At 33.3% G+C, this 121896-nt stretch overlaps 1 protein-coding gene across 1 annotated transcript; it reads left to right on the top strand.

The window, feature by feature from the left end:
* The first annotated feature begins 23482 nt into the window (after positions 1-23482).
* GABRG1 (gamma-aminobutyric acid type A receptor subunit gamma1) lies at positions 23483-111058 on the top strand. The gene is made up of 9 exons (XM_003933657.3): positions 23483-23763; positions 46203-46351; positions 65976-66043; positions 83736-83956; positions 84795-84877; positions 90209-90346; positions 90455-90607; positions 95414-95628; positions 105611-111058. The coding sequence occupies exons 1-9, from the start codon at positions 23660-23662 to the stop codon at positions 105875-105877; spliced, it is 1398 nt and encodes a 465-aa protein (XP_003933706.1). The 5' UTR covers positions 23483-23659; the 3' UTR covers positions 105878-111058.
* Positions 111059-121896: the final 10838 nt, after the last annotated feature.

Genomic DNA, 121896 nt, shown 5'->3' with positions numbered 1-121896 from the left:
TGGCAAATTATGTATTTATTAAAATAATTGTATCCAGAATACATAAAGAACTCTCATGATTTCATAATAATAAGAATAGGGAGAAGAATACATTTATTAAAAATTTTAAAAATCTTTATTTTTTTCCAAGATGGCAGATTGGAGGCAGTGTTAGCATTCCTCTCTTACTTGGAAGGAGAGAATAGTGTAGAGATTCACACTGTAAACGTTTTTCCAGGAAGCAATGCAGGAACTTAACAGGAAAACTGAAAGAATCCATAGACCCTTTGAAAGAAGAAGCAGACAAAAAATATCCAAGAAAGACAAAAAATGTAAGTCCCCAGACTGTAAGAGGGGGAGAGACTACCTCCAGAATACAAATGCCCACTAAGGAATCTGAAAATTCAAGTCATGGTAGATGGCCTTGCCCCTATTCAGAGATGAAACTGATTTAGGAAGTGATAAGAAATATGAAAGTAGAAGTAGCAGTGGGAAGTGCCTTGCAGGCATTCTCAATCTCCAGTATGGACCAAGGGGAAGCCATTCCTGATTATATTTCACAGGGGCCCTTGGGGAAGTCAGCCAACTAGCTCCTAGAGGACTTGCAGGGTGAAAGAAGTTACCAGTTGAATTTTGTGATCTAATTGCAAGTTGGAATGTACTCCCTTGACCAGAACCTGGGGAAAAAGTAGGAATCGCACTGCAGACACAAGTGCAGGAGCTGGACCTTCCAGGCAGACAGGGAAGGGCATGGCCTGAAAGTTGTGCTTGCTATCTCTGTGGGGAACGCTTATGCCCTGGAGCAGGTCTGAGTTCTGTGCATAGACAGCCTGAGTCTCAAGCTATTGCTGTTAGGGAAGCACTGTAGAAGGGAGATCAGCCTTGCCAGCTGCATGGGAACTGAATGATGCTTACTGTCACCTGCTAGTCCCCTCTTCCTTTTATAATTCTTCTGTTCAGGATAGGCAGTTATAGTCCCTGGGGACATTGCTTGCCCTTGCCAAAGAGAGTCACAGAACACACCTTCCTCATTCTGCCCCCAAATAGCTGTGCCTTTTCACTCACTCTGGTAACTTAAAAAAGGGCATAAACTTTTGGGAGCTTTACATCTCCACCCATCACTGAGAAACCAAAATACTTTCCCTGGGAAACTTAAGGCAAGCTCAAATCCCACTGCTACTACCACAGCTGATGCAAGTACCACCTCTTGGCTGAAGGCCAACTGACAATCCATTACAGCACCTCTATGGAGAATCATACTATATCCAGGAAAGAGAAAACCACTGTGTGACCTAAGCTATAACCACTGCCTGAAACACCTTAACTAACTACGTTCTGAGTCTGTCCATGTGACAAATTCACTACAATTATAACAAGTAATCAGGAAAGCCAGCACACTAAGCCTATCTACAACCAAAGAATCGCCCAGAGTCTAAGTCATTCCTCTGTCACTGCCATCAGGGTTGATGCTGGTACCCACTTCTGGGAGACATGAAGACAGGTCACATCACTGGATCCCTTGAAGATATTACCCAGCACCAACATGGAGTGTGGCAGTCCACTAGCTGGCTAGATCCAGAAGAGCAATAGCAATCACTGTAGTTCAGCTCTCAGGAACTCCTACCCTTAGGGGAAGAGGGGAGCACCACATCAAGTGAATATCCTGTGAAACAAAAAAAATCTGGATGGCAGACCTTGAGTCTCACATTTTTCTGCTGATGGGAAGTTTCTTATAGCAGAGACACAATTGCAGTGCTGGGCACATCAGGGAATCTGCGTTTCTACCCCAACAGGCAGGCAGCATTTGTGCTCATGAAGGATCTTGGGGATGGGATGCTTGTTATCCCCTAGTCCAACACTGCAGATGCAGCTGAGGCTTCTCCTATGGGTACTCAGTGTGGATACACTTATAGAGAACCTTTCTGAAACAATTCAGGATGATTTCATTCCCAAAGGTAGGGCCCCAACCAGGTTCAGGCTTGCATGAGAAGCAGAATCACAATTCCTCTATACTTGGAACATCAACTTTTCCACAGACAAAAAGAGTTATCTGTTTTATCTGAATAGCCAGAACACTGGGACAGCAGTGAGACAGGGATATGGATAGCTTTCCTGCTGATCTGGCAGGGGAGATGTAGTTACCACCCTTCCCTCTGATAAAACTTTACTATATCTAATTGAGAGCTCCCTCAGGCACTTTCATCAAGGCTGGGACTTCTGCCCACCATGGGGCATTACATCTACCCAACTGTTTTAGCCACAACCAGTTCCTATCCAGGGATCCCTGCTAAACTTGCCTGAAGCCTGATCCCTCAAGTCAGTAAATGAAATACTGGGGAAAATACAAATCAGAGAGTAAAGTGTGCACAACAGGGGATTGAGATACACTTCAAGGGATTCTTGCCATTTCAACCCCAAAGGAAACAGTCAACTTGCTGCACACACATACCATGTATGTAGTAGTAGTACATAAGTAATGTAACCAACATATGAGAAAGCCAACACACAAAGACTCTTCATAACTAAGGAATACATACAGAGTTTTCACACCTGAAATCACCAAGAACCAAATTGAGCTTTAATAAACTGTAAAACATTAAAGTCAGGTCCTTAAGAGGGAAGAAAATAATTAAAAATATATATATAGTCAAGTCAGAATAAATTCAAGAAAAATGTGAAAAAATATAGTTTACTCAAATGAGAAGGAATCAGAAAAGCAATTCTGGTAATATGACAAAACAGGGTTCTGTGATACCACTAAAATATCACACTAGTTCCCCAGCAATGGATCCAAACCAAGATGAAATATTTGAAGTACTAAATAAAGAATTAAGAAATTTGATTATTAAGCTACTCAAGGAGATGTCAGAGAATGGTAAAAACCAACATAAACAATTAAAAAATAATTCAGCATATAAATACAAAATTTTAAGGAGATATATTCATAAAGAAAAAAATAGTCATGACTTCTAAAAAGGAAAGACACAAAGACATAACAATTCAATGGAGAGCTTCAACAATACAAGAAGAATGAAGAATTTCAAAGCTCAAAGATAAAAGTTTTGAAATTAATGCAATCCAGCAATGATTTAAAAAAATCAAAAGAAATGAATAATGTTTTCAAGAAATATGGAACTATTTAAATCACCAAACTTAAGAATAATTGGTTTTCCTGAGGAAAAAGAGAAGGTTAAAGTTTGGAAAACTTATTTAAGGGAGTAATTGAGGATAACTATTCTGGCCTTGCTAGAGATTATTTAGATACTCAAATCTATGAAACTCAAAGAACTTCTGGAAATTTCATGGCAAAATATCACATCAAGGTACATAAGCATCAGGCTGTCTTAGGTCAACAGGAAGGAAAGCATTCTAAGAGCTGTGAGTATGAGACAAAAGCAACAGTTAACCTATCAAGGAAAGCCTATCAGATTAACAGCAGACTTCTAATTAGTTACTTTACAAGCTAGAAGGGATTGGGGTCCTGTCTTTAGCCTCCTTAAACAGAATAATTGTCAGCCAAGAATTTTGTATCCAGCAAAACTAAGCTTCATAAATGAAGAAGCAATAAAATATTTTTTAGGCAAACAAATGCTGAGAAAGTTTGCCACTACAAGACCAGCATTAAAGAAATGCTTATAAAGAGTCCTAAATCTTGAAACAAAATTCAATATGCATCAAAATAGAACCTCTTGAAAGCATCAAACTTACAGGGCTTATAAAATAATAATACAATGGAATGAAAAAGTTCTAGGTAACAAATCATATGATAAATAGAACAATATCTCATACCTCAATGTTAATATTGAATATAAATTGCCTGAAGGAGCCACTTAAAAGATGCAGAATGACAGAATGAATAAAAAAGGACCAGCCAAATATCTGCTGTCTTTATGAGACTCACCTAACACATAAGAATTCATATAATTCAAGATAAATAAATGGAAATAGATATTCCATGCAAATGAAAACCGAAAGCAAAGAGGAGTAGTTAGTCTTACATCAGACAAAACAGACTTTAAGTTAACAATAGTTAAAATAAAAGGACATAAAAGCACATTATATGATGATAAAAGGATCAGCCCAACAAGAATATATCAGAAATCCTAAATTTATATGCACCTAACACTGGAGCTCCCAAATTTATAAAACAATTACTACTAAACTTAAGAAATAAGATAGACAGCAATAAAATAATAGTGGGAGGTATCAATATTCCACTGATAGCACCAGACAGATTATCAAGCCAGAAGGTCAACAAAGAAGAAACAGACTTAACCTATACCCCAGAACAAATGGACTTAACAGATATTTACATGACATTTTCCCCAACAACTGCAGAAAGTACATTCTTCTCATCAGCACAGAGGACATTCTCCCCAATACACCATATCATAGGCCACAAAACAAGCCTCAATAAATTTAAGAAAATCAAATTTATAACAAGGATCTTCTCAAATCACAGTAGAATAAAAATGGATATTAACTCCAAAAGGAATACTCAATACTATATAAATACATGGAAATTAGATAATCTTCTCTTGAATGATTTGGGGGTTAATGAAATCAAGATGGAAATTAAAAAAAAATCTTTGAAATGAATAATATTGACACAACTTATCAAAATCTTTGAGATACAGCAAAAGCAGTACCAAGAGGAAAGTTCATGGCATTAAATACCTACTTGAAAAAGTCTGAAAGGGCACAAATTGCACAAATTGGAAACCTAATGTCACATCTCAAGGAACTAGAGAAGCAAGAATAAACTAAATCCAAACCCAGCAGATGAAGAGAAATAAGATAGATCAGAGCAGAATGAAATAAAATTGAAACACAAAAACCCAAAAGCTAAATGAAACAAATAGCTTGTTCTTTGAAAAGAGAAACAAAATTGGTAGATTATTAGCAAGATTTACCAAGAAAAGAAGAGCAAAGATCCAAATAAGCTTAAGTAGAAATGAAATGGGAGGTATTACCACTGATACCTTAGAAATACACAAGATAATCAAGGCAACTGTGAACACTTTTATGTGCACAAACTAGAATACCTATAGGTAATGAATAAATTCCTGGAAACAGGCAACCTTCCTAGATTCAATCAGAACGAAATAGAAACCCTGAATAGACAGATAAGCAGAGAGATTAAATCAGTAATGAAAAAAATTGCCAAGAAAATAATGTCCAGGACTAGGTGGATTCACGGCTGAATTCTATCAGATATTCAAAGAAGAGTTGATACTAATCATAATGATAATATTCCAAAAGATAGAGAATGAGAGCATCCTCTCAAAGTCATTCTATGAAGGCAATGTTACCCTGATACCAAAGCCAAAAACAGACACAACAGAAAAAGAAAACTATAGACAATATCTCTGATGAACATGAATGCAGAAGTCCTCAACAAAATACTAGCTAACCGAATCTAATTAGACAAAAAGACTTGTACACATATGTTTATAGCAGTAACTGGAAACAAGGTAAATATCCACTAACTATTTAATGAATAAATACACCATGGGACATCTATACAATGCAATACTGTTCAGCAATAAAGGGAACAAAACATTGCTAATATTTAATAAGGCAAAATCTCAAATTTATTATGTTAAATTAAGGAACAGACACATAAGACTACAGACGTTATAATTCCATTTATATTATATCCTGGAGAAGGCAAAATTGTGGGAATAGAATTCAGGTTAGTAATTTCTAGGCACTGGCTATGGTAATGAACAGACTATAAAGATGCATAGTGAAATTTGTGGTGAGTGTTCTATATCTTCATAGTGACAGTGGTTACAAACTGTCAAAGCCAATGGAATCATATACACAAAAGGACGAATTTTAGTATTTGCAAATTGTACCTAAATAACCATTATTATACATACCTAAATAGTTTTTACAGCCATTCTGATTGCATTTTAATTACATCAGATTTTTCAGAACAACTTCATCATTCCCTCATATAAGTAAACTTTATCTCCTACCTCATGTTTTTCACTATCATGAAAAGTATGCCTTTTAGTCTCCCTTTAGGGTGACATTGATCAATTTAATCTATACTCTCCTTGCTTGGTTGATTTACCAACTTTGAATCTCACATAAAGTATTGCTACCTAACAGGGTAAAGTAATATGAACTACAAGGACATCAAAATCTGCATACTTGTCAGGAGCAAGTTCTAACAATGAGATCCACTGAACCATAGAGATGGTTGATAAAATTATCTCAAGGTAGGAGTCTCTGCCTTTAATTCCATTATTAAAAATAAAAATTAAAAACCCAAACCTCTAAGGCTATTACATGTGTAAAGTAATGTGGGAAAATCGCAGTATTTGACCTTGTTTTTTACTCATACTGTATTTTTTTTTTAATTCTAAGAGTACATAGGTTTGTGATAATTGCACTGAGATTTGAAATTTAAATGATGTTCGTTGTGTGTCTCGAATAAAGATCGGCATACAGGCAAATTAATGGCTGTATAAATACTGATGGCATTAGTTTTTAACCTTTGAATGAAATCTTTATATGTAGTCAAATATTTGCTTCCTCAATGATGAGATGGAATCTAACCTCAGAAAAAAAATAATGCATAATATTTCTATAAAGAGGAGTTTGAAGACTATGACTCTCATCCATCATTTCATTAAGAGGTCATCAGCCCTAAAAGGTAGCTCATTCATGTATTAATATTGTATTGATCTTAAATACTTAAATTATAGGAAATATTTTAACATTCTTAGAAAGTGATAAATTTAGGAAAACAGCAATTAATTCATTTATATATTCACTGAAAAAATATATAGTGACTACATTTTGCCACTGTATTTGGTTATCAGCATTTACCAATGCAGGTCTACATTTACATAACAATCTCTTGAGAAGCTTCTTTAAAATACATATTTCAAGATTTCATCTATTAAACTCTAAATAAGATTATACATAGCAGAGAAATTTTATTTTTATAGGCTCCACTAGGCCTTTCCATTAAACAGGCAAGTTTGGAGAAGCCAAGTTTTGGTTCAAGAGCAAACAATTCTTGTATCTACTTTTCAGTGTTTATAAAGGTATTACATTATCTTACATGTTCTTTAATTTAGCCTTATTTTTAATAAAAAATTACTGATTATAAATGTATTCTTAAAGAATTTGGCAGATTTTTCATGTCTTTATAACCATTTCAACCATTTGTTTTGGGCAGAAGAATTTATAGGCACTTTTGGCAGTAATTAAGAAGCTATTACTAAATGAACTACTGACCTCAAATAACTAATACTGTATTGTAAAAATAAAATTCAATCTTCAGATAATAACACAGAGCTTATCATAATGCTTATGATGGAATAAACATCACTGAAACTGACTCTAAAAATATGTACTATTAATCAAATATTTGATTGGGGAGAAATATTGACAATATTATGCATATATGTTGTGTATATCTGTAGACACTTTCTCCCCTCCAGTTACTATGCTTATAAAACATTTTATTATGTGTTTTCCCCTATTTGTTTCTGAATTCTTTGTTCATGTGCTTCATAATATTTCAGAGATTAATTGGCATACTCTTGCTACTTGTCACTATCCTAGATATCCAGACAAATGTATTCCTTTATTTTACCCATGAGATATGACACAATTTCCCTGAATTTAACTATCAAGTCGTATTTTGTACAACACTGCAAAATACTGTAATTATGAAGAGCTCAATGGTAGCAAATCCTTGAAATATCTCAATTTCTAATGAGAGATTCTTTCTCATATTAGTCCTTATGTATATCACCCTTTGCACCCAAATAAACTGATGTCTTTAATTATTTACTATGTTTTCATGACTTAAATTTTGTCATTTTGCAGATGTTAGTTAAGTAGATAATATGTTAGGCCATTCTTCTGTTGCTGTAAAGAAATAATTGACACTGAGTTACTTATAAAGAAAATAATTTTAATTGGCTCATTGTCCTGCAGGCTGTACAGGATGTGTGGTGCCAGCATCTTCACAGTTTCTGCTGAGGCCTTGGGCTTCTTACAATCATGGTGGAAGGCAAAGGGGCAACCAGTGTATCACATGAGAGCAGGAACAAGAGAGGTGTGAGAAAGGTGTCACATACTTTTAAACAACCAGATCTCATGACAACTAACTCACTATTACAAGAACAGCGCCAAGCCATGAGGGATTTGCCCCCATGATCCAAATATCTCTCACCAGGCCCCATCTCAAGCATTGGGGATTACAGTTCAATTTGAGATTTATAGGAAACAGCAAAGCTGTATCAGATGGGTGTATAGAGATAAATAGATAATTGACAACAAATTAACTCTTTTTCATTCAACTCTTTTTCATACACAAGAAAGTGCCTAGTGTTGCTAGGTATTAGGGACATATGATTAAGAGAGAGTTCCTGACACAGAGTCTTCTATTTCATAATAAACCAAAATCACCATACTAAAAATATAAATAGCTATAAATAGACCACATATACAGGGTGGTAGAAGTACAGAAAAATCAATGTTAGTTTTTCAATCCTAATCTTCCTCCCACCCTCCCACTTTAAGTAGACCTTGGTGTTTATTATTCCAATCCTCGTGTCCATGTATACTCAATGTTTAGCTCTAACTTACAAGTGAGAACATGTGGCATTTGGTCTTCTGTTCCTGTGTTAATTTAAGATAATGACCTCTAGCTCTATCCATGTTGCTGCAAAGAATATGATTTTACAGCTGCATAGAATTTATACTGTATATGTAGCATACCTTCATTATTCAGTCCACCTTTTATGAACATCTAGGTTATTTCAGTGTATTTGCTATTGTGGACAGTGATGCAATGAACATACATATACTTGTGTCTTTACGGTAGAACAATTTATATTCCTTTGGGTACATATCCAATAATGAAATTTTTGGGTCAGATAGTAGTTTTAAATTCTTTGAGAAATCTCCAAACTTTTTTCTGCAGTGGCTAAAACTAATTTACATTCTCACCAACAGTGTGTAAGTGTTCCCTTTTCTGTACAACCTCACCAACATCTCTTATTTTTAACTTTCTAAATGATAGCTATTCTGACTGTGGTGAGATATCTCATAGTGGTTTTGATTTGCATTTCTCTGATGATTAGTGATGTGGAACATTTTTTCATATGCTTGTTGGCCACATGTATGTCATTTTGAGAAGCATCTCTTCATGTATTTTACCCATTTTCAAACTGGGTTGTTCATTTTTTGCTTGTTAGTTTGTTTCAGTTCCTTATACAACTTTGTCATATTCATAGTTTGCAAATATTTACTCACATTCTCTGAGTTGTCTGTTTACTCTGTTGATAGTTTCTTTTGCTATGTAGAAGCTCTTTAGTTTAATTAGGTCCCACTTATGAATTTTGATTTTATTGCAATTGATTTGGTGTCTTCATCATGAAATCTTTGCAAGGGCCTCCATCTAGACAGTATTTCCAGGTTCTCTTTTAGGGATTTCATTGTTTTAGGTTTTATATTTAAGTATTTAATCCAGCCTTAATTAATTTTGCATATGGTGAAAGGATGGGGTCCAATTTCCATCTTCTACATATGGCTAGCTGGTGACTCTAGCACCATTTATTGAATAGGGAGCCTTTTCTCCAGTGCTATCAAGTGACTGATTGGTGGTCCTAGAGAATATAACTATTTTGGGGCTAAATATGAGGCTCTGCTGTAGATAGGCTGGACAGTCATCCAGTCAGACAATAGCTGGTGAGTAAAATTCCATGTTGTTGAATCTATGTATAACCTTCATCCCTGCTGCCTTGTTTCCTTTTAGAGCACATTTCATATGGACAGAGGTGGCTGTTGAAAGGGAGTGACTGATATCCACACAACAAATGATCTGGTTCACCTGATTATGAGTATTTTTCTCTGCTGAGGCGAATCTAGTGAGAATTCACAGATGGAACAACAACAACAAAAATCTTGACTCCCTGCCCATTTATAGAGGTCTATCCAAATTTATCTCCCTTAGTCCTACTTTTCACCAACTTTTAAACTATGTCCCTTCCAGGTATCTGACTCTTGGCCACAGTCTAGGATCAATGTAGATCTTATCTCTGGCTAGCTCTCATTTCAGGAACACAAAACTGCAAACAGGTGTCCTCTGAATTTACTGAAGATTTTTTTCTTTACCATTTTATTCAGAGATACTCTGAAGTAGGATTTTTTTATTTTTTTTTTTATTTTTTATTTTTTTATTGCATTTTAGGTTTTGGGGTACATGTGATGAACATGCAAGATTGTTGCATAGGTACACACATGGCAGTGTGCTTTGCTGCCTTCCGTCCCCTCACCTGTATCTGTCATTTCTCCCCATGCTCTCTCTTCCCACCTCCCCACCCCCCTGCCCCTCCCCCATTTTCCCTCAACGGACCCCAGTGTGTAGTGCTCCCCTCCTTGTGTCCATGTGTTCTCATTGTTCAACACCCGCCTATCAGTGAGAATATACGGTGTTTGATTTTCTGTTCTTGTGTCAGTTTGCTGAGAATGATGGTTTCCAGGTTCATCCAAGTCCCTACAAAGGACGTGAACTCATCGTTTTTGATGGCTGCGTAATATTCCATGGTGTATATGTACCACATTTTCCCTATCCAGTCTATCATCGTTGGGCATTTGGGTTGGTTCCAGGTCTTTGCTATTGTAAACTGCAATGAACATTCGTGTGCACGGGTCCTTGTAGTAGAATGATTTATAATCCTTTGGATATATACCCAGTAATGGGATTGCTGGGTCAAATGGGATTTCTATTTTTAGGTCCTTGAGGAATCGCCACACTGTCTTCCACAATGGTTGAATTAATTTACATTCCCACCAACAGTGTAAAAGTGTTCCTATTTCTCCACATCCTCTCCAGCATCTGTTGTTTCCCAATTTTTTAATGATCGCCATTCTAACTGGTGTGAGATGGTATCTCAATGTGGTTTTGATTTGCATTTCTCTGATGACCAGTGATGATGAGCATTTTTTCTTTTCTTTTTTTTTTTTTTTTATTGCATTTTAGGTTTTGGGGTACATGTGATGAACATGCAAGATTGTTGCATAGGTACACACATGGCAGTGTGCTTTGCTGCCTTCCGTCCCCTCACCTGTATCTGTCATTTCTCCCCATGCTATCTCTTCCCACCTCCCCACCCCCCGCCCCTCCCCAATTTCCCCCCAACAGACCCCAGTGTGTAGTGCTCCCCTCCCTGTGTCCATGTGTTCTCATTGTTCAACACCCGCCTATGAGCGAGAATATACGGTGTTTGATTTTCTGCTCTTGTGTCAGTTTGCTGAGAATGATGGTTTCCAGGTTCATCCATGTCCCTATAAAGGACGTGAACTCATCGTTTTTGATGGCTGCATAATATTCCATGGTGTATATGGACCACATTTTCCCTATCCAGTCTATCATCGTTGGGCATTTGGGTTGGTTCCAGGTCATTGCTATTGTAAACAGTGCTGCAATGAACATTCCTGTGCACGTGTCCTTGTAGTAGAATGATTTATAATCCTTTGGATATATACCCAGTAATGGGATTGCTGGGTCAAATGGGATTTCTATTTTTAAGTCCTTGAGGAATCGCCACACTGTCTTCCACAATGGTTGAATTAATTTACATTCCCACCAACAGTGTAAAAGTGTTCCTATTTCTCCACATCCTCTCCAGCATCTGTTGTTTCCCGATTTTTTAATGATCGCCATTCTAACTGGTGTGAGATGGTATCTCAATGTGGTTTTGATTTGCATTTCTCTGATGACCAGTGATGATGAGCATTTTTTCATATGTTTGTTGGCCTCCTGTATGTCTTCTTTTGTAAAGTATCTGTTCATATCCTTTGCCCATTTTTGAATGGGCTTGTTTGTTTTTTTCTTGTAGATCTGCTTTAGTTCTTTGTAAATTCTGGATATCAGCCCCTTGTCAGATGGGTAGGCTGCAAAAATTTTTTCCCATTCTGTTGGTTGCCGATTCACTCTACTGACTGTTTCTTTTGCCGTGCAGAAGCTGTGGAGTTTGATTAGGTCCCACTTGTCTATTTTGGCTTTTGTTGCCATTGCTTTTGGCATTTTGGTCATGAAGTCCTTGCCTACACCTATGTCCTGAATGGTTTTGCCTAGATTTTCTTCTAAGGTTTTTATGGTATTAGGTCTGATGTTTAAGTCTTTAATCCATCTGGAGTTAATTTTGGTGTAAGGTGTCAGGAAGGGGTCCTGTTTCTGCTTTCTGCACATGGCTAGCCAGTTTTCCCAACACCATTTATTAAACAGGGAGTCCTTTCCCCATTGCTTGTTTTTTGTCAGGTTTGTCGAAGATCAGATGGTTGTGGGTATGTTGTATTTCCTCTGAGGCCTCTGTTCTGTTCCATTGGTCTATATCTCTGTTTTGGTACCAGTACCATGCTGTTTTGATTACTGTAGCCTTGTAGTACAGCTTGAAGTCCGGTAGTGTGATGCCTCCTGCTTTGTTCCTGAAGTAGGATTGTACAACTCTGGTTTTCTTTTTGGGTGGTTCAAGTCAATCCTACAGAAGCATTTGTAAACAAAGACTTATTTTTTTTCCTTCCTCAATTAAATAGTATAAGGAAACTCCTAGTTAGGCTTAAGGGTGAAAGTTGATAGAAGGAGAAATAAAGCTAGAGTAAGGATCATGAACATCTGGGTGACTTGCTCACATGGCTTATCTACATCTCCTGGCACCACTCAAGCCTGATATCACATGTATCATATGTATCATATATGCTTTATAATTAGCCTCTGTCCATGCTTTATTTTATTATTTGTTGGTCGGACAATATTAGTTTATGATGGGTAGCTCAAGTTATATGGTAACTTGGTGGCTGGTAGTAAGTGTTCAGTCTCTACTAGATACCAGTAGTAAACCATAGATTATTTATTATTTATTTAAAAGGGGATAATAATTTTTAAAGGATGGCATAGCTTATAGCTTTAGTCTAAAATCCTAAAAGTCTGTTTTATGATTTATCAATAGAGTCTTCCCCAAAGGGCCATACAGTAACCCTATCTGCTACAATCAATTCAAACATAATTGAATCTTCAGTATTCTTTGGCCCAAGTGAGAGAAAGTTTGTGCAGTAATCTAAACTTATTGCAAGCTTTCTCTTTCTCTGAGTCCAAATGAAAATAATAAAAGTCTAATGAAAAACAGAGTTAAAGAATACTTGATAAATGGGTGGGAGTAATAAACCTAGAAAAATATATACTGACTCCAAAATTGAAAGAGATGTACTTCTTCCTTAATGATAGGAAATAACCTGATGAAGCATATTGCCCTTCACCTTCACAGGGATGTGAAGACCACTGAAACCCTAAAAATATCATAAGGTATCAGCCCCCTGATTTGTTATGCGATTGCTTTTCTACCTTGTATGTATGTGTCTTACGAAGGTTCTAGAGTATTTCTCTCTTCATGTTCACCAGGTTCAATCAGCATCATGCCATCCCTGTAATGGAACAGCATAATATCTTATAAAACAGATAACCAATCAAGGTACCTTTAGACTAGATTATGTCATGGGGCTGGGTGTTTGATTTAACACTCAGGCAAATCAGTTGGCAGTGAATTGTTAACTCTCTCAGCTGAAAGTAGATTTCTTTTGATGGGTTTTGCCACTAAATGTTTGCTACATACCAGGTGTCAGGAGATTGTTAATTAACTGCAGCAATAAAATCACATCTGGGATAGCAGCTACAAATGAAATCATTACCTAATTACATTTTTTAATAATCTACCATTATTTTTTTTTATCCATCTGCCTTCTATACAAAGCAAATAAGCAAACTGAATGAACATTTGATAAGAAATACCACTCCTTCACCTTTCAAGTCCTGGATGAGGCAGACATACGGTATTATATTTTTCTTAAGACCTTATATTCTTAAGGGCTTATGTTTTTCTTAAGTAGAAAAACTGGCTTTTACTTGGTTTTATCTCCACAGGTCAAAAAACATTTTGTTTTCTGCCAGTGTCTATGTTTCTTACCAATGTACATTTTTTAATTAGGATAAAGCCACAGGATATTTGCAAAGAGACATAGGCCTACAGTGGCTCTAACCATAATCACAGTTATTCATAGGCCCTTACTATGACAACCAGTCCATAATGGCATTTTGAGTACCCAGAAATATTTTTCAGTTAGTGCCAGGGCATTATAGTCTCTAAAAGATTAGTTATTTTCTTTCCAAAATGCTCAATCCCTCTATTAAATAGTGGCAGGATCTCTTGGAGGAAGACTAGGAAGTAGATTTTCATTATGTCACATCATTACTTAAAGGAACCCAATCCCCCCTTTCATTAAGATACTCTGGGTTCATAAATTGGTGCACCACTAAAACTGAATAGGATATTTGGTATCATGGTGGTACTTACAATCCCATCTCTCGTTATCAGATCTATTGCTTTTCTGTCTGTATGCATCAATAAGACTCTGTAGTACAATCATCTACTTCAGTTCTGAGAACAACATAATCAATTAACTAACTCTCTTAGTCAGTTACATACACTATAATTGAATAACATAGACTTAGTAGCTTAAACAAAAATTTATTTCTTACAGTTCTAGAGTCTGAGAAGCCCAAGATTAAAGGGGTCAACAGATGTGGTGTCTGGTGAGGACACTCTTCCTGGTTTGCAGATGGTGGTCTTCTAGTTGTATCTTTATGTGACCAAGAGAAAAATCTCTTTCAAGTTTCTTCTTTTAAGAGCACTACTTGTATTCACAGGGGATTTTTTTTTTATGATATATTACCTTCTAAATTTCCCACCTTCTATTATCATCACATTGGGGTTAGAATTTGCACATATGAATTTTGGAGGGATACAAACATTTGATCTATAACACTAATGCCAAGAATATTTTCATATCAAACTTCACTGTTTACTGCTAGGCTTCTTCTGTCCAATACTGTAATCTTAAGTCTGCTGCCCACATTAATTCTTAAGATGATGCCCATTTTATCTCCTATTATTGATGCCAATTGGCCCCTGCAATTCTGGAATCTTATCATGCCCATTGAATATAGATAATTCCTGAGATCTCATTGTTCCTATTGAATTTCAGGAATACAGTTTGATCATGCTATTTTCTACTATCATCACTGGCCTGTAGGTAATAGTCATCACAGAGTTCTTTAAATCAGCTGGAATTCCCTCATAAATATATTAGTGGAGTTAGTTAAGAGGTCTTATAGGACCAATACACCCTAACCACCATTTTTTCCTAAAACTTGGAATAACTGCTTTGCAGATCCAAGGACATTTCAACTTCATTATTATAGATTACCTTTGAGTAAAGGTTTAGTCAACTATTGATGCAAAGTGTCAGAAACACTCTTTAGCTTCTTGATTTAATGCATTGAATTCAGAATCCTTACTTGCTGTATAAATCATTTTAACACATTTTGCCAATCAAATATTATAGTCTTTCCAATCTGATCCAGCTGACTTAGAACTTATTCCCATATGGGCTCCACAGATTGAAGAATGGCAATTCTGTTGGTGTACATGGTACCTCCTCATAGGACTATAAATAATTTCCCAGTATTTGCATGTAGTTACTGAGTACTTTGGTGGACTGGAAGCTACAGTGAGACAAATGAGGGGAAAAATATGTAAGTAGAAGAAGATTCTCTTTCTCTCTAGACCCTTATGGCCATAGGAAATTACATTATTCTTTAGCTGCTAGCCAAAGCCACATAAATAGACACATCACAGGCTATAAATTGGATGAGTAGGGAGTTAGGTACTGGATGGGACCCATTCAAAGATGCTCTGGGGGCTATTATTTCAATGCCAGTTCTGCAAGCAAGGCATTTTTAAAATAAAATATATTAGGCTACATATGTGAGGTAAGTGAGTAATTGATATAATAAAGCTCCATCAAAACCTTTAGGGTTTTCATTAAATGTCAGGATACAATAAATTTCCCAGTGCTGGACCTCTTTCCTGTAAGTGTCTGATATCTTAAACAGGATTATATTCTCTTGAAACATGGCTACATGAGGGTCATTCTTTAAAAACTCTTCACACTTTTGACATTTTTATGGCATGGTCTTTTGAAGTGAAATATGAAAGGTTTTCACAACAATGATGCCCTGGCATGTAGTCACTGAAATAGCCACGTTGGTTAATCTAAGGGGGGGAAAGGTGGCCTTGGCAGAAATATGAACAATTTCTTTTAAAGCAGATATCATAACTCATCTGCCATTTAGTACACTATCATGTAGCAGTTCGAAACCTGGGCTCTGAAACCTGATTCTAGGTTCAAGTTTCAGCTTCATTACATACTTGCTTTGTGACCTGGGAAAATTACTAACCCTCTTCTCTTCAGTTTCCTCATCTATAAAAATAAAGGAAAAATAATGGTAACTGCCTGATAAGGTTGTTTTAGGATTTAAATAAGCTAAGTTATCCAAATGAATTAAGATACATAATATGTAGCAGACTACAATGACTTGTTAATTGTAATTGTTAACTCTTGATATTTTGTATTTCTTTATTATGACTTCTTTGATTCCTGTCGTTTTGTACTGATCATCAAAAAGTAATAGCAATAATATTAACGACTATATTTCTACATCACGGTAGTATACAAAGAGTTGCAGTAAAATTATTTTATTTGATATTCATACTTACCTGCAATGATAAGAATAATCATTAACTTCATTTTATAATTGAGAAATTTAAAGTTCAGACAGATGCAATTTGCCAAACATTACAAAATCATTAGTGCAAGCAGAATATAAATTTATGTTATTTGACTCTACATTTCTTCTTTTTGCAAAGATAACATAATTTTATGATTCATGATGCTTACAAGGGTTTACCCTCCTGATTCCACATCCATACCAATTATTGAGGACAGTTTTTTTGTAGACATATTATTTATATTATATCATAATATTACCTCAACTCTGCAAATTTCATATTAATAACCTAGCTTTTTATAGGAAAGAAACTTAAGTGTACAGAGATGAAGTGTAATACCCAAATTATAGACATAATAATGTAGAAATGTTGCAGTTCATTCCTTTCTTCATTTATTTATTCAATAAATGGCTAGGGTGGACACTATTCTAGACTAGGAATAGTGTAAATAAAGAAAGAAGACAATAATCAGTGGCCATCAAAGAGTTACAGTCTATAAAAGAGACAAAAATTAAACTGACTGTAAAAATATTTTTAAGAATAAAAATATAAATTGTATCATAGAAATTTCAACAGAATGCAATAGAACAATCTTTATCAGAGCATAAAAATCTGTCTGCTTTTTTTGTTTACGGTAGTACATAGAAGAGTGCTTGAAACTCAGGTGCTCAGTGACTATCTCTTGAATTAAATGAATCAATTAATTATAAAATGCATCAAATGTCAGGAAGGAAAAGTGCTGAGTGCTATTAGATGTTATAATGTGGAGTTAATTTAAATGGGAGAACTGAGGTTTCTTTAAGGATTGGCTAGTTAAGCTGAGAGTAAAAATAGGACAAGGAAATAGCTGAGGAAGGGTAAAAGGTGAGATTAAGTGATTAGGATATAGAAAAATCATCAACAAAACCATTGCATAAACATGAGACATGGCAATGAAGAGCCTAAAGGAAAGTCATTCTGGCTGGAGCACATTGAGAAGAGGAGAGAGCTGTAAAGGCAGAGAGGAGAGAGTGTCTCACAGGCCATGATAATAATATTGCATTTTGTCCTAACTAAATTATGAAGTCATTGAATGGCTTAAAGTGGACAAAATTTCAGGTTTTCACCTTTTATAAGGCCATTCTAGTAGTTAACGTAAAGAATAAGTAAAAGGTTGACAAGATTGGAAATGGAAGGTGACTGCAGTGTTTTGATGGCCACTTGGATTGATTGCCTGCAGAGCTAGAAGGAAGTTGAATATTGATAATAGCATTAGTAATGCTTGTTAAGATTAACTGAGCACTTAGTATGTGCTAGGTCCTCTTCTGAGTGTTTTATATAAACTAATTTAATATTTACAGTAACCATATGAGAACTAAGGAACTGAAAAAATAAGTAAATAGAAGATTTGGTTTTGAACCAAGACCACCTTATGTATAAACCAATGGTTGCCACAATCTATTTACACTGGACAGTTCGAAGATAAGTTTTGGAAATATTCTAAAGAGCTAGTGATATATTAGATGACATACATGTCAAAAGAAAAAGAAAAACCTGTAAGGTTTCCAGTTGTACTACCTAGCTGGTGTTATTTAGATTTAGGTGTCTGAAGCCCAGTAAAACTTCTTTAACTTGCAATATGATTTAAGGAGATATTTTAAATTCTTACAATAGTATGTAAAAATTTGATAATAGATGTGGTTGCCAATGATGACAGCATGATGCAAAAATAAGTCAAACTGATATTTATTTTGAGGAACTCCAAAGCATTGAAGTAAGATAGAAAAAGCGTATTAAGAAGCCTAGAAAGAATTAGCAAAATTTGCATGGGAAAACATGATATAATAACTTTCAGAAATATTGTGAGAAAGAAGGAATGATCAAATGCAGATAAGAAATCACACAGGTGCATTGGAAACTTATCCTGGATTAGCAACATGCAGGCATTAGTGTCACAGGGACAAAACCTAGAACAGAGAATTTAATGAGTGAATGGCTGGTGAAGAGAGAAGGATGGTTTTAAAAAGGCATTGATGGCTGGGGGGGGAAAGGAAAACATGGTTATATGTATCCTTGAACATTAGACATGAGAGCACGTTTACATGTTTGTGGGAAAATCAAGTAAAAGGCAAGCATGGAAGATATAAGAAAGAGTAGAGATAATTAGTAACAAAAGTTCAGATTCAGAAATTATAATACAGAAACAAAAAGGCTAAAACAATAATGGCCTGTAAGTTGGAAGCCGTAGATCCATTCCTATCCGACATGTCTGAACTCTTTGTCTTGGCAGCACTCTAGAGTCCAGGTACAGGATTAAGAAGACTGAACAGGCTGGCAATAAACAGTACATGCCTTCAGCATTTTAAAATATCTTTGTGCTCACCTCTATCTGATTATAAAAAATATTTACATAAATTGAAGTGGTAGGGTTTGTTGATTTTTGTTTGGACAAGCTGTGAATCAAAAAATAATTGCTCCTCATGGTTTCATGGGAAGGAGTAAGTCAAGCATCAAAATCTGGAATTTGTCTAGTTGGATCTGAACACTTGTGTCCACTACTAAGGAACAGAGATCCCTTTATAGCTCCCTTCATAGCTTCATAGCTATATATTCATAGCTTTTGAATATATATCAAAAGCTTAAAGTTATTCATTTGCTTATTTAGTAAATTATACATTGAATCTGTATTAATTCTACAAATATTTATCGACTGCCTATTATCTGCTTGCCACTGCTCTGGTTGAAAGGCATGCAGAGGTGATGAAAACAAATTTAAGACCTACCTTCATAGAGCTACATTCTACAGAGAGAGAATTTAATTAGAGAAAGACGCTAATTAAATGTGCACACGTAATATTAAACACATGATGTAATACCAGATCTGATAAACACTATTAATCCTTACTATATAAAATTTTAAAACAGAACTGGAAGTTTAGGTAGAAATACAGACAGTTCCTAAAAATGTGGTATGTTCTATGATGCAGAAATAAAGCATTTGCTTTAGCAGGACAGGTAACAGTGTGCACCAATAATCTAGAACTGCTAAAAGCAATGCCGGGGAACACATAGCTAATGCTCAAAATGATTAACCATTATTGCATATATGGTTAATATATATTAACTCTGTAACACAGACTAGAGTGCAATGAACAATCAATAAAGGCTTCTTTATATAAAAAAATAAAACCTTAAAATTAATCAGAAAGAATGAAGAAGGATTAAGCAGATGGTGAGGAGGGAAGGGTCTCCTAGGGAACAGCATGTGACAAGACAAAAATGGGTAATTTTGCAGGATAAGTTTAGGAACCTGAAATTGATGCATTGGCTGAAGTATAGAGTTTTGGCCATAGGAAGAAAAGTGTATCAGAAAAGGTAGAACACAACTGAAAATGTCCCTTTGATCTGGAGAAAGCAAATTTCAAGATAAAGTTGAAGGTAGAATGAAAACAATAGTGTCTCCTAATTCTCTCATTTCTTCCTTATAGACTGTACATTTTACAAATTGACTATTCTGTTGCAGGTGCTGTACTAGAGACTGTAATGAATAATTAGATTTGAAACCTATCATCAATGATATAACATTATTAACATTTTGAGTAATTTTAATTATCCAGGCACTGTTTCAAGTGATCTCCATGTATTAATTCACTTAATCCTTTAAAGCACTCTATAAACTAAGTAGAATTATTATTCTCTTTTTTTAAGTACATATAAACGAAGCCAATAAGTTTTGTTCACCATTGTATTTCTAATTCCAGGCCTAGTTCCTGACATCGCAGTTTCTTAATAAATAGTTTTGAATGAATGAATTAACAATGGACAGAGGAATCATACTGAATCCCTGCTTTACTAAGATCGTGGTTTCACATATATGATCAGGTCTCTGTCTCACTGGAGTTATTTTGTGAGATGATGGTAGGATCTTGGTCCTCAAACTCAGACGCATAAAAATCTCAAGAATTTCTTGCTAAAAATTATATTATATACAATGGTGAAGCCCATGAATCTGAATTTTAAAGAGATAACCCAAATATTTTATTTTCAGGTGATCCCTGAACAAATTTTGATGGAAATAACTGTTGTGCACTATGTTGATAGTCATTATAACTAGATACATGCCTAATGAATAATGACTGTGGTTCAAAAGAAGGAGGAAGAAAGTGGTGACATCGATGACAACATAAGGAAATCATCAGTTGTAATAGAGTCTGGTTACTATTCTCTTCACTCATATGTCAGGGCACTCAGCCTTCCTACTATTGCCAGTTTGAGCTCTGTAATTCTTTGCTGTGGGAGGGCCTTCTTTTGCATTTTAGTACATGCAATAGCAACACTAGCCTCGATCTACTAGATACTAACAGCTGCCTTTACCTCTAGATTGTGAAAACTGGAAATATCTCGAGACATTGACAAAAGTTCCACGGGGTCAAATTGCCTTCACTTGAAAACTACTATCATAATGTGAAGATAGAGAGTTTTCTTCACTTCCTTACCTATAGCAACTTCTAGTATTCTAATCTATAATTCTGTAAGACACCTGATCTTATTTCCCCATGAGTCCATGAAGGTGCCCTTGTGAGACACTGTTTGATGAGTATCATGTACCTTATTTCCTTTTTTCAGAACTGACAGTATGTATCTTTTCTCACATTCCTCCTCACCATACACAGAGCTGGTTTATCAAATCAAATGAGGCAGACTGTCAGGGTCAGCACATGGGTGATACCTAAGACCATCATTCCTTTTCTCCAGGTTCCACATGATTCAGATCCCCTTTACATATAATAACCCATAGGAAATTACGATTATTGCAGAATAGGATTCGTTTCCTGTAAAACGCATATTATAAAAAATAGAAAATATGTATCAAAGGAGGAGACATAGAAATAGTTAAATAAAAGTGCTTGAAAGAAATAAATGAAACAAGTTGGAAAATACTTTAGAATAAAATCTGCAAAAACATGGGTTTTGGAGGAAAAGATAAATTTTCTCCAGTTTTAAAAAATCTTTTATGAGAATAAACAGGCAAATTCTTACTACCCAAGGAGATATCCTTCAACTTTCCTCATTACTTTAGTTGTTCCCAGTGTCTTTCATTTACATATGTAAAATGTAAGAGTAAAAACCTTGTTAAGAATTATTAATGGAAGGACTATCAGCTACTGTTGCATGCAACATTATAAAATGTCATATTCCCATGAATGCATACAAACCTTACCTAGTGTTAGCCAAATGCAAAGGGTAATCAGAAAAGTATTTGTTATTCACGACATACTTCTAATGAATTAATTCCCAGTTCTCTGGCTGATCAGATAAGTGAATTAGTGTGTATTAAACGAAACAGTTAAATAGCTATCCAAGGCACATTCTTAATTGAAGCAGAGAAAGAAAAAAAAAAAAAAACACCTCAGATTTATATTGACATCACATTTTATGTAAATTTATTCACCCTAAAATCTATTATGATTAAACTTTATTGTTTTCGAAACTATTTGATATGGGCTACCTTGACTAACATGCTTTGTGGAAGAGAATAATACTGCCTAATTAATGTGTAGTGGGAGAAGAAAAACAAGGAGGGTCAATGCGCATTTCCAGAGGAGACTAACAGGATGGAGAATCAATCAAAGAGAGGGAGAAACGCCTAGCACTGCATCATTTGTTATTTCGGGCAAGAACATGAATCAGTAACCTCCTGTGCCCTATCTAGTTTCTTTAAGTGATTTCAGTAGGTAGAGCAGCAACAGTTACCTTACCGCCATGCACAAACACTGTTACTTCTGGCTTGAACGTTTGAGGCAGACAAATACGCTCAGGTAACTGGGTAGTAAATTACAGTTCAAACCAGAATCGGGCCAATTCTGTGGAGTGGATTAACAGCTAAAGATTCCAACCCCAGGAGGCTTCCGTCGGAAGCAGGTTCTTGGGAAGCCGTTTTAAGGCAGAAGATGACTGGGCAGACAGAGCGCCTGCTTCCATCACCTCCAGCGTCTTCGCCTGTACAGTTGTTCCAGCTGACAGAGGCTTTCTGGTTGCCACGGCAACTGCCGGGCTCTGCTAGGAACTCAAAGCAGAGCCTCTGAAGTTAGGTACCAAACGCTGGAGCTTAACAGATGCAAACGCAGATGGGGAGTGGGGAAGAGAACTAGGATTGCCCATCTATAGGCTCTTCTAGCTAAAACAATCTTTATAAAATCAGACTTTTGTTTTCGTGTTTGTAAGATGACATAGTTCTTGCCTGGCATTATTCATTAGTGTCATCTTTCGGTGCCTGGCGGGAGAAGACTGCAAATCCTCTCTCACTATTAAGGCGGTGGAAGGGGGATGGGACAAGCAAATGTGGTAACCAGGAATGCATGGAGCCTGCTCATTCATTCATTCAATTATATATTCAACATCTCCTGAGTGCTCATTTGTGCGGGGCATCCTGCCAGGTGCTGGATCTGCAAAGAGAAAGGAGACACCGCCCCACCCACAAAATTAACAAGATAATTAACGCAAATTAACAGAATCCTCACGAACCTGGGGAAAACCAATTAGGCGCTGCCTGCTTCCCAGGGATCTCTCTTGGAAGACTGATTCAGAATCTGTACGCGGGAGAGGAAAGAGGCAGTGGCCCCGAAATAGAGTCAGACAAGAGAAAGAGCGGAAGGGAAGGAGAAAAGCAGCCTCTCCCTAGGGAGGGATTCTGTCAAGGCCACTCAAATGTTTCTCCGCGGCTGCGAAGAAGAGGTTTGTTTTTCTTTTAGAAAAACGGAGCCCTTTTCCCTACTGGGCTCAATTTCTAGTAGGAGAACCCCGCCTCCTTGGGCTACTGATTGGCTCAGCTCTTTTTAAGGTAATTTATGCCAGCATCCTCTCGGCCTGATTGGCTCCCTGGCTCAATTCTGCTGGGAGTCGCATCCTACCTGGTTGGGAGGTGCACTGCCGTTCCACACTCTCCCTTCTTATACTCAGCCAGCTGCTGCTGAAGTGAGAGGAAAAGTCCTGGCTGGGAGAATTGAGCTAGTGCAGCACACACAGAAAAAGCGATTCCGATGGGTCCTTTGAAAGCTTTTCTCTTCTCCCCTTTCCTTCTGCGGAGTCAAAGTAGAGGGGTGAGGCTGATGTTCTTGTTACTGACCCTGCATTTGGGAAACTGGTGAGTAAATTCAGGGGCTTAAAACTATTCTTTGGTATCTACCCTTTCCTCTTATTACCTTTAAAAAAAATTATTCTATGCTAAGTAATTACATATACGTGATATTTACCATCCTTTTATTTTCTGATTAGATTTATTCATTCTCAGATAGAAGCGAATTAACATATTTTTGAGGCATGAGGTTGGTTCAGTTATTTTTTACTTCAAGCAGAGTACAAACTAGTGAGGATTCAGTTACTGGAAGGGAGTGACGGGGAGTAGGAATGACTGCCAGTAAATTTAGTGAATGAATGTCAACGGTGAACTTTCAGGATGATTCTGTATTTTAAAAATAAAGTTATTTCAGCAACTTGTTGTTACACAGCATGTTATGTATGATGCTTTTCTATCTTCTGCTATTGCTTTTCCCTTTTCCTCGTTTTGGGTAACTTTCCTGAACAAACCAGTGTTTTACATCAAGAAAGATTATAAATCTGGCTAAAAGCAAATCTAACGGCATTACAAATGTATAGTATTCAAGTAAAAATTAACCATGTATATTTTATTTGAACCAGCTTTGAGGTTTTTTTTTTTTTTTTTTTTTTTTTTTTTTTTTTTTTTTTTTTTTTAATTGGCCGTCCATCAGTAATTAAAAATGTATGGCAGCATGAAAGTCTTGGCTGTGTGTTTGTGTGGGTATGTGTGTGTGTGTGAGAGACAGACAGAGAGAGAGAAAGAGGAAAAAAAAAGAGTATTACCAATCACAAACCTCAAATTTAACAGGAAGAAGACTGGGCTGTAATACCTTCAATAAAACTTTAAAATTTTTCTGTTAGAAAAATAAAATGCTCAGGTATCATTCCTGGATTATATGTAGGAGTATTGGGTGACTTGAGCTAAAATATGTTGATTAAGGCATACACACTTACAAAGGTCTGGGACATGGTACTCATACCATACAACTTGTTTCAAATAAATGTACTTTTAACATTACATTATTATAAATATAATGCTGCATATAATTCAAAAGTAAAGTACAACCACTAGGACGTCAGAAACATGACTTTATAACTACTTGTAACATTGCTAGAAGGAATTATTATTATAAACTTAAATGTAAAAAGAGATTGAATATTTTTTGCCATACCAGCAGATATAGCTAGTATATTTTCTCTCTGAAAATAGAGAATGGATTAAAGTATGCTAAGTCATATTAGACTTGTTAGAATTTTTTTTAACACTTAGTGCTTTTTGAGCATTAAAGTTTTGGTTTATTTACCCTATTTTCTTGGATTCTTAAATGTTTGACATGAACATAAACGTACTGCTGGATGAATTATTCTTGTATATGTTGTGTCATAATGGCTTATTCTTTGAATATATTATAACATTTTATAAAGATTTTTAGGTAGAGCACATACATTATATTACAAAAGTAAAAGCAGATTTATCCAGTGGTTTTCCAAAATAACAACAGTTTATCATTTTATACAAGTTTCCCTTTCAACCAAATAGGCAAGCTACTTAGTAAAGGACATTTTATCTGTCCCAGGAGATATTTTATTTTAAATAAACATGTTTTGTTTGGGGAAATATTTACATTTGTGATCATTATAATTGGTTCAAGAACTCTTGTCAAACTCTCAGAGTTAGAGATGTGTGCTGTAGAAACAGAGTACAGGGTTTGCAGCCTGGAGACATGATCTCATATGTAAGGGCCATTAACCTCTCTGAACACAGTTTCATCTATGAAATGAAGGCTATTAGTAGACTACATATGATTTCTTTAGATTTTCACATTCAATACCTCTATGATTTCAACTGAAACATGAAATAAGTCAATGGTTGCTTCACTGTTTTATCTAAGCAGTTTTCAAAAGGGAAATCTAAGTGTGAATGCTATGTAATTTTTAAACATATATATATATGTGAGAAAGGTATTGTACAGTTAACAAATAACTTCTATTATCATGGTAATGTAGATAATCTGGATTATTTTGTCCAGTAAATAAATATACATTAAATGATAAATTTATAAGCTGTTGTTCTAATTAGCCCTTAAGGCCTCAGTTATGAGAGATTATGTTTAAAGTAATCTCGTGATTTAGGGATTACTTTTAAAAGTAATCTCTAAATCCAGAATTTTTAAAAAATGAGATAGAAAGCTATCAATAAAAGGCAAATGTAAGCATGCTTTCTTCAAGATGCATCATAAACTATTTTCTTCAGTGAATAGAAAAAGTTTGACACAGAAACACTTGTAGGAAACCCCTGAGAATGTTAATAGAACATGTTTCTTTCTCCACTGGGTTCTATGAGATAAAGTTGGAAAACATAGCAATGAAAAGGAAATATAAGCATGCTTTTGCTAAAAATAAATTTAAAAAATAATGTTGTAATGAGCCTGTAATCCCAGCACTTAAGGAGACCAAGGTGGGCAGATCATGAGGTCAGGAGTTCAAGACCATTCTGGGCCAACATGGTGAAACCCCATCTCTACTAAAAATACAAAAAAATTAGTTGGGCATGATGATGCATGTCCTAGCTAATCTGGAGGCTGAGGTAGGAGTATTGCTTGAACAGGGACCCAAGAGGTGGAGGTTGCAGTGAGCTGGGATACCATCACTGCATTCCAACCTGGGCTGCAGAGAGATACTCTATCTCAATAATAATAATAATAATAATAATAATAATAATAATAATAAGTAAAGTATCTGCAGTTGGGTGAACTTTTTCTCTTTTAATAGTTAGTTGGAGATAACAGATGCTAAAGTGTACAAATCATGTATGATCCTATTTCTCTTTCCTTTTCTGCTTTTTTTGGTTAGTTTTTCCTTCCAAGACTAACCATAAATATTTCTGTTTGTAAGCGTTTTTATGTCTTATATGATTTCCAAAGTACATCTTGAAAGTCATCTATTTTTGGGACTTCCTAAATTGGAAGCAATTGTTTTTTGTATTTAATCAGTTCCAATGCTTAGTTTCCTCATTAATTTCCATCAAGAATATAGAGGAGACACACTATTCATTTTGTGTGTGTGTGTGTGTGTGTGTGTGTGTGTGTGTGTGTGTGTGTGTGTTGCTGAACTATGGAAACCTATCCTATCATTGTAACTGAAACTGTAGTCATGGTTCCTGTGTTTCATTCTCTAAGAGACTCTTTGGCATCTTGACAAGTTCTTTAGAATCTCTTCAGCTTCATTTAACTTCTTTGTAATGTTGAAAAAAATCTGGTTATAATCAGTATTTTTAAAAGAGATTTTAACTATTCTAAAAAGTAATCTACAATAAACCTTGACTAAGAGTTATATATTGAAAAAACTCAAGGAAAAAATCACATTTTTCTTTCTTCAGTACAATTTCCAGGAGTCAATAATCACGCAATGTGGCATTCAGTTGCCAATTTGAAAATACTCAAATACACTTGCTTTAAAAATGTATTATTTTCAGGTAATTTCAGTAATATATTTTGTGTGGGTGTTAATGAATGAATAACTTTTTAGGCGTCTAGATTTTTCACTTAATTTTGTAATAAAATTCTGATGATAACCTTTCAAACCTGAGAACCAAATAACTAAGTAATGGTATTCTATGATAGTTAAATATGCAAAGGACTGAGAGGAAAATGATTTTGAAACTAAAATGCAAATGACAAATTGGGTGCCATGCCTCATTCCTGTAATCCCAACACTTTGGGAGACTGAGGAGGCTGAATCACCTGAGATCAGGAGTTCAAGACCAGCCTGACCTACATGGAGGAACCCTGTCTCTACTAAAATACAAATTTAGCCAGGGTTGGTGGCATGTGCCTGTAATCCCAGCTACTCGGGAGGCTGATGCAGGAGAATCCCTTGAACCCAGGAGGTGGAGTTTGTGGCAAACCGAGATGATGACATTGCACTTCAGCCTGGGCACAAGAGCAAAACTCCATCTCAAAAATAAATAAGTAAAATAAAATGCAAATGTCATAGTCGATAAACCCCCTGTGTACAGAATCTTTTAGTTTATCCAAACAATCAGTATCTTTCTTTCATTCTATACGATGAAGAACATTTCTGGCTAAGAAATAAGAGGAAATGTTTGAATTTTATTCAAATATTAAATAGATTAATTGAATTTAAGAATATAATAATGAAAGTGGAGGCCCAAAGGAGGGGAGAAAAGAGAGTAAAAAAAGAACTGAAAAATGACTCTAGAGATACTGAGAAAATGATTACCAAAATATGATAAATGACTGCCATGAGAGAAAAGGAAGAATGAGCTTCCAGAGAGTAATTCACATATGGGCAGGGTTTCAAGTGAGAATCCTGGCCTTTACCAACAGATCTAAATTCCAGTTTCAGCTCCACCATTTCTCACTGGAGTGATTTCAGACAAATCTTTGAGGCAGAAAATCTTCATTAGTGTGGAGCTGTCGTATGTATTTCCAGAAATGAAATTTCCAAGAAAAAAAATCTGTGCAAAGAAACTAGCACTTAAAATTTTATATGAAAAGAAAGTCATAACAGATATTCTGTGGAATTATATTTATTCTAGTATGATATAGCCTAAAGTGGTTTGAAGTGCAGTAGAGTGAAAACCATAGATTCTTGTGTGCTCTTAAATGTCTTTTGAACTTGGAAAAGGCAATCATTTACTTAGTCAACAAATATATATGGAATACCTAACGTGTGCCATAAAAGAACAATATGCTGGGTTTACAGTGGTGATGAGTAGATATAAGTACTACCCACTTGGAGCTTATACTTATTCATTGCCAAGACCTAGATTTATGACACTAATCAAAGAAAAACATTTTATTCAAAATAAAAAAAATATACCTTCAGAACTTTAAAGATAAACAGAGGAGTCTAAATTTTTCAAGATAGAAGATGCTGAAAGAATGGCTCATAACCAAGGAAAAATAACTAAAGAGCCAAGAGATTTCTCATCATCAATATCAGAAGACTATGGGGAAAACGTCTTAAAATCTGAAGGCAAGTATTCAGCCTAGAAGATTATACTTAGCCAAATTACACAATGAGAAGATGAAGAAGAATATAGCCTAGATGTTGTTATTCTCTCAATTTTACAGTTGGAAAAACAGGGAAAAAGGCATTTTTGTCAACTTATTAAGGTCATCTTGCTGATAAGTGGTGAATCCAAAACTTAAATCACTGTTTTCTATGCCCCACCTGCATTTTAACTACCAATGTCTCAGATTATGAATGTAATATAAATCAAAACAATTAACATGACTTTTGACAATTTTTTTAAAAAGGCAAAGTAGAAAATAGAGAAGAGAGGAGAGATGCTGCAGTAAATTGTGAGTTCATTGATAAAATCACATTCAGTAGAAAAATCTACTTTGTACCTATCACATACTTTCTGGAATATTATGAATAGTGCCAGATTATTTTAAGGAAAACTTTGACACATTAAAGTACTTGAAGTAGAAAAAAAGCACTATAGGATATTTAATTTACATAAGTTTTGCTGAGGAATTGAGTGGTAACCTTACTTTAAAGGATAAAGGCAAATTATAACCAGGTAGTGAAAATTACATGAAGGCAGATTTTCTCCCAATACAAAATTTTTCTAATATGGTAATGGATGCTTTATCACTAGACTTGTTGAAGCAGAAACTTATTAGAGTGTTCTTACACTCTGTAGGAGGCAGATAAAATTTATCAGGTGTTTTTTTGTATTTTCAAACATTTCATTATCTATCAGTACTAAAATCGTTTAGTCAACTGAAGTCCCATGTTCCAATAAATAGTCTTAGCTATTAATTCATTCAGTAAATACTCATTGAGCATCACCATTCATTCTGCAAATACTTACTCAGTGCCCATTGTGTATTAAGCAAGGTTCTGGGAACTGAATATAATGGTAAGCAAGACAAACACAAAAATATACTACTATTTGTTCAAGTAGTATAAATAGAACATATATGCTAGATGAGCAGGATACAGAAATCAGAATTCCTTCTATGTGAACTTAAAGTCTGGTAGTTTGTGTCAAGATAGCTTGTTAATATAAATAAGTAAAAACAATAAAATGTTGGAATTGTAACTCAGAATTCTAGAGGAGGTATAGTGGGGGCACTAAAGAAGTTGCCATCAGTTGCAACTCTGGGAAAATATTGTATGTTATCAGCTGTCACAGGCATAAGTTCAGGTCAGTATTAGTGAAGGATATATATATATATATATATATATATATATATATATATATGCACACACACAATTACATCTGAGGAAGGAGTACGTTGTATGTTCTTATATGTCTGTTAGGGGTTGAGGACAAGGGTAAGCACTATTATACTGTAGCTGTGGTATACATATAAAATCAGTATTATACCATATATATATATGCAGAGAGAGAGAGAGAGAGAGAGAGAGAGAGAGAGAGAGAGAGAGAGAGAGAGAGAAACAATAACATTGCTATCTTGTGCCAGAGGTGGAGTCTCAAAATTTGGTAGGAATTTTTGCATACAGATTTCCTATGTCCTTTAGGTGAGCCTTCTGGTTGTGTAAGATGTGGCATTAAAGTAGAAGCATCTTGTTAAAAGCTATATAATTTAGTTTAATTTTGAAATTCTGAAATGGAGAAATCCTTTCCTCCCAAAAACACTATCTTCTGAGATTTAACACTTCTCTTTATTTTTTAGACAAATATTAAATAACTAAGAAGTAATAGAGATTGTGGTATGCAATAGAGATATAGAAGTAAACTTAACATACACTCTGCTCTCCAACCTATAGCTAGAATGGACAGATCACAACTTCTATGATTATAAAATAGTAACTTTAATATGTATTTTAATATTCATGTCAGAGTGTGATTTGTTTCCCTAGATAGCTTTAAGGTGCTAGAATCAAGGGATCTAGCTACTAGGTTAATCTTTAGGTAAATTTCTAGAAAAATCACTAATGGTTGTACAATAGGTACCGTGTATTTTAATACAGGGATACCATTCACCTCTTGGTCATCCTAGATGTGTATAATTATAATAATAATTTTCTAGCATGTATAATGGAGTATGTTTAGTAAATAATACCTGTTCCAAAACATAGCCATATTTACTAGCACTGAGTAGCCCTATTGGCTGGATTGAAATTAAGTATTAATTCAGATGCCTGTATTTTATAGACTAATTTATTACTCTCTAAAGGTGGCTTATGAATGTGTATTTGTCCCTGGAATTTCTTAGTAACAATTCATTTTGAAAAATATCAGATTGTCATAACTAGAATAGACTGGAGTGTTTTGTTTTTTCTATTCACTTATTTGTATTTTCTTAGTTTGTGAAGTGAATAATCTAAGACAATCTTTTGTCAATTAAAATATCTGACACTCATTTAATATCCCAAGTCTTAGGAAAAAAATACATGTTTCTGCCTTCAGAAGTATGAATTCTCATTTCTTTCTTTCACTTTTAAGGTCTTTTAATATATTTTATAATTTAACAAGCCTCAATATAATGCCTCGATGTTGAAAAATGTTGCTGCTTTGAAGAATGTATCTGAAACATAGATACTCCAAAGTCTTACAGAGTGTGAATTTCACTCAGATTTGTATCTTTTCTAAGTCTAACTTATATTGTCAGGCACTATGAATATAAACCGAAAAATGGTGAAGTTGTTGATAATTTCAGTATATTCAGTGTTCAATTTTTCAAATAGAATATAATAAAAATTACATTTTCTTTCTTTTACACCAAAAAACACTCACATAGAAATGGTCACAAAATAACATTTACAATTTCTGGGCATTCACCAGCCTTTCAAAGACTTCATTGGATGGGTGGTTCCTAGTTTTCTAAATTGTTTTTTTATAAAAAAAAGTTGGCATGCTAAACATAGCAAATAAACAACAAAAGCAAAAATCCAAAGGTTGCCAAACTATATTATTTGTAGTATTTGTTCTTTTATTACAAATAAATCAATAAACTACAGAAATTTTAAGTCTAAAACCAAAAGCATTAAGAAAAAAAAAATCTGTTTTATAAGTGTCTGTTATTATCTTCATGTTTTTTAGAAAAACATGGCACTATACCAATTATTTTTTTAATGTATTCTGATATTATTATTTTTTAAATTAGCTATCTTCTATCTAATCTCATATTTGAATCTAACTAGATAACTATGCTCTGATGGGTTTAGGAATTGTTCAGACTTCTTTTTTTTTTTTTTTTTTTTTTTTTTAAGTAACAGGGATAAACACTGTGCTGAAAGCAATTTGTATTACTATTTCTTTTCTAGTTTAGATGTAATTTTGGAGAGTTCTGTATCTTCAACCTTACCAAGAAAATCATATAAAATAGACAATAAATGAAGTTGCATTTTACATTTCTCCTAAATCAATTTTCCACGTCTCAAACTGAAACCATTGATGTATAATCTCATTCAAGCTCTAGTCTATGGACAGAAAATTAATTTGAGTTTTTCACTCAATCTTATTTTTCTTTATTTGCTTTTCAAAAATCATTTTCAAGTTGTTATTGTTGAAATGTATGGAAAAAATGGTTTTCCCTAATGACATATTTTTGCTTGTATACTATAAATGTTAAAATGTTAAAGTATCTTATTCCATTTCAGTCCTCAAACAAAAAGTTAGCAAAACAAAAAAGAGTTCATTAGACTATACACACAATTAATAGAAATGTTTACCTCTAGTTGAAGTACAGAAAAGTTTTTGATTTCATTGATCAAAGGTAAGAAATCACCAAGGACATTAGGTATTTAATTTCACATGTTATTTATCTTGTTTTTACAAGAAGAATATATGTCTACTTAAATTTTATAATTTTAACGAGGACCAAGCTAAAATTAGAGAGATAATATAGTTTGATACTGTCTACCAGAAAGATGTTGATAGGCTTTTTGTAGAGAGGAAGAACAATGGTGAAAGGACAAAAGGAGATAGCCCAACTTTTGCCTTGATACTCTGATTTTGTGTTTCTTTCCTGAGAGGGACCTGAAATAACATCCTTTTTTCCTGGGGTTGGTGAGTTGGTATGGTGGTGAGGCAAGAGGAGTGTCTATTTGGTGGCATTACTCATTGATTTTGGGGAACCTAATTTATTAATTTAAAAAGCAACTACTTTGCAACTTGTAGCCTTTAATTTCAGATTTTTCCATGAATTTAGGCAGATACATATGTATGTGTGTGTGCATGTTATGTGCACACATATATGTGTATTCTTAAAAGCACAAAATCTAACTAGTTTTTGACATAACTAACAAAAATATCTTTCTAAATCAGTATACTCATTCGACCTCTTTTTTGAATGACTATGTAATATTCTATATGATAGAAGAATTTTAACATTAAATTATTCCTTAATATATTCTCTTGTATTTTGTCTGTCATTAACATTTTTATGTACATATATCCATATGTATATGCCTTTAATATCTACATTTTGATAAATATTGTCAAATTACTGTAAAGCAAATTCCATTTCTTACTAATTGTTATAAAAATGCCATTTATTTGTATTATCCTCAGTACTGGATGTAACGAATCTTTTAACATGTTGCCAATGTGATGGCTAAAGATTGTTGACACATTTTAAACTTATATTCCCTTGCTACCAAAAAAGTTACCATGCATATATATGTCCTTTTCTTTCTTAAATTCTTGTATATCAATTATGTTATACATATTTTTCTCTCAATTAAACTTTTGTCTCTAGTCTTACCCAAAGTTTCCTATTCCAACCATAAGTTCTTTTTAAAATTTTTCTTTCAGTTATTTTTTATTTTGCTGGTTTGTTTGTATATTGCCTAGCAAGGCATTCTTATCCCAAGTGTCAAAACATTTTAAATATCTTCCTTAGTAATATTGTTCTTCATTCATTTTCTTTTTATCTTTAATATATAGCAATTTATTGTATAAGGTGGAAATCTGATTTTATTTTCTTCGAAAAGGGCTAATTGGGATTTCAGCACAATTTACTGAATAATTCTTTTATTTTTAAATGGACAATTCACTTTGTTCATATATTATGTTTCTATATACTGGAGATCTTATTTTGAAAGCTTAATTTTGTTTTCACTGACTATGTGAAACTTTTTATTCTCCTCAGAAAAATTTCATCTAAGAATTCCCTTTTTAATAATTTGTTATAAACTCTCATGTTGATTGTGCTACTTAATTATACTGACTTTAACCTGTCACACACAAAAGATGAGATGCTGATTAAACCTGTATGAAATGCATCAAAAATTTAGGAATAATGCATTCATAATATTTTCATAGGCAAAATATTTATTTTGCATTTATTTTTTTTTGTTCATATGTTCCTCAATAAAGTTTTGTTGTTTTTTCAAATTAGACATATACCTTCCCCGTTATAGTCCCACTTAATCATTTCTCATAGGTTATGTTGTCTTTGTCAAATGAGTACTTTTCTTCTTCTGTTTTTATTTTTGATGAATTAGTACTGGTATCGGAAAGTTACTGTGTTTAAATTCGTTTTATGTTAGGTTATCTACCATAATTTTTAAATTAAGGACCACAGTTGTAGTTTTAGTTATTTTCTTTATTCACAGTAATTTTATCTGAAAACAGCACAATGATCTATTCATTTACTTATTCAGTGATTTTTATTAAACTGGGTGAATACTATGTATCAGATTTGTGGGTAGGTGCTGAGGGTATCACATTAAATACCTTAAAATCTAAGGCATTTAAATACCTAAATACCTTCAAATTGCTTAAAGCTTAGAGAGGGTTCTAAATAAATACATAATTAATTAATATACAATGTGATTAATTGCATGGTAGAGCTAACCACAGCACAGATTGGAAGCATACAGGGACACACTATCCTAGTATTCTAGGCTTGGCTCTATTATGCCATTTCAAGTTTCCAAAGCATCTCTTTATGTGTGTTAAATGATAGGTTCCATTTTATTTTCCTTTGTGCTCATAAAATAATCAAATCTCATCGTGAATTGTAATACCCATAATCTCCATAATCCCCAGGTTTCAAAGGAGAGACCAGGTGAATGTAATTGAATCATGAGGGAAGTTACCCCCATGCTGTTTTCATGATAGTGAGTGAGTTCTCATGAGATATAGTGGTTTTATAAGGGGCTCTTCCCCCTTCAATCAGTACCTCTCCTTCTTGCTGCCTTGTGAAGAAGATGCCCTGATTCCCCTTTGCCTTACCCATGATTGTAAGTTTCCTGAAGCCTTCCCAGCTATGCTGATCTGTGAGTCAATTAAACCTTTTTCCTTTATAAATTACCTCGTCTTGAGCAGTTATATATAGCAGTATAAAAATGGACTAATACACATGTAAAAAATAAGCTGGGCAAGGAAGTGTGGAATTTGGATAGAAGAGCAAATAATGATCAGATAGGCTTCAATGATTAAGTAATATTTTAACAAATACTACAAGTGAGTGAAGCTTTCAGTGATGCCACGTGAGGGTTGGAGATAAGCATTAGAAGCGGAAAACCATAAGGTGGGGTCTTGTAGTTGCTGCTTATTCTTTCTTTTTCAACTTTTATTTTAAATTCAACAGATGCATGTGGATGTGCAGGTTTGTTACCTGGATATATTGCACGATGCTGAGCTTTGAAGTAGGAATGATCCCAATAGTCATGTATGAATCATAGTACCCAATGGTTAGTTTTTCAAACCTTACGCCACACCTCCTTGCCATCTCTAATAGTCTCCAGTGTCTATTGTTGCCATTTCTATGTCCATGAGTCCCCAGTGTTAGGCTCACACTTACTAATGAGAACATGGGGTATTTACTTTTCTGTTCTCCAAAGGACACAATTTTGTTGTTTTCTATGGCTTCTTTTATGGCTGTACAGTGTATATTTACCACATTTTCTTTATCTAAGTCACTACTAATGGGCATCTATCAGTTGATTCTATGACTTTGCTACTGTGAACAGTGCTGCAGTGAACATGTGAGTGAATGTGTCTTTTTGGTAGAATAATTTATTTTCTTTTGGATATTGGGATTGCTGGGTCAAAGGTAGCCCTGTTTTAAGTTGAGAAGTCTCAAAACTGCTCTCCACAGTGGCAAAACTAATTGTTTATTCTCATCAACAGTGTACAAGGATTCCCTTTTCTCCACAGCCTAGTCTATATCTGTTTTTTTTTTTTTGTTGTTGTTGTTGTTTGTTTGGTTGGTTGGTTGGTTTTTTTTGGCTTCTTAATAGTAGTCATTCTGATTGATGTGAGATACCTTGTTGTGGTTTAGATTTGCATTTCTTGGACAAGTAGAGGCTTGGAACATATTTCCTTATGTTTGTTGGATGCCTATATGTCTTCTTTTGAGAAATATCTTTTCATGTCTTTTGCCTATTTTTAATGGGGTTGTTTATTGCATTTCCAATTGTTTAAGTTCCTTGTAGACTCTCGATATTAGATCTTTCTTAGATGCATAGTTTGCAGATACTTTCTGCCATTACCTAAGTTATATGTTTACTCTTTGACAGTTGCTTTTGCTGTGTAGAAGCTCTTTAGTTTAGTAAAGGACTCACATGTGCATTTTTGTTTTTATTGAAATTTCTTTTGAGAACTTAGCTATAATTGCTTTTCTAAGGCTGACATCCAAAATGATGTTTCCTAGGTTTTCTTCTAGTATTCTTACAATGTGAGGTTTTACATTTAAACCTTTAATCTATGTAGAGTCATTTTTTGCATGTGGTGAAAGGTAAGGGTCCAGTTTCAGTCTTCTTCGTATGGCTTGCCAACTATCACAGTGCCATTTTTTGAATGGAATAAAAAGGAATTAGTCTTTTTCTCATTGCTTATTTTTGTCAACTTTGTTGATCAGATGACTGTAGGTGTGTAGCTTTGTTTCTAGGTTTTCTTCTGTTCCATTGGTCTATACGTCTGTTTTTGTACTAGTACCATGCTGTTTTGGTTACTGTAGCCTTATCATATTGTTTAAAATTAGATAATGTGATGATTCTGGCTTTGTTCTTATTGCTTAGAGTTGCTTTAGCTATTTGGTTCCATATGAATTTTGGAATTGTTTTTCCTAGTTCTTTGAAAAACTATTTTGTTAGCTTAATAGGAACAGCATTGAATCTGTAGATTGCTTTGGTCAATATGGCCATTTTAATAGTACTGATTATTCCAATCCATGAACATGCAATATTTTTGTATTTATTTGTGTCACTTATGATTTATTTTAGCAGTGTTTTGTAGTTCTGTTTGTAGAGATCTTTCGACTCCTTGGTGAGATATATTCCTAGGTAGCATTTTTGTGGCTATTGTAAATGGAATTGAATTCTTGATTTGACTCTTAGCTTAAACATTATTTTTGTATAGACATGTGACTAAATTTTATACATTAATTTTGTATCCTGAAATTCAATGAAGTGGTTTATCTGTTCCAGGAAACTTTTGGTGGAGTTCTTTGGGATTTTCCAGGTATAGAATCACATACTCTCTAAATGGGGATAGTTTGATTTCTTCTTTTCTCATGCAATGCTTTTTATTTCTTTCTCTTGCCTTATTGCTCTGGCTAGCAGTGTTAAGAAGAAAGTTTGTGTGCTAACCCTGTACCTGAAAAGGTTAGAATAATCTCAATTTAATTATCTAACATCACACCTAGAGAAACTGGAAAAATAAGAACAAACTAACCCCAAAGCTAGCAGAATAAAAGAAATAACTAATATCAGAACAGAACTGAATGTAATTGAGACCCAAACATTTATACAAAGTATCAATGAAACCCAAAATTTATTATCTAAAATAATAATCAAGATTAATAGGCTGTAAGCTAAATAAACAAAGAAAAAGAGAGAGAAGATCCAAATAAGCACAATCAGAAATGGCAAAGGTGACATTACAACTTATCCCTAAGAGATATAAAAGATCCTCAAAGACTACTATGGACACCTTTATGCACACAAACTAAAAAATCTGGAGGGAATGCATAAATTCCTGGAAACACACAATTTTCCAAGATTCAATCAGGAACAAATTAAAACCTTGAACAGACCAGTTTTGAGTTTCAAAATTGAATCAGTATTTAAAAAACCATAAAACACTAACCAAAAAAAGCCCTCAGCCAGATGGATTCACAGCCAAATTCTAACAGTCATACAAGAAAAGCTGGTACCAAATCTACTGAAACTATTCTAAAAAATTGAGGAGACACTGTTTATTCTAAGAGATATGGAAAACTCTCTAACTAAGATTCAGGCTTTTGAGCATAGAAATGATATGACATAATCTGGATTTTAAAAACATTACTATGTGTGTTATATTGCTAATGTTATCAAAGAAAGGGCTGTGTTATCAATGCAGGGGTGAAATTAGATCCTTTTTTAAATAATTTGAGCTTTCCTGATGAATTTTACCTGTGATAAATTCTACCTTTGCCACTAACTAATAGTAAGAACTTTGGTAAGTTATTTAAATCTTCTAGAAACTGAGTGATCTTCACTTATAAAATTAGGGTTAAATGCTTACCTTATAAGATCTACATTCATCTTTTCATTCATACAACAAATAATGGAGTGCCAACTTAGTGTCCATCACTTCTCTAGTCACTGGGGATGCATCAGTAAACAAAACAAAAATCCCACACTCCTGAATAGTGGTAAGGATAATGGTAAAGGATCCCAGACTCATGGATAGTGGTAAGGATAGTGGTAAAGGACCCCACACTCATGGATAGTGGTAAGGATTAATATGTTCAAAACAAAATTTCTGTTATTAGATAATTGTGAGTGAATTTCTATAGTTTTAAACAGGTTTTAAGATTCTTGAGAGCAGAAACTCAACTGTTTGCTCCTACATGACTGATGCATGAGTGGACTATATTAAGCAAATCAAATGTGAATTTAACAAAATCAGTTTCTAGTTCAACTGACTGCAAAATACCACTTCTCACAGGGAGATTTAGTGACATGTAAATGGAATATATGTGCCAAAAATTTACTACATTTACTAAGCAAAAATTTTTCATATTTGGCCTGACCACACAGGCCATAATTCTTGTTTCCTGGCATAAGAAATGTGTGTGATAAAAGTATTAATTCATGTCCCTTCTAGCTAAAAATTTCCCAATACTATACATTTGTTAGAAGTTTTTCATTCCATAATTATTACCATCATTTATACAGAATATTTCCCAAGTATTTCCAATTTACTAATAAATATATTTTTCTCTATTTCTAATGTTACTTCTGATATATATTTTAAAATACTCAGAATGTGCTAGGAAACCTATTGATTTATCTTCCCATTATTTTTTGTCATATCTCCCCTAGCATAGATTTTTGTCTATCATATATACATAATATTTCACCAAATACATAAGTAAATACTTATTTTATTGTTGATCCCTCTTATTATAATCAAGTTATATCACCACTTGTAGAAGAGTATTCTGATAGTAGCATAATTTATAAAATAATTAATCAAAGTATTTTGAATGTCAAAGCTCTCAGTAGAAGTATTGTTCAACTGAAAAGTTTGTAGAACATAAGATTTTTGCAGAGTAAAAACAAGTTAACAGAATATTTGAAGAAAATAAATTAAAATAAGATAGGATTTCTGATATCTCCAAAGGCAATATCAAGAGAATCATCATTTCTACTTAATGATCTGAAATTATATAATTTAGTATCACCATCATAATTCATGTATGAGAAAAGGAGAGAGGTAGATGGAAAGCAATAAAGGAAAGAAGAAAAGTGGGAAATCTGGTGAAGAGAGAGGGAAAATGAGAGACAGAAAGAAAACAAGGAAGAAATTGAGTGACGATGAAGATGGTGTGCATGTACATTTGCGTGTGTGTGTGTAGAATTTAGAATGAAGGCATTGAAATAATAAATAGTAACATTATATAAATAATAAATAGTCATGTTAAAAAAGCATTGTGTATATTATTATAATGTATTACCTTGGGAACACATAATATTAATTTGTACTATTTCATAAAACATATTTAAATTTTTTGCTGATAAATGGCACACTATAATGTGTTTCTAGTGAAAGACAAGTGAAAAGAAGATAATATTCAAGAGTAGGGAAAAGATAAATAGACAATTGTGAAACCACATAATGGGTACAAAAAAAAAAAAGAATGAAGGAATAAATCCTACTACTTGAAAACACAATAGGGTGACTATAGTCAATATAACTTAATTGCATATTTTAAAATAACTTGAAGAATGTAACTGGATTATTTGTAATGGAAAGGATAAATATTTGAGAGGATGAATACTCCATTCTCCACGGTGTGCTTATTTCACATCGCATGGCTGTATCAAAACACCTCACGTGCCACGTAAATATATACACTTACTTTGTACCCACAAACTTTTTAGTTGAAAAAAAGTAATGTAGCTGTGTTTGGAGCTGGAAAGATGAATTAGGTGACCATGCATGCAAGATTCTTCCTCACTCATGATTCTTTTTCATATCCAGCTTAATGATGTAAAAAAATTTTTATAGTAACTTCCAGTTGTTTTATTTCATTTACCAAAAAAACTGACTGAAAATGAACAGTTTCTCAGGTCAGGATAAGTCACAAGGAAAGAAGGTGTTAAGTTAGAAAAGATAAGTTTATATACCTAATTATTGAACTTAACATATTATCCATCCTGAGCTTAATTCAATTGAGCACAGTAGAACCAAGTGTTTATTGCATTTATGCTATGAGCATTTATGTAAATTTAAGTTAGTAACAATGCTCTGGCTATATTATGTTTTCAGGGACTAAATCTGCTCATTTACTACCAATGCAAAATAAAGAAATGGGAAGATGCCTTTGCTTTTCTATCTCTTTGTCAAAGTATTTTGTAGTATAAGATTCTTTTTATTTTAAATTACAAAACTACACATAGGCAAACTAACCAAAAAACCAATGTAAATACATAAGTGACTAATTATGGGGTATCACCTGGGACCCAATGAAGGACTGATCAACCAAATATCAGGAAAGCTGGGGATGGGGCAGTCTTGAAAGCAGAAATTCCTTCTTTTTCTCTAGCTATGCTTTCAACCGGGTTGCACTATAAACTAGCTATTGCTTCATTTATTGGTTAAAACTCTCCACTGTCAGAAATGAAAGGCTGGCTAAACATTTGGAGGTCAACTGTTCAGCCAGACCTCCCAGACAACCTGGCCTGAGAAAAGACCTAGGAGTATAAACAGACCTGCCTGTTGACTGTTTTTATACCAGGTTAAATTATAGTTCAGTAGGTGATAATGTCCACATGTGCCTATAAAAATAGTTATTTCAGGAAGGAGAGTGAAGACCTACTGGAACCTGGAGAAGAAAATAATTCTACCCAGCTAATTGGTTGAAATAGAATTTCTTCACTTGTTTTGCTTTTTATCATCAAAATAATCAATACAGAGAAAGAGCATACACAGACTAACTAGTAAGGAATATCTGTCTGTCGATCGATCGATCGATCTATCTATCCTTCTAATTACCTACCTATCTTACCTGTCTATCTATAAAGGTAAGTAATTTTAGAAAATTAAAATATTATGTGTCTGTAGATAGACAGTATGATGTTCATCAAATCCATATTTACATTCAAATTAATTATGGCTGTATGAATATAGTTACAGGTGAATTATGTTGTATAGTGTAATGACAGTTTTTCTGAACTTAAAAAATTTTCCTCAAGTCAATAATTGTCCTTTTAAAAGATTCCTTTTCTTTTACATGTATTAGTCACTTAAAATAATGTCCAAATTTTCTCCAAATCACCTAAATATACAGGTAGCTAAGACAGGCAGCTGTAGGGTTATTCAAAGTGCTGGAACTGTCTTCTTCCACATTACGGAAAAAAAAACAGCAGTGTGCATATATAGCTGTGTCATTCTTCCTTCGGTCTCAGCAAATTGGCTTTTGTTTCATTTTCTTTTGTAAGCCAGTTTGGTTTCATTTGCTTTTCTTTCTTTCTTTCTTTTTTTTTTTTTTTTTTTTCACTTTCGTTTACTTTTGCAAGTCAGTTTAAAGATGATCCACCTCTGCCAGTGGTGCATCTGTTTGTTGATCTTGTATCAAGAATTTGTTCCTGACCCTTATTAGAAAGGACAATTCTGCCAGCTTCCTCAGATACCTATGGTCCTTTCTTTGCTTGTGATTTGGATTTCTGAAGTTTCCTTATTTATCAAAAACGGAGTTTTGGAAATCTGGTTTTCTATCCCCTTGCTACTTTTGGTTGATTCTAGAGTAAGGAAGGATAGTGTGTCCACTTTACCATTTTCAGGAGAAGGCCCTGAATTACCTTTTACAAATGCAATAATGTTTAATATATATTTATTACCTAAGGATTTACAGAAATATAAACCTTAAAAGTTTGATGAGGAAACTGTGGCTCAAAGATTTGTAACCATTTGTTCAAATCTCACACTATCATTAAAAGATTAATGCTAATAGTTAAGCTTTCTTTCTTCCTTGCGCTTTCCTCTGGGGGCTGCTTTATTCATCTTTGCATCCCCAGCATCCAGAAATGCCAGATGCTCAGTACACAATAAGCATCTAATATTTGTCAAATGAAGTTTAATAGACTTCTTGTTATACTTGTTTAAAGAGTATTAAAATCCCACTAGAATGAAATTTACATAAGGCAAAATACCCAAAACATATACATAGGTGCTCTTTTTTATAATAATTACAGGAATGCAATGAAATAAAAATCAGACACTATTTCATATTCATTACATTAGGAAAATGGATTATGTGACTACACATAATATATTATGGCTATATGTAACTTTCTGTCATTCAGGGATATATAGGTATATGTAACTTAGTGTCATTCCGGGATACATAGGTAATCGTAAAATGTAATAATTAACTACTATTAGTTAATGTAACACAGTAATATAACACATTCATTATGTTTACTACAACATGGAAAAAATTCGTCGTAACAATTATAATCTCTGAGGATGGTGAAGAGTACAGAGCATTTTGCTTCTTAAACTGTGTATTGGTTTCATAGACAGTTGATTGCATCATCATCTACTTTTAAGAGTTTCTGACATACTTCATAACTTCCTTTTACTGCAAACTCTCAGTATGTTTAATTAGAAGACATTTCTCTAAGTAACCAATATATAATGTGTTAAGTATGATTGTTGATACATTTGAATCATTATAATCATTCTATTTGTGAATATAGTTGTATGAAATTTTTGGCACTAAGTAACTGGGAGGACTTAATGAAGTCATTTATAGGTTTGAACTCCAGTTTCCTTGTTTATTTATGTTAGGAGTAGGACATGAGGGTATCTAAAGACGCTCTTACTTCAAACACTCTATGTTTCTGGAAATGCTTACTGTGGGGGCTCACAATTGAAAGCATATAGAACTTGTGTAGAGATTACTTGTAGCTAATCATAAATTGAATTTGGTTTCTGATTGCTATATAAAATATCAGTTTTGAGAATGTACCTGTACTTTTTGTTTCATTCTAACCACTTATGCTTTTTCTCAGATATCTAAATGAGCACTAATAGGGATACCAAGACCACTCAATTGTGTTTATTAATATTAACAAAATATTAATAGGAGTAGCAAAATTACCCCCAAAATTAATTCTAGTCAATGACATTCAGATGATGAGAATAGTGTTGGTAGTCCTGATTTCTGAACATATTAATTTATTTTCTAATTAGAAAAGGCAAGAATTTGGATTTCTTGAGTAACCATATCTACCTATTATCTGGGTTGTATATTGATTCACTGAATAACTTGCTATTAAAATAATTTTAGCTCCACTCACTTTTAAAAGATAGGGCTATGAAAACCTAAAATGTTAACAAAATGAATAACCAAATGTTATATGTATTTTAATAAACATGGTAGAACTTTTCCCAGTGTGAAAATAATGATTATTTATCTAATCCAAAAGTGTTTATGAGGAAGTATCAGTGACAATATATTTATTATATTTGCTGCTCAGTGAATTTTTCCTATACATATACTCAGTACAGGTAGCAATCATCATTTTTCTTCTAATGAAATATGTAAATGGCTTCATCAATGAATTTCACTTACAATTATAACTTTTTTTCACACTGTGGGGAAAACAGTCTATAACTATTCCTTCAGGAGTTTCTCACATTCCTTGGGAACTTTATTAAACTACTCTGAGTTTCAGCTCTGTTTTCTTAACAGATTAATGGAAGAAGCTCCCTCATGTGTCAGAACCAGGAAATTTGCAGTAACCTTTATATTAACTAAATACAGGGTGACTATATACTTAATCATGCAATGTAGGCCATTTTGTGATGAGAAGTTGCTATTAAAAATCATTTCAGGACAACAGGTCTAAACCAAGATTTTCCTGGGCAAACCTCAATGCATGTTTACTTTATTCATAAAAATAGTTTATATTAATTGACTGACTTGCTATAGGCATGTAGTTTTTCTCTAGCAGTAAAGACGTATTTTCTTCATAATTTTATGGCAAAGCATGCCTTGTCTCTACTTAAATTAACTCTTTGTTATTAATTTGAAACTCGTTTGTTATATAGGAGAAACAATATAGTTATTAAAGTTTTTTCCCATACAGTAATTTCCTATGTCATCAAGGAAATTTGTAGGATATATTAAAGTAACTGAGCTTAGTAAGATAAAAAGAAATAATCATATAGTAAATAACTCAAAGATGTTCTTTAGGTACAGGTTGCATGCAATTGAATGTGAGAAGCAGAAGCCTTTGAGAAGATGTCAAGATGCCCTCAGATATGTAAGAAAAGATGTCAAGGTGGCCTTAGTTATGTAAGAGAAATTCTTAGGAAAGTTAAATGAGAGGAAGAGGGAGTGGCAAGAGAGGTTTCAAGTAACAAAAGATGTTTGAAATGTATGAAAGTAAGAGGGGGAAGAAGTTTTGGATCAAAAGAATCTGAATGCATTTACATATTCTAAGAAAGTTTTGGCCATGCCAGTGGGAATCCTCCACCACGAATTGTCCTTCAGAGTAGCTCCTAGTCTGGTAGCAATGGATCTGAATTAATACTCGTGCTGTGCTTGGTTATTGACTGAAAGCAGCCTGGGACAGCTCGGGTCAGGTGCAGACTCAGGGCTAATTCTTAGTGCTGGCAGGCAACTAATGTTCCCATGGTAGGAGAACCAAGTGGCAAATTTTTAGGGCTGCCACAATAATTTCCTTAAGAGAGAATGATATTCTACCTCTCTCTATGAAACCCTCTATTTAATTATTCATTTTATAATTCAAAATGTATTTCAGAGTACTATCTGGTATAAAAGAAGAAGTTCATTCTTAGGTAGGCATTCTTGTCAAATTAACTCCTTTTTATATATTTATATTACACAATGTGTACATGAAGATTTCAAGATAATATTAATATACAAAAAAAATTTTCTATGGTCTCTCTAGTATAAAATATTAAGCATATACATTATTCTATTTTTCCATCAAATCTTTTAAGCCACTTTATACATAGATGGCAATGAAAGCAAATTGTTTCTGTTATTTTTCAATTATGTAATATTCAATTATGAAAATAATTTGATGCTTTTATAGACTCTTAACAAACAACAGATGTGTACCTTTTGTTAATAAATTATTTATTTAAACATACCCTTATTGTTAAAAAATATGTAATCATAGATAATACTGCAATAAGTATCTTAATGTCTGATGCTTTTCTGTGTTAGACCATCTAGATCAAGACTATAATTATAGTCTCAGTTTTGACAATGAATTGATTTGTGTTTTTGCTGTGTTTAAGTGGTCTTTGGTTTTCTCATTTACAAAATAAAGGAAGAGAGTTACTTAATCTCTCCAATGTCACTTAAGTAAAATTTGATAGTTATAACTCCTCCCAAATATATGTGGAAGATGAGTTACCTATTGTCAGCTTGATGATCAGAAAATCTTTGACAATGTTCTTGGAAAAGGACGGCTGGGTTCTTCTGACTTAAAAGAAGAAAATGGCTGGGTTCTTCTGATTAAAAGATGGCTGGGTTCTTCTGACTTAAAACATATGCACAACATGTTTTCCTTTTTATTCAAACCTTTCTTTACTCACTTTTTCTTCTTCTTTTCTACACATCCATTTTTATACATTTTATCAGACTAATTATTACATATTTTCCTGTAATTATTTACATTTTAAGGTTTATTTTTAGTTGTGATGGTTTAAGTTCACCACATATGGATGTACAGATCATATGTTATACAAATTTAGGGGACACCAGTCACATTTTGGTGGAATAGTTTTTATGAACATTAATGACATTGTGGGAGTGTTCAAAATTTACTTTATTGTTTTAATATTTTATGTTTCTTGCACAGAATTCTCAATTTTTGTATATTATCACATTAGGGCACTTTGTATGACAAACATGTTAGTTTTACTAACTAATATTTTTGTAATGCCTTTTTATACCACATTATGACTTTCTTAGTCAATTGTAATATTTGTAAACTATACTTTTATACATAATTCGATTGAACTTTCTACCATTTCTTTAAATCATTTAGTGTTGATAAGGCAGAAGATGAAGATGATGAGGATTTAACAATGAACAAAACCTGGGTCTTGGCTCCAAAAATTCATGAAGGAGATATCACACAAATTCTGAATTCATTGCTTCAGGGCTATGACAATAAACTTCGTCCAGATATAGGAGGTAAGTTTGAGTTACCATTCTGGTATTTTGGTGACTATTAAAAATATTATCACTGGTACTATTTTAATCATTTATTTCTTATTCCTTGAGTGTCTGATGTACATCAGAGGATCTGCTGGATTTAAGGATTATTGGTTGGAATGGTCACTAATGTTTTGAGGAGTTCACAGTCTGAAATAAGAAAAAAAGAAAAAAAGATATGTAATTATTTTCCAGCTGCTACAATATCTGACAAAGTTTTGATAAAACTGTCTGAAAGACTGAGCAATATTTCATAAAAGGGCAATATTTGAAAGATAAGTCAAAGTTTCAATTTTGTGCAAATGCCAGACTGTTCTAATTAATATAGAATTATAACTCTTGATAGTATAGTTAGTACAGGCAATCAACTTTGTACTTCTTCAACATTGTTATTTTTGGTCTTTGGCAGTTTTGCATAAATTTTAAAATTTAATTAAATTGTAACTTTTCCCTATGATTCCTTAAAAAAAATTATAAATCATATATTTCCTTAGTCATCAATCAATATATGGAAATTGAAATTTTAAACAAATTCAATTTTTACCATATCAAATTCGTGAGAACATCATATATTCTTCTATTTGTATATTTATTTTTTATTAATGTTTTCCAGAAGTTAATATTGCATGTGTTGTGTTAGATTTAATTTTTTTCTATTTGGAGTTTTTGATGCAAGTATAAATTAATCTTTTTAAAGTTATTTTCTGATTTGTATTACCAGTATGGAGAAATATAAAAGACTTTTTACTCTGTTCTTGGAAGCACTGCTAAATTTGTTTATCAATTTTAATTATTTATTTTTAGATTCTCCTGGATTTTTATAAGATAGAGAATAATGACCGTTTTCACAATAATGAATATTTTATATTCTCATTTCCAAAATTATACTTTTTCATGCCATATTGCACTGGGTAAGACTGGTATAACGTTGAATAACTCAAATTGTTTCTGATATCAGAAAAAAGCAATCCCTATTTCACTGGTAGGTATGATGTTTGCTTAAACATCTTTTTTAAAGGCACTTTTTTGGTTACCTTCTCTTCTTATTTTGCTAGGGTTTCTTCTTTCTCTGCACATCTACAATATGTGTGATGTGAAAACACAGTCTTCAAAACAAGTTTTTTCTGTGTAGAGAAAAATGTCAGAAAGCTAGAGAGAAGTGTGCTTAAGAAATTGAATGCTGAAAGGAAAAAGAAACAAAAGTGTGAATTTTATGCTGAACTCTGGCATCATATATTAGTAGTATTTGTTATGTGTCTATTTGAGCAGTGAACTTCTTGCATTTAATTAATGTTTGTTTTATTTTAGTATTTTGGAAGTTTCATAGTTTTATTCTAGTTTTACCCTTGTACTTGTATCTTAATAGCCTTAGTCTTCCATTTATTGACCCTTACTCAGGATTCTCCGTTGTTATTGATACTATTTAACCCCCACATACTGTCTATACAACGATCAATGAGATTTTTCTATTCTTTTTTCCTTCTCCTTAGTTTTATTACTTTTAGTTACATATTTTCTGCTTTGTCACAATATATAATATTTGTAAATTTGTTTAACACCATTTTCCCAATCTTTGTTTTAGTCTTTAGGCTCTAGCAACCTATGCTAGAGGCTAGTATTTTTAGGAAACTAACACAGGAACCCAAAACCAAACACCATCCATTCTCACCTATAAATGGGAGCTAAATGACAAGAATCCACGAACACAAAGAAGGGAACAAGAGACACTCCAGCCTACTTGATGGTGGGAAGAGGGAGAGGAGTAAAAAAGGTAGTGGGCTTCATACCTGGGTGATAAAACAATCTCTACAACAAACCCCTGTGACATGAGTTTACCTTCACATGTACCCTAGAACCTAAAACACAAGTTAAATAATAATAAAAAAAATTCTCAGAAAGTTGTTATATGTAAAAATTATTTTTTGATTGACTGGAAATTTGAAGGATGTAGTGGCTACATACAAAATCCTCAGTTTATATACATTTTATCATTGAGTTTTCACTTTAATAGCCTAATCATAACTGGTAACTTGCTTTGTGTGTTATTTTTGAAAAGTCTAATGCCAGTTTATTATTCAGACCTTGTAATTTATTTAATCTTGTTTTCTTCTCCTACAGGCCATTTAGATTTATTTAAAAAGCTTTCCACTGAATTCTTTTCTTAATAAATGTTTCAGAGTTGTTCAATTTGGATAATCTCTTTTCTGGACATTGATATTTTTTTTTTCAAAATGTAATTTCAAGTTTTCTTTCAACCGTTGGAAAATTTATTTACTTATGTATGTATTTATTTAGGAATATAAAATTGAATATTTGTTCTGTTACATTGTTGGTTTTCTTCTTCATGAATTCCCACTGTAGGCATGTTAGTCACGCTTTGCCTGCCTTATATTTGCATGATATTCTCTTTGACATTCTGACTTCTGTTAATATCATTTGTATTTCCTTCATTTTTTTCCTGCCTATTATTAAACTGTTTTAGTTGATTTATTGGTGATCACCATAATTTTGTCTTTTTCTGCTCTTTTTTAAAGTCCAAACAGTTTTTATTTCTTCGTGTGTATGTGTGTGTGTGTGTGTGTGTGTGTGTGTGTAATGAAATTATCTTGCTAAGTTTCCAAATTGCTTTATTCAAGATGATTTTTTCTTATTCCTAAATTTTTGTTTGAACACACTTAACTGTAGGGAGTATTTTCTTACAGTTTCTTCTGCTTATTATTTTGGGTGAAAATTTTCCACAATTGAGCTATATTGGATATTGATATCTTATTTCTGCAATAATTATTTTGTCCTTTTTATTTTGTGGTTTGTGGGTGTTTTACAAGATTCTTAGCTTATTGGTATATTTTAATGTCATGATTATAAAGTGCAGATACTTTGGATTTGATTGTGGTGTTGTAGTATATTTATTTTGTGGTGGGGGAGAAATTCTATTACTTCCATTTAATTGATTTTTCTTTTCCTTGTAGAAGCACAAAGTACTCCCTTTGACTTCTCCTTGTCACTGAACAGTTTCTTAAGCTCACTTCTGTTTTTGTTTTTGACATTTTTCTTGGCCCAGAAACAACCTATTTTGAACATTGCTCTTTCACATCACGGATACTTATAGATCCTTTTCCTCTTAGTTCTTGTGCTGCTCTCGAAATACATTCTTAAATATTTTCATATTAATGGTACACTTATTTTCTCTAGTGGTCTTGGGGATCTACTTTAGGCCCACCACTGACCTCCCTTCTGTCTTCTACAGAGCCTATTTCAGGCTGCTGTATCCATCATAAGGTGTTGCCTTAGAGCAGAGGTGAGACAATGTTTGATAGATTTCTGTCCATGATTTGGTATTTGGAGTTTTGTTTGTTTGTTTAACTTTCATAGTCACTTTGAAATGTGGGTGTTTTTTGTCTTTAAGTTATGCAGAGGACTGAATTTTTGATTACTTTTGTTTTTCCCTTTTTTTGGTTTTTATACATTTTTGAAGGAAATATTGGGAGATAAAGACATAGGATATTAATGTAAATTTTCTCATGTGCTACTTTAGAGTTTTACAATTTATTCCTTTGTAATTTCTTCTTTATCACATGGAATAATGAATGCTGTTTATTTCAAAAATTAGCCTGTTTTCCAGGTGTGTTTTTATTATTGGTATCTACATTGATTTAATCTGTGTCTGAGAACATATCTGAGTCAGATTTATGATTCTTGTTCTTCAAATAATCTATACTTCTACTGAAAGAGGTGTGTGAAAATTCTTTAACTACAATCATTTACTTAGCCTTTTAAAACTTTTTTAGTCCAGTAAGTTTTTGCATTATACATATTGAAACTGTTTTAGTTACACACAAATTTAGGATTATTGTGTCTCCTTTTAAAAAAAAAATGTTTTACTTTTAATTTTTATGGGCACATAGTGGATGTATATACTTATGAGGTACATGAGACATTTTGATATATGCATAAAATGTGTAATAATCATATCAGGATAAATGGGGTATTCACCTCAAGTATATGTCATTTATTTTTGGTACAAGCATTCAAGTTATACCCTTTTGGTTATATTTGAAATGCATATTATTATTTATTGTAATCACCCTTTTTTTGTTGTTGTTGTTGTCGTTTTTTTTGAGACGGAGTTTCGCTCTTGTTACCCAGGCTGGAGTGCAATGGCGTGATCTCGGCTCACCACAACCTCTGCTTCCTGAATTCAGGCAATTCTCCTGCCTCAGCCTCCTGAGTAGCTGGGATTACAGGCACGCACCACCATACCCAGCTATTTTATTTATTTATTTTTTTTTGTATTTTTAGTAGAGACAGGGTTTCACCATGTTGACCAGGATGATCTCGATCTCTTGACCTCATGATCCACCCACCTCGGCCTCCCAAAGTGCTGGGATTACAGGCTTGAGCAATCGCGCCCGGCATCACCCTCTTATACTATCAAATAATAGATCTTATTTATTCTGACTCTATTTTTATACACACTACATATTCCCACTCCCTCACCTCACTACCCTCTGGTAACCATCATTCTATTCTAACTCTATGAATTCAATTGTTTTGATTTTTAACTCCTACACATGAGTGAGAACATGTGAAGTTTGTCTTTCTGTGCCTGGCTTATTTCACTTAACATAATGTCTTCCAGTTCCATCCATGTTGTTGCAAATGACGGAATCTTATGCTTTTTTGTGGCTGAATAGTACTCAGTTGCATATATGTACCACATTTTCTTTGGGATTGTACAGCTTCTGTTGAATAGCAGTTTTATCATTAGGAAATAATAATTCTGCATTGTAAAACACATTTTTCTATAATATTTAATTTGATTGGTATTATATATCTATATTTGCTTTCTATGATTTGACTTTTTAATATTTTTTTCATCCTTTAATTTTCAGTATTTCTGTGTTCTTTGTTAGGTAATTTCTTTTAGAAAAAAAATATATATATAGTTTCTGTTTCCTAATATTCAAGTCTGATAATTATTTTCTTTTAAATGAAGTGATTAATGCAGATATGGTTAAGGTAATTATTAAATATTTTGTGTTAAATCTACCTTTCTATTGTTTTGTATTGTTGATCTATTTAATTTTTTCTCTACTGCTTATATTTTCTCTATTTCTTCTCTTTTTGAATTCATTAAATATGTGCAGTGTCATTTTATCCATTATTGCATTGTATACACATTTAAAATTTTAGTGAGTAAAACATGCATTTTACTTTATTGGATTTAAACATAAATCAGTAACTTTATCATAATTTAAAGCAATTTCGACCTTTTTGATAAACTACAGTGCCATTTTACCACTATGTCCTCATATTTTATTCTATATTTATTTGATTATCATTGTTTTAAAGTGTTTAAAAGCAATTACCTTAAACCAATGACATCCTTTCTGGTGTTATTTGCTTTCTTAAATACTCTATTTCCATTTAAAAATATTTTCTCTGTAGTATTTCTTTTGGTACAATCTCCCAAAATGAAGTACTTCAGTTTTATATGAAAATTATTTTATATTGCCTCCTTTTTTAACAATATTTCCAATAGATATGGAAACCCTGTTATTTCCTTTCCAAACTTCATAAATATCACTCAATTTCTCCTGACTTTTACTATTATGTTGCAGAGTCCCATTTTAACATTAATGTTGCTATTTTGAAGATAAAGCTTATTTTATCTATGGATAATTTTAACATTTCCTTAGTCTTTGATTTTCTACCATTTTATTTTAGTGTTCTTAGATTTGTTTTGTTTTGAGATTTATATTGAGGAGTTTACAGGGCCTCTTGAATCTGTGGGTTGAAACTTAGCTGCTTTTGAATTTCTTGGCCTATATTTCTTCAGACATTTTTCTTCTGTCTCAATTTCTCTGCAACTCCAGTTGCAGGTATGTTTGACCTCTGCCATTTCACTACATCTCATACGTTCTTCTATAATTTTCTTTGTACTCTATTTGTGTTTCAATCTGCTCGTTATTACCTACCTCATTTCCAGTTCAATATTTTTTACCTGTAGTATTTACCCCTGATTTTTAAGTCAATTTCAGGTATTCTATAATATTTGCTCTTATTTCATCTATATTCTCATACACATGAATAAAAGTTATTTTAAAATCTTTGCTAACTACAATGTCTTGATCTCTTGTGTAACTGTTTAAAATTTTCTTTTGCATTGTATCCCTTGATTTAAGGTGATTTGGTTCTATTTCATGGAACGTTTCTTAATTTTGTGTTGAATGTGAGTAGGGTATGTGAAAAATAATGGAGATTCTACATTACATTATTTTCTTCTGGAGAAGAGTTAATTTTGTTTCTGTAGTCAGATTGCGTAAAGAAATCACTGTCATTTACTCAGAACTGGTATAAGTCCCTTGGTAAAACTTCTCTTTTGCCCAAGACACAACCATTTGAGATGTCTAGACTAACAACCTGAGGTTTATACCAGAAACCCCCTCCTTGGCTTGCCAGACATCCCTAAAATACTCATGATGCCTTAGATGCTTAAGAGCTGCTTGTATTTGGTTTGTCAGAATCACATATCTATGATTTAGGAATCAGCAAATACCTTAAGGGAAAATCACATGTAGAATGTCCAATTAGATGCTGTGTGTGTGTGTGTGTGTGTGTGTGTGTGTGTGTGTGTGTGTGTGTGTGTTCCAGGCAAGTCCTAGCTGTCCTGATAGCCCTTAACACCAAGTTTTTTTCTCTGCAGCCAAATACGACAGCTAAAAGCTCTGAGCTGCTCTGTTTTGTTCAATCAATTGGTGATCTGTCAAACAGCAAATATACCAAGGGGAAAAAAAAGACCAAAGAATAATGTAGAACTCACTTCATTTTCATTCATTTCAGGAAATTGTTGCATCAAATCTTGGCTATCTTAGTAGCTCTGTTTTATTCACCATCTGTGGCTGTTTATTAAAAAATAAATTTTATAGTTGTCTTTATTGGAATGGGTATTTTGATTTCAATTTAACAACAAAGGAGGCATCAGAAGTCTGTATTTCTGTTTTACTCCTCATACTTTACTAATACTTTATGTCTGTTTTCTCTAATGTATGTTCCTTAAAACTGTAAATCACTGTATTCCTAACTGCTAAATTAATGCCTAAAATATAAACTAGGTTCTTTTAATATTTATCAGGTATTTGGAGAATAGAATCCATTGTATATAGTCTTTTTTAGTCCATATGTGGGTATTTTGACAGTTGCCCTACTCCATGAATTTTTGCATTTCAAGTACATTTATTTCAGATCACGATGTGAATGTTCAAATTTTATATATACTTGTGATATTATCACTATGTTTAATACATTAGTTTAAATATGTCCTGGATACCTTCATAACTGTATCATGCTTAGTAGCAATAATTTCTGTGCATCTGAGTATACATCATAGGTGGCTTAATTATTGAAGTACTTTTTGTATGTATTCCTTTCTTTCCAAAATACATTTTCATACCCTTTTTCTTTAGTGATGCTATGAAAACTTATATTACCAACTTACTGAGGTCTTCCAAACTTAATGGAGAATTAACATAAAAAGGTTTCGTTCACCTAGTTAAGCTTCTATTGCTTTATGATAAATATTATTTTCCTTTTTTTTTTTGGTTTGGTTTTGAGACAGGGTCTCGGGCTGTCATCTAGGCTTGAGTGCAGTGGCATGATCACAGCTCCCTGAAGCCTCAAACTCCTGGGGCTTAGCTGATCCTCTCACCTCAGCCTACTGAGAACTGAGACTACAAGCATGCAACACCTCACTCAGCTAATTTTTGTATTTTTTGTGGAGACGTGGTTTCACCATGTTGCCCATGCTGGTCTCAAACTACTGAGCTCAGCGATCTGCCTTCCCCAGCCTCCCAAAGTGCTGGGATCACTGTTGTTAAGTCACCAAGACCAGACTATTTTCCTACTTCTTAAGAACTTTTCAAGTAGATTCTATGACTTTCCAAACAGTTTCAGTTATTAAAATAGTTCAATTTAATATAAAAATTTAATATTCAGATTAAAAGACATCCTCTCCTGAGACACAGGGCAGACAGGCACCACTAGAGAGACACTGTGGGCGTCAGAGGATGGTTAGGAAGGGAGGAGTGTGGCCTGTTGTTTTATTCCATCTCTAGCTCTCCTATGTTTCTAGTGATGGGGAGGTAGGGAAGATACAAGGAAAACTTGTCTATGTGTTTTAACTCAATATAGTTGCAACCTTGGTCTTGTTACTTGTTACTTCTTTTTGGGCTAACGCCAGCTGGCCTTAGGTGTATGTTAAGGGGTAGACATATAAATAATGACTTTTATGGTTAGAAGGTATACATATTTGTTGTTATTTTTTCATAGGCATTTTATATGGCTCACTTCCCCAGCTTGGGAAATCTGGATGCTTTTCTGTATCTTCCACCTGCCTTAACTCCTTTCATTAGCAGTCTTGTTTGAAGATATGTGCTACTGATGTACAACTGCCTTGAAGTCAAAAAAACTTGTGAGATGCTGCTAACCAAGTTATTTTATTGACTTGCTTTATAACCACAGGAAAATAAAATATCCTAAAAGTGCTAAAGCGTAGGTGTGCAGCTCTTCCTCTGCCCTTTATTTTTGAAGTCCTATCACTTCTCTCTTTCTTTATCCCCGATCAGCTGTGGGAGCAAGAGCAGTTGCCAAGTCTGCTGCCTAAAGTAGAGAATGAAAAAACAGCCTTCAATTTTCTTGAGAAGACATTCTTGGGGGAAAAAAATATATATATATATATATATATATATATATATATATATATATATATATACACACACACACACACACATGCCATTTAAATATAGATATATGGTGTGTGTGTATTGCATAGTGAAACATGTACTATATGACACTTGTATTGTAAGGTGTGAAAAGTAATTTATAATGAAATATTTTTCATTCTATATGAAAATGCTCAGATATAACTACACTGAAAGAAAAGATGAAGCTGCCAGATGCTTGCATTTATACACAGATGACTGTATATTGGAAAACCCATGTAAGTCAAGAGATATAAGTGTGTCTTATCAGTGACTCCAGTACTACCAGCAACATAGTAATTGGTGATATGGCTATCTAAAATGGTGTACAATATTTTGTAAATATCAGAACAAAATGAATACAATCTTCCTGTGTTTTATGTAATAGTGAATTCTGGAAAAATCCAGGAATTCTTGGTAAACACAAAAATACTTGGTGTTTACATGTAAAACAATCTTATCTTCTAAGTTCAGACTATAAGGCATACTGTTTTATGTATATGAATGTTAAACAGGATATTCAAAATCTTGTTAAATTTGGGACAGTTTTTAATTGCATGTGACTGTTTTATGAAGTTCAAGGACTTCATCCACTAAAAATTATTGCTAGCAATCTCAATTTTTGTGATGAACACAAACAGCTACCCAGAAAATTTCAAAATAATTTACAGAGGACATGTCATTCTCATTGAAAACCACTGGTAAATGCTGTTCAGTAAAATATACTGAGATGATAGAAATCTTGTTACACATTACCCATTTTTGTAAGCACTAGCCACAAATGTCTGTTCTGTGCTTGAATTGTGATTAGTGTGGTTAAGAAAAATTTTTTTCTTTAAATGCAATTAATTTTTATTTAAATTTAAACTGCCATATGTTTCTGCTGGCTATGATATTAGACAGCACAGCCTTAAGAAACTACTCATTCCTATGTACCTATTCTTTTTTTTCTGACATTATTTTTTATTATTATTATACTTTAAGTTCTGGGATACACGTGCAGAACGTGCAGGTTTGTTACATAGGTATACACATACCATGATGGTTTGCTGCACCTATCAACCTGTCATCTATATTAGGTATTTTTCCTAATGCTATCCCTCTCCTAGTTCCCCAGCCACCAACAGCCCCTGGTATGTGATGTTTTCCTCCCTGTGTCCATTTGTTCTCATTGTTCAACTCACACTTATGAATGAGAGAACATGTAGTGTTGGGTTTTCTGTTCCTGTGTTAGTTTTCTCAGAATGATGGTTTCCAGCTTCATCCACGTCCCTGCAAAGAATATGAAATCATTTTTTATGGCTGCATAGTATTCCATGGTGTATATGTGCCACACCTTCTTTATCCAGTCTATTATTGATGGGAATTTCGGTTGGTTCCAAGTCTTTGCTATTATCAAAAATGCTGAAATAAACATATACATGCATGTGTCTTTTTAGTAGAATAATTTATAACCTTTGGATATACAACTAGTAATGGGGTTGCTGGGTCAAATGGTATTTCTGGTTCTAGATCTTTGAGGAATTGCCACATTGCCTTCCACAATAATGGAACTAATTTACACTCCCACAAAGAGTGTAATACCATTGCTATTTCTCCACTTTCTCTCTAGCATCTCTTGTTTCCTGACTTTTTAATGATTGTCATTCTAATTGGTGTGAGATGGTATCTCATTGTGGTTTTGATTAGCAATTCTCTAGTGACCAGTGATGATGAGCTTTTTTCATATATATGTTGGCCACATAAATGTCTTCTTTTGATAAGTGTCTGTTAATATCCCTTGCCCACTTTTCGATAGGGTTGTTTTTTTTTCTTGTAAATTTGTTTAAATTCCTTATAGAGTCTGGATTATTAACCTTTTGTCAGATGGATAGATTGCAAACACTTTCTCCTATTTGGTAGGTTGCCTGTTGACTCTGATGCTCTGATGATGATAGTTTCTTTTGCTGTGCAGAAGCTCTTTAATTTAAGTAGATTCTATTTGTCAATTTTGACTTTTGATGCCATTGCTTTTGGTGTTTCAGTCATGAAATCTTTGCTGATACCTATGTCCTGAATATTATTGCCTAGATTTCCTTCCATGGTTCTTATGGTTTTACATCTTATATTTAAGTCTTTAATACATAATACTTGAGTTAATTTTTGTACAAGGTGTAAGGAAGGGATCCGTTTTAGTTTCTTGCATATGGCTTGCCAGTTTTGTGAACATCATTTATTAAATTGGAAATCCTTTCCCTGTTCCTTGTTTTTGTCAGGTTTTTCAAAAATCAGATTGTTGTAGATGTGTGGTGCTCTTTCTGAGGACTCAGTTCTGTTCTGTTCTGTTGGTCTGTGTATCAGTTTGGTACCAGTACTATGCTGTTTTGGTTACTGTAACCTTGTAGTACAGTTTGAAATCAGTAGTGTGATGACTCCATCTTTGATCTTTTTGCTTAAGATTGTCTTGGCTGTACAGGCTCTTTCTGATTCCATATGAAATTCTAAGTAGTTTTTTTCTAATTCTGTGATGAAAATGAATGGTATCTTGATGGAGATAGCATTGAATCTATAAATTATTTTGAGCAGTATACCATTTTCCCGATGATATTGATTCTTCCTATCCATGAGCATGGAATGGTTTTCCATTTGTTTATGTCCTCACGTATCTTCTTGAGCAGTAGTTTGTAGTTCTCCTTGAAGAGGTCCTTCACATCCCTTGTAAGTTGTATTCTGATCTTTTATTCTCTCTGTAGCTACCGTGAATGAGAGCGCACTTATGATTTGGCTCTCTGTTTTTCTATTACTGGTGTATAGAAATGGTTGTGATTTTTGCACATTAATTTTTATATTGAGACTTTCCTGAAGTTGCTTATCAGCTTTAGGAGATTTTGGGTTGAGGCAATGAGGTTTTCTAAACATAAAATCATGTCACCTGCAAGCAAGACAATTTGACTTCCTCTCTTCCTATTTGAATACACTTTCTTTCTTTCTTTTGCCTGGTTGCACTGGTCAGAACTTCCAATACTATGTTGAATAGGAGTGGGGAAAGAGGGCGTATTTGACTTGTTCCTGTTTTCAAAGGGAATGCTTCCAGCTTTTGCCCATTCTGTATGATTTTGGATGTGGGTTTGTCAGAAATAACTCATTATTTTGAGACAATTTTCCATCAATACCTAGTTTTTTGAGAGTTTTAGCATGAAAGTGTGTTTAATTTTTTTTTGAAGGCCTTTCCTGCATCTATTGAGAAAATCATGTTTTTTTTTTTTTTTTTTTTTTTTTTTTTTTGTCAGTGGTTTTGTTTATGTGATGGATTACATTTATTGATTTGCATATGTTGAACTAGCCTTGTATCCCAAGGATAAAGCTGACTTGATCGTGTTGGATAAGCTTTTTAACATGTTGCTGGATTCAGTTTGCCAGTATTTTATTGAGGATTTTTGCCTCACTGTTCATCAGGGATATGTGCCTGAAATTTTCTTTCTTTATTGTATCTCTACCAGTTTTGGCATCGGGATGATGCTGGCCTCATAAAATGAGTAGTGAGAAGTCCCTATTTTCCTATTGCTTGGAATAGTTTTAGTAGCAGTGGTACCAGCTCTTCTCTGTACCTGTGATAGAACTTGGCTGTTAACCTATCTGGTTCTGGGCTTTATTGGTTGGTAGGCTATTAATAACTGCCTCAATTTCAGAACTTGTTATTGGCCTATTCAGTGATTCAACTTCTTCCTGGTTTAGTATTGGGAGTGTGTATGTGTCCAGGAATGTATCTATTTCATCTAGATTTTCTAGTTTATTTGTGTAGAGGTGTTTATAGTATTGTCTAATGGTAGTTTTTATTTCTGTGGGAACAGTGGTGATCTCCCCTTTATCACTTTCTATTGCAACTATTTGATTCTTCTTCTCTCTTTTCTTATTTTAGTCTGGCTAGTGGTCTATTTTGTTTGTCTTTTCAGAAAACCAGCTCCTGGATTCATTGGTATTTTTTTGAAGGGTCTTTCCTGTCTCTGTCTCCTTCAGTTCAGCTCTGATCTTAGTTATTTCTTATCTTCTGCTGGCTTTTTAATTTGTTTGCTCTTGCTTCTCTAGTTATTTTAATTGTGATGTTGGTAACAATTTTAATTGTGATATTAGGGTGCAATGTGGTGCTGAGAAGAATTTATATTCTCCTGTATCGGGTGTATATATATTTAGGATAATTAGTTCTTCTTGTTGCATTGATCCCTTTATCATTATTTAATGCCATTCTTTGTCTTTTTTTGCTTTTGGTTGTTTTACAGTCTATTTTATCAGAGACTAGGATTTGCAAACCCTGCTTTCTTATTTTTTTGCTTTCCATTTGCTTGGTAAATATTTCTCCATTCCTTTATTTGGAGCCCATGTGTGTCTTTGTACATGAGTTGGATCTCCTGAATACAGCACACTGATGGGTCTTGACTCTTTATCCAATTTGCCGGTCTATGTCTTTCAATTGTGGCATTTACCGCCTTGACATTTAAAGTTAGTATCAGTATTAACCTAAAATGTAATGTGAACCTTAAATGTAGTGTAAATTTGATCTTGTCATTATGATCTTAGCTGGTTATTTTGCCCATTAGTTGATGCAGTTTCTTTATAATGTCAATGGTCTTTACAATTTGGTATGTTTTGGAATGGCTGGTACCAGATCTTTCTTTCCAATTTTAGTGCTTCCGAGTTCTTGCAAGATGGGCCTGGTGTTGACAAAATCTCTCAGTGTTTGCTTCTCTGTGAAAGATTTTATTTTTCCTTTGCTTATGAAGCTTAGTTTGGCTGGATATGGAATTCTGGGTTGAAAATTACAGGAATGTTGAATATTGGTCCCCACTTTCTTCTGGCTTTCAGGGTTTCTGCAGAGACCCATTGTTAGTCTGATGAGTTTCTCTTTGTTAGTAACCTGACCTTTCTCTTTGGCTGCCCTTAACATTTTTTTCTTCATTTCAACCTTGGCGAATCTGATGATTATGTGTCTTGGGGTTCCTCTTGGGGATGGTGTCCTCCATACTTCCTGAATTTAAACGTTGGCCTGTCTTGCTAGGTTGGGGAAGTTCTCCTGGGTAATATCATGAAGAGTGTTTTCTATCTTGGTTCCCTTCTCCCCATCACTTTCTGGTACACCAGTCAAATGTAGATTTGGTCTTTTCACATAGTCCCATATTTCTTAGAGGCTTTGCTCATTCCTTTTTATTCCTTTTTCTCTAATCTTGTCTATATGCTTTATTTCATTAAGTTGATCTTCAGTCTCTGATATCCCTTCTTCTGCTTATTTTGGCTATTACTTGTGTATGTTTCATGAAGTTCTCATGCTGTGTTTTTCATTTTCTTCAGGTCATTTATGTTCTTTTCTAAACTGGTTATTCTAGTTAGCAATTTCTCTAACCTTTTGTCAAGTTTTTAGCTTCCTTGCTTTGGGTTAGAACATGTTCCTTTAGCTCAGAAGATTTTGTTATTACTCACCTTCTTAAGCCTACTTTTGAAAATTCATCAAACGCATTCACCACCATTTTGTTCCCTTGCTGGTGATGAGTTGTGATCCTTTGGAGAAGAGGGGTTCTAGTTTTTGGAATTTTCAGCCTTTTTGTGCTGGTTTTTCCCCATCTTCATGGATTTATTATCTGCCTTTGGTCTTTGATGTTCGTGACCTTAGGATGGGGTTTCTGTGTGGATGTCCTTTTTGTTGATGTTGATGCTATTCCTTTCTGTTTGATAGTTTTTCTTCTAACAATAAGGCCCCTCTGCTGCAATTCTGCTGGAGTTTCCTGGAGGTCCACTCCAGATCCTCTTCGCCTTGCTATCACAAGCAGAGGCTGCAGAACAGCAAATATTGAGGACTGTTCCTTTCTCAGTGAGCTTCATCCTAGAGAGGCACCTACCAGATACCAGCCGGAGCTCTCCTGTATGAGGTGTCTCCCAGTCGGGGGACATGGTGGTCAGGGATCCACTTCAGGAGGTAGTCTGTCCCTTAGCAGAGCTCAAGAAGTGCTGTTCTGGAAAATTCACTGCTCTCTTCAGATCTGGCAGGCAGGAGTGTTTAAGGCTGCTGAAGCTGCACCCACAGCTGCCCCATGCCCCAGGTGCTCTGTCCCAGGGACATGAGAGTTTTATCTATAAGCCCCTGACTGGGGCTTCTGCCTTTTTTCAGAGATGCCCTGCCCAGAGAGTAGGAATCTAGAGAGGCAGTCTGGCCAGAGTGCTTTGCTGAGCTGCAGTGGGTCTTACCCAGTTCTAACTTCCAGGTGGCTCTGTGTATACTGTGAGAGGAAGATTGCCTACTCAAGCCTCAGTAATGCTGGCCCCTCTCCCACCACCAAGCTTGAGCATCCCAGGTCGACTTCAGACTGTTGTTCTGGAAGCAAGTATTTCAAACCAGTGGATCTTAGCTTGCTGGGCTCTGTGGGGTTGGGATGTGCTGAGCTAGACCAATTGACTCCCTGACTTCAGCCCCTTTTCCAGGGCAGGGAACAGTTCTGTCTCATTGATGTTCCAGACACCACTGGGGTATGAATCAACACTTTTGCAGCTAGCTTGCTGTCTGCTCAAGTGGCCACGCAGTTTTGTACTTGAAACTCAGGGCCCTGGTGGCATAGGCGTCCCAGGGAATCTCCTGATGTTAGGATTGTGAAGACTGTGGGTAAACTTATCTGGGCTGGAATGCACCATCCCTCATGGCACAGTCCATCAGGGCTTTTCTTGGCTAGGGGAGGGAGTTCCTCAATTCCTTGAACTTTCCAAGTGAGACAATGTCCCACCCTGTTTTAGCTTGCCCTCCATGGGCTGCACCCAGTGTCTAACCAGCCCCAATGAGACAAGCTGGGTACTTCAGTTGGAAATGCAGAAATCACTCACCTTCTGTGTTGATCTCACTAGGAGCTGCAAGACTGGAGCTGTTCCTATTAGGCCATCTTACCAGCCCATCACCTTTTCATCTGTATATATCCACATGTAACCTGGGATACATTTAGTTTTCTGGGAAGGTTGATTTTCAAGTGGTGTTTGACATTTCCTTGTTAAATAAGGCCTCAGAAAAAGTATCTTAACTAGAACTTGACATCTGTCTTTGGTTCAAGGACCTCTGCTGTACAGTCTAGAGAAGCTGGAACATGTTAATCATAGTTATTTTAAAGTTTATATGTGATATGGGGCTGGAGTTTCCTTTTGTGGGACATGTTTATAAGCCCAAAACATTTAATAATTGTAGGCTATTAACTAGATCAAGATTTTCTTTTATTTTTGTCAGTTTTATAGCCTGAAACAGAATTTTCCTTTTTGTTTATTTTTGAAAAACTGATTTCCTCCTGATTTTTTTCTGATTCATGGATTATTTTTAAATGTTACTTAATTTCTAAATATTTTGGGATTTTTAAAGATATCTTCATTTGTTATGGACTTCTATTTTAACTTTGTTGAGGTAAGAGAATATAATTATATTATTTCAAATTATATAAGCATGATACAGTCATCAAAACCAGAAAGATAATATTGACATGTTACTACCAGTGAATACTCTGCCTCCTTCCCAATTGTCTTAATAATATATTCAAAGAAGGATTATTCAGTTTAGAAATAATATTACATATTTGCTGCTTTGCTAGTGACTTTCACCAAATATATATATAAAAAAACTAATATAAGTCTTACATAAATTATTTTGAAAAATAGAGAAAGAGTGATACTCAACTCATTTTACTAAATCAGCAAGATCCTGATAACTAAACCAGACAATGATATTACAAGAAAAAAATTATACACTCATATATCTTATGAATGTATTGGTTGAATGAAAGAGTTGGTACCTTTATGAGAAGCAATTTTTTGCAGATAAAAACAGTTGACTCCGTGGAATAAACTTTCAGAAAATCTCATAGAAGCTGTTCTGCCTATGGAGTAACCATTCTTTCATTGCTCTGCTTTCTAAAAATAAAAAATAAATAAATAAATAAATAAATAAATAAATAAATAAATACACTTGTTTTCACACACAAAAAAGGAAATCATCATAGAAATTTGAGTACAGCTTGGTAAAAATACATTTGTATATGGGCAAGGACAGAAGCGAACCTAAAAGCAATTAATTGTATAAGAGTGCTCACACTAGGTGGTTATGTTCCTTCTTGGTATTGTGCCTATATTATTTACAAAAAATAATATATTTGGCTAAATTAAATATTTAAATTTGAAATAAAATTTATGTAACATAAAATAAAGAAAAAGAATCTATGTGTGATAACTGCAATATCTGAATCAGTGGGCTGTTTCTCTTTCTTAATGCATATTCTGTGACAATAAAAAAGAAGTGTATAAAACTCTCCAGGATTAGAGTTTTAATTCACGTAAATTAATTTTAATATACAAAAGTGACCAAAAAGCTACATAATCTGCTAGAGATATCTTAGTGAAATTAGAATTGTGTGTCCAAGAAAGCATGGTTAAAATCAATTATAAAGAAAATATTTTTAAAATCCATTGTAGTTTATATTTTCTCATTGATACACCAATTACCCACCTCTAAAATTAGCTCTCCTAAGTTTTGCCTTTATTACTTGGAATCTGAATGTGAAAGCTTTATTGATCACACTGCTTTTATTTCTTTTTAAATTTTTAAAATTTTCTTCCTGTTTCTATTTTATGGATATTGTTTAAAGTGTCCTGAACTTCTATTATTTCTATATACTGACTCCCACATGAAGAATATCTACATATGTCCTGTTGAGCAACTTAAAGCAAAATGCTTAGAATAACAGAACAGAAAGAAACCTTGCAAAAATAATCCAATGTCATCTCTACCTGCTTATATATACATAGATACATACGTGTGTGTGTGTGTGTGTGTGTGTGTGTGTGTGTGTGTGGTATGCCATGGCAGTACATGGTTTTCTTATGCATCATTATGCTATTGCAAAGAAAGAGGTCTTGATCTCCGTGTGTATTGATGAATTAAACATAATCTGTGCTTACTTTCAAGACATTATTTAGAGTCTGGAATGACAATTCCCTGATAGTTTCATTTTTCTAGTTTTAAATTAAAATATGACATTTTAGTTTTTGAACATCACTTAGATCTTGCAATTGAATGCACTTTGGATTGAGAAAATCATAGTGCTAAGAAAGAGTACTTAGTCCATTTCCAAGAAGCCTGTATTTTCCCATAAGTGTTGTTCATAGTATTAAACAAAGCAGCAATGAGTCATTATTAAGAAGCAATTACAGATTTCTGGGTTTTTTTTTTCTTAATTATATTTTAAAGCATGTCACCAGCTGTGGTTTCAAAATTCATATGATATATTTTAGTCTAGTTTGGGGTTTATTCTTTGTGTTTTGGTGCTGCAGATTCAAGGATCAGATTAAATAGCATCTCAAGTGTACAAAATGGGGTACAGAATAACACAAAAACATTCATAGCTTTCAAATACATATTTAATAATTATCAACTAAGTATCTTCTCTATTAGTAGCAATGTCCTATGTTGGACTTACTGGTATGACTCTTCTTTTGGCTCATCCCAGGTACACTTGCTGTATGATGATCATAAAATACTTCAGTGTCTCCATTTCTATTATCTCATGACAAAATGCCAGAGTTAATATTTTTGAACATATATGTTTATCTTATAATTGGTTAAGAAATGTTGACATCAAAAAACCAGGAGAACTAACTTATACCTATAACCTTTGACACTGTAAATGTAGAAAACATTTATCCTGTAAATGAAATTGTCCCAGGAACAATTTCCCTCACAATGTAGACAGTGTTCAGCTTTGAGTATGTGAAAAAAAGTAAGTGCTCTGCGTTTGCTGATTTATCAGTTTAACTGAAAAGAAATCTCATTATATAAGAGTGATACATTATTTATATCAGTTATAATTACTTATAAGTGGTAATAAATATACTCACAAATGGAACTAAAAAATCCATTGTCTTGTTGTTAATTGGCTTTCATAAAAGTCATTCTGTAAATCTAAGTATAATTAGCTTAATTTTACTTGTGTTGACTACAATTCATAGTAGTCAGAAACAAATGAGAAACAGTTAAAGCAACTCATCTCAGCAGTCAGTGTACATTAAATTGTAAATCCTTCTATAAATCATATGACCTATTTTATTTAAGATATCTAACTGATGGCTAGCAAATGGAATAGCATTTTCAAGTATTGTGTAGGTCTAGAAACATAGTTTTGTGTACTAAAATTAAATCTGTGTTATTAAATATGTATGCCATATAATAAAATTTTTGCTTAAGGAAAAGCAAACTATGTAAGTGTTGTGTGTTTTATTAAGTGTATTTTTAATTGCAAGGGGTAAAAATATTGTTCTAAAATTTGATAGACATTATTTTGCAAAATGCTTCAAGTTTTTCACTGAAGTTTGGTAGCTTCAGGGCTCTGTCAGATTGAAAAATGCCAACACCAGGAGACTGAGATGGAATAGATATTCAGCCTGGCAGACTTGGGTGTGTATTAAAAGAATAAGTACATCTTGCCTGGTCAATCACAGCATCACAATTATAATAAGTGATAAATATTCGGTCATAAAGGGAAAACAGATGAAGTTTGAGAAGGATAACTGAGGATGTATGATTAAAAACATACCACAATAACAGAGAAACTTTCAATCTACAAGGTCATTTTTCTGCATTATCTCATATACTTTATCTGTATATAATTATCTGTGATTGATTTGTAAACTGAAAAGGTTGTTTTTGTAATAGCATGTTTCCACGTCTAATAATAAAAGATGATTTATGATTTAAATGATAAGATATTATTAGTTACTATGATTTCTTTAAAACTAAGAATTATTTATAACAATGTCTAATCATATATTTGACCATTCTTTTTGTTGATATTTTGCAGTGAGGCCCACAGTAATTGAAACTGATGTTTATGTAAATAGCATTGGACCAGTTGATCCAATTAATATGGTAAGTAAGAAATATTAAAAATCATTATCTGCCATAGAGATCTCTCAAGTGTGTACCTCTAAAATAGAATTGGGATGTGGGTAATTTTTGATAATTAATTCTGAAGTAATTCAGATGAACATGTACAATTACTTTGTGCCAGGTATTGGCAACTAGAGCTAAAATATACCTGTATCTAAGAATTTGTATTTCATTATTCCAATGTGCTGTGTTTGGTAGAACCATGCAAGTGAGTAACAAATTATCATCTAGTCCACCAAGAAGAGGTCCCTAAGGAAATCTGGAAAGAAAAAAAAATCAGAAAGCCTGTGGGGAAAGTAGTCAATCAGGGTGGGAAAGGGACTTACTGGCAGAGAAAGCAGCATGCACAAAGTCACGGAGGAAGGAAACAGCCTGATAAGATCCGGGGCAATTCTAGCAATTTGATGTTACTGAAATATAAAGTGCAAAGTAAGGAACTGAGGCAAAAGGGATATTTAAGGTCTTAAATAAGCCACAGTTTTGTAAGCCACCATAATAGGAAACTTGTAAATTGTATAATGTATGAATTGTATTATTTGGGATAAGAGAAATAACTGGAAACATTTTATCAGAGTAAATGTGGATTTACATTTTTTAATACATTATTCTTATAGAAGTATAGAAGATGGAAGTAAGATTCCAAATTAGGTTTACAGAGATCCGTTACAGGTTGTTGTATTAGTCTGGATAATAAATCTTCAAGGTCTTACCTACTGCAGTTGCAATCTAGTTGAAGGTGACAATAATATATTGTTTAAAAATTCAGTAATTTTTGAGAATTTGGTGACATTAATTTTGTGTAAGCTGACTCCCAGGTATAGAGAAGAAGAGGCTTTAAAATAGTAGAGTCATTACCAGATGTAGGAATACAACTTAGGCCCCTGTGTCCCAAGTGCTCATGGCGCATTCGGGAGGAGCTGTCCAACAGCATTTTGCCTTACAGACCTGCTATCAGGGAAGATGTTAGGATAGAATATAGTTGTAGATGAGAAAGGGAAAGGAGACAAACAGCATATAGTACAGCTTACGACATCAAGAATGTGTGAGATGATCTAAGAGAAGACTCAGATTAAGAAGATCGCAGATCTGAGGACCAGATGGTGTAATGAGATGAATGTATATAAAATACAGTTGGCAGAAAGGGAAGCACAGAAAGGGGACATATTCAGAAACGTCAGAGGGGTAGGAGAAGAAATGAGAGAATATGATATTATAAAACTGAGAGAGTAAAGAGGATAAAGGAGAGGAGTATGATAATGAATTACAAATGGACATGAGAATATAATAAAAATGATTTAAATTGTGATCACTGGCATTGGCACATAGGTGGTGGTGATGATCTTTGTTAGAAGAGATTCAGTTGGAATGGTGAAGGCAAAGAGGGATAACAGCTGGATTGTACATCCCTCTTTCATCCTCAAAGCTGGTCACATGCCCAAACATTTCTGCCATAGAGCCCTGAGAATATATATGGTTCCTGCAGGGATAGTCATGTAGTCATGTGCTGGTTTCTGGGTGCTAGGAAGTGAGTGAGAATGTAGATTTAATTTTATAAACTACTATTTTGGGAAACTTGGCTTAGGAGAAGATGAGATAAGAGTATGGGGATAGAGAAAGTAGAGGAGAGAATACGAGCAGTAAGGGAAAGAGAGAGAATATCAGAAAATATCAAGACAGGAACATTTAGAATAAAAATTCAGCAAGTGTGATATTCATTCTTTGTGTTTTATACATAGAATAAATAGTGTTTTATTACTAATGAAGAACACAATTAACAACACTAATGTAAGTAACAGGCATTATTTAAAATAATAATAAAAAAAGATTTCATGATGTTCCATTCCAAACCCTAATAATCTATTCTGTGAGTCAAACTACTGGGTTCCATTGAATGCATTCAGTAATGTCTTCTTCTCCTCTCCTTCACTTATGCCTTTGGTATCAATCCACTAGCGTTGCCACAACAAAGTAGCACAGACGGGGTGGCTTAAATGACAGCAATCTATTCCTTACAGTTACAGAGGCTGGAAGTCTAAGATCAAACTGTTGGCTGGTTTCGTTTTGTTTTAGGTCTATCTCATTGGCTTGCAGAAAGCCACTTTCTCACAGTGTCCTCAGATGGTGTTTTCTCTGTTCCCATGTATCCCTGGTGTCTCGTTTTGTATTCGACTTGTCTCTTCTTATCACAAGTCGTATTATATTAGGGCCCACCTTAAAAGCTGCATTTTGACTTTAAAGGTTTTGCCTTTAAATATAGTCACCTTCTGAAGTTCTTGGGATTAAGTCTTCAACATATTAATTTAGGGGGTAACACAGTTAAGCCCATAAGACATTCAAAGATAATTCTCAAATACTTTGCTGATTTTCTTATTCATTTTATTTATTCAATATTAAAACAGTCAAATCATCTCTTTATTACCGGCTTTGCCACTTTATAGCTGATGGACCTTTATAATTTGCCTATCAGTTGCCTGTATATGCTTACTCCTCTGGTCTGACAGTCACACTTACTAAGAGTAAGTTTTTCTCTTACTCGATGTAATCTTCATATGACTCATCAACTTTTACAGTTGTCTGCACTGATTATTGTAATTACAGCATTTTAGCCACACCATAAGTGACATCTTTGTCACCTTAGTGCAAGCAAATATGAACTGGCTGTGGCTAAATTGAATTTGAGAGGATGAAGGAATGTTCCATCAGATTGACCTAGAAGTTAGTCTTAAATTAGGGGCTAATATTCAGGGAAAAGTAGAGGCTGGGGCCAAGTCTTTGTCCAGAATGCTAAACCTCTGTGAGATGAGGGATCCAGCTTTAAAATGAAGACAGATGAAAAAAGAAATGAACAGCAGATCTTAGGGAACACATGCATTTAAGGACCTGAAAAATGAAGCTGAGACAGTAAATGACACATCAAGGTTGGTAAGAAAATGACAAAACTACCGAGAAAACCAAGTGAAGAGAAAGTTTCAACAAGTCTTTTTCGTATTAGTTCTACCCAAAACAAATTACTATACAATTAGTTGGTTTTGCAAACAGAAAAAAATTAATATACATGTGTAATAGGTTATATTTTTAATAATATGCAAATATCAGATTTCATAAAGTAATACATTGCTAAAATGTTAATTATTTTTAGTAGAATATTGTAATGTTTAGTTTCTAAGTAAGCAATGCCTAGAGAAAATAAGCCTGTTTGAGCATGTGGGAAAGTCTGCATTTTTTTGAATTGTACATTTTTTGTTTGGGGTTTTTGTTTTTAATTTGCATGAATACATTAAATAAAAGTATGATCATTAAAGTAAAGAGAAACAAGATTTAAGTATGTATTAGTATTCTGGAAACACTTTGACGATAATGGCTACTAACAGGCTTCTATGATGATCTTCCTATATAAAAAATTAATGATATTAAAGCTTTAGTTTCCCCCATTGTGACAAATTACACACACTTTTAACTTTGAACAGTGATAGTTTAAAAAAAAAACCTAATTAAATAAAGTTACTAGTGATACTAAAACAAGTAAAAATAAATAAACGAACCCTATGGAACACTTGATAGTGTTCATTAAAAAAAAAAAAAAGGCATTGTAGCACTAGGCATGAATAAGAAATAGGTTAGCAGAGTATTTTAACTAAACAATGCAGGGAAATTAGAATTCACTTTTCATAAAATGAGCAAAATTGCTTTGAATGTGAGTGGAATCAAGGAAGCCAATTGAGCATAATTAAGCAAGCAAGAGGGCGCCACCCCTGTAAGTACTCATCTCATTTAAGTTACTAGTAAGGAACAAAATTAATGTATTACTTTGTTTTTGCTAAGTTAGCCAAAATTTGTTTTGCTGCAAAATGGGTGTTTCTTTTTAAACTTAGATACATAAAATGACATTTCTATAGATTACTGAATAATGTCTAAAGCATCATTATTTTACAATGGAATATGCTTTTCTTTTTACAGTCTAAAGAGAAACAGACACATTAATGAAGACTGGGGAAAAATAGAGTAACTTGAAAATAAGCTGTTCAACTTTATATATGCTCTGAGTAAAACTATCTTCAATATGAAGATAGATAGAACAAAAATACACAATCAGGATTCAAGTCAAGAACATGTTACTAGAGATTATCAGACAAAACAGTTGTAACTTCTTAACTCTTCAGATTCGGGGGGAGATTATGTATCTTTACTCTTCTGAGTAAATATTTCACGATGGTGGCTACCCTCTGACTAGCAAGTACAACACTCAAGGGCCATAGCAATTCTTTAAATCTAAGTCAAAATCAGTAAGAGCTCTAGGAAATTCAAGATGATATGGGTCTCTAACAGGAGGCTACAGCATAAGATTAGTAAGTACAAAAGTAGCCACAACTAAAAATTCCAGGTATAATTTGGACATGAATTTAATTGTAGAAACTGGTATACCCTTATATAATCCAATATTAAGAGATGACTAATATGGAAACTTTGAAATAAAGGGACAAGGAAAAGCTAATAAAAACTACTTAGGTCCCAGTTCTCATCCACAGAACTTAATTTAAATGTTTTCTAATTGGAAGAGTGATATGTCACACAGTCCTAAAATATACTTCTGAAACGGAATAGAATCCTCCTGCTGGAAATTGATTGGTCTTAGTAACGGAGACAAGGCTGAGGAGCAAGGGCACCAGCTATGAAGATGGCAATTTAAAAAGAAACTAGAAGGTCACCTGGGCTGTACTTGAAAATAACTGCCTTGACTACAAGGGGATGAAGAGTAGGCAAAGAAGATTAGGCAGACTTAGTGAATGACAGAGTGCTTTCTTTCTGACCTGTGCAGAAATATGTAACAGAAATGCCATTTTCAGCATCTTTTTTTTTTTTTTAACAGAAAAGGACAATCTATTCTCTACAAAAAAAAAAAAATCCTTTTTAAACAACAATGTATATGGAGCTACAGAAGTCACAACCATTATTTATTATAAAATGTAAATAAGGGATTTTTTTCTTAATAATTTTTTTTATTTATTTAAGTGAAATGGCCAAATATCCAACCTTAATGTGGAAGGTGAGGAGGAGTGTAGCTTAATAGGCTGCTTGAAAAGGGTGAGAATTGATTTTTAAGTAAGCCTTTTTATCTTATCAGATTCTTTTGATAATAAGCTCTCAAGATATAACTTGTATTTAAGATTTCTAAGCATATGGATAAACTTGGTGCTCATAGAGATATTCTTTCAATATAATTTATTCCATTGCAAGAAACACATATTTCATGGATGGTTCATGCAATTGGTTCTAATATTCCATAGATTGATCTCTTTTTCACCTTCTCTTTTTTGTCCCTTCCACCTTCATTGATTCCCTCTCTCCTTTCTATGTTTCTGGGCTTCTAGTTTTAGAAGATAAAACCTTTAGCTATAATTTCTACATATCAAAGAAACCCTTTGTATTCATTTTACTACATTAACTGGAAAGAATCAATTCTTGTCAAGCACGTTAGCTTGAAGAATTATGAAATAGCAAACGCTTGGGAATAAGATTTTGTTTGCTATTGTGATAACTGACCTGCATATGTTAATGGTGGGAAAAATGGTATTAGTCTTCTGAGATGAATTGCAGTACTTAAAGAAACAAATTTATATTTTTCAAATCTATTATAAGTTTATTTCCTTGGTGTGTGTAGTATTTTAAAGCCTATCACTATTGTTTTAATTACTTTGTTTCTCCATATTAACATTTTTGTCACTATATAACATAAAATCTATTTTTTCATAGATCTTAAATTAAAATAATAAAATATGTAGTTTCTTTTGATTCAACATTTGTAGATATAAAATTAAATATTAGAAATAAATAAAAGTCGTTTTCATCCCTGTTTCCTGTGCACATGCTACACTCACAAACACACGTATTTTCATATAGATTTTAGTATAAAGAGCTAGTGTTTAGAAAAATAGTAGCTTCCATGATTCAGATTGAAATGAAGAGTGTTGGACAAATTGTTTAATCTGTAGGTTTTTAATTTATATAAATTTATCGGGTACAAGTGTAATTTTGTTATATGGATAGATTATATAGTGGCGAGGTCAGGGTTTTTAGGGTAGCCATCATCACCACAATGTACATTTACCCGTTAAGTAATTTATTCTCTTCAAAATCCCTCTGCTAAGGCAGCCTCCTGAATCTCCATTGTCTCTCATTTCATACTCATTCTACATCCACGTGTACACATTTTTTAAGTTGTCATTTATAAATGAAAATATTTGTATGTATCTTTCTTTATATGACTTGTTTTATTCAATGACCCCCAGTTCCACCCATGTTTCTACAAAAGGTATGATATAAACTCCAAAATGTACTTAAATGTTCTAGAATTCTGCAATTAGCTATAATTTACTTTGTATAGCAAGGACCTTTCTTTCTTCTATTTGATTTTTTTTTTTTTTGTAAATATAGACACCTTAATGAAGAAATGGAATATGAAGCCAAACTTTTTCAAACCTTCATAACCCCAAGTGATAGACAGGTTAAAGGCAATTTTTGTGAAAAAGAAAAACCAAGTTCTCAAGCTAGGGGATTCTGATACAGTAATCTGAGATGGAAGCTTGGAATTTGAATTTAGAAAATGCTGGCTGGGCACAATGGCTCATGCCTGGATTCCTAGCACTTTGGGAGACCAAAGCAGAAGGATCACTTGAGCTCAGGAGTTCAAAACCAGCCCAGGCAGCACAGGAAGCTCTTGCCTCTAATTCTTTAAAATAAAATATTAAAAATAAAAAAGAATTTAAAACATATTAAAAATTAATAAAAATGATTTTGAAAGTGCTTATCAGAGAATTCTAGTCAACCAGGTTTGGAGGTTCCTAATCTAAGCCATTTTCACCTGTAAATTTAGTAGGGATTAGGTAGGATTAAATGAAGGTAACAATGATATTTATAGACTAAACATATTTTTATGAAGAAGAGTCATTGGAAGAAACCATGTCCACCTTAGGCTTTATCCTGTTTATAGGCATGACTTTTTTTTTTAAAATGTTAATTTCTAACATTTTATAATGTTCCCATGAACATAGTCTTGGAGCTGGAAAAGACAGTCATGACCATCTTGCCTTGTGCCCACATTTTGTCAATTAGAGTATATAAGTGACTTGGTCAGCACCCTACTCTACTAAGTCTCAGAATCAGAATTATGGCAAAATTTCCTCATTTCATCCAATCATCATTCTTTGCATTACACATTACTTCTTACTAGAATGCATACTTTGTATATAGTCAGTATTTGTTCTATTGATTATCTGGAAAGTATTTTAAATTATGTATGTAATTAAAAGACAATACCTTGTCCCTTATTCAATATTTTTATATCTAGGAGTGCAAAGACTTAAAATAATATAATAAAGTTTTAAGTCTTAGATCAGCAATGAATTTGAACTAACACCAGCTGCTCTTCAGTTTAATTAAAATGTGAAGTAGAGAAAACTTGTTTGTATGTCTTGACTTTTGACATTTTGCTATAATAAAAATGGTAACAAATTACCATAATTGAAATTGTTAAAATTGTGTGATAACCCTTGAATTTCCTGGTAGGAGTACCTAGATTTGTGGTATGTGCAATAGGATTCAAATTTCTGAGGTAAACAGAGGAAGAAAGTGCTCTGACAGCAGTGCAAATAGTGCCCCACTCACAAGACACAATGTTGGAAAATTCTTCATTTTCTGCAGTTGGACTGAGGACAGCAGTAAGAATTTTATAAACTGGTAATAATATAAATAATTTAAATCATGAGTCATGTGGACTATTTCTAAATATTTCATTTCCAAATATAGTGTTCCGTCTTGCTCGGATAGACAGACTAATTCAGACGTCAAGAAAATATTTTTAGTACAGGGCAGTCACAGATGTAGAAACACTTTTCCCACTCAGATCATACAGCAATTAATCTAGCTGTTTAGCATTGGACCAATCTATAAGAAATGCTGCACATGTGGATAGAAAACATGTTTGCCTAGCGGTGGTGAGGCTTTTCTAGGAAGCAGAGTCTTCATCTGAATATCAAACATTTAGCACAGAGAATTTCTTATCATGCTGTTAATTGGTGATAAACTGTAATGGGGAAATATAGTTTGAATGTGTGTATATAGTAGTACCTCCTGATCTGTGGTTTTGCTTTCTGTGGTTTCAGTTATCCGTGGTCAACAATGCTCCAAAAATAGGTGAGAGCAGTACAGTAAGAAACTTTGAGAAGAAGGTGGACATCACATTCACAGAACTTTCATTACAGTAGTTTGTTATTAAAATTCTACTTTATTATTCATTGTGGTTAACTCTTACTGTGCCTAGTTTATCAATCGAACATTATCATAGGTATGTATGTGTGGAAACAAACATAGCATATGTAGGGTTCACAACTATTTGAGATTTCAGGCATTCAGTGGAGATATTGAAATGTATCCCCATGAGGAAGAAGGCAGCAAATCACACTGCCATGTGTGTACCTATGCCACAATCTTGCATGTTCTTCATATGTACCCCAAAACCTAAAATGCAATAAAAAAAGAAATGTATCCCCATGAATAAGAGTAATCTTTTGTATATTTGTTATCATACTGTGTTTCTTACTTAGGAAGCGTGCTTCATTTCAGGTTAGACTTATTCATTCATTTATTCATCTAAATACCCCACAGTGATAACAAAGATACAAATGCTATTAAAGTAAAAAGCAAGATGAAAGGAAGGTAAGTATGAAATAAGTGACCGAAACTAGTAATTGTGATATGATTTTCATCTCTCTGGTTTAAAACTATGATTTTTATCTCTCTGGTTTAAAAATCTGTCTCTCTTATGGATGACCTGAGTTATGGTAAAGAGGTTAAAATTGTGGAGTACATGATCAGAACCTCTTACGTGTTGTATGATCTTGGAAAGACTTCTTTGTATCTCAAATAAAATGAGGAAAAAGCAGGAAAAAATGACAAGATAGAGCTTGGCAATATAGATAGTCACTAGGCAAACAAAACTTGATGGAAACTGGAAAGCAAACTTCATGACCAAAACGCCAAAAGCAATGGCAACAAAAGCCAAAATAGACAAATGGGACCTAATCAAACTCCACAGCTTCTGCACGGCAAAAGAAACAGTCAGTAGAGTGAATCGGCAACCAACAGAATGGGAAAAAATTTTTGCAGTCTACCCATCTGACAAGGGGCTGATACCCAGAATTTACAAAGAACTAAAGCAGATCTACAAGAAAAAAACAAACAAGCCCATTCAAAAATGGGCAAAGGATATGAACAGATACTTTACAAAAGAAGACATACAGGAGGCCAACAAACATATGAAAAAATGCTCATCATCACTGGTCATCAGAGAAATGCAAATCAAAACCACATTGAGATACCATCTCACACCAGTTAGAATGGCGATCATTAAAAAATCAGGAAACAACAGATGCTGGAGAGGATGTGGAGAAATAGGAACACTTTTACACTGTTGGTGGGAATGTAAATTAATTCAACCATTGTGGAAGACAGTGTGGCGATTCCTCAAGGACCTAAAAATAGAAATCCCATTTGACCCAGCAATCCCATTACTGGGTATATATCCAAAGGATTATAAATCATTCTACTACAAGGACACGTGCACACGAATGTTCATTGCAGCACTGTTTACAATAGCAAAGACCTGGAACCAACCCAAATGCCCAACGATGATAGACTGGATAGGGAAAATGTGGTACATATACACCATGGAATATTATGCAGCCATCAAAAACGATGAGTTCACGTCCTTTATAGGGACATGGATGAACCTGGAAACCATCATTCTCAGCAAACTGACACAAGAGCAGAAAATCAAACACCGTATATTCTCGCTCATAGGCGGGTGTTGAACAATGAGAACACATGGACACAGGGAGGGGAGCACTACACACTGGGGTCTGTTGGGGGGAAATGGGGGAGGGGCCGGGGGTGGGGAGGTGGGAAGAGATAGCATGGGGAGAAATGACAGATACAGGTGAGGGGACGGAAGGCAGCAAAGCACACTGCCATGTGTGTACCTATGCAACAATCTTGCATGTTCATCACATGTACCCCAAAACCTAAAATGCAATAAAAAAAAAAAAATGTTGTGAAGGGAATTACATTAGCTTTCTCTGCTTAAATGAAGGGCTATAAAATATATATTTGAACTGAATTTAATAAAGATTTATGAAAACATTTCTAATTTATGAAAAATAGTTGGCTCAGTTAATTTACATTTTTGGATAATTATTTTTAAAATTATTTCATGGGCATATGACAACTCTTGACATAAACTGATTTCATGAAATACTTTACTCTTTTGCCAGGTTGCTAGATTTTAAATAAAAATCATACTTACTATCTTTAATATATCTAAAATCTATCAAATATGAGTATTTTTATTAAGAACTGCTCCATTTCAAATCAATACTGATTTTCAGCAGAGACAAAGTAAGTTTAAAATAGGTTTAAAAACCAGGTAAACACACCTATATCTCATTTAATTGAATAGTTCATTGCAATATAAAGCTAGCATCACAATGGTTATGCAGTCCTTATTATCTTGAAACTTCACTCAATAATCTTATGTTTTCAGTGCTGATCACTTCTTTTCAGTTTTCATGGTCATTCAGATCAAGCTCAAATGGCAGAGAAATAGAGGCAACAACGTATAGGTAATGTGTTTTTAATGTATTACATTTAATAATGAGAAATATGAAGCCAACTTCACTGAGATCAAGAGATGGGACAAAATGACAAGAATGAGGATTTTCATAGAGAAGAAGAAATGGAGGAATATATTCCTTCCTGGCACAGTATAAATTGTCCCTTTTGTGGAGAAGAAACATGTGGATAATTTTTGTAAAAGTGTTCTGAATCCATGAATGTCTAATCCTACTGTTAATAGCTCTGTGATGGTTAATTTTACTTGTCAATTTGGCCAGATTATGGTACCCAAATACAGTTATGTATCACTTAATGACAGTGACACATTATAAGAAATGCATCTTTAGTCAATTACATTGTGGAAACATCATATAATTTACTTATACAAACCAACATACTGAAGCTATATGATATAGCCTATTGCTGTTAGGTTACAAACCTGTAAAGAATATCATTGTACTTAATGTTGTAGGTAATTGTAACACAATAAGTATTTGCATATCTAAACATACCTAAACATAGAAAAATACAGTAAAAATTTGGTATAAAAGATAAAAATGGTATACCTCATAAGGGGCTTACTACTGAAAGCCTGCAGAACTGGAAGTTGCTCTGGGTGAGTCAGTGAATGGTAAGTAAATGTGAAGGCCTGGATATTACTGTACACTACCATAGACTTTACAAACACTGTGCACTTAAAATACACTAAATTTACTTTTAAAATTTCTTCTTCAGTAACAAATTGTTATTAGCTTACTGAATTTTTTTATTTTATAAATTTTTTATTACAAATTTTTTGACTTTTTTATAATAACAGCTTAAAACAAAAACACTATACAGCTGTACAAAGTATTTTCTTTGTGTAATCATTTGGTAAACTTTTGCTTTTTTCTATTATTTTTTTGTTGTTGTTTTTTAAACATTTTGTTAAAAATTTAAAAATCTACATATTACCCTACATGGTCAGTATCATCATCAAATCTGTCTTCTACCTTCACATTTTGTCCCACTACATCTTCGGGGGCAATAACATGCATGGAGCTGTCATCTGATCTGATAATAATGCTTCTTCTGGAATGCCTATTGAAGAACCTGCCTTGGGCTCTTTTACAATTAACATGCATATGTTACATGTACACATATGTATGTAGATACATAAAATATATAAATACATAATATGTATTACATTATAAAATATTTATATAAAATATATATAACATATAATATGTGTGTGTGTATTTTGGTTTATGTGTTTATCAAGCTATACTTTCTATCATTCTACAGTTAACATATGTGTGTGTTATGTACATATATATTATAGTTGACATATATATTTGTTATGGGTGTACATATGTGTGTGTGTATAAAGTACAAAGAGTATAATCAGAAATGGCAATAGAAAATATTGTATAGTAAATATGTAAATCAGTGATAAGCTAGTTATTTATTATCATTACCAAGTATTATGTACTGTGCATAATTGTATGTATTACACTTTTAAACAACTGGCAGCACAACAGATTTGTTTTCACCAGCATCACCAGAAAGGTGTAAGCAATGTGTTGTGCTAGGATGATAGGATGACTACAACATCACTGGGTGGTAGGAATTTTTCAACTGCATTGTAATTTTATGGAACCACCGTTGTACATGTGGTCCATCATTGACTGAAAACATTGTTATGCAGTTTGTGACTGCATTTATCCAGTCCAGATGTCGCTGTGAAAGTTTTATTTAGAAGTGATTCACATTAAAATCAGTAGATTTTGAGTAAAGGAGATTATCCTTTATAAAGTAGTTGGGCCTCAACCAATCAGATGAGCACTTGAAAAATTGAGCGAGATCTCTCTAGAAAGAAGGGACTCAGGCTCCAGACTGCCTTTGGCCTCAAGACTGAAACATCAACTCTTCCCCAGTTCTATAGCTACCAGTCTGCCCTGCAGGTTTTGAACTTTCCAGCTCCTGCAATATCACATGATTTAATTCTCTTTTCCATTTCTCTCTCTCTCATCTACCTATCCCTCTACCTCTCCATCAGTCATCATCTATATGTCCACCCATTTAACCTGTTGGCTGTGTGGAGTACTGTGGAGTACTGTTACCTGTTACTAACACAAGTCACAGAGTAACTTGCTCCCTTGCTTCCACCCCAGATCTCCCATGACAATATTAATGTATTAATATATAATATTATGTAATTACATAGTTGTATATTATACATTTATATATATGTGTGTGTGTGTGTGTGTGTGTGTGTGTGTGTGTATTCCAAAGTCTGGAAACTGACCTTGTCTTCTATAATTTATTGTAACTTCTTAAGGACTAGGAGTTCATTCATCAGGTTTGTAAAAGCCTACATGTTGTATTACTGCATCTTCAGTAGAGTTTAGCTGTTCTGTGAATATACTGTTCAATATTTTACACTTTGGACTTGTATACAGAATATTATACAATATATATTCTGAAAATATAGTTATATATTTCCAGTAGGAAATGTATGACTCAGCATGATGTAGAACATTAACACATGAAGTACTAGGATTTTCAGTTCATTACTCTCAGTGCAGTGTTCAGAGTTGTTTCCAGGGACCAGGGTCAATTATTGGAAATAGGTAATTTTAGATAATAGTTGCCAAAAAACTCTTCCAGATGTAGGATAACCTGTGTATTTGAGGAATGTACATTCCATGCCATACAGAAAATAAGCTACTTTTTCATTATATATGGCCTGCATTTTTTATTTTCCATTCTGCCCTGCACTTTACTCCCTCTTTGTCTTCTCCTGCCCCCAACATTTACTAATTGATGCATGAATCAAAATATTTCCCAGTCCTACAGGTTTCAGGTTAAATGCAATTTCTGCCATGAAGTCTTTCTTAGTTTCCCCTAACTAAAAATAATTTCTACTATTTCTATTTCTCTTTATATCCCTTCTATATTTTATTAATTTCCAGTTATATTATGTATATGTTCAAACTAAGAAGTCTCCATTTTCATCTTTATAAACCCAGTACATTATAAAAGTAATAAAAATGCTGAAAAAATATTTGTAAAAAATTAATTGATAAATGAATATGATGTTACGTGCCTTTGACAATCTATATTCATAGACATAAGAAGAGAACACAAAGGGTTAGTAGCTGAATCCAGAATATGTGTCTACTTTTTGAATCTCTCTCATGTATTGCTGATGACTTCAATGTTTTAAGCAACTGGCATAACCTCTTTTCTCCTTATTTCTCTATTTTAAATGTAGAGGAACACCAAATTTTTTACTTTCTTTATCCTGCTAGGATTCAAAAGTTGGTGCTTGTACAATAATTAAGCAAACTGGATCTGATACCTATATACTTTTACTACTAAAGGTGTTTTTTTGTCCCGTGGATTAACTATAATTGTACTTTTTCTTCACATGTCTATAACTCTATTATTTGAATTACTGCTAAAAATTATTAGGTCCACCATTCTGTTCTTGTCATGTGACTAGACACTTTTGGAAGACATTAATAACAGCATAGGAAGAACAAATCAGGATTAATCAAATTTAATGATGAAATTATGCACCTAGGTTAATTGCTTTGGCAGGTCTTGAATTTTGTGTGAAGTTTCTCCCATTACAAGAAAGACTAATATTGAATTCACTAGTACTTTGAAATATGAGATACAGTGCATAATTGCAAACTGACAATGTACTAATGAGACTGCACTATACACTTATCAATTATGGTTTGATTTTATTAAGTTAGGAATCAAAATGACTCACTTCACACTTACTCATTAATACTGTTTTGTCAGCTAACTTGCAAGGAGATACAGTACGTTCTGTAAAACACATTGGAGGTCAAATTTTAAATGCACTGTTTCTTATCTCAAAATGTTTATACTAGAAGTTATTGTATTTGCTGTTCTGAGTAAACAGAAGTTTCATTTTATGTCTTTTTTTTTTTGCTTATTTCTTATTATAACCTGTGAATAGGAACATGAAGAACAAGAGCAGTTTGCTCATTTTCTGGAAATTACACTAATGAGCAAACAAAACTGGATTTTTTTTATTACATGTAATATGACATGGACTTTAATGATGTTATGTTAGTGAGGCATTTATTAAAAATTGGCAATTTATAAAGACTTAGAAGTATTAGCTTCTGCAAAGGGCTTGTGAAGGTCAGATTATCAAGACATATGTCTTTCTCTTCTGGATATTAGATTGAGGGAACAACTGTGAATAGAAAACTTTTTCTGTTTCTGATCCCTTGGAAGTCATGTCTTCTAATGGTGATTAGCACTTCCAGAATCAGGGATTCTAAAGAAGGTCCTGTCAGCTGCTAAGTAGTATTGACAGCTGCTTTGGAAATCCCAGCCCTAGACAAATCAGTTCTCAAGTGCCACCTTTAACATCCTGTTAATTAGGAACACGGCAGCTAAGTTTAACTGCCAAGTAGCATTACATTCCCCCTACCAACCAATGTTAAATATTTGCCTAGCCACAATCACGGGTGGTATCAAGTAGTTTCTGATGTTTGATCTCATGCAAAAATACATCGTAACTGTGGAAAATAATGTTGAATAAATGCTCTTTCCAGGGCATTTAGTTTACCATAGAAGGTGTATGAGTCTTCTGTCTGTTTGTATTTGCTATTAAAATTAGATACCATGTCATTAGTGTAGGTTGCACTGTTAGATTGAATGGTTGGTCATTTGTGTCAGGTGAAGAGGCTGCTTCCATAAATTATAACTGATTCCAAAGACAAGACATCTGGTCTTAGATCCAGGCATGTGGAGTGGGTATTAATGACAACTTCAGTGAAGCTGTCCAAGAATTTTTCACAAGGTTCAAGTAATATACCAGTGATATTGTATATAAGGTTATCTTGGATCTCCTAAATGCATGCACAATTTATGTATTACTCCATTAATATTACTCAATAAGATAATTAAACATCTACAACATAAATATGAATTATTCTTTCTTATGGGATGTGGTTTGTCTTATGACTCAGCTTGCACTATAAACACAGTATATCAGCAAGGTTGTGGCTATCAGATTTATAAGGCTTACCTGGTTACAAAAGTACTTTCAATCTGTATTCCACGGCACAGTTTGATCTGTGCCATCCCATATTAAGTTTCAAAAATACAAAATTTTAATTATTTTCTTCTCTAAGGTACTTTAGCATGGCAATCAAAACTATGTAAAGTGAGAGTCATGGTGCAAGCATTTTCGTGCACAAAAACTTTATGTTTTAAATACATGTTAAATACGTAGGTAGATTATTTAATGATTACACATTACTTCATTATATGAAGAAGTTATTCATAATTATGCATGCATACATTTTAAGCCCTTTACATCTCATACTCAGCTACATCATTTTTGGCTTTATTTAATTTTAAATAATGATTATGTATATGCTTTTCCAGAACTGTAAGATTGTTCATCCAAAATAGGTAAAATGAGGTACCCTCTCAATTTATTTTTATATTCCAGTTAAGCAAATTATAATTTTAAGTAGTCTACCCAGAACCTAGGGATTCGACCTAGCTTCCTATAAATAAGTTGACTTCTAGTTTGCTTTCTAATTAATCTCTCATAATTTTTTTTCCATTTTTCTTTTATTGGACAAATTCCCAATTATACTTCCATTTCTTGTGTTAAATATTTTTCTTCAGGAAAATTGGCCAATGCTAATATGACATCCAGTGCAAGTAATCAATCTTTCCCACCAGAATTAACTTATATAATACCTCATATTTTTCAATTTATTTCTTCTTTTAGATATCAAATTATATACACACATATGCAAACATACATACACACACATATGTATGCACACATATGTACACACACATATATATGTTATATATATATATATATATATATATATATATATATATATATATACTTCCTTTCCTTTATGGCATTGACTGCTGCATTCTTATTCATTTTATTTATTTTAAATGCTTGTAATTTTGCAGTTATTTTGTCAGGATATCAAAGGTAGATAATATCTAGTTATCTATTTCCGAATGTTCTCTGTTAATCATGAAATTTCCTAATTACAGTTACTTGTTGACTATGGACAAAGGCTTTGCTCCAACTTTGGAACCCATCAGACTTCTTGATAACCATCATTATATGCATTAGTTATGGGTGGGGACTTCGAGTTCAGCCTGCAGTTGCTCAGTTTCCATATCAACTGCTTGTTAGTTCTGTGGTGTGAGAAGAATTTTATTATTATTATTTTTTTAAAGACTAGTCAAGTGCAGTAATGAGAAGGGGGGAAACAGTAGAACAAGGAGTCCAATCTGTAACTGACTGTGAACAATCAATTGAGATAACTCACTACATTCTGACCAGCCGGTGTGAGAATTATTATTTCATATTTTTAGTAATATATGTTACTGCAAAATAATGATTATAGTAGTACATATTTCACAGTGTTTCAGTAAGGATTTAGTGACATGACACATGCAAAGCTTTTAACATATGCTTGGCATTTTATAAGTGCTCAATAAGTTAGTTTGTGGTTGCTTTCAAACATTTTTTTAAAGTAGATAAGAATAACTGGAATTAACTTTTTAGACAAAGAACAATATAAGGGCTCTTATGCAATATTGGCTAATTTTTGCAGCTAGATTTTTTGTTTGTGATTTTTGCGACAAACTGTATAAATTAATATAATGTTAAAATTAAGATAATTTGCTTTTAAGTTTAATGAATACATCCTACATATTATAAAATCTTGAGTAAAATTTACACAAAAAATAAAAAAAAGAATAAAGCCACACTGGGCAACAATAACTGCTAGAAATCTTGGATTTTATTTTATGTGACTCATGCAAAGAAAAAGATAGCTTAAAATAGTTGCATATTTTCTCCAAAGAGACTGAGTTTAACTGTTACTTACTCTGAGAAACTTTACAATGTAAAAATTCAAACTTCTGAGAAAAGCAACTAAAATAGTGGCTTTTCTAATATGTTGTTACTTTTCTTCTTATCTTTTAGGAATACACAATAGATATAATTTTTGCCCAAACCTGGTTTGACAGTCGTTTAAAATTCAATAGTACCATGAAGGTGCTTATGCTTAATAGTAATATGGTTGGAAAAATTTGGATTCCTGACACTTTCTTCCGAAACTCAAGAAAATCTGATGCTCACTGGATAACAACTCCTAATCGTCTGCTTCGAATTTGGAATGATGGACGAGTTTTATATACTCTGAGGTAATATTGGTGTTAAAATCTGCAGTTGCTCTCATTTATTTTCCATACTAATATTTAATCAACTCCTAATTTTTCCTTTCGCAAAGTTGCAAAGCCAAAAATATGGAGCTCCTTTCACATGCTAAAATATAAAATAGTGAAATATTTTGGCAATACTTTTTAAAGCTCAAAGGTATTATTATGTGAAAAGGACTAAAAACAAAGAGAAAAAATTCTTTTATTTTCTTCCTTGGAGGCAGAAGAAGTTGCAGCATACAGATTATGATTTTCTTAACTTGCAATGCAAGTAATTAAGATTTTCTCTAGAAACCCACCCTGCTATAACATAATATCTAATTTTCAAAGGTATAGTAAAACATTCCTAAGAAAGGATTAAATGAAGGTTGATGTATAAAATTCAAGTTTATTTAACTCATATCAATGAACATATCTGCTTATAAAGAACCATCCTTCATGGAAAGATGTAATAAATTAAGAGAAAAAAATCCAATACTTAACCATTTATAATTGGCTAATCTGTTGTTTTTGCACGTGTTTGTGCATGTGTATTTGTGAAGATATTAAAGTATGAAATATTGAATGTAAACACAGAGATTATATTGAAGTGTATACAGAAGTAACATAGTTGACTAAAGAGGAAATTGTTAGAATTCTCATATTTATATATGAATGCTATAATATTACTATTTAATACTTTGAGACTTTAGAATCATTGTTATATTCTAATATGTCACAATCTATTGTCAAATGACAGAATCTTGTTTTAAAATTAGTCGAGATTTTTAATGCTTCAAATGATTTTTCTTTATTTACACTTATTTTTTTTCCATCTAAATAGACTGACAATTAATGCAGAATGTTATCTTCAGCTTCATAACTTTCCTATGGATGAACATTCCTGTCCACTGGAATTTTCAAGCTGTAAGTGACAAAACACTTGATAATTTCATAGAATTTTAGCCTTAGAAACTGTTTATTAAAAAATGAAATGAAAGGAAACGAATTATAGTTTTCAAAAGTGAAAATTATGTTCAATTATTTTAAATAAAATAATTACAAATAATATGTTTTCTTCTTGCTTTTAAACTCAAAAGTTTCAATTAATGTGTAGTGAATACATATATTTTACTAAAACATTCTTTATAGCTTCTAGTTTTACTCCAAAGCTATTTGCTTATTTTTATTAAATAAAGGAGTATTGAAGATAGATTTTTATTTAAATCTTTCTATGCAGCCACTAATAAAAAAGTTGATTCAAATTATATTCACCTTCCTGGAGGCAAGATTTAACTTTATTACATTAGATTTTGAAATCTGTTTCAAAAATTGGTTTGGCAAACGGTATTTACTTCATGAATAGCCACTATTTGAGACTAATAAGTCAAACAAAAACCAAGGTACAAATAAGTTGATTTTAATTAAAAAATGATTGATTCATAGGAATGTGGTTAGAGATGAATGATTTAGTATACAAATCTTGTATTTTGTTTCAAGAAAATAAGCATAACCTTTCCAAAGCCATATTAATTTTATTTCATATTTACTAACATACTTATCCTCACACATATTTTTATGAAAGTGTTTTTCTAGATATATACAATTGTCTTAAAAACATATAAAATGACTTATAAAAATGTGGTTGCCTATACCGACAAATTGTCAGATGCTGTTTTCCTTCTTTTAAAATTTGTAGTTTTCACAGATCTCATTCTAGAATCTATTAGTGGTAGAGTGTAATATGACAATTAATTCATAAGTATAACCCAACTTTTTGACTTACTAAATTTCCACAATTTTTTTGCCTTTTATTAATGATGTTGAAATTTCTTAATGATTTGTCTCATTAAAGCATTATTTTATATGAATGAGCTATGTACTGCTTTGATTTTTAAACAGTAACTTCAAAATGAATAAAACAGCCAAAGAGCGACAAATACTTGATTGATAGGATTACTCAAGGAAAAGTTCATATGCAAATAGTTGATAGCAGTTGTTGTCCTTCATTCTAGGAGTCATTCTTAAATTTTCATGTGATATTTTTGTGTTTTGATTGTTGTCAATGGTAATTAATCATATATCTTTGTGAATATAATTGGGTGACAATAACACACATATAATAATAATAGCTAATTTCTTTTACACAATCTACATGGGTCCAGTAAATAATTAAGCCATCTGCATCTACTATTTTGCAACAAATATGTGTGGAAGATTTATTCAGAGTGGCTCTTTGCCAATCATGTTTATTTGTGCCCACACTATTGTATACTATGTCTATACTCCTATTGTCTCTAAGATTTTTTAAAGTAAAGAAAGAAACTATAGAGCCCAGGTGCTGTGGTTCACGCTTGTAATCCCGGGACTTTGGGAGGCTGAGGCGGGCTAATCATCTGAGGTCAGGAGTTCAAAACCAGCCTGGCCAGTATGATGAATCCCTGTCTCTACTAAAAATACAAAAATTATCCAGGCATAGTGGCATGCACCTGTAATCCAGGCTACTCGGGAGGCTGAGACAGGAGAATCACTTGAACCTGGGAGGCAGATGTTGCCCTGAGCTGAGATCATGCCATTGCACTACGGCCTGGGTAAAAAGAGCCAAATTCCATCCAAAAAGAAAAGAAAGAAAGAAACTATGGAAATCAAGATGGCTACACCACTAGAGAGCAAGTGAAAGAAGATGGAGAAGAGGAAAGAAAAAAATAGGTTATTAAATAGATCAGCAGAGATGGTAACTATTTCATTACATGACTAATAGAGATCCTAGTGCAAAATATATATTATTTTGGAAATATTGGATATACTAGTTTCGAAATTTCAGGTTAATTAGTGGATTCTATTTCTGTAATGTGGTAGACCAATCTTTCTGTTGAAAACAAAAATTTTATATGATTAAAATCTTCTAAAAATATGTATGTGATGACAAATGCAAAGAACTTTTTAGCTACAGACATCTACATGAAAACTATAAACAAAGAAGGTAAAATTGCAGCCTATTGTGACCTGAAGACATTGACAAAACGTGATAATTTCCTTAAAGTTTTGCTTTGATGGTCTTGTAGAATGGAAGTGTAATAGAACATAATGTCCACATAAAGTTGGGATACAAAAGTCTGGGCAGTTGAGATCACATGAAGAATTGCACACACACACACACACACACACACACACATACGCACAGACACACACAGACACACACACACATACACACACACACACACACACACACACATACACACACACACACACACACCCCAGAAGCTAAAATGTAAATTGCCTCTGAAATCAGTATACCAGGGTGAAATAATTCTTCTTGAAAGAATCTAATTATAAGTCTACCCTTAAGTAGATTTTTAGCCCAATTTTTTTCGCTTGGTTGGTTCAAAAAGTCGTCAAAGACATTCCTGACACAAGGCAGAAGCAAATATATTTTTTGAAAGATAAAAGGATATACCTCTGTTCCAGACATCTACAAAGTAGACAAAAACATTTTTGACACAAATAACTAACAAAGGACTAGAAGCAATGACAACAAAAGCCAAAATAGACAAATGGGATCTAATTAAACTTAACAGTTTCTGTATAACAAAAGAAACAATCATTAGAGTGGACTGACAACCAATAGAATAGGAAAAAAATTTTGCAATCTACCCATCTAACAAAGGACTTATATCCAGAATCTACAAAGAACACAAACAGATTTAAAAGAAAAAAACAAACAAACTCATTCAAAAGGTGAAGGATATGAATACTTTTCAAAAGAAGACATTTATGTTGGGTGCAGTGGCTCACACCTATAATCCCAGCACTTTGGGAGGCTGAGACAGGTGGATCACGAGGTCAAGAGATTGAGCCCATCCTGGTCAACATGGTGAAACCCCGTCTCAACTAAAAAAATACAGAAAAAAAGAAAAAAAAAATTAGCTGGGCATGGTGGCGCACACCTGTAGTCCCAGCTACTTGGGAGGCTGAGGCAGGAAAATTGCTTGAACCCAGGAGACAGAGGTTGCAGTGAGCCGAGATTGCACCATTGCACTCCAACCTGGGTAACAAGACTGAAATTCTGTCTCAAAAAAAAAAAAAAAAAAAAAAAAGGAAGTCTTTTATGAGGCCAACGAACATATGAAAAATGCTCATCATCACTGATCATTAGAGAAATGCAAATCAAAACCACACTGAGATACCATCTAATGCCAGTTAGAATGGCGATCTTTAAAAAATCTGGAGACAACAGACGCTGGAGAGGATGTGGAGAAATAGGAACACTTTTACACTCTTGGTGGGAGTGTAAATTAGTTCAACCGTTGTGGAAGACAGTGTGGTGATTCCTCAAGAATCTAGAACTAGAGGTACCATTTGACCTACAATCTCATTACTGGGTATATACCCAAAGGATTATAAATCATTCTGTTATAAAGACATATGCACACGTATTTTATTGTGGCACTGTTTATAATAGGAAATACCTGAAACCAACCCAAATGCCCATTAAGGATAGAATTGACAAAGAAAATGTGGCACACATACACCATGGAATAATATGCAGCCATAAAAAAGGATGAGTTCATGTGCTTTGTAGGGACATGGATGAATCTGGAAACCATCATTCTCAGCAAATTGACACAAGAACAGAAAAACAAACACTACATGTTTTCATTCATAGGCCGGTGTTGAACATTGAGAACACATGGGCACAGGGAAAGGAACATCACACACTGGGGTCTGTTGGGGGTGGAGGCCTAGGGAAGGGACAGCAGGGGTGGGGGAGGTTGGGGAGGGATAACACTGGGAGAAATGCCTGATGTAGGTGATAGGGGGATTTAGGCAGCAAACTACCACCACATGTGTGTACCTATGCAAGAATCCTGCGAGATCTGTACAGGTACCCCAGAACTTAAATTACAATTTTAAATAAAAGAAAAAGTAAGAGAAAGTAAAAATAAATAATGGGTAATTGAACAAGCAGTTCCTCAAAGAAGCAGTCCAAGAATCTAATAAACATACTTTTTAAATGCTGGGTTTTATTAGTAATCAGGAGAATATGAAACAAAACACACTTCATGTATTAGTAAAAATAAAGAAGGCTGTATATATCAAGATTAATGAGAATATGCATTCATGTGAATGTTCACACTCTAGCTGATAAGAGAATATGTTAGTGGTCAGGCATGGTGGCTTACGCCTATAATCCCAGCACTTTGGGAGGCTGAGGGGAGTGGATCATCTGATGTCAGAAGGTCAAGAACAGCCTGACCAAAATGGCAAAACCTTGTTTATGCTAAAAATGCAAAACAATTAGCCAGGCATGGTGGCGAACACTTGTAGTCACAGCTATGTGGGAGGCTGTGGCATGAGAATTGCTTGAACCTGAGTGGCAGAGGTTGGCAGTGAGCTGAGATCATGCCACTGCACTCCAGCCTGGGTGACAGAATAAGACTCTGTCTCAATTAAAAAAGAGAGAGAAAGAGAGAATATGTTAATATATGCTCCATGGAAAAAATATTGGCACAGTGGCACTACCTCATAAAGTTGACATTATATGTAACCCATGACCCAGCTACTCCATACCTAGGTGTATATCCTGGAGTAGCCCTTGCATATACACGTTTGAGGATGCATGTATAATAATGTTACTAGCAGCAATGTTGGTCATAGACAACAGAATATATCACAAATGTCTAAAACAGTATAATGGATAAATTTTGATATGTTTTTAAAAGGGAAAAAATTTAGCAACATACAACAACATTGGTGACTATCAATATATTTAAAAGAGATATTCTTAGACAAGTTAGCATGAGGAAAAAGAAGAAAAAAATATGCAAAATTATACCTTAAGTATGGCAATGATCAAATAAAGTTCAAAGGAACCCAAACTCTGCTATACTTTTTAAAGATGCATATGAAAAATCTATATCAAAAAGAAAAGATCATCACAGAAATCAGGATAGTTATTACCTCTAGATTGTAAAGACAGTACTATATTGGGGTGGACATATTGGGTTTCCTATATGTTAGCAAGGTTCTATTTCTTAATTTAAGTAGGTTACATGGTTTATAATTATTTGATCCAAGTATGATTATTCATTAAACTATGCTTATCTATATTTATTGTATGCAAATGTTCTACGTTTGGCATATCTTATAATAAAAAAGGAGGAAGAAGTTCCAATAATTTACTCTTGGATAATGTTGGTATTACAATGTTATCAAATTTGGATCTTGCTAATCTAAGTATTTTTATTTTTTCTGTAGATGGATACCCTAAAAATGAAATTGAGTATAAGTGGAAAAAACCCTCTGTAGAAGTGGCTGATCCTAAATACTGGAGATTATATCAGTTTGCATTTGTAGGGTTACGGAACTCAACTGAAATCTCTCACACAATCTCTGGTAAAGACAATACTCAAATAGTGAATTATGCTAGCATTAAATCACATTTGTATTTTAAATATATGGATTGAGATTTATATTTTATTATCAAACTATTTTTTTTTCCAGGGGATTATGTTATCATGACAATTTTTTTTGACCTGAGCAGAAGAATGGGGTATTTCACTATTCAGACCTACATTCCATGCATTCTGACAGTTGTTCTTTCTTGGGTGTCGTTCTGGATCAATAAAGATGCAGTACCTGCAAGAACATCATTGGGTATGACACATAATATTATGCTATGATGCCCTAAACTTTAAAAAAAATTAACGTGATAAAAATTTATAGTCACATTTATTAGAAATATTCTTGTAGACTACAATCAGGTAAAAATGGACAGAAACCATAGGACAATACCATATTGAAGGAGATATGTACAAAAACAAATAGAAACTGGAATTGTAACGAACTTTAAATTTTAGAAAATTCTTTTTTTATTTTTCTACTAATGAAGGCCAAGGGAAACATAGATACATCACAGGAATTAATACCTGAAAATCATGCATAATCCTTAAATCTTATTTGGGTTGAGATTTTCTTCTACCACTTTTCACCAAGATTTTATTTTACGTTATTGCTGAGTCTCTAATAACCACCGTTTATTTAATGAGGTGTGTGGATGGCTTTGAAATAACCTGCTCTTATAACATTGCCTGTGAAGTCAACTGCTCTAAAGGGCAAGTAGCTGAAAGAAACAAGAAGCTCTCTGGCTTCTGTCGTACGTAAAATGTGTACTTATTCTGTGAATACTTGAGAGTTGTCTGTATAATAACATTGATTAACCGGGTAGTTGTAATTCATACTTGACAAAACAGACTTTTGTTCTTTTTCCGTGGCAATCTATTGCAATAATCAAATCACATCACAAAATAAGTGACTAATTATGATACAGTTATTTTAAAAAATGATAACCTGCATTCAGGTATTGATACACAAAGAAAACTTAATCAATTGATTGACCCCCCCCCAAATCAGTGAACAACATGAATCACACTGCTGATAATTGTATCTTAAAAATATATAAAGGTAAGATGGTTTCCATTTTTATCCACAAAGAAGTTTCTATGTGATTTCTATGATATATCGTAAATACTTCCATCTAATAAGTATAGTAAAATACAGGTCACATAAAAGTGACAAACACAGTGCTTGAGGCACATAGGTCTCTACTTGAAAATGAGGTTCTCTTGGGTGTCGAAACAGAAGTGGTGGCATAGTTAGTGAACAAAATCCATTCATGCCTTAATTTTGTTTCCTTTCATTGTTTCAAATTATTTTACATCCTAAGTTGTATAAATTATTTTAGGTTCTTTGTATGCTATTATAACTTAAACATGATATTTTTCGCTTCTATTTCCATATTTTTCTGGGAATGTAAATTAGTATAACCACTATGGATAACAGTTTGGAAGTTACTCAAAGAGCAATTTGAATGGATTATTTATACCACTGGGTTTGTATAAAGCTGTATGCTGGAGTTTCACGAAGAGAAAAGCCAATTGTAAAGTCGTTTTTGCATAGATTTATTTTTACTCAATATTAGCATATCAGTTGTAAAGATAAGTACAGCCAGATGTTACTTGACAAATATCTCTTGTAATTGTGGACCCTACAATTATTTTAAATATACATTCACACACATATCATTGAAGGACAATTTGCTGAACTCAATGAACTCAACCTTGCATGTTACTAAAATTTATCAAATGCTTTCTATAAAACAAGCAGTGTTTTTGGTGGTGCAGTGTTAACAGTGAATACAATTTTAAAACATTCATGTTTATGATGTTTACATTTTAGAAGAGAAAACAGGCAATGTAAAAATATAAAAAGCATACAATAAAATTTTAGTGAGTCATGAAGTCTGTGAGGAAATAGCAAAATCAATGTTCAGAAAATGACAGGATGTGAGTGGTGTGATATTTGCTATTTTATATTGTGGAGTCTCAGTAGATATCTCTGAGAATGTGGCATTTGAGCAGTAACCCAGTGAAGTGTGGTGCTAGCCTGGTGGATATTGAACAGAAAGATATTTCAGGCAGGGAGAACCATATGGTTCTGAAGCCAAATATTTCTGCTATGGCATATTTGGGGTTCAAAAAGATGACAAATGTGGTTGGAGCTGAATGAATAGTCATAGAAAATGAATTTGGAAAAGTGGACAATAGTTAGATTATATAAGATTGGTGGGCCATTTTAAGGACTTCAAAATTTATTTCAAATGTAATGGGAGATTATTGTAGGATCTTGAGTAAGAGAAGAAATGGATAAAATAGCAATGATATCCAAAATGTTTCCTCAGTATCCTGTTAACATTCTAAATGTTTTTTATTATGATGGACTCAGAAATATTTTAATAGAAAATCCACCATGTTCTTCTCAAGGTAATCACAGGAATAATAGTTGCTAAATTAAATAATTAACTGAAAGCAAAGTTCTGCTTAGTTTTTCTTATCTTATTAAAAAAGAATATAATAGCAACTTAATAAGTTGAAATTTATTGCAGTCATGGATAATAAAATCAAACTATACATTGTATTTAATATTTTTTAAGTAGATAGGGGACATAATTGTGGAGGCAAGAAATGCTTTGGAAACCTACCTTGGACTGACTATGGGAACAATGTGATTTAATAAGCTTGTGTGGGGGTTGAGGGAAAGAAAGGCTTGTATATATATATATATATATATATATATATATATATATATATAATAACAAAAGCCTTTAAAATGTAGTTTGGCTTCAAAATAATTGAAGTAAAAGCTGTTAGGAATCATGGGAGAAATAGACAAATCTGCAATCATTACTGTTTTCCTATTCGTAGTTAGAACTACAAGAAAAAGTTAATTAAGATATAGACACTTTGAAAAATAATTATCAACAACTTTACCTTATTGGAGTTTATAGAACACTACACCTAACTTCAGAATACACAATATTTTCAAGTGCATATGGAACATTAAACAAGATCTTACAAATATTCAAAACAAAAATTTTCAGAGTATATTTTCTAACAAAAAAGGGAAGTAAATTAAAAATTAATAAAAAATATAACTGATAATGACCTAGCATATTTTAAAATTTAAAAAACAGACAAATAATTAAATTAAGTATGTTTATATATTTACTACAAGTAAAAGCAAGATATTAATTTTTTTTTAATGAGAGGCACAGAGCAGTTGAAAAGCTTTGTTAAGAACACAGAGCTAATTAAGAGATTGAACCTAAATTTGTCCTATAATTCCAAATTAATCACAACTGTGTCACATTCTTAATATATTCTCTAATCCTAAGAAGTGATAAAAGTGAAGCGATAGGTGTGTGAGTAGAATTGTCAGGGTATGTTCAGTGGAGACATGAAGGGAAGAGGTGGTTATTATTGCCTTCACTATACCAAAGGGACTCTGTTGCTGCAGCTCTTTTTGATTTACTTTTCATCATAGATGTTGCCATTCTATAAATTTTGGTCAAATTAAGAAGCATTTAGCTTATATTTTAGTACATTTAAGAGAGCAAACAATTCAGCTAATGGGATCATATTTGCTGGGGAAAAGAATGAGAATTATGTAAGTTTAGATTTAAAAAAAATACAGCATGCGCATCTGTAATTTAGGGAACATTAGATTAATTGTGGTAAGAACCACACAAAGACTGATGAGAGACAAACCCCTTCAAGGATACACATACAGGGTTGGGGCCCTGGAGGACCTCCCAATTATACATTCTGACTTCTCAAAAATAAAAGGATTTACTCTGTGCTTTCAAAGCAGTATTCCCTTGATATAACTGCCAGCATTCCTCACTTAAACATTGAGATTAAAAAGTAGCTATGCCAAATTTGTTCCCATCCTATGCACAATGAAATGCCAGCAATTCTGGTTATGGAAATAGTTTCTGCAGGGGCAGAAGTGGAGAGTTTCTGAGGTCCTCTGGAAAGCCACATCCCTGTATCCTGGAGCCCAAGGGCAGGGTGTGTGTGTGGACAAACTGCTAACCCAAGTGTCTCAGCCTTGACTAGAAGATAAATTCTTCTGGGCATTCGCACGAATCCCACCCAACCAACCTTTCTGTACAATATAGTTTATAATAAAACCTTGCTAAAAATAGATTTTACCATTTGCAGTTATGGGAAGAGACAAAATCAAAGTTTTCCCTTTTTACCTCAGAGAATTGTTTTCATAGAAAATTATAGCTGTTTACAAAATTATATGGGAAATTTTACTTAGTTTCATAAAACACTTAAGACATTATATTCAGTGTGACTCCAAATAATAAATTTCAATTTAAGGGAAAAAAGTTGGTTTAACTCAAGTTGTTATAAAACCAAAAGCTTTGTTAGTTTGGATTAATTTTGACTATAGGTATGGTGGGAAATGTCAAACCACTGTCACTTCAACTAGAATAATTTCTGTTGCTTATGTGAAAGTCTAGGGCTAGGTATTTCAAGGCGATACATTACAGTATGAGAGATTCAGCCTCCTTCTAGCATTCTCCTGTATTGTAATTTTAATTTCCAAGATTATCTAATATTTTATATAGTTGCTGTTGGTCTGGCCATTGTATTCCAACAGAAGGTAATGAGAAGGAAAGAAAGGCATTCCTTGTCTCTTTAATGTTGTCTTTAGTATACTGTGTGTCGCTTACATTCTTGGCTTGGTTCTCTTCTGCTAGATCTCAGCCTGTGGCCACACTTAGTGCAGAGAGATGGCAAAGTTGTTATTGGCAACCAGAGACCAGCTAAATATTTGATGTTCCATTACTGTGGAGGAAGGAAGGAATGAATATTGGGAGTCAACTTGCAGTCTGCAGTAATTTAAATGATTAGAACTCACAGAAACAAGGAGCACACTGGACACAATATAGTTATGGATACCAATAATTCATTCTGTTCATTCTGTAAATTACTAGTAATCATATTTTTTTCTTTCCATTGTTTATTTTTACTTACAATATTGCCAAATCAGATGGAAGAATATATGTGTTCTTTTATTTTTCATTTTCTATTTTGTTTTCTCTCTCCATAGGTATCACTACAGTTCTGACCATGACAACCCTCAGTACAATTGCCAGAAAGTCTTTACCTAAGGTTTCTTATGTGACTGCGATGGATCTCTTTGTTTCTGTTTGTTTCATTTTTGTTTTTGCAGCCTTGATGGAATATGGAACCTTACATTACTTTACCAGCAACAAAAGAGGAAGGACTACTACTAAAGACAGAAAGCCAAAAAATAAAGCCTCGGTATGTTAAAAAGAAAAATCTCTATTTTATAAACCCCAACTTACTTAGTGATACTGTTTTGGATATTCATGTGATTGTTTAAAGAAATAGGGATGCTTGAGATCCATAACCAAAGACAAATAAAACTAAGATGAAACTGGAGTACCTAACATTGCTCACCAAGAAAAGCGTATTTCTGATTTTTAAATATCTCCCATTGGATCACCTTTGTAAAGAGTGGTTTGCCATGCTCCGAATTTTCCCACAAGTGGTAGATTCTTTTACCTCAAACATTATTTGTGATTTACCTGTGATTCGATATTTGTGTTAGGATTTGCATTTCTAACAAAATTACCTTACTTTTAGTGATGAAGATTCGTCTTTAATGTTAGTATTCAACTGTGTTTGAAAGTCATGACCACAAAGTTCTTCTCTGTTTTTGTATATTTGTACTATTTTACTCTCATATCTCAATTATATTTTTACCTTAACTTATATTGCATCAAGTTTAACACATTAAAATGGATTCTACTGAGTCAAATATAGTCCTGTATGGGATGATTGACTATGTTTTTTTTAATATTATCAATTATAGCAACCTGAAAGTAATAACTAACCCTTATTGAATGTTCCAGACACTCCAATGATTTCATGTAGGCTAAAAGCAGCCCTCTAAGTAGAAATTCAATGATTTGCACATGGACATCCTTAGTTAAGTCAAAGAGCCAAGACTCAGGCTTGAGTCGTTTTTGGTGCCAGAGCTCAAGTTTTGACCCTTCCTTTATATATCCTGTTCTCACAAGGCTGAGAAAAGTAGATGTTTATTTTTTTTTAATTAACAACAACAACAACAACAACAACAACAATTTCAGTAAACACTCTCAAAGATTGGTCGCAAAATACTCAAATAAATGAGAATTGTATCGGACAGCTATGCTTGAGTGGCAAGCTTGGAAGCCTACCATAATGTATATATAATGAGTTTTACATGTTAACTAACTTTGTAAGTTCTAAGAGTCAGTGCATTTTTCCCTCCTCATTTTTCCCATTGTTTTCTTCATAAAACTCTGCTATACTTTTAAGTTATGCTTTACTTTTCATGATATAGTCCAAGGTCAAAACCTGGTATATTTTGCTTTACGATACCCACAATATTCCCAGAAAGCAGAGCACATTGCTAGCAGTACAAATCTGACAACTTGCATTGTAGAATTAGGCCATGACTCTCTCAACTTGAATTATCTGTAGGATATATTTGGCTCCTAAATGTACAAGTCAGAAGGCAATGATGTCAACTGTAATATCCATTGTTAAATTTTTATATAGAGAAAAAATGAAGGCTTTCTACTATTTTCCTTTCATCAAAGTCATGCATCTTCTCTGGATTTTCCATTTTATCATTTTATCATCTATGTTTCATTATTACCTTGAAAGTTTTATTTCTGGAAATTTTGAATGGAAGTTTAAAATAAAAGTAACTAAGGTAGAAGCCAGGTCATATACAATCTCACATGGATTCTCTAATTTCACTCTAAGAATAAATAATTTAGGTACCAATATATTATCGAAGGACACAACAAAAACATGGCTACTCTAGAACCATAGATAATCAGTTTGGCTGCAGCTCATGTACACTCAGCCACAGTTCCAATGCCACACTTACTCAAGGGAGCTTGATTATTTGAGTATAGATTTTAGTCTTATGATTTTATTCAATCATTCATTTATCAAATATTTATTATGGGCTTCCATAATGTAAGCATTGTTCTAGAATAGTTATTTTTTAAAATCTGTATGTCTTTAAAATCTAGCATTACCTGAAATCACAAACCACTAATTAAAGGTAAAGAATAAAAATCAAATTATAATATTGAAATACTAAATGGCAAATAGCAACACTTAAGTTGAAATATTATAATTGACTACTTGAGTACCAAAAATACTTTCTTTACTGCCATCTATAATGAAGTTTGATAGTTTCTTTTCTTGTGCTTTATGAGCTTTTTCAATCCTAAATGATATTTTGAGTGAAAAACCAGAATCAGTAATCAAATCTGACTCCTGGCATGGTTCAGTGTACAGCCATATGATCTTGCTAATCAGGTAAATCAGAATGTACTTTTATGAGAAATAGGCAGCTCTGTTTGCTGTTGTCTAAAATCACCTACTTAAGGGCTTTCTGGCATTTACTTTTTTTTTTTTTTTTTTCTTGCAAGATGTTGTAGCATCTTGCTATTAAGCCTGTGTTAACTGTTTGTGATTTCACCCCTCCCTCCACCTTTCTCTTTCTCTTTTCTTTAATTGCCCCATTTTCTTTATTAGACTCAAAATTCTGAGTAGTTTAAAATCTAGCATTTTCCTTTTAAAAAAAATTGTTTATGGCTAAAGTCAGGCTAGGATGAAATACTTTGGCTAGAGTCGCTGAAAGGTCAACATGTCTGTGACTAAACAAAACTAAAATCCTTTTCTTAACATCTCATTGACTGTTTTTTCTCTTTCTTTCATTTCTTTTTCATGCTTGCTTTCTATCTTTCCTTCCTTCTCTTTATTTCTCTTCTTCCCTTTCCTTCTCCTTCCTTCCCCTTCCCCCTTCTCCCTCCCTTCCTTCCTTTCTCCTTCCCCCTCCCTCCCTCCTGTCCCTTCTTCCCTCTCTCCTTTCTTCCCTTCCTTCCTTCACTCCTTGCTTCCTTCCCTCCTTCCTTCTCTATTCCCTTATTACCATATTTTTATTATTTCTATTTTTTTGTACACATCAATGACATTTTGGATTGCTCCATATGCACATCCAATATATATTTTTATTATTAATTATTAAGTATATAATTCAGGTGTGTTTGTGCCAACATTTATTTTTAAGAAAATCTAAGAAGTTAGCTTAATTATGTTTAACTAAGGAATCAAGACATTTTATGCAGCAGATAAAGGCAACAGAAAAGCAATAGTAATAAACCAACCATTGCCAACTAAAGAGTAGTTTATGTTGAAACTTGAATATTAAGCCCATAGGCTACCAGAAATCTCAGAAAACCATGTTGTACCTACTTCAGGGGACTGCTATAGCCATTTGAGCATTGAAATTAGTTATTTTTAGTCTTCTGATTTTTTTAAAATGTGAAATTATAGAAATTTATTTCACCAGCTATGGACAAGACATTATGGAGGCAAAAAGAGATTCAATGTGTTCTTTACTTTCAGGGATAGTTACACCCAGTTATGAAAAATATATCACAAATATAAACATAGTAAGATACAATATAAATTACAGTCCAAGATAAAAATCAAAATTAAACCAAGAGTCTGTGAGGTAATTAACAATCAGATGAATAATTTCTCACACTTTTTCAAAAGTAATATATTTTTACAACAAATATAAATATGATATTTTATTATTTTTAAATAACAATACTCTTATTTAAAAAAAAAAACTTTCATGAAAACATAAAACATATTTTTAAAGGAACTGTTCTTGTTGAAACAAACAAGTATCATAAGGCCAGACCTACATGGCCTATGCCTAGCATCCCAGGCGATCTTCAGATATCATGTAATATGGCCTGTGAAATACTGAACAAGGCACATAATGTTGAAAAGAATCTTGCATCAATTTTGGTCGCAGTGGAGTGGAGAGGATTCATTTCATTTCATGTGTAAATAATTCATTCATAAAGCATGTAAACTAACAGAAGTTTGGCAGAGAAAATTCCAGAGAAGATGTGGCTTCACTGAAGTAATATTTTGAGGAATAAATTGCAGTTTTTAAGACAACAAATTACGAAGAACATTTAAGATAGAACTATGTCAGCTGGATTGAGCCTTACATGTGAGAATAAAAAGGATTCTAGTATATGTCCTAAGCTGTGTTGGCCAATATAATAGCCACTAACCACATACAGATAGGTTGGGTTAAATTAATTAAAATTAAATAAAATATAATATTAAGTATCTTAGTAGCACTACTTACATTTGAAGTGCTAAATAGCCACATGTGACTTATGGCTATCATATTGAAAAGTGTAGATATAGAACATGTCTGTCATCACAGAAAGTGCTATTGGGTAATGTTGATCTAGAAAATAGGAACCTTAGGGAAGAAAATAACCTAAGTTGAGGATAAAAGAGTGGTTTATCACCAGGTTGTTTAAAATCTTTAATGCCATGTTAGAATTTACATTTTGTCTTGTTAGCACTGGCAAGTTACACGTGTTTTTAGGCAGCATGGTGTATTTCTATGTATGTTTTCAGAAAGTATTTAGAAATAGTATACTCTACATACTTCAATGGCAAAAGAGGCAGGAGATAAATTTGGAGACTATTGCAATAATCCAAGAAGTAATATAATACTAAAAGCTGAAACCAAGATATTAGGAAGAAAATAATAAATAACAAGTTTCTGGGTCCCCCTCCACCCTGCCCCACCCCACAGTCCTCACCCGTGGCTCCTTTTCAGCAAAGAAAAGACTTTCATTTGTGTCAGTACATGCCTATTGAATAAACATTTTTCTACCTCTCAGAATACTAAAATAATGAAACGCTGTATCAATCCACAGTTTCACAACTTATAAAGATTCTTTCTTATAATATATTTGGCAAAGCTCCCAGGAAGGATTATGTGATATTGGTGAAATGTGAAATACAGCAAGAAGGTTACTTAAACAATTGTAGAGTCAGTGCATGGTGGAATGTTTTCAATAGAGTATCAGTTGCGACAATAGTCATATGATGCATCACTGAAGTGTATAGATACCACCAATGACAGCTCATTTTTCTACCTTGGCTTCCAAATAAAACTCTTATTTTTATCTATATATTTATAGATATTTTTATAGTATATTTTTATCATGTATTTATCTTATATTTATCTTCCTATTTAAAACATCATAGGTATTACAGCAGAAAGGGACCAGATTAATCATTGAGTATAATTCCCATTAAAAATTAATTTTAAGTATACCATGGGATCCATGCAGAATACCATTTGTGATGCTGGAAGTGCTGCCAAAAAGAAGAAAAATAATAATTTTAACAATGATAATGGAGCATGGGTGAAACTAACAAACATAGAACAACTCATAAATGTACAAATGAATAAAATTCTCTACCTAGCACCATTTGTCCCAAATCTTAGAATCAACCACATTGTAACCATTTCTGTTTTTACATTCTGGTGATGATTGTTTTCATTGTACTTCTAATTCTTGCAGTACCAAACTTCAAGACATCTATAACTCTTTGGTATAAGAGAAAAATTAGCTCTTTTGTTGTCTCTTATTCTCTCTCTCTCAATATTTTAACCTATTAATAGTTATTATATTATTTAATTTTAAAACTTTAAATAATAGACAAATCTCTACTTCTGAAATTTTTATTAATTCTAGTGCCAATTTTATTATTATTATTTGCAGATAAATCTTTCTCTTTTCTTACTCAAAAATTTGCATTATCATGTTTTTTAGAGTGTAACAAATTTCTTAAGGATCTGTACAATTTTTGTGTGTTTTGATCTCATCTCTTTCTTCATTATTCAATATTCTTATGTTTTATTTTTAAGAATGTTATCAATTCTTTGTTTTAATTGAATCAATTTTCTGCTTGGAAACTACTAGTAGTTGGATTTTAGACTTCCTAGGTTCAGCATACATTCCAGATTTTCTTTTTATCGTATTTTGAGGCATTTTTTCTATATGATGAGCAGTTGTGCTTTTTTTAATTTTATTTTCATACTTTATTTTAAAACTTTTAGCTTTTTAAAAATTTACAATAATCTTATGAATTTCTGAGAGGTCTTATTTTATAACTGTTTTTTCTTCATTTTCGTTTAAGTGGATGCATTATTTCCTCAAGTATTTCTGAGTGGACTAAATAGAAGATTAATGTTCCCATATTTCCTAAAATATTAAAATCAGTAATTCCGGCTGTTCATTTTCACTTTTTTCCTTTGTATTGTTCACTTACCTCAAAACTGCTTTGTGATTGCTCCCCAAATAGGCCTGGTAAGTGTGCATGCAACTGTCAATTTGCAACCATCAGATTTTTTTTTTTTTAATTATACTTTAAGGTCTGGTGTACATGTGCAGATCATGCAGGATTGTTACACAGGTATACACATGCCATGATGGTTTGCTGCATCCCTACCATGGTCATCTACATTAGGTATTTCTCCTAATCTTATCCTTCCTCACTTTCCCCACCCCCTGCTATCACTCCCCTATCTCTCCCCACCAACCAGGTACTTTTTCATATGTGTGTTTGTGGGGCATGACATATGATTCCTTCCAAATATACACACGTACATTCTAAATAATAGGATGATGGTCCAATACTAGGACATTCCATTTCCAACATTAAGAGCCTTAACCTTTCCCAGGTAACTTTAGAAGTTATAGAGTTTAGAGATGAACAAACCCCAACTGTCAGCATCTTTATTCTCTACATGCACGGTACATTGAGCTACGGTTCAAAAGAGTGCAGCTGATCTGGATGTGGACATTTAGCCAACAACATGTTTTCCATCCTATTTATTACTCCCATTCTGCCTTCTTTGTACTGAGTATCTCTGACATTTTGATGGAAAGAGTAGATTCCACAGTTTTCAATTTGCTGAGCCTTTCTGAGATGTGTCTTCTTTGGGTTTGATTTATCCATTGGCCTATTTCCACCTGCTTTTTGTATTTCAGAAATTTTTCAGAATTCTAAATGCTGATTGGCAGCTCCTTGTCACCAAGATTCACCTCCTGTCAATTTTTTTTCTGTTTTTTTTTTTAGACAAGGTCTCACCCTATCACCCAGGCTGGAATGCAGTGGTGTGATCAAGGCTCACTGCAGCCTTGACCTCCCAATATCAAGCCATCCTGCCACCTCAGCCTCCCAAATAGCTGGGACTGCAAACGCATGCAACTACACCCAACTAAGTTTCTTTATTTTTTCCTCTCTCTCTTTTTGTAGAGACTGGGTTTTGCCATGTTGCCCACACTGGTCTCAAACTCCTGGGCTCAAGAAATCTGCCTGGCTCAGTCTCCCAAAGTGTTGAGATTACAGGTGTGAGCCACCATGCCCAGGCTTCTCCTGTTGATTTTTTAATACTGATGGGATAATCTCTAATTTTGGAACATCCCAACTTAAACAGGATTTTTTGAAGGAGTAAAGAGTGCTTAGTTTAGCATTTTCAGGTGCAACATTTTATATGGGAAATTAATAATAGTATATAGTCAGTATTTTATAATATAATCATCAAACAATATTTGCTATTCATATTACTAATATTTAATAATTTTAAAGATATTAGCAGATAATATAAATAATACTTATCTGTAAATGCTGATTTATCACTTAATGTTTATTTGATATTAGTATAACTTGGTGCTTAAATATATTTTACTAATATATAAATAGACAAAGATATTCTTAATAGTGAAAATGGGATGAATTTCTCAAAGTAGTAAGCTTAGCTATATTCTTAACAATTTTTAAAATTTTAAAAAGGTATATTTTAAAAAATTATTTCATTTAAAGTAGTATATTCTAATCAATTATGTTGTTTCTTTTTAAATTGCTTTAACTGATGTATTATTTTTTAATGTTTGCTTTTTTGGGGGGAAGCAGGGTCTATACTTGAGAAATTAAGATATTTTTCTGATTAATTTTTCAGTGGTTTCCAGGTCAGAAATCTGGGCCTTATCAACATTTTATTTTATTGATATTGTGTTAGATTTTTGGCTATTTTTCTCAACGTGTGGAAAGTCCATTTCTGTTTACTTTCATCATTCATTGAAACATAGTTTCTTCCAGTTCATGAACTTGAGTTTGGAAAGGATGGGGGTAGGGGCAGGAAAATCTAGAAAACTGCAAATTTAAAATGTCTTTGCAACAGAAACTCTCCATGATACTGCTCACCAGAAATTAGTCCATTATTTTAAAGTAAATCACCTTGCAGTTTTTCTTCATTTTGGTGCACTAAAAAGTTAATCATTTATCTAATGAACAATTAATATCCTCTGAAAAACACACAGTTTTTCCACTTATGATAATGCTGCTTCATATATGGAATGTGTTTTCTACCACATAATCTTCAAATTGCCTGCTAACAATTTTTAAATATTAATTTTCATTTTGATTAGCATATGAGTATATGCTATTCAAGCATCAAGTGACAAGGAAACGGATACCACTTTGTCTCCCTCTCTCTCTCTCTCTTTTTTATTTACATGATTTTAGTGCTCCATAAAAATTTAGGAATGTAGTCAACTATCAACAAGTTCCATCCTCAAAAGGTCCGTCATTAACATTTAATAAGATCCTGCCTCTGCTTTTTATGACATAGCTAAGCAAGTTTAATCATGAACTTATTTGTGTTTATGACATTTCTCCTTATCTTCAAGGTGCACATTTTGTCTCTAATAGGAATATTGTGACCTGCATGATATTTTAATCTTTTAAAAATATTACTAAATGTGAATATTTGATTATTTTTGCATCTACTGAAGTTTTAATATTTGGTAACTTAGATTTTATTTTTCTTTTTAGAAACAAAATGGACATGAACATAGATTTGAGTTGCAAGATATTTTAAACTTTAGTTTATAATTGTAAAAATGTTTTTCATAAAATATTTAACTTTATTGATCTATTTCAAAATTTAAGATGACAACATTTAATGAATATTTGCATTAGAAAGGCTGTAAGATCTGGTTAAAAACATTTTTATAAATTTGGGACTATATTTAGTGTTTAGATAGTAAATTTCTGATTACAATAAGTTGTAAGATTTCCATCTTAAGATAATCCTCAAGATATGTGGAGTTCTGAAAAATGAAGAATTACTAAAACTGAAATATTTATATTTTACTTGTGAGTTTATTAAAGTAGTCATTAATTTTTTTCCAGTAACATTTTTCTGTAGTCTAGGACTTTGTTGTTGTTTCTATTGTTATTGTTAGTATTTTTATTTTAGCATGAATTTTATGATCAATTGTGATATAGTCTTGTCAGGAATAAACAGTAGCAATAACAACAATAATGGTGTTACCTACTGGCATGTGATTACTTGCTATGTTTCAAACATTTTGCTTCATGTTTTATTTCCATCATCCCATTTAATAATAAAACAAATCTACAGTATTTGTATTGCCATTTTTGTACAGAAGAAAGCATAGTAGCAAATGAACAGTCATATTTCCAGTTTACATTTATACAACTTTACTGGGCAAAGCTAGAAATTAGGCACACATTTGATGTTGGTGCTTGCTTTAATGTTCTATATTATTCTAACTTCGTCAAATGTATAATACTTTCACTTTTTAATTATTAATTATTCAAAATCAAGTATTACAGAAAGTTAATTTAGCATGTTCCAAATAAAGCTGCTGATAATAGTAGCTATTATTACTGAGCATGATGGAGCATTGATCCTTTTACATAAGCTGTGAAATATACTTATAGCTGTCACAGAAATTAGGTGCTAATATAATTCCAGCTATGAAGACAGATACATTGGTAGAATGAGCAGAATTTGAACACCAGTTGTTCCCAATTCTGAGTTCTTAATTCCTGCACATCATCTTTCCCAAATATGATACCTTGTGCTTACCCATCACAACCCCCATAATTTTTTTTGTTCATTCATAGCTTCTCAAACTTTTTGCATTGTCAAAATGTCTTCTTTGCTATTTCTCCTTTTTATTAAAGTAAATAAATAACATATAACAGCAAAAAAAGACATGTAGCACTGTTAATGTTTTAGTGTAAAATATCATAGAACATATAGTTCATTTTTATGTTAGAATTAGATTTGTGATACATAATAATTTAGTAGGTCAACTTTCTAAAAGTGTAAAATGTATTTTATTTTTCAGGGCTATTTCATTTCTGCATAATAGAAAATACTGATTTTTGAAATCAAGATTATTTTCATTACTTATCAGTCTCCTAGAATTTGCCTTAAGGGAGAAAATGATCTCTCCTTATGCTCCTTTTTTAGTGTCAAAAATTCATTTATTATTTTTCTCAGATGTCTCCTGGTCTCCACCCTGGATCTACTCTGATTCCAATGAATAATATTTCTGTGCCACAAGATGATGATTATGGGTATCAGTGTTTGGAGGGAAAAGATTGTGCCAGCTTCTTCTGTTGCTTTGAAGACTGCAGAACAGGATCCTGGAGGGAAGGAAGGATACATATACGCATTGCCAAAATTGACTCTTATTCAAGAATATTTTTCCCAACAGCTTTTGCCCTGTTCAACTTGGTTTATTGGGTTGGCTATCTTTACTTATAAAACTTACTTCGTGAGCAAAAATCAGAGAAGTCTGACTAAGTTCAGTAGAATCTTTTGTATTTCAGTAACCTGAAGTTTAAATTTAAAATGCAGAGAAACCAATGGTTAAAATATGAGTAGCATTGTAACTATTTTAAGGCCTGCAGAAGTAAATAACATAGCAGCTTTTAAAAACGGATTAGTTGCAAAATCCAGTAGATTAAAATACTCACATATTTTTACTTAAATTTTCTTTAATTTACTTATAGTTCTTATAATTTTGAATTTCTAAGTTCTCTGATTCATGTTTTAAACTTGAATTGATTTTAATACATATTTTGTTTAAATATAATCTATAGTTTTTGTAATTTGAGACTAAGGACTAATATTTATGTAGAAACATTTTGCCAAAAAATATTTTTAATTTTTTTCTTGCTTTTTATTTGTATACCCTGCTTAAAATACAGTTACTTAATAACATAAAGCCATAGTTTTCTTGGATTCATCTCCAAGCTACTGTATTCCCAAGAAGAAACTGATTTATTTTTAACTTATCAATTGCAGAAGACCTATAAAAAAGTCAATTTTTACCTGCCTTTTAATCCAGTCCATTTTCTAAAGCAATATTAAACAGAACTCCAGTTACATTTACTTAGGTGATTTGCAAGCTTGGAAGGAAGCCACCAAAGTCATTTTTTAAGATTGCAAGATAAAAAAATCAGATAAAATCGAACAATTTTATTCTCCGCTTCATAGCATTAATAATGTATGATGAGGTTAACACTGAAATATTAAAATCTACCAATGCAAATTAAATGCGGAGAGAAATGATTATTTTTCTTTACATTTTATGAAAGTGTTGCAGACCCTAAAATAACAAAATATTGGGAAACAATGCTTTTATTTACTCATGTCGTGAAAAATTATTACCTGGCAAACTGAGTTGCAGGTCATATTGAGGAGAGGATCTTAAATCTGTGCTATTAGCATTGTTTTTAGACTAGTAAAATTCAGAAACAGTTACAGACCTGCATTACATATTGCCTCTTCTGGTTCGAAAGCTCTGAACCCTGTCAGTTTCAAAACAACTTTATATATTGTTATAATTTTTTTTTTGCTAGAAAATTAGGGGAGCCTCAAAATCATGTTAAAGAGGGAGTTTTGTTGAGACCTCTTTAATGAACATGAGTGTGAGAGCCCTCTAAATTCTTAGAGTCTCACAGGATGTAAAATATATCAGTTAATAGTTTTCAAAATGTCTCTTTAGTTAAGAAGAGGGTTAAATTTAGGCTTCAATGGTTATAATCCTGTAAGTAGTTTGACATATCAATTGTTTATGAGATTCATCACATACGTTTCTGGAGAACTACTAGGATTAGCTTGAAAATAACCTTTAAAACATGTTTCTGTTGCCAAGACCAGTGATCATGATGTAGAGTTTTATGATCACGGCCTAACTTACTTAAGGTTTGGAGGGGGCGGGTAACCTGTCACCTGTGCAATTGACACTCTAGTTTTTAATGTTATAATTCTGCCATATGGTTAGTGAATCTCTGGCATGGTTATACATATGTATTAGAAATATATAGGTTTTCTTTATTTTTAATTAATTAATTAATTGTTTACTTTGTGTTCCCTGCTAACTCTGAATTTTTTCACGTGCTCATAAACTTCTGAAAAAATAAGCATGAATCAAATGATAATGCCCAATAGCCACTGACACTGCTTTTTTCTTGAATGAATAGCCAAATTAAACTTTGGTCATCTATATATTCATTTACACATTATTCATATATTCATTCAAATAACATTGAGTTCTGATGGATGTTTTTAAAGTTATGCATTCATTTAAGGATAAATAAAAAAGTACTCATAAAAAATAAAATCACTAAAATATTGTATGGCTATTTTCATGTTTTAAACTGTAGCTTACTCATTATCATGAGACAGTTTTGATTTTGGGACTCTTTCAAGTGTATCTGAGCATGACTATATTTTAAAATACTTAAAAGTGCTTGATATAAATAGTGTTCCTTCTGAAACACAATTCTATGTAAAAGAAAAAACAAATAGCTTTGATTTTCTCTTTGGCATTTCATTAACTTGGTTTTAAATGTTAACAATATTTACAAGTGAAAATAAAATTTATAAATATATGAAAGATGCCTTTCCTTGTATATACCATCAAGCAAGCACTTTGTTTTCAAAGCAAGTGGTACTTTGATCAGTTGTATGTAAATGTGTGATCAGAAAGAATGGTGTACAAATCTTATTTCTAAAAATAAGAATAAAGAAGTAAAAATGCATTTAGACTCCTTTTTCAAGAAATCAAATACAGCTTTTTTTTAAAGCTGATTTAGTCCATTTCCTGTTTCTCTATTCCAAGTATAAGTTTCATAATCTTGAGAAATAATTTTTAAAAAATCTTCCCTTTTCTCTGGTGAGTTAAACCATAATTTATTGAATTAATGAGAAATTTAATTTCCTGGATGCTTTAAGTGATTTTAACACTAGCATAGACCCTAAAAGTGGATATAAAGAATTGAGAAGGATAAGTGGAGCACAAGAAATAGAATCATTTGTAAAAATGTTTGCTTATATAGACCTATTCTCTAAAGATGTTACCAGGATCTAGAAATTCTGAGAGGTGAAAATGTGTTTGGCATAATTTTATTCTTTTAGATCCACAATGACAGGATCATATTTTATTTTATTTACCTTTGAATTCCATGGACAAAATTAGGCTCACTTGAAATTAATTTTTGTAAAGCCAAGTAAGTTCATGGAAAAAAAATGTAAAAAATACATAGATTGCTTGAGAATTTAATAGAGATAGGGAAAAATTTCCCAGTAAGTCTAACTGAAATTTTGATATATGTAGGAATTAGCAATTCATTGGAGGCATTTTATTTTAAGCTGAAGAGAGATTTCATTAATAAGTTTTTAAAATTGATCAAGTTCAAATTAAAGCACAGTAGATGTGTATAAATATGAAGGCAATTGTAAGGATTTTTTTTTCATTTGTGGTTCCATATTCTGACATTAATATATCACCATAAAATAGACTGTTTTTGTCTCAAGAACAATAATAAAATTGAAATCTGCATTCATATCAATTCAACATCAAAAAGAATGGCTGACAGTTCTTTCCCACCAAGGTCCCCATAATTATAAGTGTTAAATTGTATTCCAGGTCAAAATGTTGTGAAAAATGCACAAAACACTTTAATTTTACAAGAGAGGAGCTTTAGATAAGATGATTTTAGTAGATTAAAATAAATAACCAGTACTGAAGTAAATGTATAACAGATGAAAAGATACATAGATAAAATTTTCAAAGCTATACCAGTGCCTATTTTTACTCTAGCAAAATTTCCTGTAACAAGATACTACATTGGAAATTATTTCACTGGTCTTAGCACTGGGAATGAAGTTACCCAGTAGACACTTAATGCTTTACTGGTTGTCTCACTAGAAACATTTATTTCTGACCTACCTAGTTTTCTTTATATCATTAAATTTATTCAGCTTCTCAGTGCTATACCATATGACAGCAACACATACTTGATATTCCATTTCTGTTGGCCATTATTGCTTTTTACTGCTAGGGAGGTCTTGCCAGACTTCTATACAGTTACAAAAACCATTACCAAGTCTTTATAAAGGACTTTCCAAATGGAGTTTTCAAACACTATTAACCATATCGCTCTAGTTGATTTAAGGTCAGTTCTGACTTTTTGTGTTTGCATTTTGGAAGTGAGGTAACCTTATTCAAATATTTATGCAGCACTTTCTGTGTACAAAGTACTGTTCTAAATACAAAAGAAAATATAAAGATGAAATTTCAAGGAAAATATAATGCAGTCAGAAAGATGAGAGGATTAGTTACACAATTTAAGGGAGGGAGGATATCTCTAGGGAGGTTTTGTGGAGGATACATGTTTAGGGATGAGAGCTTGGGGATTCAATAGGTGAGAGGGACAGAGATCACAATTTCCAATTGAGTAAACAGCTTGAGAAAAGAAACAGAAGCATGAGCACAAATTAAAATTCCAGTTTCTTTGGAAGATTCATATAGAGACAATGAAAAGTTAGGTTAGAACAATAAACTAAGAAGCATGAATGTGGACATCAGGAGGCTAGGCAAAATTATACAGTCATAAAGAGTTCACAGAGTTCCTTAGTACAAAAGAGACATTATTAAAATTTCTGCAGAAGTTTCATCTTATTGGTGTGTGATGGTTTGAAGTATAACAAGCCAGTTAAGAATATAGGTTTATAGTGGATAATATGAGGTTGAAATCTGTACCCTTATGACAGAAGTCTTCAGTGGAGAGAGGGAAAGATAGCCCCAAATAGAAAGAAAGACATTAAGCTTTGATCAACAGACAACATTACTGAGACACATGGTGTGTTGGGTGGAAGGCATCCTGTAATAGATACTTGTTTGCATGTAGATGAGCACAAAGACACTACAAGAAAACTAAATGTTATGCAATCTTGTTTCCTGTTCCATTTTTATCAAACGCTTATTTTTTCTATTGATTTATCTTTTTCACACATGAAGTATGAGGAAAAAATAATCTGAAATGTAAATCATAAAGTGATCTGTCCAGATTCTTATTTTTTTTTTTAATGTTCCTCACTAAACGGATTTTCTATTCAAATAACCTTTTCCAGTTTTCCAACAAGGAGAATAAGAAAGGAGAATTGTGGGTAGAAATCGTCTACTGTGTGAAGAGAAAAATCCAGAAAGCTAATTTCTGATCCTCAATTTCTGAAATATTTCTGTCAGAATAAATAAAATAACTGTTATTGTTGGAAGCTGAAACATACTTGGATCTTTTGAGTGTGTGATGGTAAAAGCTGTGATAACTGAAATGCAGTTAAGCAAAAAGGGCTAATTAGTGGACTTTTAAGACGTTATTTACCTAAATGGAAATAGTTTGGTTTTCAATCCCTCATTGTAATAACACTTACTTGCAACCATTAAGTGTATATAGTCATTTCCTATAATGAAGTTTTATGTCTTGTGATTATAATGGCTTCTGTTATTCTGCTACTGCCTCGTTGTTTTGAGGAAAATTTATAAGTTTGTGGCAAAGTATCTCAGTTTTTCAAAGTGTTCTTTACTCTCATGATCCTTAGTACAAAAATAAACCCAGTAACATGTTATAAAATAAATATTTACATTCTCTTACACTTTGTCTTTCTTGATAATCTTCATACAAATATATTCCTTCACTGTTTCAAGTATGTGATCATAGGTTTAGTATTGAAGTTCATTTCTAACCTATGTAATTTCATATTTTTTTTCAATTAAGTACCTTAAAAAGTTTCTCCTTGATTGAGACTTTTGAAAAGGAATTTACCTTCAAAAGGTTAGGTAAACATAATTGAAGCTTATGCATGATTTTCACTGGTCTATGAATGTCTGGATTATTCTAACAATTTGCGATTTTACCCTGATTTAAACAACCAGATATTCTTCAGTACGTGTGCCAGTGAGAGCAATATATATTAGTTAGGATTAATACCTAGACCACTCCAGCTACCCCATGTGATAGAAAATTCTATTCCACATGAAGGAACAGTTACTGAAGAAAATTAAAAGTCAGAAAGTCAGGAGATAAGGTATTTTCTGCTTCTTCCTCCTAGTTCTCCCTTCCCTGCTGTCACAGTACAATATTTTTTAAAAATGTTGTGATTCTTCTCTCAGGTCCAAAATATCAGATATGCTATTTTCATAAAGCTGAAGAAGGCAGGGGATGACTGCTGTTTCCAGAGTACCTGCTATGTGTCTGGAACTATAAATACATTATAAATTAATAACTTAGTTTTCAAAACAGAGAACTGTATTTAACAGGTGAAAATACCAAGGCTCAGTATAGTAGATATATTCTGCAAGCTCATATACCTGCAACCTAAAATTAAATTTAGGTGCCTGTAACTGTAAAGGCCTCTCTTTCATTTATGGGGAATGACTCTGATGGTAGCGACTACACTTATTCCAACACTAGAACATCTTTCCTTGACAGAAGAGAAGCAAAGAACTGAAAAACAACCCACTCCATTTGTTTAAAGCACAAAAAAAACTACATTATTTAGTAACTGTACAATAGCATCCTCTTTCCATCCCTTATTTCCAAAGTGGACTTCATTTCAGCTGAAATATTTTAAACATATACTAGATATGTTTTTAAAAATTACTCCTGATATTCAATCAAAATATAGAGAATTCACTTTTTAAGAAAACTATTGGCAAACTATGGCCATCACAGTGGCTTGGGACACAATCATTCTGTTCATTTGCTGTTGTCTATGGCTGCTTTTTTTTGCTATAGCAACAGAGCTGAGTAGTTTCAACAGAAATTAAATGGTGCATAAAGTCTAAATATTTACTCTTTGGCACTTTACAGAAAAAAAAAACTTTGCCAACTATTGTTTTAGAAAAATTTTACTGTTCTAATTAAAAAGTGCCACATATTTAAAGTACATTTTAAATATATTTTTATTTTTTAATATTAAATGTAAAATATCTTCATTGAAGATGTGAAGTAATGCAATTAGTTGCTCTCCACTGTACTTCATCCTCTTAAATTCTCTCAAAGAGACATTAATCAAAGCTATGCCCTCTTTTTTAAAATCTGTGAAAAATTATTATAAATGTTTCATTAATGAAAATACATGCCTCTTCATGATAAGTTTAATACTGTTTGAAGTCGATAAAGTAGGTTAATCTAGAGAGGTTGATGTCACCACTAAAATTGAAACAAGATGCTTTAAGTAAAATAAAAGTAAGAAAAGCAAATATTAAAATAATTTTAATGTTTTCTCTCTTGAGGCAGCATAAGGTATGTTTTCCTATTAAAATTGCTTGTGTCAATATGAAATTCTGCATTTAACAATATTTTTTGCAGCACTAAAACCCAAGCAATGCTTTATGACTAATTTCTTCAGAATAAATATTTAATTCACTTTGTACATTACTCATGTGCTTTCCTTCTGCATTTCAGTATTTAGATTTCAATAATTAAAATTTATATGTAAAATAGTCATAAAGAGTAGTTTTATAAAAAATGTATACTAAAGGAGGAGGTAAAGATAAAGGACCAAGAAATGGGAATAGTTGTAAAAGGCTATAAAATTGCTATATGGTCAACACGGTGAAATTTTGTTTCTACAAAAATGCAAAATACAAAAAAACAAAAATTAGCCAGGGGCATGGTGGTACACACCTCTGGTCCCAGCTACTCTGGAGGCTGATTCAGGAGAATTGCTTGAGGCCAGAAGGTGGACGTTGCAGTGAGCCAAGACTGCACCACTGCACCATTGCATTCTCGCTGGACCTGTGAGACTCCACCTCAAAAAAAAAAAAAAAAAAAAAAAAAGAAAAGAAAAGAAAAAAAAGAAAAGAAAAAGAATTACTGTGTGCAAAAAAAATCTGACAGGAAGTGTGTCCTTCATCAGTTAAAGGATAGACACGGGCAGTTGTGACAACACTGCTGGAGGGAACCTGTGGAACAAATAATCCAGTGGCATGAGTTCCCTTCCTCCCTCTTCTCTTCTGCTAGTCATCTCCACTGGCAAATCCTAAACAGAGACCAGATGGCAAGGGAGCCATTGATCTAATCCATACATCTGTTTTCTGTGACACAGTGTAGAGGGCAGAAGGGTGGAAGAAGATTTGGAGGGGAAAATGGAAATACTTAGAGCATGTGAGGATATTACTAGAATTCAAAACAGATTAAAGTTAGTGCACTTTATGGTCACATACATACCTTCTTCCTACATGGAAAACAAGAGCTGGAGGGACCCCTAGCAAATCTCAATTCTCTGCTTAATGTTACAGGGTGTAACAGCCGTGGCTTAACCAGATGACTTGGCAAGCTTGACCAGTGCATCAAAGAAGACTGTTCTTTTTCTCTCTGGCTCTGTATTTTCTGATACTGGCAAATAAAATTTTTGGCACATTGGTGTAGTAAATTTTGAGACATATGTTTGTTGTAAGAGCCAAAAACTAATTTACTAGATTTCTTAAATTTACATGAGTTGCCAAAGTTTCTGTTAGCCAAGAATATATATTTTGGTCTACACTGCATACCTTTCTTTGACAATTTAAAGGAGGGAAAAAAAACCTGGACCACAACAAGATCATGGTCTTCTTGGTTGTTCCTTTCTTGCTAGGAGTATAACAATAAAAATGGCATAGTTTCTGGCTAGGTAATTTAGAATCAAATAAAAAAAAAAACAAATAATAATCAGATAATTGTGAACAATCTGATACAAGCTATGTTGAAGAACTAACTGAGGGTCATATAGGTGAACATAATTCAGGCTTAACTGATCAGAAGCCAACTTCAGGTGTAAAAGATTATTAGGAGTAAGCAATTTAAGTGATGGTATGGTAGTAAGCAAGAGAAAATTCTAGAGTATAAAAAGTGATTATTTTAATTTTAATGCTCATTTATCCTCTTTCTTCAGAGTCTTAAAGGCAGTATTCTTTATTTTTAAATCTGTATTTGAGCATTCTATAGTGTTTTATACAGAAAACTCTTCGAAAGATGTATTCTCCCTACAAAAGAACTCTGACTCTATGAGTTCTTTATTGTCTTAAGTTCTTGACAGTATCTATCACCCATAATCACTACCCACCCTGCCAGACTTTCTAAACACCTCTTAGCCAATATCTCACCAAAGAGTGCTTGGTAAATTGCCTACATTATGTTTAGGCACTAATTTAAAGGAATATGAATTTATTGCCTCACAGTAATTTTTTTCTATTTATAAAAAGAAGTCTTATTGGAAACAACCAATTTCACTTGAAGTTGTAGCTACTGCTTTGAATTGTATTGCTTATCTTGCAACTGGTTTTATGTGTATAGATACTGGATCAAACCTATAGAAAGATCATTTCTTGAAAGGTTAGCTTTTGTTCCCACTGGTATTTTTACTTTGATGAATACTTTCTTACACCTGATCTATCATAGGTGATAAATACAGAAGAATTCTTTTTAATTTTTACTTGTGTCAAGGCACTAAAATAAAAACTTTGATGCATTTTATAAAACAGTTTATGAAAAGTTCTAGAATTACTAAGATGACTATGTATTTCAGTATAAATTTAATGCAACTCATTTCTCACTTTGGTGTATATTTATTTGATTTTTCCTAAAGGAAGCATGTGTACACAGACAGTCAAGTGAGACAAGAATCATTAATTGTTATAGAGTAAATTTTATATACTGAGTTTTTACTGTGTGTCTGAAATTATTTATACTAACATAATTGGACATCTACCAAAATGTATTGATAGCATTGATTGGCCTTGCAATTGAACATTTACCTACCACATGAGCACACTGTAGTTTAAAAGGAATTTGACCACTTTTAACAAATAACTGTAATATTTGTTTTGAACTATAGTGGGAATAGGAGACATGTTAGACATGTTTTTCTATGAGGACTTATGAGAAGGAATGGCTTTTGACAATAAAAACTGATAATATAAAAATTAATATTGCAATAAGAAAATATAGCCAGTGCTGAATAAATATGTGGCAGTGCCCTAAGAGATATATTTACAATAATCAGTTTTATCCTTACAACATCCCTAAGAAATAGCTACTATTACTATTTTCACAGAAGAAATCTGAGCCACAGAATATTTGACATGCCTGCCCAAAGACACAGAGATAGCAAGTGGTACAACTGGATTTAACCCAGGCATGCCAGCCTGAGCCTATTCTCATGAGTACTCTACCAGATTGCCTTTCTGTGAATCCAGGCTCCACATACCCAGACTAAGCCCTGAAGCATTATTATAAACACATTTTGTCATGGTAACTAACATTGGAGTACAGAATCAGCAGAATACATGTGTCCAGGATGAGACTGAAAACAGAGTATTTAATTAAGGGTCTGAAAAATTGGAGAAACAAGATTATTTATTTGAATCCATATAACTGGAAAATCAAAGCCCACATGGTAAATGTCCAAGCGCAAGATTGCAGGGATGAAGTGGACACAAACAGCAATCACTAAACTGAGCCTACAGATTTATTTCTTTATATTTATTTTTCCATAAGTTACTGGGATACAGGTGGTATTTGGTTGCATGAGTAAGTTCTTTAGCGGTGATTTGTGAGATTTTGGTGCACCCATTACCCTAGCAGTATACACTGCACCATATGGGCCTATTATCCCTTGCCCTGCTTCTGCTCTTACCCTCAAGTCCCCAAAGTTCATTGTGTCATTCTTATGCCTTTGCATCCTCATAGCTTAGCTTCTGCATGTTTATGAGAACACAGGATGTTTGATTTTCCATTCCTGAGTAACTTCACTTAGAATAATAGTCTCCAAGGGCCAGGTGCAGTGGCTCACGCCTGTAATTCCAACACTTTGGGAGGCCAAGGCAAGAGGATCATGAGGTCAAGAGATGGAGACCATCCTGGTCAACATGGTTAAACCCTGTCTCCACTAAAAATACAAAAAAATTAGCCGGGCATGATGGTGGACACCTGTAGTCCCAGCTACTCGGGAGGCTGAGGCAGGAGAATCACTTGAACCCAGGAGGCAGAGGTTGCAGTAAGCCAAGATCATGCCACTGCACTCCAGCCTGGGTGACAGAGGGAGACTCCTTCATAGAAAAAAAAAAAAAAAGTCTCCAGTCTCATTCAGGTCACTGCACATGCTGTTAATTCATTCATCTTTATGGCTGAATAGTAGTCCATCATATATATATATATATATATATATATATATATATATATATATATATATATATATATATATATCTCACGGCTCTTTTATCACTTGTTGATTGATGGAAATTTGGGTTGGTTCCCAGATTTTGCTATTGTGAATTGTGCTGCTATAAATATACATGTGCAAATATCTTTTCTGAATAATAGCTTCTTTCCTCTGTGTAGATACCCAGTAGTGGGATTGCTGGATCAAATGATAGTTCTACTTTTAGTTCTTTAAGAAATCTCCACACTACATTCCCACCTGCCATGTAGAAATGTACCTTGATCACCACATCCATGTCAACATTTACCGTTTATTTATTTATTTATTTATTTTATTATGGCCATTCTTATAGGAGTCAAATGGTATCACATTGTGGTTTTGATTTTGATTTGCATTTCCCTGATCATTAGTGATGTTGACAATTTTTTCATATGTTTGTTGGCCATTTGTTTATCTTATTTTGGGAAGTGTTTATTCATATCCTTAGCCCACTCTTTTTGTAACTGTTTATTTTCTTACTGATTTGTTTGAATTTATTGAAAATTCTGGATATTAGTTTTTTGTCAGATGCAGAGATTGTGAAGGTCTTCTCCTATTCTGTGGTTTGTCTGTTTGCTTTGCTAACTATTCCTTTTACTGTGCAAAAACTCTTTAGTTTAATTAGTTCCCAGCTTTTTATCTTTGTTTTTATTGCATTTGCTTTTGGGTTCTTGGTCATGAAATCCTCGGTTAAGCCAATGTCTAGAAGGGTTTTTCCAATGTTTTCTTCTAGAATTTTTATAGATTCTGGTCTTCAATTTAAGTCCTTAATTCATCTTGAGTTGAGTTTTGTATAAGGTGAGAGTTGAGGATCCAGATTTACCTTCCTATATGTGGCTAGCCAAGTATTTCAGCACCATTTGTTGAAAAGAGTGTCTTTCCAAACTTTATGTTTTTGTTTGCTTTGTCAAAGGTCAGTTGGCTGTAAGTATTTGGGCTTGTTTCTGGGTCCTCTATTCCGTTACATTGGTCTTTGTGCCTATTTTAATACAAGTACCATGCTGTTTTACTTATCATGTCTTATAGTATAGTTTGAAATCAGGTAATGTGATACCTCCAGATTTCTTCTATTTGCTTAGTCTTGCTTTCTATATGCAAGTTCTTTCTTGGTTCATATAAATTTTAGAATTGTTGGTTCTAATTCTGTGAAGACTGATGGTAGTATTTTGATGGGGACTACATTGAATTTGTGGATTGCTTTTGGCAGTATGATCATTTTCATAATACTGTTTCTACCCATCCATGAGCATGGGATGTGTTTTCATTTGTTCGTGTCATCTATGATGTCTTTCTACAGTGTTTGTAGTTTTCCTTTTAAAGGTCTTTTGATTCCTTGGTCAGGTATATTCCTATATATTCCTATATATATATATATATATATATATATATATATATATATATATCCTTTTAAAGGTCTTTTGATTCCTTGGTCAGGTATATTCCTATATATTCATATATATATATATATATATATATATATATATATATATATATGCAGTTGTTGTAAAAGGAGTTGAGTTCTTGATTTGATTATATACTTGGTCACTCTTAGTATAGAGAAGGGCTCCTGATTTATGTACATTAATCTCTGGAAACATTGCTGAATTATTTTACCAGTTCTAGGAGCTTTTTGGAAGAGACTTCAGTGTTTTCAATAAGACTCCAGTACTATGTTGAAGAGGAATGGTGAGCATGGGCATCTTTATCTTGCGCCAGTTTTCAGAGGGAATGCTTTAAACTTTTCCCCGTTTACTACTATGTTGGCTATTTGTTTGTCATTGATGGCTTATATTACATTAAGTTATGTCCCTGATATGCTGATTTTTCTGAGAGTTTTAATCATAAAGGGACACTTGATTTTCTCTAATGCTTTTTTTTTTCATCTGAGATGATTAGGTGATTTGTTTTAAATTCTGTTTATGTGGTATATCACATTTATTGATTTGTGTGTATTAAACCACCCCTGCATCCCTGGTATGAAACCCACTTGATCAGGGTGGATTATCTTTTTGATACATTGTTAGATTTGGTTAGCTTATGTTTTGTTGAAGATGTTAGCATCTATGTTCATCAAGGATATTTGTCTGTAGTTTTCTTTTTTTTGTTATGCCCTTCCCTGGTTTGGGCATTATAGTGATGCTGGCTTCATAGAATGAATTAGGGAGAGTTCCTTCTTTCTTTCTTTGTCTTGCAGAATAGTGTCAAAAGAATTGGTACCAATTCTTCTTAGAATATCTAGTAGAATTCTGCTGTGAATCTGTCTGTTCCTGGACAATTTTTGTTAGTAATTTTTAAAGTATCATTTCAATCTTGCTGCTTGTTATTGTGTTATTGGTCTGTACAGGGTATGTCATTCTTTCTGATTTAAGCTAAGAGAGTTGTATTTTTCTAGAAATTTATCCATCTCTTCTGTGTTTTCTAGTTTATGTGCATAAAGGTGTTCATCCTAGCCTTGAATGATCTTTTGTATTTCAGTGGTGTCAGTGTAATATCTCCTGTTTCATTTCTTAGTGAGGTTATTTGCATTTTCTATCTTCTTTTCTTGAGTAATCTTGCTAATGGTCTTTCAATCTTATTTATCTTTTCAAAGAACCAGCTTATTGGTTGATATATCTTTTGTTTTTGTTTGTTTGTTTCAATTTCATTTAGTTCTGCTCTGATCTTGGTAATTTCCTCTCTTCTGCTTTGTTTAGGTTTGGTTTGTACTTGTTTCTCTAGTTCCTTGAGGTGTGACCTTAAAATGTCAGTTTGTGTTTTTTTCAGTCTTATTTACATAGTTGTATAGGACTATGAACTTTCTTCTTAATACAACCTTTGCTATATCCCAGAAATTTTTATGTTTTTTGTTTGTTTGTTTGTTTTTTTTTTTTTGAGATGGAGTTTCACTCTGTTGTGCCCAGGCTGGGATGCAGTGGTGCAATCTTAGCTCACTGCAACATCCCCTCCCACATTCAAGTGATTCTCCTGCCTCAGTCTCCCAAGTAACTGGGATTATAGGCACCTGCCACCACATCAGGCTGTTTTTGTATTTTTAGTAAAGAGAGGGTTTCACCATATTGACTAGGCTGTTCTCAAACTCTCGACTTCAGGTTATCCACCCACCTTGGCCTCCCAAAATGCTGGGAGTTCAAAGAACTTTGAAATTTCTTGATTTTGTTTTTACCCAATGACCATTCAGAAGCAAGTTATTTAATTTCCACGCATTTCCATGATTTTGAAGGTTCCTTTATAGTTGATTTCCAGTTCAATTCCACTGTGGTCTGATAGATGGCTTGATGTCATTTCGTTTTTCTTAAAATCATTGAGGCTTGTTTTGTGGCCTAGCATATGGTCTGTCTTGGAGAAAGTCCCATGTGTGTTTGAATAGAATGTGTGCTCTGCAGTTGTTGAATAAAATGTTCCACATATATCTGTTAAGTACATTTGTTCCAAGGTACAGTTTAAATCCATTGTTTATTTGTTTACTTTCTGCCTTGATGACTTGTCTAGTGCTTTCAATGAAGTATTGAAGTCCCCCTCTATTATTGTGATTCTATCTATCTCATTTCTTAGGTCTATTAGTAATTGTTTTATAAATTTGGAAGCTCTGGTGTTAGGTGCATACATGTTTAGAATTGTGATATTTTCCTGTTGGACAAGATTTTTTAACCATTATATAATGTCCCTCTTTGTCTCTTTTAACTGCTGTTGCTGGAAAATTTGTTTTTTTCCTGAAATAAGCATACCTACTCTACTCCCTTTTGGTATCCATTTGCATGAAATGCCCTTCTCAACCCCTTTACTTTAAGTTTATGTGAGGCCTTTATGTTAGGTGAGTCTCCTAAAGGCTGCAGAGTTGGTTGATGAGTTATACATTCTGCAGTCCTGTATCTTTTAAGTGGAGCATTTAGGCCATTTACATTAAATGGTAGTATTGAAATGTAAGGTATTGCATTTCACTGTACTCTTTGTTGCCTGTGTACTTTTCTGTTTTTTTTATTTTTGCTTTTTAACTTGTGTTTTTGTTTTATAGGTCCTGTGTGATTTATGCTTTAAGGAGGTTCTTTTCTGATGTGCTTCTAGGATTTGTTTCAAGATTTAGAGCTTCTTTTAGCAGTTCTTGTAGTGGGAGCTTGGTAATGGCAAATTCTCTCAGCATTTGTTTGCCTGAAAAAGACTGTATCTTTCCCTCATATATGATGCTTAGTTTCACTGGATACAACATTCTTTGCTGATAATTGTTATGTTTGAGGAGGCTGAAGATAGGGCCCCAATCTCTTCTGGCTTGTAAGGTTTCTACTGAGAAAACTGCTGTTAATCTGTTAGGTTTTGCTTTATAGGTTACCTGGTGCTTCTGACTTAGAGCTCTTAGGATTCTTTTCTTTGTCTTAACTTTGAATAACTTGATGACAATGCGCCTAGGAGATGATCTTTTTTTATAATGAATTTCAGTATTCTTTGTTTTTCTTGTATTTGGATGTCTAGTTCTTTATTTATTTATTTTTTTTTTGGTAGAAAATGATTTATTTAAAGAGTCAGAGAAACAGGGGAAAGAGGAAGAAAGAAACAGCTAACTCTCACGTTGAGTGAGTGAATCCAGAAAGATGGAATCCAGGAGAGGAAAGCAGCTTCCATACTGAGTGGAAGGGAATAGAAAGAGAGATGAAGTTTAGGAGTATAAGAGAGGCTTCCATGAGAGGGTGTGGAGGGGGACTCCAGAGGGAAAATCCAAGAGAGAGAAAAACAGCTTCCATGAAGAGATTGTTCATGGAAGGGGATCCAACCATGGAATCCTGGATGGGTAGTTCTCTAGCAAGGCTGGAAACGTTTTCCTCAATTATTCTCCAAAATGTGTTTTCCAAGCTTTTAGAATTATCTTCTTCCTCATGTATGGTAACTCACTCAGGGTGTGGCAAAAATATTAGGGGAAAATATTAGAGAAAATTATAGAATATAACCTCAAAACCTTTTGTAAGGCCTAAGGGTTTTTCTATAGTTCATGGATAAAAGCAGCCTAAATCCCCTTTACATTTAGTTATAAGAAAAACAAATAGCTAGGTATGTGGGGGAGTTTATCTGAATGATTTATTTACTCATGTGGTCCTAAAACTAAACTTTGAGCCAGATGGTCCTCTAAGTGGGAAGTCAACCAGGGATATTGCCCACTAATGGTATTTGCTTTGGGCTTTGAATCCTGTCCTTTAATCTTTAACCTCTAGTGGTGTTGACTCAAGCCTTTGTCAATTAAACTTTACTAAATAAATGCAAAT

The sequence above is a fragment of the Saimiri boliviensis genome, chromosome 3 (assembly GCF_048565385.1).
Source record: "Saimiri boliviensis isolate mSaiBol1 chromosome 3, mSaiBol1.pri, whole genome shotgun sequence".
NCBI lineage: Eukaryota > Metazoa > Chordata > Mammalia > Primates > Cebidae > Saimiri > Saimiri boliviensis.
The sequence above is the reverse complement of the archived record's forward strand: the minus strand, read 5'-3'. Positions and strand labels throughout refer to the sequence as shown.

Coding starts and splice junctions, on each gene's coding strand:
- GABRG1 (XM_003933657.3), top strand. CDS start 23,660: ATGGGTCCTTTGAAAGCTTTTCTCTTCTCCCCTTTCCTTCTGCGGAGT. Junction 23,764..46,202: donor ACCCTGCATTTGGGAAACTG/GTGAGTAAATTC, acceptor TAAATCATTTAG/TGTTGATAAGGCAGAAGATG. Junction 90,347..90,454: donor AATCTCTCACACAATCTCTG/GTAAAGACAATA, acceptor TTTTTTTTCCAG/GGGATTATGTTATCATGACA.